This window comes from Convolutriloba macropyga, chromosome 3 (assembly GCF_964194025.1).
Source record: "Convolutriloba macropyga chromosome 3, txConMacr16.3, whole genome shotgun sequence".
NCBI classification, from domain to species: domain Eukaryota; kingdom Metazoa; phylum Xenacoelomorpha; order Acoela; family Convolutidae; genus Convolutriloba; species Convolutriloba macropyga.
Genome location: NC_134470.1, coordinates 6,893,686 through 7,015,810, shown reverse-complemented (window position 1 = coordinate 7,015,810; position 122,125 = coordinate 6,893,686). Strand labels below are relative to the sequence as shown.

At 36.0% G+C, this 122,125-nt stretch overlaps 2 protein-coding genes across 2 annotated transcripts; both read right to left on the bottom strand.

The window, feature by feature from the left end:
* Window positions 1-43,520: 43,520 nt before the first annotated feature.
* On the bottom strand, window positions 43,521-49,861 carry LOC142336814 (NADH dehydrogenase (ubiquinone) complex I, assembly factor 6-like). Its single transcript, XM_075385747.1, has 2 exons — window positions 49,196-49,861; window positions 43,521-44,171 (listed from the first exon to the last, which is right to left on the bottom strand). The coding sequence occupies exons 1-2, from the start codon at window positions 49,746-49,748 to the stop codon at window positions 43,747-43,749; spliced, it is 978 nt and encodes a 325-aa protein (XP_075241862.1). The 5' UTR covers window positions 49,749-49,861; the 3' UTR covers window positions 43,521-43,746.
* A 4,738-nt stretch (window positions 49,862-54,599) lies between these two features.
* LOC142335898 (ubiquitin carboxyl-terminal hydrolase 7-like) lies at window positions 54,600-120,551 on the bottom strand. Its single transcript, XM_075384258.1, has 24 exons — window positions 120,284-120,551; window positions 114,172-114,306; window positions 113,479-113,540; window positions 113,092-113,319; window positions 112,566-112,680; window positions 112,228-112,409; window positions 111,578-111,642; window positions 110,922-111,208; window positions 107,972-108,149; window positions 107,319-107,409; window positions 106,505-106,697; window positions 105,768-105,921; window positions 101,434-101,655; window positions 100,422-100,857; window positions 100,086-100,210; window positions 99,575-99,713; window positions 94,402-94,634; window positions 93,058-93,216; window positions 75,718-75,849; window positions 69,925-70,002; window positions 69,552-69,678; window positions 58,966-59,129; window positions 56,113-56,362; window positions 54,600-55,630 (listed from the first exon to the last, which is right to left on the bottom strand). The coding sequence occupies exons 3-24, from the start codon at window positions 113,513-113,515 to the stop codon at window positions 55,470-55,472; spliced, it is 3,756 nt and encodes a 1,251-aa protein (XP_075240373.1). The 5' UTR covers window positions 113,516-113,540; window positions 114,172-114,306; window positions 120,284-120,551; the 3' UTR covers window positions 54,600-55,469.
* Between the last annotated feature and the right edge of the window lie 1,574 nt (window positions 120,552-122,125).

The window sequence follows — 122,125 nt, the reverse complement described above, 5'->3', positions numbered from 1 at the left end:
TATTGGAGACATTTCCAACAGTTGAAGTCAGCGGGAACTTTTCAATCACAGGGTCCCGCCAACAACCACTTTTTCTCCCTTCTTTCAAGGGCGCTATTCAATGCTCTGCCTCAACACCTCGCATCTCAGGCTCTTGCCTGCGCTGATGTGAATCGGACTGGCAAGGAATTCTTTAGAACAAATTGTTTTAAGTCCGTAGGTGGCTTGTTCAGGACTCAATCCTCAGACTGTCAGCTTAGCTAACTTCCACTAACTGAGCTAGTGGTAGTTACCCAGGGGGCACCACGTGGAGGTTACTGACCAAGGTTACACCCTACGGATCAGGCCCTTCCTCAGAAAGCTTTCCTCGTAGCATTGTGCAACCAAGTCCCCCCGAGCCTCATAGTAGTCCTTGTGACACCTTTTGCGAAATCAGTGCCTAAGTAAAAAGCAGTAGAACCTTTCTTGAAGGTTTTAAAAAAAGATACCTGACTTTATAATGCTTGCTCGAAACTTGAACAAAAATATTGGATATTTTGGTTCTGTTTAATAGACCTTCAGATCTTGAACTTGTGAACAATGAGGGGGCATAATTTTTTGGGGGGATCTGCAGTGAGAAGGAACCAAAATAAATAGAACGGCAAAACTAAGTTACCACTCCTATTTTTACGATGTAAAAGTTCAGTTTCTACGCGATATTACTCCAATTTAACATCACAGTCGTCTCGAATAACTACGGAATTCAAATGAAATTCGACGTTCACTTACAGGAAAATCCAATGTAAAGTTGATGAACTTCATCCAAGTTTCGCAGTAAAAATAAAGTTGTCTCAAAATGTAATTTTTTTACGCTTGTTCAGCTATGATTGAGTTTGCTTTTGCTTTATACCTTAGAGAGAAAATAGGTAATTTAAAATGGGAATTCGTGGCATCTTGCGTTTTACTGTGAAACTTTGATGAAGTTCTTCAACTTTGCATTCGAATTTCTGGTGTGTGAACGCTGCATTTCGTTTGAATTTCATAGGTAGGCGAGAAGACTAGTGTAGGGGATCAATGGTGTAAAAATGGTTTTGACAATGTGATTTTAACTTGGAGCAATATTGCATCAAATATTGAGTTTTTACTTCTTAAAACTAAGGGGTGCTGGCTAACTTTTACCGTTCAGGGTAGTTACCAAGAGACTGAGTTTCTAGAGTTAGTTGTGAGCTCCGTTTGAAGGAATCTATGTAGATTAGATGTAACGAAGAAGCTGTTCTGTAATGTCCAAGAAGAAAAACAAACAAAAGACACTTAATCAGCAAGAGTTATGTACCCCAATGACAAACGATTTTGAGTTCTGTTAGTCCTTAATTTTGGCATTTAAAGCAGTATTGGAAATTAAGAACGAATTGAGGCATTTATTTGAAAAGTGCTGTAACCTTAAATTTTTTTTTCAAAGTGCGGAGTCAAAAATTGATTAAATAAGGCGCAGTGCAACAATAGTTGCGAAAGGTGAAGCGCCAAATTCAAAAATCTACGATCATTTATTCTCAATTAATAAAATTAGTGTATGTTAGACCACCCATATACAAAGTTTATCAGTACTCTAACAAAACACTACATAAAATGACTTAAAGTCTTTCAGGAAAAAAACTTTGTGTATATAAATGCGTTTGTCTTGTCGTTCTTGTTCTTTTCTTGCTCGGATTTTCTTCTTCACCGCACCGTCTTTTTTATTCCATTGCAAGTTAATCACTCTTTGATTCATTTCATGTAAAAAGTAGAGACTTTGAAATCATCTCTATTTTGAGTACTTTGAGTTCTTTTTTGAAAAATTTTTTGTTTAGCAGAGAAATTTTCATTGCCTGTTTTTCTCACAAGTTTCCAAAATATGTTTTGTTGAGAAGTGACTACATTCCGCTTATTTAGATAGCTGTTCTAAAACTGAGAGAACTAATTTTGATGCTTGACTGATCATTGTCGGGCTTAATTTCGATTTGGCCATTTGGTTTCGCCCGTCTCAATTCTGCAAGGTACTCTAATCACTTGGCAAATGCAAAAGTAGTTTTCTCAATATTTGGAGCATAGAGCATAAATCGTCGCGGCCCAGGGGAACTAATGACCTGACATGAGAGGACATGCACCTGAGTGCTGAATACGAGTTCCAATGGGAGCTAGGATTAGTTGTCTAACCTATTTAGAGAACCAAAAATTAAATAAAAAACATCAAGGTTTAACCTAGTATTTATATTAGAGGGCAGTTTGGTTACCCTTCATGTTTGCGGGTGAAAGCTTGCATGAAAGCGGGTGAAATTTTTGAGTTTTCCACACAATGCTAAGTCACAGACATCCTTCAACTTTTAGCGCTTGATTATTTTTCCCCAGGGTTATCTATTAAGGGCCAATAACACTGCTGAAAAAAATCAAATCTCTAATAAATTACCTATGCGTTAACTCAGCAATCTAATGATAGAGCAAGCAAAACTGATTGTAATCGGAACTTAATATTACGTACAACATTAAATTAAAGGCATTAAAGTTTAAGTTTTTCAGTTTTTAGTAATTAAATTCGGCCTCTTTTAAATCTATTGATAACTCATTACCATAAAAATCAGTATATAACAAACGTTTAATTTAAGTGTGAAGATAATTTTTTCCCGTTTGATTTCAGATGCAACAAAAAAGGTTTTTACGTACAATTTTATCATTGAATTGTTTTGCTACTATAGTGCGTGTACCAAACTACTGCTATAGCAATAATTACTGTCGTTGCCATTTCGACAGATTCGTAACATAGGCCAGTTTGTAGCTAATTAATTTCCACTTTCCACGACTCCTTACAGGCAAATGGTCATACAGTAACAGTGGTGGGAAAAGAAAGGCAGAAAAAACGATCTAATCCCCAAAGCAGAGTTTTATCACAACGTTTGTGTTAATTCAATAATATTAGCAGCCCAGCAGCCCGAGGGACTTGGGCGCTTAGACCCAAGTGCTGCTGGGTACAAAGTCCGGGGCGTTCTAAGATTTTTGATCTAACATACAACAACTGGAAAAATAGATATAGGGCCGCTATATTAAGGTCCCTAATATATTATGGTCAGAATATCAGGCTATATTAGGGCCAGAATCTTTACAAAACAATCAAAATAGGACCATTTTACATTGTACGTGCCGCTTCACGTGCGTTTGCTACAGCTAGAGAACCCAAAATGAAAAATCATCAGTCGATAAAATCTGAAAATAGGCCGCCTTAGCACTTTAAAAATTGGTTTATTTGGGTTGGGAAAAAAGCGCGTAATAGATTAAATATTTATTTTAGAAATAAAACCAGGATCTGTAATGTGCGTTTGCATATAATGTTCCAACCCTGCTCATCCACGTATTTGACTTGATTGACCACCAAATGAGGGAGAGATAAATGGCTACCAGAAAATCACTTACGGTTCGAAAATAAATGATATATCCACTGAAATCATTGATTCGAAAAACATTAGAAGTCCAATAGCAATTGACATTAAGGAGCCTAAAAGACAAGACAAACAAAATTTAGGTAAAAACAATAAGCCTTACTTACGTCAAAATCTCCATAGTAGAAAAAACTAAAAACCAAATGACTTGTGTTTCAACTGAAAAGATTTCGGACCTGTCTTTATTGAGAAAGATTAACAAGTAGACAGAAAACAAAAGGAAAACTTTACGCTTACACTTTTACGCAAGGAAGAAAATACGAAAAGCAATCAGCTATCAGCTGAAATCTTTCAATGGCTTCATCTCAACCTTCAAACAAAAAGGTTGGTATTTGTCGTTATCCAAAATGTCATACGGTTATAGAAAGAACAAATACGATTAAAAGTCAAAAATTTTTTTCAACTTTGCGAGAAAGCGGTGTCGGAATCTATAAGATCAAAATCTATTCACTAAAAACAAAAATATTCAATTGCGTCGCCATTGATGCAACGCCATCAATTACATGCTAAAATGCGATGTGAAATTTTTCAAAAATGTGCCCTTAAGATGCTCATCGGACAATACAGCAGAAGGGAACCTGAAATGGAAAACGTAAACAAAAACATAAAGATGTATGCCAAAAACCATTACTTAAATAGTACAACAGCAACCAAAACTACATTTCATTTCAATTGAACAAATTCGTTCTCCTTTTCTTGTTTGACTATGCTAGAAGGTTGCCGAAATGCAATTGAAAGTGGCCAATATCAAAAAACTATTATTATTTTTATCAAAACAATTTTGTTAAAAGCTTAAATCACTACAACCGTAAGCTTACAACTGAACAACGATAAATAACTAAATTGCACTAACTATAGATTAAATATTTATTTTAGAAATAAAACCAGGAGGATCTGTAATGTGCGTTTGCATATAATGTTCCAACCCTGCTCATCCACGTATTTGACTTGATTGACCACCAAATGAGGGAGAGATAAATGGCTACCAGAAAATCACTTACGGTTCGAAAATAAATGATATATCCACTGAAATCATTGATTCGAAAAACATTAGAAGTCCAATAGCAATTGACATTAAGGAGCCTAAAAGACAAGACAAACAAAATTTAGCTAAAAACAATAAGCCTTACTTACGTCAAAATCTCCATAGTAGAAAAAACTAAAAACCAAATGACTTGTGTTTCAACTGAAAAGATTTCGGACCTGTCTTTATTGAGAAAGATTAACAAGTAGACAGAAAACAAAAGGAAAACTTTACGCTTACACTTTTACGCAAGGAAGAAAATAAAAAAAGCAATCAGCTATCAGCTGAAATCTTTCAATGGCTTCATCTCAACCTTCAAACAAAAAGGTTGGTATTTGTCGTTATCCAAAATGTCATACGGTTATAGAAAGAACAAATACGATTAAAAGTCAAAAATTTTTTTCAACTTTGCGAGAAAGCGGTGTCGGAATCTATAAGATCAAAATCTATTCACTAAAAACAAAAATATTCAATTGCGTCGCCATTGATGCAACGCATCAATTACATGCTAAAATGCGATGTGAAATTTTTCAAAAATGTGCCCTTAAGATGCTCATCGGACAATACAGCAGAAGGGAACCTGAAATGGAAAACGTAAACAAAAACATAAAGATGTATGCCAAAAACCATTACTTAAATAGTAGAACAGCAACCAAAACTACATTTTATTTCAATTGAACAAATTCGTTCTCCTTTTCTTGTTTGACTATGCTAGAAGGTTGCCGAAATGCAATTGAAAGTGGCCAATATCAAAAAACTATTATTATTTTTATCAAAACAATTTTGTTAAAAGCTTAAATCCTTACAACCGTAAGCTTACAACTGAACAACGATAAATAACTAAATTGCACTAACTTTAGATTAAATATTTATTTTAGAAATAAAACCAGGAGGATCTGTAATGTGCGTTTGCATATAATGTTCCAACCCTGCTCATCCACGTATTTGACTTGATTGACCACCAAATGAGGGAGAGATAAATGGCTACCAGAAAATCACTTACGGTTCGAAAATAAATGATATATCCACTGAAATCATTGATTCGAAAAACATTAGAAGTCCAATAGCAATTGACATTAAGGAGCCTAAAAGACAAGACAAACAAAATTTAGCTAAAAACAATAAGCCTTACTTACGTCAAAATCTCCATAGTAGAAAAAACTAAAAACCAAATGACTTGTGTTTCAACTGAAAAGATTTCGGACCTGTCTTTATTGAGAAAGATTAACAAGTAGACAGAAAACAAAAGGAAAACTTTACGCTTACACTTTTACGCAAGGAAGAAAATAAAAAAAGCAATCAGCTATCAGCTGAAATCTTTCAATGGCTTCATCTCAACCTTCAAACAAAAAGGTTGGTATTTGTCGTTATCCAAAATGTCATACGGTTATAGAAAGAACAAATACGATTAAAAGTCAAAAATTTTTTTCAACTTTGCGAGAAAGCGGTGTCGGAATCTATAAGATCAAAATCTATTCACTAAAAACAAAAATATTCAATTGCGTCGCCATTGATGCAACGCATCAATTACATGCTAAAATGCGATGTGAAATTTTTCAAAAATGTGCCCTTAAGATGCTCATCGGACAATACAGCAGAAGGGAACCTGAAATGGAAAACGTAAACAAAAACATAAAGATGTATGCCAAAAACCATTACTTAAATAGTAGAACAGCAACCAAAACTACATTTTATTTCAATTGAACAAATTCGTTCTCCTTTTCTTGTTTGACTATGCTAGAAGGTTGCCGAAATGCAATTGAAAGTGGCCAATATCAAAAAACTATTATTATTTTTATCAAAACAATTTTGTTAAAAGCTTAAATCATTACAACCGTAAGCTTACAACTGAACAACGATAAATAACTAAATTGCACTAACTATAGATTAAATATTTATTTTAGAAATAAAACCAGGAGGATCTGTAATGTGCGTTTGCATATAATGTTCCAACCCTGCTCCTCCACGTATTTGACTTGATTGACCACCAAATGAGGGAGAGATAAATGGCTACCAGAAAATCACTTACGGTTCGAAAATAAATGATATATTCACTGAAATCATTGATTCGAAAAACATTAGAAGTCCAATAGCAATTGACATTAAGGAGCCTAAAAGACAAGACAAACAAAATTTAGGTAAAAACAATAAGCCTTACTTACGTCAAAATCTCCATAGTAGAAAAAACTAAAAACCAAATGACTTGTGTTTCAACTGAAAAGATTTCGGACCTGTCTTTATTGAGAAAGATTAACAAGTAGACAGAAAACAAAAGGAAAACTTTACGCTTACACTTTTACGCAAGGAAGAAAATACGCTTAAACTTTTGAAAAAAATTAAAATCAAAGTCAGAAAAGCAATCAGCTATCAGCTGAAATCTTTCAATGGCTTCATCTCAACCTTCAAACAAAAAAGTTGGTATTTGTCGTTATCCAAAATTTCATACGGCTATAGAAAGAACAAATACGATTAAAAGTCAAAAATTCTTTTCAACTTTGCGAGAAAGCGATGTCGGAATCTATAAGATCAAAATCTATTCAATAAAAACAAAAATATTCAATTGCGTCGCCATTGATGCAACGCCATCAATTACATGCTAAAATGCGATGTGAAATTTTTCAAAAATGTGCCCTTAAGATGCTCATCGGACAATACAGCAGAAGGGAACCTGAAATGCAAAACGTAAACAAAAACATAAAGATGTATGCCAAAAACCATTACTTAAATAGTAGAACAGCAACCAAAACTACATTTTATTTCAATTGAACAAATTCGTTCTCCTTTTCTTGTTTGACTATGCTAGAAGGTTGCCGAAATGCAATTGAAAGTGGCCAATATCAAAAAACTATTATTATTTTTATCAAAACAATTTTGTTAAAAGCTTAAATCATTACAACCGTAAGCTTACAACTGAACAACGATAAATAACTAAATTGCACTAACTATAGATTAAATATTTATTTTAGAAATAAAACCAGGAGGATCTGTAATGTGCGTTTGCATATAATGTTCCAACCCTGCTCCTCCACGTATTTGACTTGATTGACCACCAAATGAGGGAGAGATAAATGGCTACCAGAAAATCACTTACGGTTCAAAAATAAATGATATATCCACTGAAATCATTGATTCGAAAAACATTAGAAGTCCAATAGCAATTGACATTAAGGAGCCTAAAAGACAAGACAAACAAAATTTAGGTAAAAACAATAAGCCTTACTTACGTCAAAATCTCCATAGTAGAAAAAACTAAAAACCAAATGACTTGTGTTTCAACTGAGAAGATTTCGGACCTGTCTTTATTGAGAAAGATTAACAAGTAGACAGAAAACAAAAGGAAAACTTTACGCTTACACTTTTACGCAAGGAAGAAAATACGAAAAGCAATCAGCTATCAGCTGAAATCTTTCAATGGCTTCATCTCAACCTTCAAACAAAAAGGTTGGTATTTGTCGTTATCCAAAATGTCATACGGTTATAGAAAGAACAAATACGATTAAAAGTCAAAAATTTTTTTCAACTTTGCGAGAAAGCGGTGTCGGAATCTATAAGATCAAAATCTATTCACTAAAAACAAAAATATTCAATTGCGTCGCCATTGATGCAACGCCATCAATTACATGCTAAAATGCGATGTGAAATTTTTCAAAAATGTGCCCTTAAGATGCTCATCGGACAATACAGCAGAAGGGAACCTGAAATGGAAAACGTAAACAAAAACATATAGATGTATGCCAAAAACCATTACTTAAATAGTAGAACAGCAACCAAAACTACATTTTATTTCAATTGAACAAATTCGTTCTCCTTTTCTTGTTTGACTATGCTAGAAGGTTGCCGAAATGCAATTGAAAGTGGCCAATATCAAAAAACTATTATTATTTTTATCAAAACAATTTTGTTAAAAGCTTAAATCCTTACAACCGTAAGCTTACAACTGAACAACGATAAATAACTAAATTGCACTAACTTTAGATTAAATATTTATTTTAGAAATAAAACCAGGAGGATCTGTAATGTGCGTTTGCATATAATGTTCCAACCCTGCTCCTCCACGTATTTGACTTGATTGACCACCAAATGAGGGAGAGATAAATGGCTACCAGAAAATCACTTACGGTTCGAAAATAAATGATATATTCACTGAAATCATTGATTCGAAAAACATTAGAAGTCCAATAGCAATTGACATTAAGGAGCCTAAAAGACAAGACAAACAAAATTTAGGTAAAAACAATAAGCCTTACTTACGTCAAAATCTCCATAGTAGAAAAAACTAAAAACCAAATGACTTGTGTTTCAACTGAAAAGATTTCGGACCTGTCTTTATTGAGAAAGATTAACAAGTAGACAGAAAACAAAAGGAAATCTTTACGCTTACACTTTTACGCAAGGAAGAAAATACGCTTAAACTTTTGAAAAAAATTAAAATCAAAGTCAGAAAAGCAATCAGCTATCAGCTGAAATCTTTCAATGGCTTCATCTCAACCTTCAAACAAAAAAGTTGGTATTTGTCGTTATCCAAAATGTCATACGGCTATAGAAAGAACAAATACGATTAAAAGTCAAAAATTCTTTTCAACTTTGCGAGAAAGCGATGTCGGAATCTATAAGATCAAAATCTATTCACTAAAAACAAAAATATTCAATTGCGTCGCCATTGATGCAACGCCATCAATTACATGCTAAAATGCGATGTGAAATTTTTCAAAAATGTGCCCTTAAGATGCTCATCGGACAATACAGCAGAAGGGAACCTGAAATGGAAAACGTAAACAAAAACATAAAGATGTATGTCAAAAACCATTACTTAAATAGTATAACAGCAACCAAAACTACATTTTATTTCAATTGAACAAATTCGTTCTCCTTTTCTTGTTTGACTATGCTAGAAGGTTGCCGAAATGCAATTGAAAGTGGCCAAAATCACAAAACTATTATTATTTTTATCAAAACAATTTTGTTAAAAGCTTAAATCACTACAACCGTAAGCTTATAACTGAACAACGATAAATAACTAATTTGCACTAACTATAGATTAAATATTTATTTTAGAAATAAAACCAGGAGGATCTGTAATGTGCGTTTGCATATAATGTTCCAACCCTGCTCATCCACGTATTTGAGTTGATTGACCACCAAATGAGGGAGAGATAAATGGCTACCAGAAAATCACTTACGGTTCGAAAATAAATGATATATCCACTGAAATCATTGATTCGAAAAACATTAGAAGTCCAATAGCAATTGACATTAAGGAGCCTAAAAGACAAGACAAACAAAATTTAGGTAAAAACAATAAGCCTTACTTACGTCAAAATCTCCATAGTAGAAAAAACTAAAAACCAAATGACTTGTGTTTCAACTGAAAAGATTTCGGAACTGTCTTTATTGAGAAAGATTAACAAGTAGACAGAAAACAAAAGGAAAACTTTACGCTTACACTTTTACGCAAGGAAAAAAATACGCTTAAACTTTTGAAAAAAATTAAAATCAAAGTCAGAAAAGCAATCAGCTATCAGCTGAAATCTTTCAATGGCTTCATCTCAACCTTCAAACAAAAAAGTTGGTATTTGTCGTTATCCAAAATGTCATACGGCTATAGAAAGAACAAATACGATTAAAAGTCAAAAATTCTTTTCAACTTTGCGAGAAAGCGATGTCGGAATCTATAAGATCAAAATCTATTCACTAAAAACAAAAATATTCAATTGCGTCGCCATTGATGCAACGCCATCAATTACATGCTAAAATGCGATGTGAAATTTTTCAAAAATGTGCCCTTAAGATGCTCATCGGACAATACAGCAGAAGGGAACCTGAAATGGAAAACGTAAACAAAAACATAAAGATGTATGTCAAAAACCATTACTTAAATAGTATAACAGCAACCAAAACTACATTTTATTTCAGTTGAATAAATTCGTTCTCCTTTTCTTGTTTGACTATGTTAGAAGGTTGCCGAAATGCAATTGAAAGTGGCCAATATCAAAAAACTATTATTATTTTTATCAAAACAATTTTGTTAAAAGCTTAAATCACTACAACCGTAAGCTTACAACTGAACAACGATAAATAACTAAATTGCACTAACTTTAGATTAAATATTTATTTTAGAAATAAAACCAGGAGGATCTGTAATGTGCGTTTGCATATAATGTTCCAACCCTGCTCCTCCACGTATTTGACTTGATTGACCACCAAATGAGGGAGAGATAAATGGCTACCAGAAAATCACTTACGGTTCAAAAATAAATGATATATCCACTGAAATCATTGATTCGAAAAACATTAGAAGTCCAATAGCAATTGACATTAAGGAGCCTAAAAGACAAGACAAACAAAATTTAGGTAAAAACAATAAGCCTTACTTACGTCAAAATCTCCATAGTAGAAAAAACTAAAAACCAAATGACTTGTGTTTCAACTGAGAAGATTTCGGACCTGTCTTTATTGAGAAAGATTAACAAGTAGACAGAAAACAAAAGGAAAACTTTACGCTTACACTTTTACGCAAGGAAGAAAATACGAAAAGCAATCAGCTATCAGCTGAAATCTTTCAATGGCTTCATCTCAACCTTCAAACAAAAAGGTTGGTATTTGTCGTTATCCAAAATGTCATACGGTTATAGAAAGAACAAATACGATTAAAAGTCAAAAATTTTTTTCAACTTTGCGAGAAAGCGGTGTCGGAATCTATAAGATCAAAATCTATTCACTAAAAACAAAAATATTCAATTGCGTCGCCATTGATGCAACGCCATCAATTACATGCTAAAATGCGATGTGAAATTTTTCAAAAATGTGCCCTTAAGATGCTCATCGGACAATACAGCAGAAGGGAACCTGAAATGGAAAACGTAAACAAAAACATATAGATGTATGCCAAAAACCATTACTTAAATAGTAGAACAGCAACCAAAACTACATTTTATTTCAATTGAACAAATTCGTTCTCCTTTTCTTGTTTGACTATGCTAGAAGGTTGCCGAAATGCAATTGAAAGTGGCCAATATCAAAAAACTATTATTATTTTTATCAAAACAATTTTGTTAAAAGCTTAAATCCTTACAACCGTAAGCTTACAACTGAACAACGATAAATAACTAAATTGCACTAACTTTAGATTAAATATTTATTTTAGAAATAAAACCAGGAGGATCTGTAATGTGCGTTTGCATATAATGTTCCAACCCTGCTCCTCCACGTATTTGACTTGATTGACCACCAAATGAGGGAGAGATAAATGGCTACCAGAAAATCACTTACGGTTCGAAAATAAATGATATATTCACTGAAATCATTGATTCGAAAAACATTAGAAGTCCAATAGCAATTGACATTAAGGAGCCTAAAAGACAAGACAAACAAAATTTAGGTAAAAACAATAAGCCTTACTTACGTCAAAATCTCCATAGTAGAAAAAACTAAAAACCAAATGACTTGTGTTTCAACTGAAAAGATTTCGGACCTGTCTTTATTGAGAAAGATTAACAAGTAGACAGAAAACAAAAGGAAATCTTTACGCTTACACTTTTACGCAAGGAAGAAAATACGCTTAAACTTTTGAAAAAAATTAAAATCAAAGTCAGAAAAGCAATCAGCTATCAGCTGAAATCTTTCAATGGCTTCATCTCAACCTTCAAACAAAAAAGTTGGTATTTGTCGTTATCCAAAATGTCATACGGCTATAGAAAGAACAAATACGATTAAAAGTCAAAAATTCTTTTCAACTTTGCGAGAAAGCGATGTCGGAATCTATAAGATCAAAATCTATTCACTAAAAACAAAAATATTCAATTGCGTCGCCATTGATGCAACGCCATCAATTACATGCTAAAATGCGATGTGAAATTTTTCAAAAATGTGCCCTTAAGATGCTCATCGGACAATACAGCAGAAGGGAACCTGAAATGGAAAACGTAAACAAAAACATAAAGATGTATGTCAAAAACCATTACTTAAATAGTATAACAGCAACCAAAACTACATTTTATTTCAATTGAACAAATTCGTTCTCCTTTTCTTGTTTGACTATGCTAGAAGGTTGCCGAAATGCAATTGAAAGTGGCCAAAATCACAAAACTATTATTATTTTTATCAAAACAATTTTGTTAAAAGCTTAAATCACTACAACCGTAAGCTTATAACTGAACAACGATAAATAACTAATTTGCACTAACTATAGATTAAATATTTATTTTAGAAATAAAACCAGGAGGATCTGTAATGTGCGTTTGCATATAATGTTCCAACCCTGCTCATCCACGTATTTGAGTTGATTGACCACCAAATGAGGGAGAGATAAATGGCTACCAGAAAATCACTTACGGTTCGAAAATAAATGATATATCCACTGAAATCATTGATTCGAAAAACATTAGAAGTCCAATAGCAATTGACATTAAGGAGCCTAAAAGACAAGACAAACAAAATTTAGGTAAAAACAATAAGCCTTACTTACGTCAAAATCTCCATAGTAGAAAAAACTAAAAACCAAATGACTTGTGTTTCAACTGAAAAGATTTCGGAACTGTCTTTATTGAGAAAGATTAACAAGTAGACAGAAAACAAAAGGAAAACTTTACGCTTACACTTTTACGCAAGGAAAAAAATACGCTTAAACTTTTGAAAAAAATTAAAATCAAAGTCAGAAAAGCAATCAGCTATCAGCTGAAATCTTTCAATGGCTTCATCTCAACCTTCAAACAAAAAAGTTGGTATTTGTCGTTATCCAAAATGTCATACGGCTATAGAAAGAACAAATACGATTAAAAGTCAAAAATTCTTTTCAACTTTGCGAGAAAGCGATGTCGGAATCTATAAGATCAAAATCTATTCACTAAAAACAAAAATATTCAATTGCGTCGCCATTGATGCAACGCCATCAATTACATGCTAAAATGCGATGTGAAATTTTTCAAAAATGTGCCCTTAAGATGCTCATCGGACAATACAGCAGAAGGGAACCTGAAATGGAAAACGTAAACAAAAACATAAAGATGTATGTCAAAAACCATTACTTAAATAGTATAACAGCAACCAAAACTACATTTTATTTCAGTTGAATAAATTCGTTCTCCTTTTCTTGTTTGACTATGTTAGAAGGTTGCCGAAATGCAATTGAAAGTGGCCAATATCAAAAAACTATTATTATTTTTATCAAAACAATTTTGTTAAAAGCTTAAATCACTACAACCGTAAGCTTACAACTGAACAACGATAAATAACTAAATTGCACTAACTATAGATTAAATATTTATTTTAGAAATAAAACCAGGAGGATCTGTAATGTGCGTTTGCATATAATGTTCCAACCCTGCTCATCCACGTATTTGACTTGATTGACCACCAAATGAGGGAGAGATAAATGGCTACCAGAAAATCACTTACGGTTCGAAAATAAATGATATATCCACTGAAATCATTGATTCGAAAAACATTAGAAGTCCAATAGCAATTGACATTAAGGAGCCTAAAAGACAAGACAAACAAAATTTAGGTAAAAACAATAAGCCTTACTTACGTCAAAATCTCCATAGTAGAAAAAACTAAAAACCAAATGACTTGTGTTTCAACTGAAAAGATTTCGGACCTGTCTTTATTGAGAAAGATTAACAAGTAGACAGAAAACAAAAGGAAAACTTTACGCTTACACTTTTACGCAAGGAAAAAAATACGCTTAAACTTTTGAAAAAATTAAAATCAAAGTCAGAAAAGCAATCAGCTATCAGCTGAAATCTTTCAATGGCTTCATCTCAGCCTTCAAACAAAAAAGTTGGTATTTGTCGTTATCCAAAATGTCATACGGCTATAGAAAGAACAAATACGATTAAAAGTCAAAAATTCTTTTTAACTTTGCGAGAAAGCGATGTCGGAATCTATAAGATCAAAATCTATTCACTAAAAACAAAAATATTCAATTGCGTCGCCATTGATGCAACGCCATCAATTACATGCTAAAAATGCGATGTGAAATTTTTCAAAAATGTGCCCTTAAGATGCTCATCGGACAATAAAGCAGAAGGGAACCTGAAATGGAAAACGTAAACAAAAACATAAAGATGTATGTCAAAAACCATTACTTAAATAGTATAACAGCAACCAAAACTACATTTTATTTCAATTGAGCAAATTTGTTGTCCTTTTCTTGTTTGACTATGCTAGAAGGTTGCCGAAATGCAATTGAAAGTGGCCAATATCAAAAAACTATTATTATTTTTATCAAAACAATTTTGTTAAAAGCTTAAATCAATACAACCGTAAGCTTACAACTGAACAACGATAAAAAACTAAATTGCACTAACTATAGAAGCGTACTGTGCAGGTAATTCGTGAAACTACGTCAAAAGACTCCACAGTAACACTCAATACAGGCAGAGTAAGTATTCTGTTTGCAGAAAATTGTTATTTATATAAATTGAGTTACCTTGCACGTACATTTGCTCTGTCAATAATTGAGGTTTGATTTGAAATCAATGTGGTCCGTAACTAAGATACTAGAAGGCAAAATTATTTCAAAAAATACATACAGCACCCCAATACACTCCGGCTATTTTTGAACTATAAAATTCCATGACTAGGCCAAAACTGGCATTGCTCTTGCTGCATCTCCTTTAACACCAAAATGAAGGAAATGTAACGGAAATAACTAATGGTGAAGAAAGTCCTTACATCAAATATAAATGATGACTTGTTATTTTAAAAAACTTGTTATATTAAAAAATATTGTTATATTACTAACAAAAACATTTTGTAGCACTTGCATTCATTAGGCACTTTCTGTAACAGCTCTCTAGATACCGCATTAAACATTTGATTAATTAGACTCAATCTTAAAGCTTCACAAACATCATCAAAATCTGGCAAATCCCAGGAAATCATAAAAATTTTACGCAAATCATTGGTCGAAGCCAAAATAGCATGGGCTTTACTCAAAAAAGACAATATCGATTCATTGAACCTCATTGGAATATTAAAAAATCTTATTAATTGACCCTTTATTTGAATAAATCTTTTTGTAATGGGTTTGAAAGATTTGCAAAAAATAATTCACTATGATTGACCCAAATACCACCCGAATCCTTGTTCATTGTAAAAGTCAACGAGGAGACCTAATTTGGCCTGGATAATTCTGCGCCGCTGCTAAATGCGCAATCGTTCTAAAACATTGCTTCATAGGTTTTCTTCGAAAAAGAAAATTTTATTATATCAAAAAACTATGCGTTTATTTTTTACAAATATCGGTTTAAAAGTAGCACATGAGTCTAAGCCCACCTCCGTCCCCTACGATTCATGTGCTAACATAGATTTAGCAGCCCGAGGGACTTGAGCGCTTAGGCCCAACTGCTGGGTACACAGTCCAGGGCGTTCTAAGAATTTTGATCTAACTTGTTAAAAAAATCAAAGGTTAAATACATCAAGATCGAGTGTTTGAAACTTTCGTGAAATTGGTTGTCTTTTTTAGTCTTTCGTTGTTATAGAAATGTTCTTTATACAAATGGATTACAGTGATAATGTACGTACTTTTGTACTCCCCGTCGATATCGCAATTTCTGAGATGATCTAATTTTTTCCAACAAAATCTGATTTGAACATACAACACCCGCAAAAGTTGATAGGGCCGCTATAATATGATCACCAATTTCGGGCCGGAATCTTTACCAAAACAATCAAAATAGGACCATTTTACATTGTACGTTCCGCTTCACGTGCGTTTGCTACTGCTAGAGAACCCATAATGAAAAACTATCAGTCGATAAAATCTGAAAACAGGCCACCTTAGCACGAAAAATTGGTTTATTTGGGTTGAGAAAAAAGCGGGTAATAGATTAAATATTTATTTTAGAAATAAAACCAGGAGGATCTGCAATGTGCGTTTGAATATAATGTTCCAACCCTTCTCATCCACGTATTTGACTTGATTGACCACCAAATGAGGGAGAGATAAATGGCTACCAGAAAATCACTTACGGTTCGAAAATAAATGATATATCCACTGAAATCATTGATTCGAAAAACATTAGAAGTCCAATAGCAATTGACATTAAGGAGCCTAAAAGACAAGACAAACAAAATTTAGGTAAAAAAAATAAGCCTTACTTACGTCAAAATCTCCATAGTAGAAAAAACTAAAAACCAAATGACTTGTGTTTCAAATGAAAAGATTTCGGACCTGTCTTTATTGAGAAAGAAATTTAACAAGTAGACAGAAAAAAAAGGAAAAATTTACGCTTACACTTTTACGTAAGGAAGAAAATACGCTTACACTTTTGAAAAAAATTAAAATCAAAGTCAAAAAAGCAATCAGCTATCATCTGAAATCATTCAATGGCTTCATCTATACCTTCAAACAAAAAGATTGGTATTTGTCGTTATCCAAAATGTCATACGGCTATAGAAAGAACAAATACGAACAAAAATCAAAAATTCTTTTCAACTTTGCGAGAAAGCGGTGTCGGAATCTATAAGATCAAAATCTATTCACTAAAACAAAAATATTCAATTGCGTCGCCATTGATGCAACGCCATCAATTACATGCTTTAATGCGATGTGAAATTTTTCAAAAATGTGCCCTTAGTATGCTAATCGGAAAATTTTACTATAACAAAAAAACTATGCGTTTATTTTTTATAAATATCGGTTTAAAAGTAGCACATGAGTCTAAGCCCCCCTCCGGCCCCTACGATTCATGTGCTAACGTACATTTAGCAGCCCGAGGGACTTGAGCGCTTAGGCCCAACTGCTGGGTACACAGTCCAGGGCGTTCTACTTGTTAATAAAATCAAAGGTTAAATACATCAAGATCGAGTGTTTGAAACTTTCGTGAAATTTGTTGTCTTTCGTTTAGTCTTTCGTTGTTATAGAAATTTTCTCTATACAAATAGGATTGCAGTGATAATGTATGTAGTTATGTACTCCGCGTCGATATCACAATTTCTGAGATGGTCTAATTTTTTCAAACAAAATCTGATTTGAACATACAACAACCGCAAAAGCAGATATGGCCGCTATATTATGTTCCCCTATTTCGGATCGGAAAAGCACTTGAAAAAGTGGTTTATTTGGTTTAGGAAAAAAGCACGTAATAGATTAAATACTTATTTTAGAAAAAAAACCAGGAGGATCTGTAATGTGCGTTTGCAAATAAAGTTCCAACCCTGCGCATCAACGTATTTGACTTCAATGACCACCAAATGAGGGAGAGATAAATGGCGTCCAGAAAATCACTTACGGTTCGAAAATAATTAATATATCCACTGAAATCATTGATTTGAAAAAAATTAGAAATCCAGTAACAAGTGACATTAAGGAGTCTAAGAGACAAGACAAACAAAATTTATGTAAAAACAATAAGCCTTACTTATGTCAAAATCTCCATAGTAGAGAAAACCAAAAACCAAATGACTTGTGTTTCACCAGAAAAGATTTGGGACCTGTCTTTATTGAGAAACAATAACAAGTAGACAGGAAACAAAAGGGAAAATTTAGAAAATACGCTTACACTTTTGAAAATATTAAAATCAAAGTCAAGAAAGCAATCAGCTATGAGCTGAAATCTTTCAATGGCTTCATCTATGCCTTCAAACAAAAAGATTGGCATTTGCTGTTATCCAGAATGTCACACGGCTATAGAAAGAACAAATACAACAAAAATCAAAAATTCTTTTCAATTTTGCGAGAAAGCGGTGTCGAAATCTATAAGATCAAAATCTATTCACTAAAAACAAAAAAATAATAAATTGCGTCGCCTTTGATGCAACGACATCAATTACATGCTTGTAATGCGTTTAAAAATTTTCAATACTGTGCCCTCAAGTTGCTAATCAGACAATACAGCAGAAAGGAACCTGAAATGGAAAACGTGAAAAAAAAACAAAACCAAAATGTATGCCAAGAAACCATTACTTATTTAATATAACAGCAACCAAAACTACACTTTATTTCAATTGAACAAATTCGTTCTTCTTCTCTTGTTTGACTATGCTAGAAGGTTGCCGGAATGCAATTGAAAGTGGCAAATATCAAAAAACTGTTATTATTTTTTTAAAACAGTTTTTGTTAAAAGCTTAAATCGTTACAATCGTAAACTTTCATCTGAACAACGATAAATAATTAAGTTTCAACAACTATGGAAGCGTACTGTAAATGTAATTAGTGGAACTAAGTCAAAAGATTCCACAGTAACACTTAAAATAGGCAGAGTAAATATGCGGTCTGAAGAAAAGTGTTATTTATATAAATTGAGTTACCTTGCACGTAAATTTGACCTGCCAATAATTGAGGTTTGATTTGAAATTAATGTGGTCAGTAACTAACATAACAAAAGGCAAAATTATTTCACAAATATACATGCAGCACCCCTTTACACTCCGGCTATTTCTGAACTATAAAAGTCCAAGACTAGAACAAAACTGGCATTGCTCTCAATGCATCTCCTTTAACACCAAAAATGAAGGAAATGTAACGGAAATAACTAATGGACAAGAAAATCCTTACATCAAATATAATTGATGACTTGTTATTTTAAAAAACTTGTTATATTAACAAAAACTTGTTATATTAACACCAAAAACATTTTGTAGCACGTGCATTCATTAGACACTTTCTGTAACAGCTCTATAGATACCGCATTAAACATTTGATTAATTAGACTCAATCTTAAAGCTACACAAACCTCATCAAAATCTGGCAAATCCCAGGAAATCATAAAAATTTTACGCAAATCAATGGTCGAAGCCACAATAGCATGGGTTTTACTCATAAAAGTTGAACCTCATTGGAATATTAAAAAATCTTTTTAATTGACCCTTTATTTGAATAAAGTATTTTTTAATGGGTTTGAAAGAATTGCAAAAAATATTTTACTATGATTGACCCAAATACAATCCGAATCCTTGTTCATTTCAAAAATCAACGAGGAGACCTAATTTGGCCTTGACATTTCTGCGCCGCTGCTAAAAGCGCAATCGTTCTTAAATATTGCTTAATAGGTTTTTTCGAAAAGGAAATTTTTAGTATATCAAAAAACTATGAGTTTGTTTTTTATAAATATCGGTTTAAAGTAGCGAACGACCGCAAAAATGCTATAAAAAATGCTATTTCCAGAAAACGTTCCCAAACACTGGAGGTTAAAATTGCCAATATCTGACTAAATGAAGATTGAGTCAGCAGTTTTAAGGTCTTCACCACCGGTCAAACTGGACAAAATGGGTCAAATAGGCATATTTATTAGTATTTCTATGATAAAAAGAAATTGCGAATTTTCGAAAAGTTATCCAAAGATTCTGTCAAAGCAATTAGTTCAAACACTTCACCAACTCTCTTCTATTTCTAAGCTGAAAACCAATTAGAATAAATTTGACTATTTAAGGATTTTTTAGCAAAACGATCAAAATATATGAAAAAAATATTCAAAAAGATAAACAAAACAACGCAAAATGTGAACAAAACAACAAAACCTTCACAAATCTCGAAAAAAACTCCGTAACTCCTTGGAGAAAACCAAAATTCAAAAAAAAAATCTATTTATTTTCAAATTCTACGTTTTACAAGCGTTCTAATGATACCGTTCAATCATGTTTGGTGAATATATCGATCGGCGAAAACTGACCGAACAGAAAAAATAAAATCCGTTTGAGTATACAGTTCCTCCTCCCACTAAAATGAGTCGGAACAATCGTGAAAGCTACCAATTTCTTCTCTACATCTTCCTGATGTAGTAACTTCCCAACAACTTACTATGCTTCTCACGAAGTTTAAACGGGAAACAAAGCTCTTGAGACAAAATCAACGGTGAAATACGTTTTTAATTTTAAAAGTATATAAAAGATCACTGCAAAACATGAGTGCTTTTGTTTTATACGAAAATCATTTTAAAAATTTAAAGTTCATCATAACTTACTCAAGAAGGGCTGATCACATCGATTCCATTTTCCAAGCAATTGAAAGCATTATTGACAACTTTCACAAAAAGACAAGATCTCCGGCAGGTTCGATGGTGTACCGCCTTCCAAAGTTTCCGAAAGAAATATGAAACTTTTAAAATGCAACTCTGTTCAGATTCGTTAATTAAAATTTTTGAAAAAAAGGGCTGAAATTTTTACGACCGGTCTTCTTAATTGACATGGTGCAAAAACCTCAACAAAAGAAATTGATTAAGCTCTGCGAATTCTTCGTGCATTCCCCCGGCTTGGCGGGAGCATATTATTTGCACCCCAAGGATACGTGACAAATTTTAACATAATGATTTATTGTACAGTGGTATCTGCTTTGCAACTGGGGGGGGGGTGCATAGCGTGCCGTGGGGCAGAAACGGAAAAGATCCAAAATGCGTCGTTTTTTGGCGATATAGCGAGCGTAATTTCAATTACGTTTTATATACCACATTTGCTGAAAGCATTGACAAAGCGAACTGTGTGGAGAAAATGTGAATATATCGCAACTAAATTTGTTAAATCCGTGATGCAATTTTTAGTGACGGGAGGAATGCGTGAATTGGCGACTAACCCCCAAATCAAAAGACGAGATCAAAAAACTAGAATCAATAAGTTGTCGCCATTTTACGCACATTTAGAATGCAAAAACTACCGTCGTGTGTACCAGTGTTTGAGCGTGTCAGCGTTTTTCACCATCGCTTACTTTCCTGATCATAAGACATGTGTGGGGAAACAGCGATCTTGTTGAGTATATATATACTCAGATCGGTGTTGTTTTAGTTTTGTAATGGCAATCCACCGGATATATTGGGTGAAAGAATCTTTATCTCCATTAGAGTAGGTTACGTATGTACGAACGATAAAAAATACTACTCTGATAAAAAACTTGAAAAATTGTCAGATCTAGATTAGATAAAAAAATGTAACTGGATGGAGAAAAAGAAGTAGATATAACCTCAAATTCAGAAACTTATATTTTGTTTCTCAGTAAATGAGTTAAATCCAATAATTGACAAATGCTTCAAATTTTTTTCTTTTCAGCTCGCCAACTCAGTTATGTAACAAAATTATGCAGAATATCACCAAAACAAAAATTAAATCTGCAATTACAAGCCTTTCCTGTTTGAGACACAGAAAATAAGTCAAAACAACCAAAAGAATTTCGAGGTTTTTTTTAAAAAATTAAAGCATAATCTCAAAAGATGTATAGCATTTTCATTTAGATTCGTCAAGTGCGTGACCCAGCATGCCAAGGAAAAAGATATAAACCCTTCAACGGCTATAATGATTAACCAAAAGGAAATCATATATTGCTATGTTCTTTTATTTCAGAAATTTGTTTGATAGAAAAGTATTGCCTTAGAAAGGTTGAGGATACGACCAAATGTATATTGTTCATAAGACAAGATTGTATAGTATGGAAAAGAATCCAGTTGTTTAAAGGGATAACAGGACATATAGAGATTAAGCCATACAGTAGACGGAAGATGAAGAGAACGCAGGTTTGGAAAACAAGGCCAAATGACGAAAGTCAACGGAAGTCAACTTCTGGCTAAGTAGCAACTTCTGGCATTTTGACTTCTGGCACTGCAGACTCTCGGCAGTTTAAAATGCGCACGTGAGTGTTTTAAATGAAGCTAAGGGTACTAGTTCGAATAGATTACTGATTTGTTCACAAGGAGCTGCTCCAAATGAGTGTAGATTCTGTATGAGTGTAGAATCTGCTCCAAGATTCTGTAAATTAAAAAAAAATTATGTGTGATCAAACTTTTCGGATCTATTCTGTTTCGGCCCACCCAGTGTTTTTTACGCCCCCCCCCCCCCCAGTTACAAATTATTTGTTGTTATATAGCAAGTTACTATGTAAAAAAACCGCACGTGCGCCTGGGGGCGTAAAAAATATGAGCCCACTAAGCTGGAGGGGGGCAAAACAGAATAGATCCAACTTTTCTATCTTAAATGTGAAATGCTATCATTTTCATAGTATAGCTAAGCATTTTTTGTAGCTTTAGTGTACTTTTCCAAGGACTTAATGAATATAACTTATCATAAACCAATTTGAAAAATGTATGACTTTAAATATTGCAAAAAATGACCAAGCGAAATGTGCGAATTACTGTGATCACTTTTCTACCACAGAACAACGGATTTACTCTTTTGAAAACTTGACGAGTTGTCATTTTTCCCCCAATTTTTTTCTTACATTTCCCACCGGGAAAGGCAAGTGGGAAACTTTCGGGATTTGCAAGTATAAGTAAGTTTAGGCAAAGTTTCGATTTTTCCCACAGAGAAATGTGGGGAAAACAACTCACCCATTGGGAATTCCGGGATATTTGAAAGTCCCCCATGGGAAAATCTGGGAAGCGACAAGATGAAGCAAGGGGATAATGGCACTCAAAAAAATGAAAGCGCTCTTGGTTCTGGGAGAACTCTATTTGAGGGGATTGCGGACTTCAGGCGCAACGAAGCGCCCTAGTCGATTCAGAATGTTAATCTTGCAAGAATCCCACAAATTTATGCATAGTCTTGTATAACTTCCTCTTGCAAAATTAACAACCACACAGACGCTGTTTTTGGCTCCTTAGCCTAGCCCTAAACAAAAAGCGCCTCAAAATACTGCAGGCGTCATTTCGTATCACAAATTTCAAACAAAACCTTTTCTCAAACCCTAAAAATTCCTAATTTTCATTATTAATTTTAGCGATTCTAAAAGAAATTTAAATTGGGGGTGAAATAATGATATCGTGAAAACATCGGCGTCAAATAAGGGGGTTGGATAGGAGTTAAGCAAGTAGGGCTGAAGCTGGAAACCCATTCAAATTTAAGTGCAATCCGAAAGGTTAAAATGTGAATAATAATCATCTAAAAGTTTCACAGAGCGATTGGAAGAGACAATCTAGTATTGTTATGGAAAAACATCTACAGATTAGAACTGGAAAAATATTTGTAGCTTGGAAAAATGTTTAATCAGAATAAAGTTACTCTGGGAGGAAGTGCTGAAATCCTTAAATCTCTCTAAAGAGACTACTGTAAAACAACAAAAAGCGGTAAATTATTAAACTATTTTTATTTTAAACTAAATTATTAAAAGCGGTTAAAATAAAACAACTCTTATGCTTATGGTCAGCATTGTTTGATTAAAAATAACTGCAAAAGCAAAATCTGCTCGATTGAGCCTGTTTCACGAAAAAAAAAAATAGAACGATCTTGTTAAAATCTGGACCTCCAAAAAATTTGGCCAACGACAATTAGTACAAAGATTTGCTGAAAACAAATCCGTTTCTGCAAAGTAATAGGATTCAAATCACTAAATCACTATGTGCATGCTTCCAAAATATTGGAGAATAAACTTGCAAAGCTGGTGAAACAAAACTTTGAAGAAATTCAAAGTTTGGGAATTTTTTATGCTAGTTGTTTTTACAGTTCAAATCATGTCAAAAAACGGGTATGTCAACAATCAGAAGAAAATTATATAATGAGATTCTTTGAGAAAATTGATTGATGATTTTAAATTTGTGCCTTAGTGATTTGAAGTATTTTTTGTTTCAAGTATATTTAACCGCAAGGTTTTATTTTACTTTAATTGATTAAAAAAATTAACTAAGAAATTTTAATCGATTTAGCGCTAGTTTGTTTCTCCTACTGTTTTGGAAAAAGTAAGGCTATGAAAACTGAATTAAAAACTTTGGAAGGTGCTTTTCGTTGCGCAATTGTATCAAATATTTAGAAAATTGTAAGATTGTTTTTGTCGCTTAATCGTGCCAATGATTTTTCAACCAATATTATGGAAGCATCCGATAATCTAACTTTCTACAATTTTATTTTTAAAAAAAATTAATTAAATTAGTGATCTAAATCCTATTATTTCACGAAACATTTATTTCCAGATTTGACTAACCTTTATCGCAATTGTAATTGTTGAGTTTACAGTGGCGACAAAGTCATCATTATTTTTTTTCAAAACAGGCTCAGACTAGAAGACAGACATTGCAATTGCAGATGTTAGTATTCATATATTTTTCATTGAATCTAATTTCTCATTCATTTTATTGCTTCCTGGATGAAATGCATTGTGATTAAAGTTTTTTTTCAAAAAATTCTATCTTCCTTCAGTTAAATATTTCGATTGTTTTGACATTAATACTGGAATTGTATCTTCCAATTGCTAGATGATTTTGAGCTCTTTCGAACCTAGTCTCTTTTTGTATTTGCCTATTATGTAAATTTGTAAAAAAAACTTACCGTTTGTGAAGCGATTTTTATATAGATTTTAATATTTTTGAAACGCTTTTAACCGGTTATCGAAGCTTTAAATCGCTTAAAGTTTGTATATTGTTAAGATTATTTGTGTTTGGCACGCAGTTGATGCTTTTCAACATCTCATTTAGAACTTCAGATTAAAAGGTATAAATTACTCCCAACTTCTTCCCCATTTTCATGATTTGTAATTGTTTGCGTAACAATCCTCTAAAACATTTATAAAATCATGGATTCCGTACTTCCTTTGTTAAACCAACAAGGAAGCTCGTTAATGTGCGTTCACACATGATGTTACGACCCGAGCTCATCTACATTTTTGACTTAATTGTCAACCAAAAGAAGAGATAATCAAAAACAGATGTTTGAGTTTGAAGAAATCGTTACACACCCAAACTATTAATTCACGTATATAATGACATGACTAATTAGAGCACTCACGACATCTGCCGTTAATAAAACTGCGAAAAAAAGGAACAGACAACAAAACAAGCAAATACAATTTATTTTGTACGGCATAAACTCAATATTTAAATTTAAAAGACCTAGTGACATTGTCAGATTACAATCCGACAAAACCCTAACTACACAAATTAGCTTTTTCTTAATTAGAAAGCAGATGGAACTTTTCTTTAATGAGACTAGATAACAATTCGACAAAAAGAGGAAACAGTAAGGCGAAACCCAATAATTATTCAACATTTTTTAAATCATTTACTTCAAACGTCTTGAAAACAGTAGCTATTAAAGAAAAAATTCACAAGTAATTTACTAAGGCGTCATTAGGAAACCAATAGGATCTGTCTATGGTTATACTAAGCCATAGAAACGGCCTATAGGTGCAGAATAACTATAAAAAATACAAACAGTTTATGAAAAACACAATGTTGGCGCCACTTCAATTCAGCTACAAAAGCCATCAGACAGCAGGAAATAACTTTTGAGACTGAAAAAACTTAGAAATCGTCAAAACTCAAAAATGGTCAAAACTGAAAAGTTGGGACCAAAAATCTGTACACACCCCGCTTTTGGAAGGCAAAACCCGAGCAATCCGAGGTTATGGCACATGGTTAGGGTTACTTCTAAGCTACCCATGGACCCAACGAACGCTATTGCATCAGACCGACAAGTGTGGGTATTAGCACTTATATGGTGCAAAATTGGCATTTTTCGATATTTTGTCATTTATTGTTAAATTTCTTAAGTTGTTTATTTTATGATACATTACATGATCATGAAAGGTCAAAAACCGTACACTCGAGGCATCTACAGCCACGTAATAACCATCCGTGCTTATATCAACAAAAGAAAATATTGCAGTAATTTGACATTTACTATGTAAACAATGACCTAAATCATTTTCTTGATTAACCAACCAGAAACAAGTAGCAATGATGTTATAATCGATAAATATTTGATTATTTACTTTAACCCAATTATTTGATTAGTGAAAACGAATTGTATTTAGAACCATTAGAGACTGTTATACAGAGCAGCATCTTGCGAGTTTTAAGTTAGTTGAGCTTACGTAACGAGAAGTTAGCAACATTACTAACACTGGTTGAAGCCTTACAAACTTCAGCACGAGATTGAACATAGATTATCACTTAGGATTTTCTTAACTTCAATCAAACAAATTAAAGTTACAGTCCTTTAATGAAACCCAAAGACCCAAATGAAACTGTAATTGATACAGGAAATGGGGTGACAGAAAATACTGAGGAGAACATCGAGGCCTCTTCAAGGCATTCTGCTACACAAGGAAGCAGAAAAGAAGCCAGTATCACCAACTCGGGATCATCGAAAAGGCGAAAGATCGACGAAATGGAGCTCTGAAACCTAAAAGCCAAGAAAGAAACAGAGCACCGACTACGAGAGCGGCAGTTGGAGTTAGAGCAAGAGCGCGAAGAAATAGAACTTCGCCGGAGAGAAGAAGAATTGCAACAACAAGAAGACGAGCTACGTTTACGAAAACATGAACGAGAGCTCGAAAACGAAAGAAAGAAAGCTGAAGACGACAAAGAGCAAAGGCGCATGGAAATTGAACTGACAAAAGAAGGCTCAAGAGCATCTGGGTCACAGGTAGACGACTTAAAAGTATTGGATCAAGACGCAATCGAGAAAGAACTGCTGGCTGGGCAATTTCAGTAGCCCAACATTCTAGCCCTAGTCGACCAGTATCTCCCAATGTTGTGATCGAACCTCCTAAAAATGTCACACAGGACAGAGGTGACAAACGTTTCAGCGCTTATCCGAAAACTACTCCACTGTTCTAACCGGGTGCAGGACTTTTCTCAACGCAACTGCAAGATTCGAGTATTCTCAAGAAACCAGAAATCCCTAAATCAATTAGGGTAACAGAACCATAGACATTTTTGCCCAAGATGACGTTCCAGGAACAAGGACCGTCAGCGTTCCAAAACAGGCAGAGAAGCCAGAGTCCCAAGAACAACTATCGCAACAGATCGATGGAAAAGAAAAAAACCAAACAACAGTGAGCCAAGCCACCCCACAAGTAATTTGTCAGCCGAGTGGTGACCCAAGAGGATTACCAAAACTCAAGCTAAACGAAATCTCAGGAGACCCCTTGGATTGGCCCGAGTGCGCAGAACTTTTCGATGTCATTGTGCATCAAAAGCGGCTGAACGATACTGAGAAGATGCAATATCTGAAGATTAGCCTCACTGGTCAGGCAAAAGCTGCAATTTCTGGACTTGGTTTCAGCTCACAGGCATATTGTCAAGCCTGGGACATTCTCTACAAAAAGTTTGGCAGACCGAGAGTCATTGTTGAATCTCAACTCAAGAAGATATACATACATCCTCCAGTTAGACACGATGACTCCAGTAGCATTGTCTGATTTTCAAACGTAGTCACAAACACAGTTAACGTTTTGACTCGACTCGGATTTCAGCATGATCTGGAGTTGGAAGGAGTTCTGAGTTCAGCTACCAGAAAACTTTCCCCTCAGTTTAAGGAGCAGTGGCTACGACATCTACAGGATCATCAACTACTAGCAGCAAACTTGATTGTTTTCAAAGACTGGTTAGAATCAACTGCTTTCATACATGAAGATATGTTAGCCCAGACCAACTCCGAGTTTAAAAGTCGCGAAAAGCCAAAAACAAGTGCTTTTACGTCTAATGCTGATGATTCTACCAAACCAAAAAATTCAGAATGTCCTTTCAAAGATGGACAGCACGCAATCTGGAGTTGCAAAAAATTCTAATCAATGAAGCTGAACGAACGACGAGAACATGTGCAGAAGTTCAGACTGTGTTTCAATTGCTTGATACCTGGTCATCGTTCAAAGGATTGCAAAAGCAGAACTTGCAGTGAACCCAATTGTGGACGACGACACAACAAGCTTCTGCACAGCGACTCCTCAAAGAAGGAGGCTACAACAGCTGCCTCAGATGCTACAACAGCAGTGGTAACAAGCCTGAGCGTGCTGGCAATGTGTGATACAGGATCCTCAATCCCAATCGAGGACAAGTCAATCGTATCTACACTGCAGCTGCAAGTCCGAAAAGCGTCTTTGTCAGTAGCAGGAATCCACGGATCACAAGAAGTCAAGACGGAAATAGTGCCGATAGCTGTTTCAGCGCACGAGAAGTCTCAACCATTGGCGACAGTGCAATTCTATGTTCACAAGAAACAGAAGTTGGGTGACCAGATTGTAGATCTGCAAGGGTTGAAAGATCGCTACCCTTATCTGAAGAACTTGCCAAATCAGAGCTACAATCTAAACGAAGTTCAAGTAATTCTTGAACAAGACTGCTACGACATCCATCACCCATTAGAATTCAAGAAATCAGACGACAAAACTGCACCATGGGCAGTGAAATCGAAAATAGGATGGGCCTTAAGTGGTCCCCTACCAGAGAAGCAAGCAGCAACCCTTGCTATAACAGCAACCTCAGTATCAGATGATAAACTAGCAAACCAGTTGAGTAAGTGGTTTGACATCGAATCCTACGCCTCCAGCTGGGATGTCAACGGACATTCAAAAGACGAACAGCAATCAAAACGTTGGAGCAAACAACTCGATTCACCGGTGAAAGATACGAAGTTGCACTTCTGTGGCGGGAAGATGAAGTGAAGTTACCAAATAACATCTACTCTGCTATGGGGCAACTCAAGTCCCTAGAACGACGCCCGCAGAAAGATGATATGTTGCCAAAGCGTTATCAGGAAACCATTAACAGTGACGTCGAAGCTGGTTATATCCGCAAAGTCCAACAAGTAGAACTGAACGAAACCAGAGACAAGCTTCAGTGGTACTTGCCACATCATCCTGTCATCAATCCTCACAAACCCGAGAAAGTTAGAAGAGTGTGCAACGCAGCAGCAAAATACCAAGATGTAGCCCTTAACGGCAAACTTCTATCTGGACCAGACTTGTTGCAGAGTCTGATCGGAATTATTTTTCGCTTCCGAGAACACCAAATAGCACTCAGCCGACATAGAAGCGATGTTTCTTCAAGTTGCTGTCCCAAGCGATGACAGCCGATGCCTACAATTTCTCTGGCGAGAAGATTCAGAGCAGAGAATAGAAGTCTACGAGTATACACGACACGTTTTTGGGGCGAAGAGCTCGCCGACTTGTGCAAATTACGCTTTGCATCAAGTGGCAAAAGATAACGCGAAAGACGACGAAAATCTTGTCAAAGCTGTCCAGCGAAGCTTCTACATGGACGACTTCCTCAAGTCAGTCAGAACACCTCCAGAAGCGATTGAAATCTGCCAGAAAGTCACAGAGATCCTTAGCAAAGTTGGATTAATTTTGACGAAATAGTTAACAAGTGACGAAGAAGTCAAGTCACAAATCCCAGAGGCAGACAGATCAACGGAAGTTGTGAAAACTTTTGAGGCCGAGCCACAATCATCCTCAATACTTAGACTGAACTGCATTGTAGACACAGATAGTCTCATATTCTGTCGTGGAACTGAGCAAGAAGTTCAAGCAAAAATAACTCAGAGAATTGTCCTATCCTTTGTCTCAGCAGTGTTCGACCCACTTGGGATATGTTCACCCTTCACCATACGAATGCGGTTTCTTCTCAAAAGCATCTGGGCAGCGATGGGACTAGCATGGGACAAAGAGTTGTCAGCCAAACACTCAAAACTATTCAGTGGTTGGTGCTCTGAGTTAAGAGAAATAAGGACGATGTCGATAAATCGACTTTATTTTTAAAACAGATGTACAAACTTGAGACTATACATTTTCACAGACGCGTCAGAAGAAGCGATGTGCATCGTGGCATATCTGCAAGACGAATCAACGTTGAAACTCACCTATGTGATAGGAAAATGCCGTGTAGCACCTATCAGACGCAGGACCATTCCGAAGTTAGAACTGCAAGCCACAGTCTACGGAGTTCGTCTCAGGAGGCAGATTTCAAGGGAACATGAAGTGAACATTGACCAAAATCTATCATTGGACAGAGTCATCTACAGTCTTACAGTGGTTACAGTCAGCTCACAAGAAACAACAACTGTTCGTTGCCAACAGGGCAGCAGAAATACTGGAAAACTCTTCCATGGATCAATGGAGACATGTCACAGGCATCAAAAACCCAGCAGATATTGGCACAACAGGGATGTCCATCGAAGGCCTTAAACAGTCTAGGTGGTTAAACGGGTCGGCATGGCTCCAGACAGACAAAGAAAAGTGGCCAATGCCGTGGTGCCAAGTGAACGAAGCTGAAGCTGAGCAAGTTACCAGTACTGCAGCCACAGAAACTGAACTAGAACAACTATTTGGCTGGACACGATACAGTAACTTCAACAGAACTAGAAACTTCATTGCCTACTGCATGCAGTGCAGGACGAAGCAGAAGGGTACCCCCAAAGCAGACGAAATCCATCAAGCAGAACAAATACTGTTTCGATTTGTTCAAACCTAAAGCTTCCCGAATGTTTCAAAGTCGATAGCCAACAGCAAAGAAATCTCAAAAACATTAAACATCGCCAATTTGTCAACCTTCATAGAGGAAGATTGAACAATTATAGTAAAAGATTGACTGAAGCATCCAAACCTTGATTACAATGCAAAACATCCAATACTATTGACAGCAAAACATCCAGTCGTACAACTTCTGTTGGAGAAAGCACATCGAGACAACTTACATGAGGCCACAGAATATGTGAGAAACATGCTTCAACAGGAGTACTGGATCATCGGATTAAGAAATGCTTTAAGGAAAATCAAGTCGGTATGTATCAAATGCAGATACAGAAACGCCAACTCGATTCACCCACCGATGGCGGATCTACCCCGAGAACGACTTGATGAACATGTGTTCACATTCACCCATACCGGAATCGACTACTTCGGACGCGTCGAAATCATGTCCCTAGGATGTACCATGAAGAGATGGTGCTGCCTCTTCACTTGCCTGACAATGAGAGCAGTACACATCGAAGTTGCACAGTCATTGGACACCGAGTCAAGTCTAGCTGCAGTGAAAAGATTAATTGCAAGACGTGGCTACCCAAGTACCATCATCAGTGACAACGGAACAAACTTCATTGGAGTAGCCAATGAGCTGAAAGCATTCATGAACGAGTGGGACAAAGCTAAGATTGAAAGTGACTTAGCACAGAAAAAGATTGTTTGGAAATTCAATCCTCCTGGAGCACCACATTTTGGTGGAATCTGGGAAAGACTGGTTCAAAGTTGCAAGAAGGTCATGATTGCAACCTTGAACAACCGAAGCCTCACCGACGAGGTACTCAGCACAACAATGTCTTGTGGAACAAACACTCAACGCAAGGCCCCTGACAGCAGCAAGTGATGACCCAGAAGATTTGACAGAACTCACACCAAATAAGTTCTTGCTAGGACGAGAGCGCGAGTGCACCATTCATGCCATCCAGTCAACGCTACCACGATGTGAGAACACCATTTGAAACGGCTCAAGCATATGCCGACATGATATGGAAAAGATGGACTCGCGAATATCTTCCACAATGGAACAAGAGATCGAAGTGGTCAAAAGAAGTTGTGCGAGACCTGAAAGAAGGCGAACTTGTTTTGCTAGTAGATTACCCTGTGAAACGCTGTGAGTACAAACTGGGACGAATCATTGAGATCTTCACTGGCAAAGACGGTGTTGTAAGATCAGCGAGAGTCAAAATGGCACATGGAGAGCTGAAACGGGCAGTCGTGAAGTTAGCGCCAGTATTTAACGATGGTGTTTCCGAGATCGAAAACAGGGCAGGCGATGTTGGCGCCACTTCAAATCAGCTACAAAAGCCATCAGACAGCAAGAAACAAATTTTAAAACTGAAAAAACTTAGAATTCGTCAAAAGTCAAAAATGGTCAAAACTGAAAAGTTGGGACCGAAAACCTGTACACCCCCCGATTTTTGGAAGGCAAAACCCGAGCAACCCGAGGTTTTGGCACAAGGTTGCGGCTACCTCTAAGCTACTCATGGACCCAACGAACGCTATTGCATCAGACACACAAGTGTGGCTATTAGCCTTTTTATGGTGCAAAATTGGCATTTTTCAATATTTTGTCATTTATTGTTAAATTTCTTAAGTTGTTTGTTTTATGATAAATTAGTTGATCAATAAAGGTCAAATACCGTACACTCAAGGCATTTACAGCCAAGTAATAACCATCCGTGCTTATGTCAACAAAAGTATATATTGCAGTAATTTGACATTTACTATGTAAACAATGACCTAAATCATTTTCTTGATTAACCAATCAGAAACAAGTAGCAATGATGTTATAATCAATAAATATTTGATTATTTACTTTAACCCAATTGTTTCATTAGCGAAACCGAATTGTACTTAGAACCATTAGAAACTGTTATACAGCGCAGTTGGCCATCAGATAAACTAAAATTTGATTCTTTAACAACTTTAGTCTTTTTGTAAGTTTTGCTAGATCTTAAGATCTTGCGAGTTTTAAGTTAGTTGAGCTTACTTAAGGAGAAGTTAGCAACAATACTAACACTGGTTGAAGCCTTACAAACTTCAGCACGAGATTGAACAAAGATTATCACTTAGGATTTTCTTAACTTCAATCAAACAAATTAAAGTTACAGTTCTTTAATAAGTCCGAGCGACTAATTATTTCTGCGAGATTGTTAGTCAATTGAACCCTGTGAAGAACCAGACCGGCGTAAAACTCGAGAACCAGGCTTTGATATATCGGTTCTGCTGAGATTCTTGAGCAGCCGCAACACACTTATTATTTAGGTAATTGAAATCATTAGATATTACCTAATTATTATGTTTTTTATTTCAGATAATAGCTAATGAAATAAAGGTCATTAAAACTATAAGCTTTTCTTTTATTGCCTCCTGGATTAAAAGCATTGTGATTAAAGTTTTTTTTCAAAATTTTTTATCTTCTTTCAATTATATATTTCGATTGATTTGACATTAATAATGGAATTGTATCTTCCAATTGCTCCCTGATTTTGAGCTCTTTCGAACCTAGTCTCCCTTTGTATTTGCCTATTATAAAAATCTGTATAGGGACTTAGCGTTTTTGAAGCGCTTTTTTATAGCTTTTATTGTTTTTGAAACGCTTTTAACCGGTTATCGAAGCTTTAAATCGCCTAAAATTCCACTATTTTTAAGATTAATTGTGTTTGGCACGCAGTTGATGCTTTTCAAGATCTCATTTAGAGTTTCAGATTAAAAGGTACAAATTACTTCCAAATTCTTCCTCATTATCATGATTTGTAACTGTTTGTGTAACAATCCTCTGAAACATTTATTAAATCATGGGTTCCGTATTTCTGTTTGTTAAACTAACAAGGAAGCTCGATAATGTGAGTTCACACGTGATATTCCGACCCGAGCTCATCTACATTTTTGACTTAATTGTTAACCAAAAGAAGAGATAATCAAAAATAGATGTTTGAGTTTGAAGAAATCGTTACACACCCAAAATACTAATTCACGTATATAATGACATGACTAATTAGAGCACTCACGACAACTGCCGTCAAAAAAAAACTACTAGAACAAAGAATAGACAACAAAACAAGCAAATGCAAACTAATTTTTACGGCCTAAACTCAATATCTAAATCTAAAGGACCTAGTAACAACGTCAAATTACAATCCGACAAAACCCTAAATATACAAATAATTTTTTTCTTAATTATAAAGCAAATGAAAGTTTTCTTTGACTAGACTCGGTAAAAATTCGGCAAAAGCGGAAAAAATTGGGCGAAACTCAAAAATAAATCAAAATTCTTTTTTAAATCATTTACTTCAAACGTCTCGAAAACCAGTAGCTTTTAAAGAAAAAATTCACGAGTAATTTACTAAGACGTCATTAGGAAACCAATAGGATCTGTCTATGGTTGTACTAAGCCATAAAAACGGCCTATAGGTGCAGAATAACTAAAAAAATACAAACAATTTCCGAAAACACAAATTACTTAGGTAATTAAAATCATTAGATATAAATTAATTATTTTGTTTTTTTTTTAATTTCAGATAATAGCTAATGAATTAAAAGTCATTAAAACTGTGCACTCTTTACCGAAAATTTTATCTATGATCAATTGCAATCCTTCTCAAAACCAATGCGAATTATCAGAATTAGGATAATATGATAAGATTTCGAAAGGAACTCAAAATAATAAAATATCCAAATTTTTTTTAAAAAAATTATGAAAACTCGTCTCATCGAAGTCGTAAAGCCAATGGTTAGAAGATGAAAACGCCAACTAATTTATTTTTGGCTGCAGTAGAAAGGAAAAAGGTCCTGTTAATAATGAGATTGACTTACAAGTATACAGAAATAAGAAATAGTTGAATAATAAAAAAAATCCGAAAAAATGTCTAAGCAGCCATTAGTTTGGAGTCTTAGCAGTCATTAGCTGTCCATACGAAGCACTGGATAAGTTTTTTTGATGCTCAACAGGGAGCATGTTTCAGTTTTGGGCGACATGACTGCCATAGTACTACATAAATTTTAGAATCTCAAAAAATCAAAATTTCATTAAAAATTATGAAAACTCAAGAGTCGAAGCCCTACAAGTTTTGAGCGCTTCCTTTAGAACAAATTTTTTGTTCTTTGGGCATCATTTGACTGTAAATGAGGTTTATCCTTAACGGAACCTTGATATGAAAAGTGACTAGTCTCTAAGTGCCTTGATATAAACAAAAAAACTGAAAAGGTTTTCAAAACAGCTCTCATTTAGTTTTCAATTTTTAAATAGAAAAGTTCCTCATGAGGCCATAACTAGCCTTTTTTTACCTTTCGTCTATTAGAAACACAAAATTAATTGACTTTGAAGCGTAAATTGTAATTTCGAGTTAGTATTTTAATTAAAAAAATATCATAATTTCAACGAAAATTCCCCTAAAAGTGAACAAAATCATGCCAAATATCACGTGTTCACACAAAACTTTAAACCTCGATAACTCCTCGAAAAAAAAACGAAATTAAAAAAACTTTTTAATTTCGAATTATACGCTGGACAATCTTTTTAATGATACCACACACAACTCTCTATAATAAATAAATCGATCGGCCAAAATTGACAAAACAAAAAAACTCATTTGAGTATATAGTTTCTCCACCCACAAGTGGCGTCGGAAGAATAAAAAACCCAAAACACTTTTACCCATTTTTGAAACTAAAATAAACATCGATTAGGAAAAAAACTTCTAAGACATGATTGTAAAACAACTGCTCGTTTGTAACAGAACTATTGATTTCTGTTAAGAAAGGGTAAAAATGACCGTTCATTTTCTCTCCCGTTCAATCATCAGTCTGGATACAGTTTCGCCAATTTTAAACCCTTTAAACTGCATTTTGTGCAAAATGGCTTCTGTAGTCACTATTCATTTATTGGATTTAGTGCCCCACCCCCCCCCCCCCCCCCCCAGCTTAGCTGGCGCATATTATTTGCACCCCCCAGACGCACGTTCCAAATTTTTACATATTGATTTACTATGTAATAACACATGCTGTGTAACTCGGGGCGCATAACGTACTGGGGGGTACAAACGGAAAAGATCCCATTTATTTATTGGAAACTAGTTTTAACATTATGTTAATCTTATATTTCAAACTCAAATTGTTGTCAGCTGACATGCTCAACAATAATACTAAGAAAATGTCACGCAATTATTTTTCAAATCGGAAATTCAGGACTGTATTGCTAATTTTAGTTTATAATAATAATTGAGATTTATGATTTTCCATATTTACGAATTTGTAATTAGATGCTATATGGGTTACTTGACATTGCAACTATCGCCACGACACTCGGTTACTTCCACAAATCTGCACTTAATAGTTCATTTACTTAACTTCAAAAACATAGGTGGCAGATTGCCAGAAAAGAGCGGCAAGAGTTTCCAGATCTGCAGTCTCAAAAAGATAGTACACGAAGCAGAGCATAAGGAAATTTTTTATTAATCGCAGAGATCTTATATTTTGATCAAGAATCTGCATAACTTGCGACTGCTTCTATTAGTTGTCCTTAAATAACCCTCAATTAGAGTGGCACACATATTTACATGGCCTTATCTCTTTGAAATAAAGAGAAGAACATCAAATTCAGAGTGAGGAAATGATTTTTTCGAGTGGGATAAGTAATGTGTGACCAAAAACTTAATCACACGAATGAAAAAACATAGCAGGACAAGTCCTGACGTACAATTCAAAGAATTTTTATTGACTAAACAGAACACTAGACTTAGAACGGACTATGAATGGATTGGGAAAACCAAATCTGATCCAAAAAACTTGAAAAAACAGTAAAAATCAAAGTGAAATTGCCACATGTGAAGAAAAAACCACTACCGAGAAAGCGAAGTTTTCTTCAAACAGCGTTTTTTCACTCTACTTTAAAATTAGATCAAAAACAATTCACGGCGCAAAACCACTCGCTGTTTCGCTCCACTTCCTGTTTCGGTGTGACCAAAATCACTACTCAAATTTGACTTCAAAAATCATGAAAAAGTGTGAACAGATCTTTAAAAAAAGACAGCGCCCCAATACAATTCAAATTCTTTCAATTGTAAAAAGGAGAGCGCCTAAATAATAACCGTTGAGAGGCTGACGGCGGCTATTTATTACCTAAAGAGTCTCAAAGATGCAAAAACCTCGATTTTTAAATATTTCAAAAACTATTTCAAAAACTTTAAAGTTAGAGTGAAAAAATTTCACACAGCAAAAACCACTCGCTTTTTCGCTCCACTTCCTGTTTCAGCGTGACCAAAACAATTACTCCAATTTGACTTTAAAAATCATAAATATTTGTGAACAGATCTTTAAAAAAAGACAGCACCCCAATACAATTCAAATTCTTTGAATTGTAAAAAATTGCTCCATTAAGAGTGAAAAAGGGCGTAACTCACGCAATTCAGTTGATGTTGCATGAAAGGATGCAAAAAAAGCAGACTTGCAGTGATTGTGATGTTATACGAACGGAACAAAAATCTTGACGAAATAAAAAACATAGCAGAACAAGTCCTGAACTACAATCCAGAGAACTGAGTTATCTAATAGCCTGAAAATTAACAAGGACATGAAACTAAATCAGTTGACAAAGCCAATGCGCATGACGCATCGTATATGGGCAAATATGAAAAAATTAAAAATTTCGTTCCAGGATTTAAATTTCAAAAAGAATCACTATAAAAGAACACTTCAAGAAAACATAGCTCTTACGCTTATATACAGTGAGTACACAAAACAACAAAACTGCAATAAGTAATGACAGAAATAGCAGAGAGGAGGCAAAAACTTAAAAATGACGAAAATCAGAAATTCCCTTAAAGTCAGTGGCGTCGAAGTAAGAGGACCTCATATATAAAAACACAAAATCATAAACAATACCTTGAAGTAAATAAGAACTAGTACGCAAAACTTTCAGAAATAGGACCTAATAAGTTGGCAATAATCACGCCGCACTAGAGGTCCAATTAAAACTGTTAGTGAAAGAAGGCGGTTGTTTTGTGCTGAAACAATTCTTTCGACTGAATTAGGATTCTTCAACAGCCGATGAGATCTGTCATCAATTGTAACATGCGATAAAACGAAAAAAGAGAAAAATGATACTCATAAATTAAATATTTCTTGACAAAAATTAATTTTAAAGTCAGAGAAAGAATAATTTTTCAAATCAAACAATCAAATCAATTATAATTGTCCCTAATAGCAAAATATGAGACTGGTCCCTAATGGGATTAAACGATGCGACAACAAAACGTACAACAAATAGCAGCACAACTCAAAAATTCATTTTAACTTTTAGGAAACAAATACTGTCAAAGCCATAAAAGCCAACAGCCACGAATTCGATACGTTTATACCTCAATAGCAACCATTGATACCTGTCAATAATGACACTAGGAAATAAGAGAACAAATACTAGTAAAACAGGGAACATTCAAATATTAAACGATATTTTTCGACAAGAAATAGTTGCAAGGTAATAAAATCCATTAGCTGCCCGTTGGTGGATTCGAGCAATGGCAGATAGGTGCAATTAGAAGACATCTACATCATATTAAGAGAACTCAGGAGAAGAAATACCGAAAACAAAAATCAAGTTGTAGCACGTGGAAAAAATTGCTTTCAAATACTGACAATTTGCTCATTTACTTGAAAATTTACCATATGTTTTGCCATACCTCACATCTATTAATGACAAGTTTTTAAAAACACAAGTATGTGCCCGTAAATGGAAACGTTCTGCCCATGGAAGGATTCTTTGGAGTGAAAATTCTCTATTTGAAGTCAAGACACTAGAATAAAATTAAATAATGCACTAAATGAAAAGATTCTAAAGAGGCTGAGGCAATAATACAGAAATCTTAGTGAACTGCCGCCTTTTCTTTTAAAGTTGAAATTATGCAGGAACTAGATAAGGATGCCAGACAAAAGAAACAATCGGGGAAAAATTTGTACTGCAAATTTTTGGATAATTTTTCTCTAAAATCTCAAGCAAACCTTTTATTCAAAAAGAAAATAGTAAAATACAGGCAACTGCACAGCTCATTCCTTGAAGCGCATGAAATGAAGAACAAAAACGATAAAAAAGTTGGTTGTTTTGGTCAATTTAAACAATCACAATATTAATAACTAATTAACATGTTATTTGTTTTCGTTGAAACTGTTAATCAAAACACACGGAACAAAAACCTTGAAATAAAAAGAGAACCTCAAAAAAAAAAAACAAAAATCATAAACCATACCTTGAAGTTAACATGAACTATTATGCAACACCTTCAGAAACAGGACCTAAAAAATAGGCCAAAATCACGCCGCACAAGAGGTCCAATTAAAACCGTTAGTTTGTAGAGAAAGCGATAAAACCACGAGAAAAACAACAAACGGATGCAAGATGCAATATTCATTTATTATTGAAAAGTCCATTTAAAAAAAATAACTGAAATGAATTCAAGCCACTAAATACATTCAATTCTTCTCAGCCGACCAAAGTTGCCATTAATGAGACTGAATGATGGAACAAAAAAACCAATTTTCAACAAAACTTGCATATTGGGAATAGACTAAAATTCACAGAACGCAAGAACTACGGACTGAACCCAATATTTAAAGTTAATAAAACCTCAAATTAGCGGCCGATGACATCTGTCTTTAATGACGATTAAGTGATAATGTGACAAAAAGTGCACTAGTTATTACGGAAACACAAAAATTCAGTAACCTTTTCACGCAAACTAACAGCGTATAAGTCAAACAAAGCAATAGTTTTGTGCTGAAACCATTTTTCGACTGAATTAGGATTCTTTAACAGCCGATGAGATCTGTCATCAATTGTAACATGCGATAAAACGAAAAAAGAGAAAAATGATACTCATAAATTAAATATTTCTTGACAATAATTAATTTTAAAGTCAAAGAAAGAATAATTTTTCAAATCAAACAATCAAATCAATTATAATTGTCCCTAATAGCAAAATATGAGACTGGTCCCTAATGGGATTAAACGATGCGACAACAAAACGTACAACAAATAGCAGCACAACTCAAAAATTCATTTTAACTTTTAGGAAACAAATACTGTCAAAGCCATGTAAGCCAACAGCCATGAATTCGATTCGTTTATACCTCAAAAGCAACAATTGATACCTGTCAATAATGACAGTGATTTTCAGTGATCAGAGTGGCCACAGCTTAGAAATCTTGAGCAATTAAAACACACGGAACAAAAATCTTGAAATAAAAAGAGCCCAAAAAGAAAACAAAAATCATAAACCATACCTTGAAGTTAACATGAACTAGTAACCAGAACCTTCAGAAACAGGACCTAATAAATTGGCCAAAATCACGCCGCACTAGAGGTCCAATTAAAACCGTTAGTTTGTAGAGAACGCGATAAAACCACGAGAAAAACAACAAAAGGATGCAAGATGAAATCATCATTTATTATTGAAAAGTCCAATTTAAAGAAAAAAAATTAACTGAAATGAATTCAAGCCACTAAATACATTCAATTCTTCTCAGCCGACCAAAGTTGCCATTAATGAGACTGAATGATGGAACAAAAAAGCAATTTTCAAAAAAAAACTTGCATATTGGGAATAGACTAAAATTCACAGAAACCAGGAACTACGGACTGAACCCAATATTTAAAGTTAATAAAACCTCAAATTAGCGGCCGATGACATCTGTCTTTAATGACGATTAAGTGATAATGTGCCAATAAGTACACTAATTATTACCGAAACTCTAAATTCAGTAACCTTTTCACGCAAACAAACAGCGTATAAGTAAAACAGCAATAGTTTTGTGCTGAAACCATTTTTCGACTGAATTAGGATCCTTAACAGCAGATGAGATCTGTCATCAATTGTAACATGCGATAAAACAAAAAAAAGAAAAATAAAACTAAAAAATTAAATATTTCTTGACAATAATTAATGTTAAGTTTGAGAAAGAATAATCTTTTAACTCAAACAATCAAATCAATTATCATGGTCCCTAATAGCAAACTATGAGGCTGGTCCATGATGGGATTAAAAGATGCGACAACAAAACGTACAACATATACCAGAAAAACCCAAAAATTCGTTTAAACTTTTATGAAACAAATACTGTCAAAGCCATGTAAGCCAACAGCCATGAATTCGATTCGTTTATACCTCAAAAGCAACAATTGATACCTGTCAATAATGACAGTGATTTTCAGTGATCAGAGTGGCCACAGCTTAGAAATCTTGAGCAATTAAAACACACGGAACAAAAATCTTGAAATAAAAAGAGAACCTCAAAAAGAAAACAAAAATCATAAACCATACCTTGAAGTTAACATGAACTAGTAACCAGAACCTTCAGAAACAGGACGTAATAAATTGGCCAAAATCACGCCGCACTAGAGGTCCAATTAAAACCGTTAGTTTGTAGAGAACGCGATAAAACCACGAGAAAAACAACAAAAGGATGCAAGATGAAATCATCATTTATTATTGAAAAGTCCAATTTAAAGAAAAAAAATTAACTGAAATGAATTCAAGCCACTAAATACATTCAATTCTTCTCAGCCGACCAAAGTTGCCATTAATGAGACTGAATGATGGAACAAAAAAGCAATTTTCAAAAAAAAACTTGCATATTGGGAATAGACTAAAATTCACAGAAACCAGGAACTACGGACTACTGAACCCAATATTTAAAGTTAATAAAACCTCAAATTAGCGGCCGATGACATCTGTCTTTAATGACGATTAAGTGATAATGTGCCAATAAGTACACTAATTATTACCGAAACTCAAAATTCAGTAACCTTTTCACGCAAACAAACAGCGTATAAGTAAAACACAGCAATAGTTTTGTGCTGAAACCATTTTTCGACTGAATTAGGATCCTTAACAGCAGATGAGATCTGTCATCAATTGTAACATGCGATAAAACAAAAAAAAGAAAAATAAAACTAAAAAATTAAATATTTCTTGACAATAATTAATGTTAAGTTTGAGAAAGAATAATCTTTTAACTCAAACAATCAAATCAATTATAATGGTCCCTAATAGCAAACTATGAGGCTGGTCCATGATGGGATTAAAAGATGCGACAACAAAACGTACAACAAATACCAGAAAAACCCAAAAATTCGTTTAAACTTTTAGGAAACAAATACTGTCAAAGCCATGTAAGCCAACAGCCATGAATTCGATTCGTTTATACCTCAAAAGCAACAATTGATACCTGTCAATAATGACAGTGATTTTCAGTGATCAGAGTGGCCACAGCTTAGAAATCTTGAGCAATTAAAACACACGGAACAAAAATCTTGAAATAAAAAGAGAACCTCAAAAAGAAAACAAAAATGATAAACCATACCTTGAAGTTGACATGAACTAGTAACCAGAACCTTCAGAAACAGGACCTAATAAATTGGCCAAAATCACGCCGCACTAGAGGTCCAATTAAAACCGTTAGTTTGTAGAGAACGCGATAAAACCACGAGAAAAACAACAAAAGGATGCAAGATGAAATCATCATTTATTATTGAAAAGTCCATTTTATAGAAAAAAAATAACTGAAATGAATTCAAGCCACTAAATACATTCAATTCTTCTCAGCCGACCAAAGTTGCCATTAATGAGACTGAATGATGGAACAAAAAAACCAATTTTCAAAAAAACTTGCATATTGGGAATAGACTAAAATTCACAGAAAGCAAGAACTACGGACTGAACCCAAAATTTAAAGTTAATAAAACCTCAAATTAGCGGCCGATGACATCTGTTTTTAATGACGATTAAGTGATAATGTGCCAATAAGTACACTAAATATTACCGAAACTCAAAATTCAGTAACCTTTTCACGCAAACTAACAGCGTATAAGTAAAACAAAGCAATAGTTTTGTGCTGAAACCATTTTTCGACTGAATTAGGATTCCAAAACAGCAGATGAGATCTGTCATCAATTGTAACATGCGATAAAACAAAAAATAGAAAAATAAAACTCAAAAAATTAAATATTTCTTGACAATAATTAATGTTAAGTCAGAGAAAGAATAATCTTTCAACTCAAACAATCAAATCAATTATAATGGTCCCTAATAGCAAACTATGAGGCTGGTCCATAATGGGATTAAAAGATGCGACAACAAAACGTACAACAAATACCAGCAAAACTCAAAAATTCATTTAAACTTAGGAAACAAATACTGTCAAACCCATGTAAGCCAACAGCCACGAATTCGATTCGTTTATACCGCAATAGCAACCATTGATACCTGTCAATAATGACACTAGGAATTAAGACAAAAAGTACTAATAAAAACAGGGAAGGATCAAATATTAACTGATATTTTTCGACAAGAAATAGTTTCAAGGTAATAAAATCCATTAGCTGCCCGTTGGTGCATTCGAGCGATGGCAGATAGGTGCAATTAGAAGACATATACATCATATTAAGAGAACTCAGGAGAAGAAATACCAAAAACAAAAATCAAGTTGGAGCACGTGAAAAAAAAATTGCTTTCAAATACTGAAAATTTGCTTTTTACTTGAAAATTTACCAAGCTAATTTGACTTCTAAGTGACGTAAAAAAGCCGGAAGTGTGAACAAATCTTTAATAAAAGAAAACACACCAATACAATCCAACTGCTTTGGATTGTAGAAAAACCACGAGAAGGCCAATAATAGCCTCAGCTATCACCTTGCGGCTATTAACTAAAAAATGTGAAGAGATCTTCAACAAATGACAGAGCAGCAACACAATTCAATATTTTCGAATGTTAGGAAACCTTAAAAAGGCTAATAATAGCCCCAGCTATCGCTTTGCGGCTATTAAAGAATTATTAGAGCAGTGCTTTAACCTGATGTCATGCTGTTTGCATCCCTTATTAAATGCTACTGTCTGTCTGTTTAGCTCTTAAATATAATTTATATTATCTTTAGGGCGAAGAGGGAGAGTAATGGAAAAAAAGTTATTTCTTTGTTATTCTATTTGGTTTTTATTCCAATATGAATTACTTCTTTATGGGGTATAATCTAGGTGGAACAAAAGGGCCCATTTAACTGTCCCCTTCTCGTTCTATAACTTTTGATTAAACGTGTAATTTATATAACTTTGGAGAATTTTAATCATTCCTTTCTGCATATGAAAATGCCAATTCAATCACTGTTGCAGATTAGAGTCAAATAAAAACCTGACTGAAACAACCAAAAAATAAAATTGTATAAAAAATGAATTCAATTTGTATCGTAATGGCAGTAAAGGTGACCTCTCAAACACTTTAGGAGCAAAAATATCAAAATTTAATTTTTTCAAAGATTTCAAATTGTACAACAGATTAATTCGAGGCAACAAAACTACTTTCAAATGTTTTCTATCTTGACTTCTCCGCATGTTTTCGACGCCATTCTGAAGTGCTTCTTGAGTTGAACTAGTTATTTGTTGAACATAATTATGCAGATTCTTGTTCATTTCCAGTCGAAATAGATCTCGCTCGCTGATTGAGAATTCCTTGAGAATTGTTCGAGGAATCTCACATTGTTTCTTTGCTGCCAAGTATCGAATTCCCTTGAGTGAGCTAATCAGTCCTAAAATCAGGTCATCAATTGCAACAATTTATTACCAAGAACAGCTGGAACCTTAATTGACCGAGAAGTCGTCAATATTTGTTATTATAGTGCGCGGCTTGTTGACGTATCGAGATAATGGAAGCTGGTTTGCCATACATCTCATCTATTAATGACTAGTGTTAAAAATACAAGTCTGTGCCCGGCAAATTGAAACGGTTCTTTGGAGTGAAAACTTTCTATTTGAAATCAAGACACTAGAACAAAATTAAAAAATGCATTGAATGAAAAGATTCTAAAGAGGTTGACGCAATAATACAGAAAATTTAGTGTACTACTGTCTCCTCTTTTATAGTTGAAATTATGGAGGATTAGATAAGGATGGCAGATTTGACAAAATAAACAATCGGAGAAAAAATTAACCTGCAATATTTTGTATTATTTTGTTCTAAAATCCGAAGTGAACGCTTCACTCAAAAAGAAAACAGTAAAATACAGGCAACTGCGCAGCTCATTCTTTGTGGGAAGCACATGAAAACATACCCGGCAGATTGCCGGAAAATAGCCGCCGTTGATTCCAATAAGCATGATTGGGATTGAACGAATAGAATATATTGAAACATAGCCGGCAGATTGCCGGAATAGCTGCGAAAGAATAGACCTGCGTGCCATATAATAGAGATAGAAACAGATCAAGATCTAAATTGAAAAAAAATCGACGCCGCTCAAAAAACTAGGCTAAAAAGCATTCAGCGATAAATTAATAAAGCTTGTTAAAAATCATTCCACAGGAGCCTCTTATTAGGGACCTTTACTGCACATATGAGTTCCTTTGACCTTAAACAAATTCAATTAAAACTTAAGTTTTAAAAGGCAAAAGTCATTTTATTGAGTGAGGTAAGTCACGTATGATCAAAATCTAATCACGCAAATAACCTTAAAACTTTCGCTAAAGCGAGTAAGAAATGACGTCACGCGCGCAAATGCCGTTAGTGAGAGGAAGAAGTCATTCAGAAAATTTGACTTTTCAGCTTTGCTGTGTGAACAAATGTAAAACGAAAAAAGAGCGTCAGACGACGAAACAAAAAAAAACCAAGAGCACCGCAATATAGCTACGCTCAGCTTACAGCTTCGCAGCTATAAAAAAAAAAGATTTTTGTACAAAAAAATTTTTTAAGTCCGATTTATTTTGATGGCATTTCGTAGTTGAACATACTTCTGTTTCTTAGAGAGAGGCTACAGGGGCTACTATCAACACCAATAAGCATTAGAGGTGGTAACTAAGACTTATAGAAACGACGTTCAAATAGCGGGCATCTAAAATTGGGCTTTATGGGTTTATCCCGTTTCTATTTCTGACTTCAATTTTTTAAACCGACTCTGTTCATTTTGAATTGCTTTGCTTAGCAACTGATGTTCAAATTTACTTTTAGCAGAATGAGAGAAGAGAGAAACTAGCCTAGAGAAGTCAAAAAGATTTCACGCAAAATGTCGAAAAAGCGGCAAAATGGTAAAGCGAAAAAAAGTTTGACAAAGTAAAAAAAAATACGAGCGCAATAATAGCCGGCTGAGAAGATGAGGGCGGCTATTAAAAAGAATGAAAACGATAAAAAAGGGATCTTTTCAACAATTGCAATTTGGTACCTAGTAGAGAATCCCCCCCCCCCAATAAAACAAGGCAATTGAAGAATTAATTATTGAATGGGTAAAAATGAGTGATTTATAGCCAGATATTTTTAAAGCAGTTATTGTTTCTTGCGAAGCTATCTCTTCTCATAAAATCTTGTAAATACCAATCAAGCATGTTTCGATGACAACCCCACATTTTTTATGATGTACGCTTTCTTGAAATTCCAGTAAGACTCGATGTTCTAAGTGTGAAATCCCGTAACCGGCTTGACGAAGTTGAGTGACAGTACTGTGTTGGTACCCTGAACGCTGCAGAGAACTGTATGCCTTCCATTCATCCAAATGAATTATTGAAAATCGGTCAACAACTGCCTGAACAATTGGCAGCAAAGTTTCCGCATCTCTTTTTTCGACAACTTCCATGTATCCAACAGCGGGTTGGTAACTGGTATCTACGATGCAAAAAACGCAAATTAGGTGCTCGTGCGCTCTTCCTCGATGATGTTTCGAGGTATGTGCGAAAAACAACTTTCGTCGATTTGAACAATAACTCCGGGTCCACCAAGACGAACAGGGTTTTTTTGCAGTTATTTGTCAAAAATTTCCCGAAGGCATGCGAAGGCATTTGTAATCGATTGTTTGCTGACACTTGCCTGCGAACGAGCCTGTTGATTCGATGTTTGAATAGACCACAAGTAAATTAAATGAAACCATTTTGCCAAAGATTAATTGCTATTTGCAAAAAAAACTTCCGTTCCGAACAGAAACAGTATATTTACGATTTTTGCATTTCGTATTTTGGCTTTACCAAGCAAATCCATCTTTAGCGATCTTATGATTAGTCCAGAGTTAATCGCGATTACATTGAATACATTTAATATCACGTGCTAAAAGGCCGAATTGTTTCAATTTCAAAATACAAAGCTCATTATTATGCAAAGGCGATATTTCGTATGTGAAGTTCATTGCCCAATTACAGCACAGTTGGTATTAGCAATCAACTTAATTGAGCTAAGTAAATGCTTGAATGTGATTGGTTGATTTGTTTCAACGAATTAATTAAGCCGATTATATGTCGGCATACGTTTAATTGCATTCAATTATTGCCCCCCTTTTTGCAAAGGGGGGGGGGCAATTGCTGAAAAGGTCCAAAAAATGTTATTTGTTTTCTTTTCAGTTTAAACAATTACTTTTAAACAATTATTTGCTTTCTTGCTTCTTACTTGTTTGTTTTTTTTTCGTAGTTGGAAGTATTCCATTTTGAACACCATGGCGTTCCGATTTTACCAGTGATTGTTATCAAAACAGGAAATCTGAGTACATTGTTGCAAATGACACATTTTTCTGTGCTCGTTCGTAATCAATGCTGACTTTCAAGTCTCAAAAAATATACTTGGGTCGGTTAAATGTCAGATTTCTTTTAATCAAGCCTATAAGGTTGCAAAAAATTTTGAGTTCAGTGAAATGAAACTAAATGTCAACTGGTTCTCTTTATAGTCTACAAAACAAGCAAAACAGTTGTGAGGTCAATTTGAAACTGTTATAAGTAAAATGTATTTGCAAAGAAAATAGGAATGTTTGGACAGAAAAATTCGTGTTCAACAAAAGATTAAAAATTAATCTGACGTGTTCCTCCAAGTAAAAACTTTAAGCAACACCGTTGAACTCGCATAAATGTTGTTCAACATTCCGGTTCCAAACTGACAATAAACGCACAAAAACAAACATGACCGACGAACGTCGGACGAGTTGCTCTAAAACTGCGAGAGGTTGGCTTCGGTAGCAGCAAGATTGCCAGTTGCAAAAGGGTAGACGGAGGAGTGGCGAGGGGGGGGGGCTGAGTGGGGGTGATTGAGTGGGGTCAAACTAAGATTCACACCATGATATAGTCTCCTCTTAACTGGTTTTGGTAAATCGCATACTCAGAGACTAGTAAGGCGTATGGCTCAGCCGTTCAACCTCTAAATGCCCTCCGAGCTTCAATTGTTTATCCCGTGTTTTAGAGAACGAAACGTTAAAAGAGACAGACGAAAAACTGCATAAAATACCATCTGCCTAATATAATTGCTAAAAACTTTGTTTGAGAGCAATTAAACAGTCTTTCGAAAACCTTTCAATTTGATATCTTTTTTTAAAAATTCAATCTCACATTTCTCCAATTTATAACAATAACGTTTACGTGGAACTCAATTATCTGGCTGTCATTACAACGTCTTACGTGCTGCAATGTTGAACTAACACAAGAATAATAGAAGGCAGATAAAAACAGTAGAATTTATTAATATGTACCAAAATTATTCTCAACTGTTTGAATCAAATTTCACATAATTATAGTAGTGCAACAGCAAAAACAAAACACATTCGACTAACGTCGGGAGAATTGATCTGAAACGAAGTGGTAGCGGTTGGCTTCCGTAATAGCTAGCTGGGGCTTAGGGATGCTAACATGGGGGTTAGCAGAGGGGGGGGGGAGCGATGGGGGGAAGGGATGTGGGCGGTGGATGGGATGGAGTACGGTTGTTCAAGAGATGGACGAGAGGGGGTCTAAATCACCAGTTTTGAGGAGTTTGGAGGGGGGAGGGGGTGTCAAAACTAAGAACCGCCCCCTTACACCCTGAAATTGTCTCAAAGTTTTGTTGAATCGGATGCTTAGAGACTAGTAAGGCGTAAGCCTCTAATGAGAGCTGCTCGGCCACTTAATTCCCTCCGCGCGCTACCTCTTTATCCCGTCTTCGAGGACGAAAAGTCAAATGGGTGGGACGAAAAATCACATTAAAAAGGAAACAGGACTAATGTAATTGCTACGAACTTCGTTTGAGAGTAATTCAAAATTATTAAATCTACGTCATTTTTTCTTATTCAACAGAAACGACGTTCAGCATTATAATGAATCTCATTTTAAATCAAACAAGCAGCTAGACGGTGGATTATACAGACCGCAAGGATTATTGATTAAAGCTAAATTAAAAAAAATTATAAAATTTTAAGAGAGGCCGTCCAAATGGCATAAAATCTTTTTCTCACTCCTCACAGTATGATAAAAAATGATTAAAATTTTTCAATCAAAATACAGCTACATTTGAATGGCAACTCGTGAAGAAAGTCAAAACTGGCCAATAGTTTACAAAAACTAAACCCCCAAATTATGAAAACCCTCCAATTAAAATATGCTAAGCTCCATTAAAAATAAATTTTAATGCAAAAACAAAATTCAAATAGAGGTTAAAGTCAACATTAAAAAACAATTTGCAGTGGTCTTCGATTTTCAATTTTGTTCTTCAGAAACAAAAACAAATTTAGTCAGAGGAAGTGTTTTTCATAAATTTTCAATACTCTTCACTGTACGACTATTAAATAACTGATCCGCCAAAATTACCGGCTACGATTTTAAATTTGACAAAATCAGTAATATTTACCTTGAGCTCGGCTGAATTCTTCCACCCCACGTATACTCGGTTTGCTTTCTGTTGACTTTTCCGACAGTAACTGCAGTAACAACAAGTTACACCCTTTGTAGACCTCCATCAGTTTATCACTGTACTCACTGAAAGACTGAACAGATTCCATATTCAACATATTACACCTGGCATCAATCATCATTTTGAAATACTCTTTCGACAGTTTACATTTCTCAACCGCAAAGCTGAGCTCCATCAAAGTTGGGTGAAACTTAGATTTTCCTTTGAAAACCTGTTCAATAGAATCTTCCCAGAACTTGTACCGCATCTGGGCTATTTTAGGATCCGATCTTGCTTGGTCGGGTACCATCGCTAGTTCTAAATTGAAAGCCTTGATTGCAAATGCGAATCTGACGAGATGTTCAGGGAACACAAGGCAATGTAAGTATCCATCGTAATCTCGTTTCTTCACATTTTCGACACAGCCGCCATAATCATACTTCTTGCGACCTTTGACCCGTGATGATAAAGACACACTGAAATTCTTGGTCAGAATCTTGACCTTTAGCATTGTTTGTTATATAATGTAATACATGCGTTTAATTTCTCATTTTTCAAGTATTTTAACCATCGCTATCTGGAACAAGCAGATATTGCTCTCCATTATTTTACTTCAACATTGTAAGAATTGTAGGTAAACAACAGAGTTCCAGTTTACTGCATGGTGAAAAGTAAGGTCCAGTAACACTCACGAACTATAGCCAGTATTGTATCGAGTAACTACCTCTTAAATTTGGGTATACTTGCGGGTTGGGTTTCTAGTATTAAAATCGTGTGAAACGCGCTGAGAGCAGTTAAAGTGAAGAAAAAATAAGTCAGCACATGTCAAAACAGAGCGTTTAATTGGTATAGATTTTAAAATTGTTTTCAGCGGCTTTCATTTGAAAAGAAAAAAAATGTCCAGCAGTGAGTTAACAACCAATCGTTAACAACCAATCGCAAAAAAGCCGCAATAGGTATAAAAATTTACAAAGGCACGAAAAATTAAGAAAAAACCGCTTCAAACATCCACAACTTTCGATGGTCAGTTCCAACAATGCGCTATAGATTTTGAAAAAAGCACTTTCGAAAAACGATGATTCACGAGGTAAATGAGAGAATCGATAAAGCTATCGCAGAGGTATTTATTTGAAGAATTACAATAGACCGTTTTTGGTTGATTCCACAAGTTGTGGAATTGTTTACATTAGGTAATAGCATCTCTCATGCAATTCGTTTATCCCAAAACTATCCTAAAATTTGTAAATAAGAATTCTGCAAGCTATAAGGAATAAAAATTTATTTCAACATCCATTTTTTTAGCTAGAGCTGTGAAATGAAAAGGCGCCATTGTTGTCTAGCTAGTTAATCCAAGAGTTTCTTGTGATTCACTATTAAACAAAGCATCCGAAAAATTCCTCTTGCAGTTGTTGTCAGTCAATTGAAAACACTATTTAAAACAAATATTTCCGACTGCGAAGAATATTCAGGACAAAACCATTGACCCGATAACTTGGTCCAAAAAAGTGCAGAGACAAACTGGGGAAAATGGGAATTTAACAGTCAAATTCTCCTACTTAATTGACCAGAAATTGGATGTTAAACAAGGGCTAATATGTTTTGAAATTGAATGCATCTAGTAGGATGCGCAATGGAATTGAACAACAGTTCATAGTTTTGGCAGAAATGTAGACAAGACAAGACTGAGAGGTCTGAACCTAAAAAAATTATCCAAGCCATGAAGATCTCCTTCCGTGCTTTTAGAACCCTACACATAGAGCCTACAAAACCTAATTAAAAGAGCTAAGCATAGACTTAATGACGTTGGGGTTCGTACAAAGCGAACAAACGAATAACATAACCGACTAACGTCGGGCGAATTGCTCTCAAACGACCGGCAAGCGGTTGGCTTCGTCAGTAGCTAGCCAAGTTTTAGTGAGGCTAGCTTTAGCTTAATTCGACTCTGCAACTTTTAGTTTTCTAGCCTTGTTAGTAAATAAATCGAATAAAAAACTGATTTTTAAAAAATTGGCGAAATATTGCAAAATTTTTAAAAAAAACCTTCCAGATTTCGCAGTGAAAATGTTCAAAACTATTTTTTGTCTCTGGAGTTATTTCAAGTAACCCATGTGCAAGACTTGAAAAGCTTCGTTGGCCAGTAATGATCGTTAAACTCAGAAAAGGACAAAAATATTCAAAAATTTTGAAAACAATAGCAAATTTTAACAATAAATTGCTCAAATTCAAGATATCAAAATCCACAAAACCATTTCATTGTCTCAAGAGACTATCCAGTATCCCTATTTAAAGCTTTAAATAGTTTCAATGGCTCATAAAGATCCATAACTTTGGAACATAATAATTTTCCGAAAATTTGAAAAAAAAGTTAACTAAAATTGAGCCATTAAAATATTGATAACCATTCAATTAACTCTAGAAACTATGCGACAGCTTATCATCAAACCACGGAGGAGGTACCTAGGACCCTGGTACCGGAAAAAACCATAAAAAATCAAAGATTCAAAAAACTTGAAAAAATTGCAAACATTTCTAAAAATTGCTGATATTAAAATCTTGAAAAACATTCCACTACATCTAGAAGCTATACAGTGACCTGTAATCAAACCCTAGAGGATATTACGTGGCTCTTGAGGCTGGGGAAAACTAACAACCGACAAATTTTAAAAAAACTTGAAAAAAATGCAGGTTTTATCAAAAAAAATCGCTAAAATTTGTCATATTAAAAAAATTAAAGCTATTCCATGGCAAATAAAATTTTTCGGTAACATTTTTATCAAACCGTTAGGGACGTCTTTTGGCCCCTGCGTCTGGAAAGACGTGAATAATGAAAAATACTGAAACATAAATTCGTGATGTTAAAATGATGAAACCATTCCACTACCACTAGAAACTATGCAGTAACCTATCGAAAACCCTAGAGGAGGTTCCCTGAAAGAACTCTAAAAAAGACAAACTTTTTCAAAAAACTTGTATTTTTGCGTCTTTAATAAGTATAAAAGTGCGTGTTTTTAGCGATCGGTTGTTCAAACGTAGCCACTGGGGGGGGGGCAACGGGCTGATGGGAGGGAGGGGGTGGGCAACAGTGGGGTAGGGGGCAATTAGTGGGGGGGGGGGGGTCAACAGTGGGGGTGTCTTCGACCTCTAAGAACCACCCTTTAAACCGTAATTAAAAGTGTCAAAACAGATTGAGCTGAAACAGAGCAGAAAGGCTTTGAGAGCACTTAATGCCCGCTGGGCGCTACATTTTATCCTGTTTTTGAGGACTAAAAGTCAAAAGCGTCCGACGAAAAATCGCTCAAGCGAAAAATTGCATTGAAAAAGACTTATATATTTCCTACAACTTCTTTTGAGAGCAATTAATCATAGCACAAAAACTATCCGGCAAAAATTTAGCATAAAAGACACGATTGCTTCAAACTGCGTTGCAAAGCACTTAAAAGGCTAAAACAAAAAATAAAGACCACCTCCTAAAGTTAAATGCTAATTTGATCAAAATTGGTTGCTGTTCGAAACCTGATAGGTAATTCGGAATTATATAGCCAATCTTTAACATTCAAAAAAAAATAGTTAATTTTACCGTTTACCCTTTGGTTTTTTATTTAAACCATGAAAATAATTGAATCAAGTAGCTGTGGACAAATTAACAGCGTCTTTCCTAAAACACTTTTTACTAATCAATTTACTTGAAGACAGCCAATTCATAACAAAAAACTCAGCCTAGAAGATCGAAAAATGAATCTATGAACGATATCAGATGCTTGTCTTCCGAGATCTCAAACGAACAAAAATTTAACAAGTTTAGGAACGAACAGAAATTTAGCAAATTCAGGACTAATAACAAGAAGCAGGTTTATCATGGAACACCGTTCCTAGGAATTTCGTTCTTTTAGCGCATAGTAATTTTTCACTTGATGCATAAATTTACCTAGCATTAGTTGCGTGTGCTTAAAGAAACCAACATAAACGACTAAACGTCGGAAGAGTTGCTCTCGAACGATTAGTGGGAGCTCTAATCAATTGCAGCTGGCTTCAGTCGGGGGGGAGGGAGGGAGGGAGGGAGGGAGGGGGAGCCTAAATGGGACTAAAAAAGTCAATAGTGGGCTTCAAATAACCACATTAGATGTTAACATATACCACTATTAAGATTTAAAGTGAAAAAAGGCACCAGTTTCGGCGCTTTTTTCATTTGACCTTTAGTATTAAATTGCCCTCAGTTGAGTTCAGCTGCTTGAAATTGTGATTGAGAGATAATATTAGATCACGCGAAACACAAAAAGTCAAGGACGTAAAAGTCATTCGAAAAGTCAAAGAGGTCAAGCCAAAATTTTGCATAAAAAAGACACACACGTTTACATTAATTGCTTCTCTACGAGAGCAATTAATCATTTTTAATCAAGTTTACTGAGCGAAAATACGTTTATCATCCATGGGAAACTTGACAACAAATAGACGATCACAAATTGCATTTCCGACAACTTATCAGTACATTCTCTCAACAGGACGACACAGCAAATCGACAGAAAAAGCTGCTTGTCCGAAAAATAATTGCGCACTAAAAGGACCAAAACTAAAACATTTGATGAACTTGAGACATTGTTCAGTTGAAGGGGTCAATCGTTTTAATTACTTTTTGCACATTTTTATGCGTTGAGAAATATATGGTGTCAAATACTATTCGTGCTCAATCATGTTTAGGATAATTTGCCTATTTGCAAGACGCATGCTCTCTTGCGAGATCTGCAAGTTTGGGAAAAAAACATAACCGACTAACCTCATGATGCTAGCTTTAACTTAATTGAAGAGGCGTACTGGAGCGCACAGGAGTGGGGATTAGAAAAGCTCTGGACTACATTTTGAACAGTGCGCAGGCTTGGGCATTTGGGAGGGGGGTTGAAGTCGGGGCAGGGGGAAAGTGGGTGTATGGGGGTCTATTTCTAAGGACGGCCCTCCACCCTTCACAACATGAATTCATGTCTCCAAACCAGTTTCGGTGAATTGCATACTTAGAGTCTAGTGAACCGAAACGCTCTAAAAGCCTTTAATGCCCTCAGGGCTTCACATGTTTATCCCGTTTTTGAGGACGAAAAGGCTCAGACGAAAAATCGGTGGAGCGAAAAATTGCATTAAAAGACGACAGGAATTATATAATTGCTACCAACTTTTTTTGAGAGCAATTAATACGTAGGGTGAGCTATCACATTGCTATATCTTGCTACAAAAAAAATTCGATGCCGACTGCGGAATGTTTGCGGGCTTTTATAAATTATAAGCAGCACTAATATTCTCCCTGTGCGCTTTTCCCCGGCAGCATTAAACAGGAAAATATCGCGCTGATATAAATTATCTACGAGCTTTCAAAAACTAATTGGTCTAAAAATCTATTGAATTATTCGAGCATTTACAGTAAAACTTGAAGACAAAAACCAACACTTTTGTTAGCAATGCCGATATTATGATAGCTCTGTTAATTCCATTATTGAACTACTATATTCGGCTGCAAACTATCAGTTCAGTTTCAGTTTGGTAGAAAATCACAGGTCAATCTATCGTAATCAACTCAAATAGTGTGTGCTATGCGACAACGTACATTAAATTAGGCCGTCAATGTCAGTCTTTAAGATGCTTCGTGACAATTCAATGAATTTCCAATTCTTTCACTTTTACACAATTTAGATCTGCTTCCCCTCTCCCGTGAAAAAAAAACTGTTGTTTTCATCAGTCTGTTTGAAGAACGAAGTAATGATTGTTTGAGTATCCCAATAATAGCCTGCAGGAATTTTTACAAATAGTATATACAATTATCGTGATGTAAAATATCGGTTATAGAATCTCACATTCTAGTGGGGGGGGGGGGGTATGGGACACAGTTTCGACGATTAAAAATGAAAAATACAGGAGGCATGATTGATTGATTTAGCCATCTTCAAATAAGACAAGAATTGGTTCTCATCAAAATTGTCGTAATCCATAACTAGAACCGTTTGGGCTAGGGAAGCAATTTATTATAAATAGGTCAAAATGTTGCCAATTACCATGGCAAGGCGAACACGAGGGAAAAACAAAATAAGAATTTCAGAGTTTAATTGGAATTGGAAAACAAACATTCATGATAGTATTCCGCACGTGTCGAGCATCCAATTAGCTACGGTCGGTAAAACTTTTGTTGCTCCGGTTTATTCCGTTGTTTGTTAGCAAACATTGGCTGTCCAGAGCCACACGTTAGAAGTTGTTTTCAATTCAGAATCTGAATAGATTTTTCGAAGTGTTGAAATCTTGAACGTTTCACGTTGCTCTTTGTTGAGTGATCTAATCCAAGGAAAACGGAAGAATTCATGCAGCGTGGAGTGAACTTTTGCGCTCCTTCTTTTTGTGTGGCAATGTTGATTTTCTCATCTGAAATAACCAGACATGAATGAAAGTTATCCCTCGGTTAATGGCCTCGCTAGTCAAGACCCGATGGTTATCTTGTCGGAATTGATTTTACAGGATCGAGAGCTATCCTTTAAATGCCTCGCAAGATTCTTGCATTTCTGTTTCAATCGAGTTAAACTCTTATAGATCTTTTTAGTATATTTATTTTTCATCTCGAGCAATAGTATCCGGATACAGTTGTACACGTTTCCGGAAATCAATTGACACAATTATTCTTTTCTTAGTCAATCAAGTATGTTCTTTCATATAACCTCGACCCAGGCGAATAAAATATCCCCTTATCGAACATTTATGGTAGGTGGCACAGGGGCTTTAATTTGACAGGACAGGACAGGGTTCTAATACGAACCAGCCCATTTCCGTTTTCAATTTGAGTCAGGGAAAATTTTCAGAACTACACCACCCTATATTTCGCATCTCAAAGATAAGTAAAAAAAAATTACCAAGATTGAAGTTTGAGACAGCCTGACTTTGGTTTTGGTTCACGAGCGTGAACTTGATCTTCTCGGAATCCTTGTCACTCAGGTCCAGGAATCTGCATATGCGATCTCTGATCACTCCGAAGGACTCGTCCGAGGTACATAGGATGTAGAAGGGAGTTCCGAAACAGTTGAAGATCTCTTTGCTGTAACTGGCCACTCCCACCAGCATGTCAGTGGGACCCGTACTTCGCTGGTTCTCGGGGAATCGGAACTGACAAGACAATATTAATCAATAAAAACTGAATAATCGCTAATATAAATGTCTCCCGTTAGTACCCTAGTGATGAGTGAATTTAAAACTTGCAAGAATCTTGCAAGCTGATTCAAAACTTGCAAGATTCTTGCAAGAATCTTGCAAGATATCAATCAAGGCAAAAAAAATAAATCAGGGTGCAAATGTTTTAGGAAACATCACTGAAGCAAATTACTGTTTATTGAACAAATTACAAAACCGAAATAAAAAAAAATTAGACCGGATTAAAAATTTCGCAAGAAACTTGCAAGTTTTTGAATTCTGGAAAAATTATTTGCGTATTTTTGGTAGCTAAAACTAACTGAAAACCAAATAAAATGACTGATATCAGAATTTTCGATCAGCAGAACTGAATCTAATTGACTTTTTTCGTAAACGCGTTTTGAATGTGAAATCTTGGAAGAATCTTGCAAGTTTCTTGCAAGATTTTGAATTCAAAAACCACTTTTCGGCAAACAACCAGAGACATCATGAGCCAACCAAATCTGTCGTTTTAAGCTTAATTAACCTGTTCTAGATAACGACGACAACATACTCTTTCACTCTTTCTCTCATTTTTTAATCAAACAAATTATTTTTAAAAAACAACCAGTTCGAATATTTTGTTACTGATCCTTTCGATAGTTAAGGATATTTTGCAGTCGTAGAGACTAATATGATCATTATTAGGTCCAGTTAATTTTCTAGTTAGATTTAAGTGAACCTATTTGATCCCTTAAGTTGATAGCTATTGACGTTAATGTCCTTGAAGTTATATCATTCGAAAAGTACTGCTAAGTTTTTGAAGTTTCATTTTTTGTTCTTCTTTCATTCCAATTATAGTTTCAGTTCAGCATACAGAAAGTTAGCCTCACATTTCTGGTAAATCAATCGTTAATTCCGCCGTTGATCTTATGCTAAGTAATGTTTTTTCTAACAAAGAGAAAACAACAGTCGGCGGTTTTTCGTAATTGATATTTTGCAAAGTACCACAATAAACTAATTGTACAAAGCGATATACTTCTGTCAAAACAATCGCTTTTCTTGATCCTGAGTTTTTCCTATATACATTTTTATATGGTTACTAAATTGGCCTGCTCAGAAGGTTTTTATGCTGTACGTTTTAAAAATTTTTAAAATAAAAATATTTTTCAAATGTTTTTTTTTTGATGTTGTTTTTTTTCATTTGCGGCATTGTCAAAATGGCAACTCGGGTTATTTACTCTTTGTTTAGGTTCATGAAGCTTTTGGAATCCCTAATTCTTCGAAGTCAATGTAATTTCAATTTTTGTGAAGTCATGAATTTCTTGTTTGCGCTCTTTTTTGTCAGAACACACAAAACACCCTGGCCTTTGCGGCGAGGAGGGAAATTGTTCCTACTACGCGGAAGAAATCTTCAGAGTCCAGAAAAGAAAAAACGCGGTTATTTTTTGTCCTGAATCATTTCCGAGGGACAGGTTTATGTCGCTTTGCTTCATTGTGTGAAAATTATATCTTATTAGCAGTAAAATTGGTGCTCATATGACGTTTATAATGATTTCTCCTGAACCACTGTTTCAATTCAGACGGGCTAGTCACCTGCTGTCAAATATAAGTTTTTCTTTACAGTATTTAATTTGTTAATGAAATCGGCTTTCTCAGAAGGTTATTAGGCTAAAAGAAAAAAATAAGGTGTCAAATTGGATTTTAGTATTGATGCAGTTTTTTTGTAGTATTGTTACTTGCAAATGGTGTTATTTAGGCTTGGTTTGGGTTCATGAAGCATTTGGAATACCTAATTCTTCGAAGTCAATGTAATTTTAATTTTTGGGAAGTCATGAATTGCTCGTTTGAGTTCTTTTTTTGATAACCCCCCGCCCTTGTTTGTGACCCCTTCGCGCATTATTCTTAGCTATTTAGGGTCTTTGTTTTTTCTTTGGCGGCTAGGTCAGGGTGCGCTCCTTCTGGAGCACAGTAATGCACCGTCTGTAGTCGTCAAAGAAGTCAAAAAGGCTCATGCAAAAGCTAAGACAAGTTTACTGCTGCAAAAATCTGCACCCTTTCTACGTTGGTCCCCTTTCCCCAGCACTTGAATCGAAAAGCTTGCAAGAATCTTGCAAGATGAATCGATAAACTTGCAATATTCTTGCAAGTGAATCGAAAAACTTGCAAGAATCTTGGTACCGGTATGCATTCACTTGCAAGATTGCCTTGCAAGATTCTTGCAAGTTTTTTTATTCATCGACTACTAGAGTACCAACCCTAAATGTCTTCTGTTAGTACCATCTTTAAATGTCTTCTGTTAGTACCAACCCTAAATGTCTTTTGTTAGTACCCCCCCCCCCCCCCACTACGTTGAATCTCCCGACCTGTGCTGTGCACTACTTATTATGTAACATTGTTCTGTGTCGCAATTTTTAAAATGGTGAATTTTAGAGCTGTTTTGAGGTCTTGTCAACGTTATCTATGCTGTTGTTCCACCTTACACATCTATAAGAATATATCAGCTTATAAAATTTCCATATGCAACTTTAAAAACTGTTCAATGTTATAAAATGATTAATCTGTTTTCTCAAATAATCATCAATGCGCACAACACTTACGTCAATTCTCAACTGTCTCCCGTGTTGGCCTGCTAGATTTAAGGCGTGATCTATTGACTGAAAGGGGTCCACGATACTATTACACTTGAAGTTGTTCAGCTCTACCAGTCTCAACTTGCCCACTAACTCCTTCACCATCAGCTGCTGAGACGACTGCCCACCTCCTGACAAAATAATATTTCAAATATTTCGCTATGAGTTATCTGGGTCATCCCAACAATATATGCCAATCATTGACTAGTCAAGTTTCTAAGTAATCGTTACGTGACTGCTTGAAGTCACTGAGAACTTCTGGCATTTATCAAGAACCGCGAAGTGGTTCGAGATATTATGTCAGAATTTCGAAATGACTTCTGCAGAGTCACGTAACCATGCTTAAAACACGAAACACACACGTTTTAAAATGACGAAAGTCAACTTCTGGCATTTTAACTTCTGGCACTGCAGACTTTCGGCATTTTGAAATGTGCACGTGAGTGTTTTAAATGAACATCAATGCTAAATAGCTGCTGCGAAAGAAGGTCAAGACTTGACTTGCTGTACCAGATAGATAGCAAATACGCAGAACAAGTTGCTACCCTTCATGCCCATGAATTAACCCATTTATATTGATTTTCTAAAAACTAAAACCCATTATCAGTGCCATCGAGAAGCTTTTTTAGTAGCAGCCTTCCTAACATAGATGTCCTTTGAGTGACATTGAAATTGAAATGCCCAAGAGTGTCTTCATATGACCAACTTTTTTAGTATAAAAGTCAAGAGGTATATAAAGCCAATCCCGCAATTTAACTTAAATTTCCCCACTTATGAAAGAAAAAAATACTGCAATTATGAAAACAGAAAGAACTAATCGAAACTATGTGGTTTATAAAAAACCTAAACCACATCTACCCAAAACTCAACTCTTAAATTTAAAAACGACAGTCGAGGGGTTGGCTTCAAACTTCATTTGAGAGTGATTACACATAGTGAACAAAGATCCGACACAGGACGATTGTCCTCGCAACTTCAGCTGTGGGCTAGAACTTCATTTAAGTGCTTCAAATGATTTATGTAAAGAAACCGACATTGGAGGAATTTTATTTTTTAAAAATAACAAAATTCGGCCAGCGGCTTGAAAAACAGAAAGTGAGCAACATAGATCACTCAAAAATTAAAAGGTGAAAAGTGAACCAAAAATGAACCTTAAGAAAAACAGAGCAACAAATCCAAACACAATAGCAAAATTTGAGGCAAGCGATACCAATTCCCCTATTTGAGCGGTGAAAAGAAGCTGGGAGATTCTGGAAACAAACAGCAGGTCTATATTCATTAAAAACTTCTCCAAATTTAACTCACCTGAGAACAATTGAAAACATGCTAATATTCTAACAATCTTAATGTAAAAAAAACAATGCAGTCAAATTTCTGGAATCTTAAATGACAAAACAGCAACTTTTAAAATTCATGTTTTGCTCCATATATCAAAAGTCTATCAACCAAAAACCTCGGAACTTATAAAAATCAGCTGGGGATTGAAACAAACATCGGGATTGAAACAGAATAAGAAAAAAGAAGATAGAAATTGATCATCTTTTCTAGGTTTTAAAAAGCGCTCAAATTTGGTATGCAATTTCAGTTAGATTCTAAAACTATAAATAATTCAGCTTTAAACTGAAAGGTATTAAACATAATACAAATGTCACCTAGCAATCGCTCTAATGAATTACGATAACCTAATGCACACTTAATGACCGCGCTTTGATTGTTTGATATGATAGAATTTAAAATCCAATCAATTGAAACAGTGAGTGAGGTAAGTCAAAAGTCAAGCGTGAAAATTGTGACATAATAAAATGAAAAACGTGATGAAAAGGTAAAGCGAATTAAAAAACATAGGAGGACAAGTCCTGACGTACTATTCAAAGAATTTTCAATTAAACAAAAAACTAGACCAAGAACGAACTATGACTTAATTGGAAAAAACCATTTTGAAAAAAAATCTGATCCAAAATATCGAAAAAAACAGTAAAAATTATGGTGAAATTGCCGCATGTGAACAAAAACCTCTAGCGAGAAATCTTATTTTTGTTCAAACACCGTTTCCTCACTCTACTTTAAAATTAGAGCGAAAAAATTCTACGCCGCAAAACCACTCGCTTTTTCGCTCCACTTCCTGTTTCGGCGTACCAAAATCACTCCTCCAATTTGACTTCAAAAACCATAAAAATATGTTAACAGATCTTAAATGACAGCGCCCCAATACAATTCAAATTCTTTGAATTGTAAAAAAGGGGAGCGCTAAATAATAGCCGTTGAGAGGCTGATGGCGGCTATTTTTAACCTAAAGTAAAGATAGAGTCTCAAAGATGCAAAACCCCCCTCCATGTTCAAAATATTTTGAGCTAGATATTTAGTTTACACCATACTTTCTGAACGATATGAACCCATACCAATAAAAGAAATTGAACTAGCTAGTTCTCAAGGTTAAGAGGGTTGTAAAGGAGAGAGATAATTTTCGACATAGAAACAAAACAGCTATAGTTGCATGACATTTTAAAAAACAATGCTTATCAAAGAGAGATATAAACAGGCAACAATTTGGCTTAAGTTCATCCATTTTTTAATACACTTAAAAACATAAAATCAAGCAGCTAGAAACTTTCTAAAATTCCGAAAGCTCAACATTACATATCTACCTTAATAAAAAAGCTTCTAAAACAATGGTTTGAAAACGCTACAAAAGCATGAAAAATATTCACTCGCTTAGGGTAAATTTACAGTCACTTGTCGCATGGTCAAATGGTCGCAACAGTCTTGTCGCAAAAATCTTGACGACGAAATTAAGAACTATAGCAAAACAAAACCTGAATAACAATCCAAAGAAATAAACAACCTAAAGACCGACTGTCAGCCTCGATAGAAGAGTTGTAGTTCATAGCCAACAGAAGAAATATCTTAATAAAACGTGTTGTCGAAGTCATTAAAGCAATTAACAAGATGAAATAAACGTTCCAACTCCGGGACTTTAAATGTATCCCACGCCTTTGTAGAAGACAATTCAGAGAAAGTAAGAGAACAACAGATAAAAAAATTTGAATTTCACTGCAATCTGTGAAAATGGGAGGCATTAGAGTCAATGAAAACAAACCGAATAATGTCGGAAGAATTGCTCTCGAACGACAGGCGAAGCAAGTTAATTCAGGGGCTGTAGCCTCGATAAATTTTTCTTTATGGGTAAAAAAATAGTTGACCACGCCGAGATTCAAACCATGGACCTCTACCTCGGAGTTAGAGCAATAGGCATAACTCAAAAATGTAGAACAATGCGTGAAGAAGACAATTGAGAAGTCAAAGAATGTTCTGGAATAAAAGCGCAAAAACGGTCTAACGAACAATTTGCATGGAAAAGACCAACACGTTTACAATAATTGCTACGAGAGCAATTAATAAAAAACTTCAAATATCTAAACCATAACACTAAATCGCTTACTAGAAAGTATAAAAACGTTTGCAAATACAGCCAAGGAATAACATTAAAGTAACAACAAATAAAGACAATAAAAACTCTTTTTTTTTAAAAACGGGTAGCTCCAAAGCCAAAACGATTAGCCACACACTGGATTCGTAACGCGATTAAATCTTCTCTTTCAGAAACGCCAACGGCATCTGGAGATCTGTCAATACTTAGACTAAGAGATTATAAACCACACAGACTAAAATACACGGACCCAAAGTCATAACTTCTAATTAAAAACAGATGGACCCAAAGTTATTGAAACCAGTAGCTACAAAATGAAACTATCAAATAGCTTGGATCTATTTTGCCTAGCCCAGTGACACAGAAAAAGTATCCTTTTTCCAGTATCCTCAGAAAAAGAAAGTTAAGATCGATATGAAACTAAAAACATAACCGACTAACGTCGGGCGAATTGCTCTCAAACGACCAGCAAGCGGTTGGCCTCGTCAGTAGACAGCCACGGTTTAATGAGGCTAGATTCAGCTTAATTGAAGGGGCGTAAGGTGAGCGCAGCGGGGGAGCAAAAGTGGATTGGGGGAATTAAGTGGGGGCGGTGCGTGGGTGGGGTGTCGGTTCAATTTTTAAGAACTGACGTTCACACCATAAGTATAAGTCTCGAAAACAGTTTCTATTAATCGCATACTTGAACACTCGTGGGCTGAATGTGTAAGAGCACTGAAAGCCCTTATTTTTAACTTCGATTTGATTCTTAATCAACTGTTAGTCTTGTGTTAAAGTTAGCTGATCTTAAAATGGCAAGGTTTCGATAGTTTTGACGAGATAGTTATTCAATTGGAATCTTAGTAAAGAACAAAGATTCGCATGTCAATTGGAATCGACTGAGATTCGTATTAGGAAATGTGTGAAACAAAATGGCAATTACCAATTTGATAATTTAACAAATCTTCAAAAAATATTAAGGGTTCCTTTCTAACGTTAATTTCGAAAAAAGTACACTCAAAATCTTTTCAAATTTAGTGGACAGACTGCAGGACAACAGCCGCAAAAAAGACTGTTGAGCTCCATACTTTTAAAAAATCACCAAGAAGAACACTAAATTCTTAATAGGATAATCTGAATTCAAATTATCCTTATTTGCAAATTTTCAAACGCTGGCTTTCAAGCAATATACATTTATAATTACACCACTTGTATGACTGCTGTTAAACTTTATAGAACATCGAGTCAACAAAAACTTTCAAACATAGCCCGCAGATTGCCGGAATAGCTGCGAAAGTATAGACCTGCGTGCCATATAATAGAGATAGAAACAGATACAGATCTAAATTGAAAAAAAACTGACGCCGCTCAAAAAAACTAGGTAAAAAACATTCAGCGAGAAATTAGTAAAGCTTGTTAAAATTCATTCCACAGAAGCCTCTTATTAGGGACCTTTACTGCACATAGGAGTTCCTTTAACCTTAAACAAATTCAAATTAAACTGTTTTAAAGTGCAAAATCATTTTAGTGAGTGAGGTAAGTCACGTAGGATCAAATTCTAATCACGCAAATAACCTAAAAACTTTCGCTAAAGCGAGTGAGAAATGACGTCACGCGCGCAAATGCCGTTAGTGAGAGGAAGAAGTCATTCAGAAAATTTGACTTTTTCAGCTTTGCTGTGTGAACAAATGTAAAACGAAAAAAAGCGTCAGACGACGAAACAAAAAAAACAAAGGGCACCGCAATATAGCTTCGCTCAGCTTACAGCTTCGCAGCTATAACAAACTTGAAAAAACGCAAGTTTTATATAAAAAAATGATAATATTTGTGATATTAAATAATTGCACCGGGGGCTGATGATGGGGGGGGGGGGGGGGGGGGGTTAACAGCACGGTGGGAGGGGGTGGGGCCAATAGTGCGGGGAGCCGAACAGTGAAGGGGTCTTCAAGTCATCCACCTCTACGAACCGCCCTTCACACCATAAGTATAAGTCTTCCAAACCGTTTGAGCTAAAACAGAGCTAAAAGGCTCTAAGAGCACTTAATGCCCGCTGGGCGCTACCTCTTTATCCCGTTTCTGAAGACAAAAGTCAAATGGGTCAGACGAAAAATCGGTCGAGCGAAAAATTTCATAAAAGAAAAATAGGATTAATATACTTGCTACCAACTGCTTTTGAGAGCAATTAACAATGATTTTTTAAAAGTGTTTATTAAATCATGATAAAAACATTTCTACTATAACTCAGCGTTAATGAGGATAATAGATGATGACAAACGCCACATAACAGCAGCTGAAGTGCGGAATCAATAGAGAGAAAGAGAGAGATGAAACCTGAACGAGAAACTGGAGGAAAGAAACCATAACCGACAGAGAGAGAGGAGAGAGAGAGAGCTAAGAATATTTTCCATGATGAGATTCGACTCCGCAAATTCTTATTTTCTAGCCTTGTAAATAAATCATAGCACTCAAAAAGGCAAAATTTCCAGATTTTGCAGTAAAAAAGTTCAAAACCAATTTTTGTCTCTGGAGTTCTGTCAAGTAACTCATCTGCAAGACTGAAAAGGACAAAAAACAGTGCAAATTTTATTAAAACATCGCTAAAATTCAAGATATTATTATCATCAAAACCATTTCATTGTCTCATGAGACTATCCAGTATCCCTTTTTCAAGCCTGAATAGTTTCATTGGCACATGAAGATCCATAAACTTAGAACATGATAGTGATTTTTCGAAAAATTGAAAAAAAAATTTATCCAAAAATTACTAAAACTGGAGACATATAAATATTGATCACCATTCCATTAACTCCAAAAACTAAGCAGCAGCTTATTATCAAACTTTGGAGGAGGTCGCAGGGCTTAAAATTGCTTAAAATCCAGATACCAAAATCTTGAAAAACATTCCATTACATCTAGAAACTATGCAGTAACATATTATAAAAGTTTTAAAAGTTTTTGTCGTTTTTTAGGTTTTTTCAGCCTCAAGAGCCAAAGAATCTCCTCTAGGGTTTGACAACAGGTTAAAGTATTGATTCTAGTTTTGATGAAATGTCTTTCAATATTTCAACGTCACGTATTTTAGCACTTTTCTGACAAAATTTGCACTTTTCATTTTTGAAATTTATAGTCAATATTCAGGTTTTTTGAGTCTCAGGGGTTAAAAAACCTCCATTAGGGTTTAATTATAATTTACCGAAAAATTTTCGTTGGCCGTGTATTAATTTTCAAATTTTTAATACCACAAATTTTAGCATTTTTTTGATAAAACCTCTGGGGTTCGATAATATGTTACTGCAGAGGTTTTATCAAAAAAATGCTAAAATTTGTGGTATTAAAAATTTGAAAATTAACACACGGCCAACAAAAATTTTTCGGTAAAATATCAAACCCTAATGGAGGTTTTCTGACCCCGGAGACTCAAAAAAACCTGAATAATGACTATAAATTTCAAAAATGAAAAGTGCAAATTTTGTCAGAAAAGTGCTAAAATACGTGATGTTAAAATATTGAAAGACATTTGATCAAATCTAGAAACTAAACATTAACCTATTGTCAAACCCTAGAGGAGATTCTTTGGTTCTTGAGGCTGAAAAAACCTAAAAAAACGACAAAAACTTTTAAAACTTTAAAAAACGCAAGTGTTATTTAAAAAAAAATTTGTGATATTAAAAAGTTGCACCGGGGGCTGATGATGGGGGGGGGGCAACAGTGGGTAGGGGGGTAGGGGTGGGGTTAACAGCGCGGGGGTGGGGGTGGGGGAAATAGTGGGGGGGCTCAGTGGAGGGGTATTCAACCTCTAAGAACCGCCCTTCACACCATAAGTGTAAGTCTTCAAAACCGTTTGAGCTAAAAGGCTCTGAGAGCACTTAATGTCCACTGGGCGCTACCTATTTTTGAGCACGAAAAGTCAAATGGGTTAGACGAAAAATCGGTCAAGCGAAACATTGCATAAAAAAAGACCGACAGGACAATTATAATTGCTACAAACTTCTTTGAGAGCAATCAAGAAAAACTAGGTTTAACAACCTCTTCTTCAAACACTGAGACCTGTCACAAATGACACTAAACGACAGGGAGCAAAAAAAACTTAAACGAACAGGACAAGAACTCAAAGTAAACTGAAATAATTTAAAAAATTCAAAAAAAAATTTTTTTAGTCGAAACAAAAACTTATTTCAATAATAAAAAACGAAAACGAATTGTTGTCAAGGACCAGAAAAATATCTGAATCAGACAGTGACCAGAATAAAAAACTCAAATCTTATTGAAAAACTATCAAAATCAGATGTACCCCATTTTTTGCCAAGAAACGTTCAAACCCTCCTTGTCTCTATATTAAATAATGAAATATGTCTGCAGATATCCTGAACGTCACGAAAAGGCTGAAAAAAAACCACCAAGTTTAGGGAAAGTGTTGAAAAAGTTGCCCAACCAGTCAAATTGGCAGCAAAATCGTAACATAGCCGGCAAGTTGCCGGAAAAGAGCCCCCGTTGACGCGCTTGCTGCACATCGGGATTGAAACAAGAAAAAAAGGCGATATATTGAGCAATTTTTTCTGTTTTTTTTTTCAGTGTCTTAAAAGTGTTCTAATTTGGTGCGCAGTTTGAGTTGGATTCTAAAATTATACTTAATTCAGCTTCTAAACTGAAAGGTATTAAGCTTAAAATTAATGTCAGCTAGCAATCGCACTAGTGAACTTTCATAACCTAATGCACTATGACAATGAGCGAGATTTATAGTTTTATCCGGTTTCTTTTCATTTTGCTCTTTTTACTTTGACCGTATTCACCACTTTGCGTAATTGAATGCGTGAAAGAATTTAAAATCCATTCTGTTGAAACAGTGAGTGAGGTAAGTCAGAAGTCAAGCGTGAGAATCGTTACTTATGTAAAACGAAAAACGTGATGGAAAGCGAATTTAAAAACATAGCAGGATAATTCCTGACGTTCAATTCAAAGAATTTCCAATGACTAAACAAAAAACTATACCTAGAACGGACTATGAGTGAATTGAGAAAACCATTTCTAAAAAAATCAGATCAAAAAAATAAAAAAAGAAAATCAATGTCCAAAATGCCGCATGTAAAACCCACTAGCGAAAAAATGTAAATTTGGTTAAAACAAAAAACTAGGCCTGGAATGAACTATGAATGAATTCGAAACCATTTAGAAAAAAAATCCGATCGAAAAATTGAAAAGGCAGTAGAAATCAAAGTGAAATTGCCGCGTGACAAAAAAAACACTAGCTCCACTTCCTGTTTCGGCGTGACCAAAATCACTACTCCAATTTGACTTCAAAAATCATGAAAATGCGTGAACAGATCTTAAAAAACACAGCGCCCCAATACAATTCAAATTCCTTGAATTGTAAAAAGGAGAGCGCCTAAATAATAACCGCTGAGAGGCTGACGGCGGCTATTAATCAGCACTCGCCATTTAAACATAACAAAGACATTAGTTGAGATAGAAAAAAAGGAATAAAACCATTGAAAAAAAGTGGTAGACAATTAAGAAGAAGGTGGTAGACACTCCACTCATCTATCGGTATGAATCTATCGGTATCATATATACGCAGCTATTAAGCTATGAATTTCATACTGGTCGTTAATTTTAACGTCTTTGAATTTTAACGTCTTAAATAAATGATAGCAAATAATCATACCAGTGGGTGAATGTGCGGCTGTAGCACCAGAGGGTGGCTTATGTAGATCCAAATTGCCGCGTGACAAAAAAAAACACTAGCTCCACTTCCTGTTTCGGCGTGACCAAAATCACTACTCCAATTTGACTTCAAAAATCATGAAAATGCGTGAACAGATCTTAAAAAACACAGCGCCCAAATACAATTCAAATTCCTTGAATTGTAAAAAGGAGAGCGCCTAAATAATAACCGCTGAGAGGCTGACGGCGGCTATTAATCAGCACTCGCCATTTAAACATAACAAAGACATTAGTTGATATAGAAAAAAAGGAATAAAACCATTGAAAAAAAGTGGTAGACAATTAAGAAGAAGGTGGTAGACACTCCACTCATCTATCGGTATGAATCTATCGGTATCATATATACGCAGCTATTAAGCTATGAATTTCATACTGGTCGTTAATTTTAACGTCTTTGAATTTTAACGTCTTAAATAAATGATAGCAAATAATCATACCAGTGGGTGAATGTGCGGCTGTAGCACCAGAGGGTGGCTTATGTAGATCCAAATTGCCGCGTGACAAAAAAAACACTAGCTCCACTTCCTGTTTCGGCGTGACCAAAATCACTACTCCAATTTGACTTCAAAAATCATGAAAATGCGTGAACAGATCTTAAAAAACACAGCGCCCCAATACAATTCAAATTCCTTGAATTGTAAAAAGGAGAGCGCCTAAATAATAACCGCTGAGAGGCTGACGGCGGCTATTAATCAGCACTCGCCATTTAAACATAACAAAGACATTAGTTGAGATAGAAAAAAAGGAATAAAACCATTGAAAAAAAGTGGTAGACAATTAAGAAGAAGGTGGTAGACACTCCACTCATCTATCGGTATGAATCTATCGGTATCATATATACGCAGCTATTAAGCTATGAATTTCATACTGGTCGTTAATTTTAACGTCTTTGAATTTTAACGTCTTAAATAAATGATAGCAAATAATCATACCAGTGGGTGAATGTGCGGCTGTAGCACCAGAGGGTGGCTTATGTAGATCCAAATTGCCGCGTGACAAAAAAAACACTAGCTCCACTTCCTGTTTCGGCGTGACCAAAATCACTACTCCAATTTGACTTCAAAAATCATGAAAATGCGTGAACAGATCTTAAAAAACACAGCGCCCCAATACAATTCAAATTCCTTGAATTGTAAAAAGGAGAGCGCCTAAATAATAACCGCTGAGAGGCTGACGGCGGCTATTAATCAGCACTCGCCATTTAAACATAACAAAGACATTAGTTGAGATAGAAAAAAAGGAATAAAACCATTGAAAAAAGTGGTAGACAATTAAGAAGAAGGTGGTAGACACTCCACTCATCTATCGGTATGAATCTATCGGTATCATATATACGCAGCTATTAAGCTATGAATTTCATACTGGTCGTTAATTTTAACGTCTTTGAATTTTAACGTCTTAAATAAATGATAGCAAATAATCATACCAGTGGGTGAATGTGCGGCTGTAGCACCAGAGGGTGGCTTATGTAGATCCAGATTGAGTTTCTTGGCTGCCTCGTATAAAATGTCAATCACTTTTCCACCTTTCAGGGGATAAAGAGTCATCTCGTGCTGCAACAAATATTTGCCTCAATTTATAGTAAAGTAAATTGAACAGCCATTTACATCCTCAAATAATTTTTAAGTGATTTCATGATTTTAAAATCAATTTCCGTAGGTAGCTGAAAAGAGTCATCGAGACAAATTTTTAATGCAATCTATCATTATTAGCCTGGATTATGGTCCAATATAGTCACTACATATGCAACCAGAAAATTCATTTCTTCGGATTTTGATTCATTTTTATAGAGTACTGACCTCGTCTCTCGTTTCGTAGTCGAAAATTACTATTGTGATCTTCTTTCTGTTCTCAAATTCACTCACTCGCATTTCCAGCTGAAACAAAAAAAACGTATGAGACTAACGTCGGGCGAATTGCTCTCGAACGACCGAGGAGCGGTTGGCTTCGGTAGTAGCCAGCTGGAGCTGAGGGATGCTAGCATTAGGGTGTGCATTGCGTGGGAGGGTGTGGGTTTAGAGGAGTGGGGATCACAGGAAGGGGGGTCCACATCGTCAGGTGGAGGCGGGTAGACGGGGGGGGGGGGGGGTGAGTTGGTTCTTCTCTGTTCCCCTAGCCTTCTATAGCCAATATGTCTGCATCCCACCCCCTCACCCCAGAAAGTCCATTTTGTCTTATCGGTACTTCTTTTGATAACGGTATTATTTTGTCATCAGACGTAAATTGAAGGGATTTTCGCTCCCGATTATATATAAAATAGTTTGATAAAAACACCACTGAATTTCCAAATGAGTATAAATAGGTCAAGGAGCCTAAAAACAACACAAATGGCAGCGTAAAGATATAACATAAATTATAAGAAACAGACAAAAGATTTTCTTCTCTAGGTAGAGGAAACAAATTCTAAGCTCCCATGTGAGAATACATACTCAAAAATGAAGCGTTAGTTAAATTTAAAAGCTTTCCAAGAAACATTGCCGACAATGTTTCCCATTGGGTCCTTCTGAAATTGTTGGAAAAAGTAGTTTTTGAAGACTTTTTTAAACCGCCTCTCATTCCCTTTTGACTCATTCCCTTTTAAGTTTTTTTCAAGACAGTAATTAAATGATAAGCCTTTTCGGATGATTTTTTTTGTCCAGCCATGATGTTTTTGACCTCCCTTCATGAAAAAATAGTTTTCGTTCTTGAATGTCTGTAAAACTTAAGTTGGCAAGCTAAGTCCTGCTACTCTCCGGAAGGCAGGCTTCTTAAATGTCAAGAGTTGATTGACATACAGTGCTGTACTGTATTCAAGCAATTGTTTAATTGGGAGTGTATAATTATCCAGTTTGATACTAAGTGAAGAATTGTTAAATCGATGAAAATCACAGGCTTTTACTGCCCAATTGAGTTGCTTTTCTAGGGTTGTCAGATTTTTTGAAATTGACGAAAACAAATAGCTGAATACTGCAGATGACACATTACAAGAAAATTCAGTAGGATTTTGCGCAAATGGTATGGTACTACGTTTCTCAGGACAATGTCTTTTTATTCCTTGCACCATCTTGCTGAATATTTAACTTGTTGTTGGTATAACAACTTTTTGTCGAAAATTACTCCGAGATATTTCACATTCTCAACTTCTTTTATTATATGGTTATCAACTTTAATAGACTCTGTTGCGGATGAAGTGCCAAGACAATGAACTCAGTTTTTTCTGAATTCAGTTTTAAAGAATGGTATGAAAAATAGTCAACAAGAGAACAAATTGATTTCTCTAAAGTAGCTTGCAAACAGTATTTTATTTGCCGAAAGTTTAAACAACTGCATCGTCAGCGTATTGGATTAATTTGCAGTTGATGAAATTGGGTATATCATTTACATATAGATTGAAAAGGAGTGGTGCTAAAACTGCGCCTTGTGGAACTCCTTGCCTGACCTCCAGCCAGTCACATTCAGCTTCTGGTATCGCTACTCGTTTATGTTGGTTACTGAGGTAACTCTTAATGAAAAGGATAACCGAAGAGCACAAACCAAGGTGTTTAAATTTTTTCTAGTAAAAGCGAGTGATCAATTGAATCAAAAGCTTTTGACAAATCTAAAAGCGCTGCAGTGACTACGTTTTTTTCATCAAGTTTGGCTTACAGTTTTTGTCAGAAACATTATTAAAAAATTTTTCTGAATCCAAACTGTTTTCGATATGAGGTTGTAATTTGATAGGTGTTTCTCTATCTGATCTTTGATTAATATCTCAAGAAGTTTTGACAAAGCAAGCGTTATAGAAATAGGCCTATAATTCAGCGGATTTTCAGTGTCTCCTTTTTGTGGATAGGTGTAATATTTGCCAACTTCAGTAGAAAAGGAAATTTGTTTTGTTTAAGAAATCCGTTTAAGAGAAAATATACCAGCTCTACTAAAATAGGAGCACCATCTTTTAATGCCCAAGCCGGAATAGTCGAAGGACCCAATGGTTTGTTTTTATTGAGGTTGTTGAGAGATTTACGACACTCAAATGTGGTAAAGAAACGAAACGAGAACATATTAGGGTTGACCTGCTGAAAGTTTTGTTTAATGGTTGGTTTATTCGAAAGATAATCACCAAGTTTACTACATTAGTAGTTCAGCAAATTCGCTATTTTTTGCTGTCAGTTATTACGTCCTCGAAGCAATTTTTTAAGAGAGAATTTTAGTTTCAGTTCTAGACTTATTTCTGACTTCGTTGATCAGATTCCATTTTTCCTGGAGCTGTTAGCAGACTCAATCAATTGTTTGAAAGCGTTCATAATCTTTCAGATACTCTTTACTCGTCCGATCTTTTTGTTTTAGGAAATTATCAATATTTTCTGATAAAAAAATGCCTTCCTCTTTTTTTGAGGCATTTTGTTGTGTTTGAGACAAACTTACCTGCAAGTGAAAAATTAGGTTTGTTGTTTCGTATAAAAATTTTTCTGATAGGTGCATGTAATCTGATTACATTTGCGATCAGACATTCAAAACGTGAAAACATTTCTTCGACATCATTAGATTCATAGATGAGGCTCCAGTTAATGTAAATTAGAGAATTTCTGAATTTGAGGGCATTGTAATTACGCTTATCAAATATCCATTTCCTGAGTGGTTTTTGTTTTTGGGTCAGCGTGAAATCAGTGAAAAGAATTTGTGCTAGATGATCGCTTTTGATAGAAGAGTCGATTACGAAATAGTATTTCCCTCTCAGCCCATTATCAGTTATGATATAATCTAATAAACTGCAGCTACCGTTCTGGTGCCTGGTTGCAGTTCTTGAATTCATCAAATGCAAGTCGTAAGGTCGAATATATGTATCCAGTTTCTGTTTTTCATTGTTGTTCAAGTAATTAATGTTGTAATATCCTATAAGGGATATTGATTTATTTTCAGTGGAAACCTCATCAATGCATAAAGCCAATTTTCATCCAAAAACTGAACAAAATTGCTTATTTGGATTGTAAGAAATATTAATCAAGATACTTTTGTGAGAGGATAAATTGCATTCAACCCATAGACTTTCAAAGGTCTTGGACATGTTGTTAAGGTCAATCCTGATTATCGAATTGAAAAAATTTGGTACTGATAATAATCCTCCTTTTTTATCCTGTCGATAACATCTGTGGATATCAAATTGCTGGGGATGAGGGTTTAAAAAACTATTACTATCAGTACTGGTCAACCAGGTTTCTGTTAAACCATAAATACAGTTTGGACCAATGTCATTGAGTAAATTTTTCAACAGTAGATGTTTTTTTGGATACTTTGACAGTTAGCATGAACAATTTTCAGTTGCATGGGCCATTTTTTACATTTTGTGTGTATACTGCTTAAAGTTTCCAAAGGTCCCGGGTTTCTTTCAATATACCCGTGAATTAACATAAGTTAATGAACATATAAAAGGAAAGAGCCCATATGAGGAAAAACATACGAAGCCGAAAACTTTCAGCAGGTCAACTTTTATCAAACACAATTAAAGTTTTTTCAATTTAGAATTGTAAGTGAGGCTCAGTGGCGTGGAAAAAATTAAAACGAATTTTTGCCTCATCAAAAAATAATATAATTTTGTCAGAATTACAGTTTTCAACATTACACTCAGTTATTGATGACAAACCGTTCGTGCCCAATGAATCAAACAATCAAAAAATTTCCATTTATTTCATCTAAATGTCAAGGTTTGACAACAATTAGTATGGATGATAACGATTAAATCATTGGTTGCTGTTTGGAGGCTGTGAAAAGTAGCGTTGCCGATAATTAGAGAACTTGTTCTGTATTTTATAAGAAGCGTTAGATGTTACCTTACTGAAGTCAATAACCCAATTGGAGGTTTTTAAAAGATATCCTAGCAGTATGTTTTTCAGGAATGATACTCCCAACTTATAATTTAAATGCACATTGTCATGGTACAGTTGGTTGAAATATGTGAAGCGTGGATTGTAGGTTGGAAAACTTCGCATAATATCATTTAGCGTAAGCACTACAATTGCATTATCAACATTTCCATAAGTACTATTTAGCAAATCATGGAAAACTGCAAATTTTTCATTTTTATCACTGTCTACAGGTATCTCCCTAAAGGGAGGAATTCCACACAGCACCATTGAATCGGGAGTAAACTTTTCCATGCACTTATCAACCTGTTTTTGATAGTCAGCAAACAAATCTTTAACATTTTTGGAAGATTTTGAAACGCTATTAGTCCCATCCTGCAAAATTAGGGTTTTTAGTTTTTTGATTCATACTTGTCAACAACTTTTAGTTTTTCAAGCGTCGAGGAACCCCGATAGGCATGAATTGCAACGTCCAGTTGAATAATTGCATCGTCATACAGCTTTGCTATTATGCTACTACCCAAAACACAATTCTCTTGCAAAATCGTGAATCCATTTTTTTTGAAATCTCTGACCTGTTCTTGGAACAAACCGAAACCATTGGGGGGTGATGCTGACTGTTCTTCAGACTTGTTGTCTTGTTCTTCTCCAAGGCAGGGATGGGCATCAATTTTCGTTTTGAGTCCCGTTAACACTTGTTCAATAACTAATTCTTTACGATGTAACTTATTAGACAAATCAACATAAAGTTTGTAGGAAGTATCTTTATTTAGCTGTTTCCATTCATCAAGAGTTAGCAGGTTGGGAAGTTGACAGCTGTCATGTATATTCATTGTTTTTATCTTCACAAGAAATGTTTTATGTAAAGGAAACTGTGAGAATTTGTTCAATTTAATGTGCACGAAACGATTTTGTGTATTCAAAAAAAGAGCAATTAAAAGTCAACTGTTTGAATGAACTTTCAAAAAATCTTCTGACAATATAAATATCAAATTGATAAAAACACGCATTACTAAACTGACGCTTACATTATATGCAAACCGTAATTTCTTACATAAGCATTAATTTAAAAACTGCGCTGCATCATTATATTGTAAAAATCGTTTCTGTTCAAGTGTATATGTGCGTGTAGTGTATGAGATGCAAACATTATGCTACCACATGTATAAGTGGGGGCTGAGGAAGTGTGGGGGGAAACGAGGATTCTTTCTGCTCCTTAGTGATTCCTTATTTTAGTTTTAAAAAAATGGCAGCACTAAAAGACAGTTTGATGATTTGTTTCCGGTTGTCAAAAAATTGTCAAAGTTATTATCATATTTAACTACAAAAATAGTAAAAACATGCATCATTCTTTGTCTGCTTACATTAGAAGCATGTTTAATTACCGTATATGTCTTATTTCAAAACTTGGCAGCATCATTAAATAGTAAATGCGTTTTTTTCCATAATTGTACAACCCGAATTTTCGGCAGTTAGCCAATTATAAGAGATGCCCAAGTTAGAGAGCTTAAGACCAGTAGCACACAAGGCTTGGAAGTTAAGAGATGCTGGTTCAAATCCAGTACTGGTCAATTTTCAGTAGTTGCTCCTGCTTAGACACCCCTAACAGATTAAAACAGTTGCCATCGCACACGGTATTAGTCTGCGTTTCTCTCCTCCTTTCTAATCCGACAAATGCTATTTTTATTATTCAAAAACTACAGTAGTCTCCACTAGTTATTCTTTTCACTTTTTTTCTTTCATATTTTATACACAGGTGTTATTAATTCTTACCACTTCGAAGGATAGTCGTTTGATGGGCTGGTATTGGGCTGCGGTATTCATATTCGTGGGTCTGCTTCTGTATTGTATGGCATTTGGACCCAACCCAGCCGGAGAATTTATACCAGGCTGCATTATGATGTCCTGGAAAAGTCACCCTTAAAATTTATTGGCACAAAAAACTTAACAATCCACAAAATATCATTCACAAAGAAAACGAGTTTAAGACAATAGCCATTCAGACCAGAACAAAATAGTTCAGAGAATCAAGCCTAAACATTGTTCAGGCACTGTAACGGGAAAACAGCTGAACCTATTTGTGAAATATGCTGCTCTCAGCAAATATATGTTTTAGCAAGTCATCAAAACTGGGTTCTTAGCTTCGTCAAATTCTTATTTTCAGTAAATGGATTTGACCACTTTTTACCCTTCTGATTCTCTAGATAAATTAGAAATTCAAATCCTAGACCTCCTCGGTCAATAAGGTTTATGTTCCAACATATGCATAGTAAAAAAGTGGCTGTTTCAAATGCGAACATGAATTACGTTATTTCGAATGTTCCGCAAGATATAGCGCCCTCTCCGGATTTAGGAATGAATTTCGACCTTCAGCAACCTCGTTTTTGCGCCTGATTTAGTTGAAGCCCACAGAAGTCATTTTCGGAGTCAGCTTAGTCGCATTTGATCACAATGGTACCTCACGGATAGTTAGCAACCTTTTAAAATAGGTGACCAATTTCTGGAAAATAGCCGCAGATGACAGCACTGATCGACAATAAGAGAAAAAAATTGACGACAGTCGAATTTTTTCTAAGTGTCAAAAGTGTCAAATTGGTCAAAAGTGTCAAATTGGTCTGCAAATTTATTTGATTCGATAATTATGGTGAATTGAGCGTCTAAATTGGAGGACAATAAGCTTAATACTAATAAAAGCAAGTAGAATACTCTGCTTCCATAACTTAATTCACTGAATCTTTACAAACTAAGTCTTAGAATTAGCTTTATTGGTTTATCCTGTTTTTGATTTTGTCCTTTTTTATATGGAACATATTCGCGTAAACTTGCTGAAAGAATTCTAATTTCAGTTGAAACGGTGAGTGTGGTAAATCGCGACTTACGTTAAACGAAAAACGTGATCAAAAGGTAAAACGATTTTAGAAAACAAAGCAGGACCAGTCCTGAATTGAACAAAACCAATACAGAACTATAAATGGCATCAGAGACACAAATCTCGATGGTTATTGAAGCATATCACCATACGTACAGAAACAAAGAAAAATCTGAAGAAACAGCTTTCGTTCCCCTTCTTTTAAGAACTCAGAGGTGTCAGTAAAGACGATAACAGCAGCTAGACCTTTCAAAAAAAGCATACCACAGATTTAACGGAAAACGATAAAGACAAGTGACAGGATAATTAAAAAATAAATGACTAACGCCGGGCGAATTGCTCTCAAACGACTGGCGAGCGGTGTGCTTCAGTAGTAGCCAGCTGGCGCTTAGGGATGCATCAGGTAGGTGAGTGTGAGCGGGGTGAGGGGGAGAAGCGATGGGGGGGCAAGTGATGGGGTTAGGGTTGTGGGAAAGCTGGACGAGTGGGAATCCAATCGCCGGGTTGGAGGAGGGTGGACAGGTGGGGGGGGGGGGGGGTGACAAAGGGGAGGAGTTGACAGAGGGGGGTCCAACTTTTACGACTAAGAAAACAGTTCTTCACACCTTTTGAAATTGTCTCCTCAAAGCAGTTTTAGTGAATCGCATACTTAGAGACTAGTAAGACGTGAGGCTCTAAGAGCGCTGCTCGGCCACTTAATGCCCTCAGAGTTCTACCCGTTTATCCCGTTTTGGAGGACGAAAAGTCAAAGGGGTGAGACGGAATATGAAAAACGAAAAATCGCGTAAGAAGAAGACCACTATAATGTAAAAAAAAGACTTATAATTGCTAAAACTTTCATTTGAGAGCAATTAAACAATTAAACAAGAAAAATCGAATTCCAATTGTCTTCGAAACAACGGAGTAAGTGCCATTAAAATGCGTATTTTGAAGCTATAAAATTAAACAATCTGCCAATAGAAGTCATATAGCCAGTGAGAACTCTCATCATTGAGACGAAACAAAAAGAAAGCAGGAGCAAAACAAGATTTTTCTCAATTTCAATAAAATCGTTAGTTCCAAACAGTGATGATTAAGCACATTGAACTATACTTAATTGTTCGCCCTCATCCCATGAGATCTGCCAATAACACGACTGACTGACGAGTACATTTTTTTGTACTCATCACTAAGTCGTATTATTGACAGATCTCATCGGATGAGGCCAAACAATTAAGCACAATTCAATGTGCTTAATGGTTTCTGTTTGGAACTAACGGTTTTTATGAAAGTGAGGCTAATTGTTTTCAAAAAATCTCGATGTTTGCTCCTGTTATCTTTTCTTTATTTTAGCTCCTGTTTTCTATTGTAATCTCAATACTGAGTCTCACTGGCTATATGTTTTCTATTGGCGGATTATTTAATTTTACAAGCTTTTAAGTACGCATTTTATTGGCTCTGATTCCGTTGTTTCAAAGACATAAGTGGAAATCGATTCACTAATTTTTCTTGTTTAATTGCTCTCAAAACAAAGTTTTTAATTATATTAGTCTTTTTACAATATAGTGGTAAAACTTAAAAAAACCTGTTATATGAAAGCAACGTGCCAGTGAATAAAAGCAAAAAAAACTGCAAAATGGAATCATAGCCGGCATATTGCCGGAAAATAACCGCGAGAGATGCTTGTGGCCTTCAATGAAATTGAAACAACTTAAGAAATATGACAGACATTAACCACCAGTCCTTTAATAGACAACTAGACTTTTTGAGTCAGATTTGGACTGTCATTTTTGTGAGACACGCGCGCGCCATAAGGAAAGAACCCTTAGAGAGCCTTTTCAAACTTAATATTCGGAATCTAAACCTCAAGACTCAATACTCAAGAATTAGGGCATATACGTTTGGCACTACTTCGATGAACACTATTGATTTTAAACCAGTAAATGTTCATAAAAATTAAAGTTCATTAAGTGAGTTCAGAAGACATTTTTTGAGTGTGGTTGATCACGCAATTGAGTGGGGTAGATCATGCAAAGCAGTAGAAGTCACTGGAAATGAAAACATCAATGGTCACAAGAATCATCGATGGAGACGACGTATCAAAAAAAACACGATGTCCCTAATAATAGCCGCTATCGCTTCACGGCTATGAAGGGAGTGGTTGGCTTCGTCAGTCGATAGCCAGGTTTAGTGAGGTCAGCTTTAGCATAACCGAAGGGACGTGAGGTGAGCGCAGCTGGGGGGGGGGAACGGTTGGAGGTGTGTCTTTGGCTGCACTGGGCCCTTACGGCCTGAACGATGTGCTGGGGTAGAGATTGGGGTGGGCGGTGAAGTGAGGGGATTAGTTGGGGGTGTCAGTTTCTGTGAATGAGCTGAAAGGCTCTAAGAGCACTTAATATTCGCTGGGCGCTACCTGCTTATTCTATTTTTGAGGACCAAGTGTCAAATGGGTCAGACAAAGAATCGATCAAGCGAAAAGTTACATAAAAAAGACCAACAGGACTAATATATTTGCTATAAAATTCGTCTGAGAACAATTAAAAAATAGCCAGTACGAATAAAACTCAAACTCAATTAAATTATATGCAAACAAATAGGGTCAAGATCAGAAAGGTCAGTAGCTAACAACAAAAAGCCTAAAAATTTCAATAACGCCTCTGTTAAGAAAACAAATAAAGTCCAATTTATTAATAGCATTACAATCTCAAAAACATTAGTGTTCCTGTATATTGCCCTGGAAACCCAACATGACCTTTAATTATTGAGCTTCAGCAACAGGGAATCAAAACCGACAAAACTTAAGGTCAATTCAAAATGATTATTAATGATTATTGTGATCATTGATGCAAACAAACACAATCAAAGTAAAAAAATCAATAGCTACCAACTTAAACAGCTAAACAGATTAATATATGCCTCATTAGAAAGCCGATAATGACCTGAAATTATTGAGCCCGGGCAAAACAATATTTAAAAACATAACCGACTAAACGTCGGAAGAATTGCTCTCGAACGACTAGTGGCAGCTCTAATCAATTGCAACCTGCTTCAGTCGGAGGGGGGAGAGGAAGCCTAAATGGGACTAAGAAGTTTAATAGTGGGCTTTAAATAACCACATTAAAGGTTAATATATACCACTATTAAGATTTAAAGTAAAAAATGGCACCAGTTTCGGCGCAATTTTCATTTGACTTTTAGCATTAAACTGCCACCAACTGAAATCAGCTGCTTGAAATTGTGATTGAGAGAATTTTAGATCACGCGAAACGCAAAAAGTCAAGGGCGTAAAAGTCACTCGAAAAGTCAAAATTTTCAAGCTAGAATTTTGAAAAAAGACACGTTTACCATAATTGCTATGAACTTCGTTCAAGAGCATTTAAAAACCGAAATTACGGCAAAACTCATATTTTAAGTAGTGTCAAAGCCAAACATACCCGGCAGATTGCCGGAAAATAGCCGCCGTTGATTCCCATGACTCTATTGTGATTGAAAGAAAAAAAATATCAAAAATTGATTTTTGTAAAAAAAAACATTTTTAAGTGCGATTCATTTTGATGTCATATTCGTAACTGAACATACTTCTGTCTCTCAGTGAGAGGCTACAGGGTCTAGTATCAATACCAATAAGCATTATAGATAGTAACTAAAACTTATGAGAACAAAGTTGAAGTACCGGGCATCTAAAAATGGGCTTTATGGGTTTATCACCTTTCTATTTCTGACTTCAATTTTTTTATACTGAATCTCTTCATTTTGAATTGCTTTGCTGAGCAGCTGCTGTTTAAAAGGACTTTGAGCAGAATGACAGAAGAGTGAAACTAGGCTAGAGAAGTAAAAAATATTACGCAAATGTCGAAAACGCGGCAAAATGGGTAAAGCGAAAAAGTTCGACGAAGTAAAAAAAACATAAACGGTAGAATACCGGAAACAACTCGAATCGTCGTGCATTATAATCTCTAACCTAACCTTACCGAAATCAGAACATCAAAATAGACAATAGAAAAAACAGCAAAAGTAGCCCAACAAACCACATTGAACTGTTTTAAAAAGGCCGACAATTTTTTTTAGGTGCGGGGAGCTAGGTGGCGCGGGTGGGTAGAATCGTCGTGCATTATAATCTCTAACCTAACCTTACCGAAATCAGAACATCAAAATAGACAAGAGAAAAAACAGCAAAAGTAGCCCAACAAACCACATTGAACTGTTTTAAAAAGGCCGACAATTTTTTTTAGATGCGGGGAGCTAGGTGGCGTGGGTGGGTAGATAGGTCGGGGAGATGGTTAGTGCTGAGGTAGTTGGGGGGATAGGTGGGGGTAGTTAGGTGAAGGGAGAGGGCAGTTTGGGGGTAGGGGCAGGTGGGGGGGGGGGTAAGGTAGTGCTGTGGTAGTTGAGGGGGGGGGGGTGCAGGGGCGGTGGGGGTAGGTAGGTGTTGGGGGTAGATAGGTGGTGGGGGGTTTGTGCGGTGTAGTTTAGATAATTAGGGGTGATTTATATAGGAACAAAAAATCTTGAAATGACCTCTTCGCCTTGAACATTACCAGCAGTTTCTAATTTCTATACATTACAAACGAAGCTACTGTTAAAGTCCAATGTTCTGAAAACAGAAATCAACAATCAAAAAAGGAGGTATAAGCTCGAATAGAAAGAAGTCAAAATTCAAGTTATGAACAAACTTGCTTTCTGCTAAAAAACCTGTAGAATCTCAATACTCCTCTTCGAGTCGTAAAAATAGGAGCGCTATAATAGCCGGCTGAGAAGATGAGGGCGGCTATTAAAAACGATAATAGCTATGACATGAAACCATAGCCTTATTCCATTTATACCTTATTAGAATGCCAATAAGACTTGCGATCAATGGTTCTAAGTGATGAGACAATAAATATATCAGCAAAAAAGCGCAAAATTCAAGAATTCACAATACATTATAAAAAAGATAGCATAGAAGTAAAAAACATAGCCGGAAGAATTCCGGAAACGACTCGAAGTGACAATCTATTTAAACGCCATCCAACTACTCATCAAACAAAACGTGCCTTCACTAATTTATGATTATCTTGAAACAAAGTCATGAAACCAAAAAGTAAACATAGCTGGCAGATTGCCAGAAAATAGCCGCAATAGATTCGTAGATCGGCAGTCTAAAAAAACAAGTAAAAAAGACAGACCAAAAAAATTCGTCTTTTCATTGAAGGCTGATCTGTTATAATTTGATTAAAAATCTGTATAAGTTATTGCTGCCTCTATTAGCTGATCTCGAATAACCTTAATTTAGAGTGACACACACCCATTTGACCTTATCTCTTGGTCATTTTTGAGAGTGAGGTAAGTTAAGTGTGACCAAAAATTTAAGCACGCGCATGAACAAAACTAGCCCCACTAAGAGCGAAAAATGACGTCACACATGCAATTCAGTTGAAATTGCATGTACGAATGAACAAAAAGTGGCAGTGACGTCATATGGTCGTAACAAAAATCATGACGAAATAAAAAAAAACCAAGAGAAGGCCAATAATAGCCTCAGCTATCGCTGTGCGGCTATTAAAAACAATAAAATCAAATCTGTTAAAATATGATTAAAATCTGATCAAATTTTGTTATAAATTGAGATCCCGAAAAAACTATCTCTGCCAAAATAACTTCATCAAAACAACTAGTACTTACAAAAACCACTTATTTGAATTTTGAAAAAATACTTCAGGCTAAAATTATGAAAAAAAATAGCTCTTAAAAACAACTTTCACTGAAAAACTGGAAAAAGTTACTAAATTTTTTAATATTTCAAAAACATATAAATCCAGAGAAAAATTACCTTGAGCCAAAGGGGTATCCAGATGCTCGCAAAACAATAGGCAAGTCATAACAGGTAAAGAAACTTAGCTAAAAACAGAAAAAAAAAACGAAAAACTTTTAAAAATTAAGAAAAATAGTTCCAATTTTCGCCATTTTTTTTGTCATATTTCTCAACAAAAAAATGATTCTTACCTACAAAACAGTAACCAATTGTTATCATAAAATTGCTCAAGTAGAAAGGGTTCCTTCAATACCCATTTGAGCAAGTAAAAAATAATCGTCAAAAAACGCAAAAATTAGCCCGAAAATCAGCAAAATACATTAAACATAACCGGCAGATTGCCGGAATAGCTGCGAAAGAATAGACTTGCGTGCCATATAATAGAGATAGAAACAGATACAGATCTAAATTGAAAAAAAATTGACGCCGCTCAAAAAACCAAGTAAAAAACATTCAGCAATAAATTAATAAAGCTTGTTAAAATTCATTCCGCAGAAGCCTCTTATTAGGGACCTTTATTGCACATATGAGTTCCTTTGACCTTAAACAAATTCAAATTAAACTTAAGTTTTGAAGTGCAAAAGTCATTTTATTGAGTGAGGTAAGTCACTTGTGATCAAAATCTAATCACGCAAAAAACTTTTGATAAAGCGACTGAGAAATGACGTCACGCGCGCAAACGCCGTTAGTGAGAGGAAGAAGTCATTCAGAAAATTTGACTTTTTCAGCTTTGCTGTGTGAACAAATCTAAAACGAAAAAAGAGCGTCAGACGACGAAACAAAAAAACCAAGAGCACCGCAATATAGCTACACTCAGCTTACAGCTTCGCAGCTATAAAAACCTCCGAATTATCATAAAAATCATATGAATTTCCATAAATTTTCAAACCACTACCGAAACCAGCCTAAAATTAAAACAAAATCATAACCAAACCTCTTAACCAAAATAAATGAAAAAAACTGCTTTAAAATGCCGCACGCGAACAAAAAAATTTCGCTCGCTTCGAGAAAATTTTTTCACACATCAATTTCTCTCAAAAACAGCGGTATGAACAAAAACCACTCTTTTCGCTCCGCTCTTAACTTTTGTTCAGCGCCAAAATCACTCAATTTTCACGCGTTTCATTTCCCGCTTCAAAAATCACTCTAATAAAATTGATTAAAAAAGGACTTCTCCAATACTCCTCTTCGAGTCGTAGAAACATTGCTGCCCATTGACGTCTGAAATCAGTTCACCACAGTTCACGCATTGAACAACTCGTGATAAATTTAATCAAGAAGTGAGATCGAACGGTCAAGCGAAATGATGTTTACATTTGATAAAGAGGTCTCACGGGTCTTTCACACAGGACAAACAAGAATCCAGCGAAGAAAATCAAAACCCACGCACGGTCTGTGCTAGACATAAAACTTGAAGAGAAGAAATACATAGCCGACTTAGGCCGGGCGAACGGCTCTCAAACAATTGGTGAGAGGTTGGGTTCATCGGCCAGCTGCTCAAGGAGGGCCAGCTCAACCTTAATCTGAGGGATGTGGAGCGGGGAGGCGGAGAGGTGATCAGAGTTACGTTTGGTATAAGAAGGAAGGATGATGGACGTGAGGAAGTAGGGTTTCGAGTAGTCGGGGGTCACACTCTAAGAACCGTCTTTCACACCATATATTTTTCTTAATATTTTCGGCGAATAGCAAACTTAGAGTCTAGCAAAGCGAAAGGCTCTGGGAGAACTGCTCAGCGACGTAACAACCTACGTACTTTACCTTTTTTTTTGAGATTGAAAGGCCAAAGAGTCAGATGAAAAGTCGGTAGCAAATTTAAAAAACCAGCAGGACTAATAATTGGTACTTCCTTTGAGCGCAGGTAAACATAGCTGATGTGACCCAGAGGTGGCCATAAGAATATGCCTCAACGTAAAAACAATCAGTTTTAAACAAAAGGTGAGGCATTGTGATATTTTGTATGAACAATTGTTGTTTCATTTAGGGGGGCCGAAGAGCCCGCCCGTCAATATTCAAAACAAAAACAATTCAACGGATCTGCTGAATATTTTGCCAGAAAACAGATTGCCAGAACAGAGCCGCGATACGCTTGTGGCCTCCAATTGAAACAACTACAGATATAAGACTTTTTTGGTTAGATTCGGACTGTCAATTTTATGCAACACATGAGCTCTATAAAGAAAAGAACCCTAAGAGCCTTTTCAAAATATTAGGAATCAAAAACCATAAGAATTATGGCATATACGTTTGGCACTACTTAGATGCACACTATTGATTTTTAACTAGCAAATATTCATAAAATTTAAAGTTCAGTAGGTGAGTTCAGAAGTAATTTTTTGAGTGATATAAGTCACGCAATTTACCTAAAAGCAGAACAAATGACGTCATGCACACGAAGTTCAACTGCAAAGCAGCAGAAGTCCCTTTAATGTTCACAAGAATCATCGATTGAGACGACGAATTAGAAAAAAAAAACACGATGTCCCCAATAATAGCCACGATCGCTTCGCGGCTATTAAAAACAATGACTTTTGATTTCTCAAACAAACCAGGCAGATTTCCAAGAAAAAGCCACCATTGATACCCATATCCCCGATTGGGATTGAAAGCACAGATATGAAAAACATAAACGACTACCGTCGGGGGAATTGCTCTCAAACAACCGGCGAGCAGTTGGCTCCATCAGTACCTAGCCACGGTTTAGCGAGGCCAGCTTTTAGCTTAATTGAAGGGGCGTGAGGTGAGCGCAGCGGAGGGGGGGACGTTGGGAAGAGTCTTTTCAGTAGCACAGAGCCCTTAAAGCCTGACCAACGTGCAGGGGCGAGAATTGTGGGGGGGGGGGGAGGCTGATGTGGGTGCGAGGTAGGGGATCAATTTCAATTTCCAAGAACCGATCTGTACACAAGTGTAAGTCTCCAAAACAGTTTCTGTGAATCGCATACTTGGAGACAAGTGAGCTGAAAGGCTCTAAGAGAATTTATCGCCCATTTAGAACCACCTCTTTATCCTGTTTCTGAGGACGAAAACTCAAATGAGTCCGACGAAAAATCGGTCAAGCGAAAACTCGCATAAGAAAGACCAATAGGATTAACACAATTGCTAAAAAAATCGTTTGAGACCAGTTAACAATGATTTCCTAAAAAGTTATAGTTAAGTCATTTAAGATAGGACATCGCGCCACATAACAGTAGCTGAAGTGGGGCATCAAAAGAGTTAAGGAAAGAGAAAGCGAGAGAGAGAGAGAGAGATTGTGTGAGAGAGATAAAATGTAAACGAGTACGAGAAGGAAAGGAACCCCAACCGACAGAGAGAGAAAGAGAGAGCTAGGAGTAATTTCAACGATGAGATTCAGCTCTGCAACTATAATTTTCTAGCTTTGTTATTAAATCATATAATACAAAAAACTAAAAAGTGCAATTGTTGAAAAAGCATCCAGATTTCACAGTAGAAGAAATTCTCAAGCCCATTTTTTGTCTCTGGCGTTCTGTCATGCAACCCATCTGCATGACCTTAAGTTTCATTAGCTAGTAATGATCGTCAAACTCAAAGAAAAAATACAAAAATTTGAAAAAAACAATAGCATTTTTCAACATAATCTTGCTAAAATTTGCGATATTTTTACCATCAAATCATTTCATTGTCTCAGGAGATTATCCAGTATCCCTATTGCAAGCCTTTCATAGTTTCACTGGCTCCTAAAGATCGATAAACTTGGAACATAAAAAAATTTTCAGAAAAATTGAAAATTAAATTCTGTCAAAAAATTGTAAAAACTCGAGGAATTAAATATTTCATAACTTTTCCATTATGTCTACAAGCCATGCAGCAGCTTGTGATCAAATCTTGGAGGAGGTCCTTGGACCGTGGTGCCAGATAAAAATCGAAAAAAGTCATTAATATTCGAACTTGAAAAAATTGCAATTTCCAAAAACTTCAAAAAATTTACTTTGCATCTAAAAACATTGCAGTAACCTTAAATTAGGAGGACATTCCGTTTTCAACATTACCCTAGAGGACATTCCGTGGCTTCTCAGAGTTGAGAAACCTAAAAAAAGACAAAACTTGAAAATAGCAAGTTAAATAAAAAATTAAGAAATTGCCAAAATTTGTGATTAGAAGTTGAAAACTCTTCCACGGGCAACAAAATTTCCAGTAAACAATTATTAGACCCTAAAGGAGGTTTTTTGACCCCTGAGGATGGAAAACCTGAATAAAGACAAAAAATGACAAAAACTGAAAAGAATATTGCAAATTTTGTAAAAAGCTAAAATTCGTGGTTTAAATCTTGAAAAACATTCCACTACATCTAGAAGCTATGAAATAACCTAATTTCAAACTCTAGAGGAGGTTCCTTGGCTCTGGCGGCTGCAGAAATCTCAAAATTTACAAAAACTTTTTCAAAAGACAACTGCAAGTTTTATCAAAAAACTTTGCTAAAATTTGTGATATTAAAAGTTGAAAACTAATCCACGACCAGCTTCTCAGGGAGGGCCAGCTCAACCCTAATCTGAGGGGTCTGGAGCGTGGTGGTGGAGAGGTGATCAGAGTTACGTTTGGAATAAGAAGGAGGGGCGAGAGGAAGTAGGGGTTCGAGTAGTCGGGGGTCACACTCTAAGAACCGTCTTTCACACAATCTATTATTCTCAACACTTTCGGCGAATAGCAAACTTAGAGTCTAGCAAAGCGAAAGGCTCTGGGAGAACTGCTCAGCGACGTAACTACCTACGTACTTTACCTTTTCTGAGATTGAAAGGCCAAAGGGTCAGATGAAAAGTCGGTAGCAAATTTAAAAAACCAGCAGGACTAATAATTGGTACTTCCATTGAGAGCAGGTAAATATAGCTGATGTGACCCAGAAGTGGCCATAAAAAATATGGCTCAACGTAAAAACAATCAGTTTTAAACAAAAGGTGAGGCATTGTGATATTTTGTATGAACAATTGTTGTTTCATTTAGTGGGGCCGAACAGCCGCCCTCCAATATTCAAAACAAAAACAATTCAACGGATCTGCTAAAATTTGCTTCATAAACAAAGCTGACCAGAAAACAGCCGCGATACGCTTGTGGCCTTCAATGAATTGAAACCTGAATTGAAAGGAATTGTGGCCTTCTGTGTATTGAAACAACTTAAGAAAACATAACCGACTAACGTCGGGCGAATTGCTCTCAAACGACCGGCGAGCGGTTGGCTTAGTCAGTAGCTAGCCACGGGGGGGGGGGGGGGTGCACCTGGGGCTGATGGGGGGGGCAGCACTGGGTTGGGGGGCAACAGCGCGGTGGGGGGGGGGGGGTTGGAGGCAAAAGTGGGGGTGGGGGGTCAACAGGGGGGGGGGGGGGTGTCTCAACCTTTAAGAACCGCCCTTCACACCATAAGTATAAAGATAAGTCTCCAAAACAGTTTGAGCTGAAACAGACCTGAAAGGCTCTAAGAGCACTTAATGCCCGCTGGGCGCTACCTGTTTATCCCGTTTTTGAGGACGAAAAGTCAAAAGCGTCAGACGAAAAATTGGTCAAGCGAAAAATCGCATAAAAAGACCGACAGGACTAATATAATTGCTACAAACTTCGTTTGAGAGCAATTAATAAGACTTTTTTGGTTAGAAACGGACTGTCAATTTTATGAGACACACATAGAAAAAACCCTAAGAGCCTTTTCAAAATATTAGGAATCAAAAACTCAAGAATTATGGCATATACGTTTGGCACTACTTAGATGCACACTAATGATTTTTAACTAGCAAATATTCATAAAATTTAAAGTTCAGTAGGTGAGTTCAGAAGTAATTTTTTGAGTGATATAAGTCACGCAATTTACCTAAAAGCAGAACAAATGACGTCATGCACACGAAGTTCAACTGCAAAGCAGCAGAAGTCCCTTTAATGTTCACAAGAATCATCGATTGAGACGACGAATTAGAAAAAAAAACACGATGTCCCCAATAATAGCCACGATCGCTTCGCGGCTATTAAAAACAAGGACTTTTGATTTCTCAAACAAACCAGGCAGATTTCCAAGAAAAAGCCACCATTGACACCCATATCCCCGATTGCGATTGAAAGCACAGATATGAAAAACATAACCGACTACCGTCGGGGGAATTGCTCTCAAACAACCGGCGAGCAGTTGGCTCCATCAGTGCCTAGCCACGATTTAGCGAGGCCAGCTTTTAGCTTATTTGAAGGGGCGTGAGGTGAGCGCAGCAGGGGGAGGACATAGGGAAGAGGATTTTCGGCTGCACAGAGCCCTTACGCGCATGACCAACGTCCAGGGGCGAGAATTGTGGGGGGGGGGGCTGTGGGTGCGAGGTAGGGGATAAATTTCAATTTCCAAGAACCGATCTGCGCACCACAAGTGTAAGTCTCCGAATCAGTTTCTGTGAATCGCATACTTCGAAACAAGTGAGCTGAAAGGCTCTAAGAGAATTTATCGCCCATTGAGAACCACCTCTTTATCCTGTTTCTGAGGACGAAAAGTCAAATGAGTCCGACGACAAATCGGTCAAGCGAAAACTCGAATTAAAAAGACCAACAGGATTAATACAATTGCTACAAACTTCGTTTGAGAGCAGTTAACAATGATTTCCTAAAAAGTGATAGTTAAGTCACTTAAGATAGGACATCGCGCCACATAACAGTAGCTGAAGAGAGTTAAGGAAAGAGAAAGCGAGAGATAGTGTGAGAAAGACAAAACGTAAACGATGAAGAGAAGGAAAGAAACCATAACCGACAGAGAGAGAGAGAGGGCTAGAAGTAATTTCAACGATGAGATTCAACTCTGCAACTATAATTTTCTAGTCTTGTTCGTAATTGAATCATAGAAAAAAAACTGAAAAGTGCAATTATTGAAAAAGCTTCCAGATTTCGCAGTAAAGAAATTCTCAAACCCATTTTTTGTCTCTGGCGTTCTGTCATGTAACCCCATTTTTTGTCTCTGGTGTTCTGTCATGTAACCCATCTGCATGACCTTAAAAGTTTCGTTAGCTAGTAATGATCGTCAAACTCAAAGGAAAAAAATTTTAAAAACAATTGCATATTTTAACAAAATCTTGCTAAAATTTGCAATATTATTATCATCAAATCATTTCATTGTCTCAGGAGATTATCCAGTATCCCTATTGCAAGCCTTTCATAGTTTCACTGGCTCCTAAAGATCGATAAACTTGGAATATAATAATTTTCAGAAAAATTGAAAAGAAATTAAATTCTGTCAAAAAATTGTTAAAACTCGAGTAATTTAATTTTTGATAACCTTCCCATTATATCGAAAAACCATGCAGCAGCTTGTTATCAAAACTTGGAGGTGGTCTTTGTACCGTGGTGCAGGATAAAAATCGAAAAAATTCAATAATCGAAAAACTTGAAAAAATTTGCAATTTGCTAAAAATTCAAAAATATACGTTGCATCTAAAAACTTTGCAGTAACCTAATATTAAGGCCTAGAGAACATACCGTGGCTCCTGAGAGCGAAAAAACCTTACAAAAGACAAAATTTGAAAAAAACTCTTCCATGGGCAAAAAAATTTCCAGTAAACAATTATTAGACCTTAAAGGAGGTTTTTTGACCCCCTGAGGATGGAAAACCTGAATAAAGACAAAAAATGACCAATACTGAAAAGAATATTGCAAATTTTGTAAAAAGCCAAAATTCGTGGTTTAAATCTTAAAAACATTCCATTACATTTAGAAGCTATGAAATAACCTAATTTCAAACTCTAGAGGAGGTTCCTTGGCTCTGGCGGCTGCAGAATCCTCGAAATTTACAAAAAACTTTTTCATAAAACAACTGCAAATTTTATCAAAAAACTTTGCTAAAATTTGTGATATTAAAAAATTGAAAACTAATCCATGGCCCAATAAAAATTTTCAGTAACTTATTATGAAACCCTCAAGCAGGCTCGCTGCCCCAGGCGTCGCAAAACTTTGAATAATGACAATAAATGTTAAGAAATGTCAAAAAATTGCAGGTTTTATATATAAAAAAGCTGAAATGCGTGATAAAATTGTGAAAAATACTATAAATTTGCATGTTTTTGTTTGGAGTACCAAAACATATAACTCATAAAACGGTCATAATAGTACTTATATCTTAAAAAGTGCTTCCCCAGCATTAACTAGCCTCAACTTTCGATTGGTCCAACCATAATTCGAAAAATAACGTAAAATGAAACACTTTGGGCTCAAAAACTCCTAAAAATGACCTTTAAACCTTAAACTACGACCTTCTCAGTAGCTGCACCATACTATGCACTTGAAAGACTACTAAATACGGCTAAGAGCCTCTATTGAACCCTCAGGCCCACTTGGCGCTACCTGTTTATCCCGTTTTTAAGAACGAAAAGTCAAATGGGTCAGACAATAAATCGGTGAAGCGAAAAATTGCATAAAAAAGAGCAGCAGGACTATTATAACTGCTACAAGTAGAGGCACTATCAATAAGCATTAGAGATGACAACTAAGACTTATAAGAACAAAACAGCAGGCATCTAAAACTGGGCGTTAAGGGCTTATTACGTTTGTAATTTTGAATTCTCTTCCTGATACCCATTCTCTTTTAGATTGCTTTGCTTAGCAACTGCTGTTTAAAAGCACGGAAAGCAAAATCACCGAAGAACGAAACTGTCCTAGAGAAGTCAAAAAGATTTCGAGCAAAATGAGTTAACTTGAAACAAATTATTATTCTACTAAAAAAACATAGCAGAACAACTCTTGATACATTTCAATAAATTTTCATTGACTAAACAAGAAATTGGACCTTGAATGGGCAATAAATGGATTGGGAAAACAACTTAATAATCCCATAGAAAGTTAAAAAATTAGCAGAAGTCAAAATCAAATAGCCGCATGTGAACAACAGAGCCGGCAGATTGCCGGAATAGCTGCTGAAGAATAAAGCTGCGTGCCGTATAACAGAGATAGAAGCAGAGACAGATCTAAATTGAAAAAAATAGACGCCGCTCAAAAAGCTAGGTAAGGAACATGCAGCGATAAATTAATGAAGCTTGTTAAAATTCATCCCGCAGAAGCCTTTTATTAGGAACCTTTACAGCACGTATGTGTTCCTTTGACCTTAAACAAATTCAAATTAAACCCAGGTTTTAAAGTGCAAAATTCATTTTATTGAGTGAGGTAAGTCACTTGTGATTAAAATCTAATCACGCAAAGAACTTTTCCTGAAGAGAGTGAGAAATGACGTCACGCGAGCAAACTTTTTCAGCTCTGCTGTGTGAACAAATGTAAAACGAAAAAGAGCGTCAGACGAAACAAAAAAACCAAGAGCACCGCAATATAGCTCCGCTCAGCTTACAGCTTCGCAGCTATAATAAAACACAACCGAGAGAGCAAATTTTTGTTGAAACACCAGTTTCTCAATCTATTTTGAAATTGAAGAATTCACGCCACCAAACCATTCGCTCTTTAGCTCCACTTCCTGTTCCTGCGTGGCTAAAATCACTTCTCCAATTTGACTTTGGAAGTCATAAAAGTATGTGAACAGCTCTTTAAACCAATAAAAGACGGATATTTTCGGAAGGTTTTAAAGGCTTCCTCCTAAATTAACTAACTTCAACAAAGAAATTTTTCGATAACGGGTAAACTAACGCTTTAAAGCTCAGTTGAAAAAGTAATTTTAAGACTCTTTGAAAACACAAAAGCATTTTGCCATTTAAAAGCTTGAATAGAAACATAGAAACGATCTTAAACATACAAAGATGAGCCCAAATAATTCCATTGCAGAATTTCGGATAAACCTTAAATTAAGCATCTAAGCATCTATTGAAAAACATTCTCCCGGCCGTTTGGCGTTAAGATTATGATAAAAGCGACTGCTAAGTTACTTAGTTTGTTTCTTAACCGATGCCCTCAGCCAAAATCTGTTCCCTCCAGCTTTGAAAATAATAATATTCGGAACCACCATCATGCTACCAATAAAGGCCACGCTCCCTTTCGTTTTGCAGCCTTTAATGAGTCTCCACCTTGAAACAAAAAACAATGTACTTTGAAAAAACCCTTCTAAAATAACGCTGCAAATGGGGTGTTTTCAAACTAAACTCCTATAAAGCACAACAGTTTTCAAGCAAGTTGGGGAGCTTCCTTAGCCGCCATTTTGTTTCAATCTACCACACAACAGACAAGTTAATCGAGCTTCGGAAATGCACAGAACACCGAAAGTAATTCCATTGACGAAAAAGAGTAATCGCAGGGTCGATTCTATTGTAGCCTGCTTCAGCAAAAGGGAGGTTGTAGTGTGGCAATAGATTTAAATTATGTCATTTCGAAACTAACACAGAGTTCGGCTACTTAAGATTCTGAATGCCAGAACAATGCTTTTAGATTTATTAAAAGTCTTTTAATATAATTCTTTTCTATCCAAAGATTTCATTTCCTTCGGCAGAAGTTAATAGTAAAAAAAGTTGTCAGCAATCTATTGCAATTACTTAAGCATTAAGTTTGGTTGTCAATGAAACTTTGGCGTTTTTACCTTTATGGGCCCTTCGAAGGTAGACGGAATTGCAGTCCAGCTTTCTGGATCGTGTGATCTCAGATTGGGGGCACCTGGACTTCTTGACATCCCCTGAGGCCTCAACAGCTGAATATGCTCTGGATCTTGCTTCAAGTATTCGCCCAGCAGCCTACATGTCTACAAAAGAAAGAAATATGGCAAATCAAAACTTTACTATCCCAGCCCGTTTTGAAGTACTTCATCGCAGTTCACAAGAAGTTCATAAAATCATATGTTTGCGAAATATCAAACAGGAAGAGCAAGTCTTAAGGAGATTCTTTTTATTCAATAATTTAAAATTCAATTGTGAGATCTGAATGATCGAAACATTGTACAGTTTTCACAACCAAACAACAATTCAACTCAAAAGCATGCAACTCTGCATCGCCAATACAAAGTATAACATAACCAGTAGATTGCCGAAATAGCTGCCTAATTGAGTTAAGTGCCGTACAATATAGATAGCAACAGGTATTTAACTGAGTTGATGGATTTATCGATAAGATACAAAATATTTTCAAAACCAAATACTCAATTCCTTAATTCATTTCATTCCCAAAGCCTTGATTTTACCGCCCTCATTAGCATTTGTCCTTTATTAACCTTGAAAGGATTTAGAATCCTATGAAAAGCCCTTAAATTTAAAGTGCGGTAAGTTATTTATGCTTAACACTACTATTAAGACAATTCAGCGTTTAAAAAAAATTTACGCTAATGAGCGTAACAAATAACTTCAGGCACATAAATACAGCTGAATAGCTGACGTGTGATCAAAACCGCTCTTTAGAGCTTTGCGGTGTGAAAAAATTCCATGCGAGAAATGATTGTCAGACGATGAAACAAAAGGAAAAACCAAGATTATCGCAATATAGCTACGATCAGCTTACAGCTTCGCAGCTACAAAAAAAGAGTTTTGCCAGATGAGCAAGAAGAAATCTAGCACACTGATCAACACAATACTCGAGAGAAGCAACTAAGCGAAATAATACGTCCCTTTTTCACAAAGATCTGATCAGGCGTGTTTGAAAAACGAGCAAAAACTTCCCGAAATGGAGTGGTATTGGTTGTACCCAAAAGGTCTTCAAAACTTGGACGAGATGCTTTTGATTACCAAGGTGCTGTCTTGTGGAACAAACTCCCCAAGTGGATCAGAGAACAGAATGGAGTTGATCAGTTCAAATCAGCTTTAAAAACATTTCTTTTCCGTGAACATTTTTACTCCTAATACGGAACAGTACCCTTCTGAGTCTGAAGAAAGAAGTGTATAAACAAACGATGATGATGATGATGAAAAAAGAATGATGTCAACAACAGTCCTCTTACTTTAGCAAGTGTCCACTTGGTGTTGATATTAAGAGTGATGCACTTCTGGTTCCACATCTGGTGCTGCTGCTGGTGGTTCTGTTGCTGAGCTGGACTCATCGGCTGGCCATTGTGCTGGACTGCTGTTGCGGCTGCGGGAGGCACTCTCTCTACAAACGTGATGTCCACCATGAATGAGAGGTTGATGAAGTAGTCCTTGGCAAGTGGGAAGTGCTCCGTCTCCAATTCCTTGCCTACAAAACACAAAAACGCTCAGCTAACAATTTGATCGGGAACTTAGATGGTACAATAAAAAGGCGCCCGTTAAATATGCTTAGCTGCTTAAGGTATACTCCAAAGCAGTTTCATTTTACCACAATGGATAACTTATTAACGATCAGCGCTAGCCTTTATATCAACGGAGCACGGACCGCAGTTTTGACAGCATCTAACACACGGATGAAAATCACCAAACAGACCACTCAGAGCGAAAAAATTAAAGCTTCAATGCTTTTCTTTTCATGTTGGACTGAAGTTCAAAAATCTTATCTTCGGAAGACAACTTCAACTAAAGTACACTTCAACTGTTGACAAATTCAAGCATCCGTCAATTGAAATGCAAAAAATTTCTTTCTTCAAACTTATGCATATGAAATCAGGCAGAAAATCTTATATACAAGCAGCAAAGACGCAACCGGCAAGTCCTGCATCAGAATCAAAGCACCCCTAAGGGAGATAAGATTTAGAAATCTGATATTTCACAATAGCGCCTGGATTTGCCGCAGCCAATTCCAAGCAATTCGGCCAAAAAACCAAAAAAACTAAATTATCAGAAAAAATCATCCCCATGAATTAACAGGGGAAACACCATCTAAAATTTAGAAATCGTAATAATGAACTATTGGGAGCATACAATCTGGTATCCTTGAAAAAAGTTACAATCTTAAAAGTAGACAAAAACTTATAGACTGAAAAAAGCAGACCGAGTTAAAATTTATCTCAAAAAAATGGAACGAAAACTCAAGTCACCCCTTGAAAATGCATGAGTCATCAGGCATATAAAAATCTTAGTAATTGAACTCACGTTGAAACAAATATTAGCTTCACAAATGGAATTCGAATAATTCAGAGTCATGTACAATAGAAATCTATATTTTAAAGATTTTCTTGAGAGTCATCTTTAATTGCAGAAATCTTTGTTTCAATAAGTGCGCTCTTAAGGCAATTAATTTTTATCAAGAACACAGATACAGGACAACGATTGAAAATCAAAAAATCTTTTTTTATTCACAAAAACCACTCAATTGTAACAATTCTCCCAGCAGATTCTCAGAACTGCATTACATTAAAAGAAACCAACAAACAAAATTCTATAACTCAGAAAAAGGCAGAAATCATTAAAATAAAAAATCCAAAAAAAGGTCACCGATTATCTTAACGAGAAACATTAAAACGCAAAAAACGAGAATTCGAAGCAGAAGGAAGCAATGCAAAAAAAAAGATAACGTAGCCAGCAGAATGCCGAAAAATAGCAGCCGTTGACTCCACTGATCGCCTTTTGGATGGAAACAGATTAAAAAACAAACCGACTGACGTCGAAAAATTGCTCTCAAACAACAGGCGGCGCTAGTTAATTCAGAGCCTGTAGCCTCAAAGTTTTCCTTATAGGTGCGAAAACTTCAGCCGAAGGTAGGATAAGAACCCCGACCTGCTGCTTCCGATTCCTTCACCTCGGCGGAGGTATTAACCGCTGGGCCATCAGGGATTTATCGTCGAGCCCCTAACAATCGATTTTGTTCGGACAATAAACTTTAATTCGGAGTGAAATCAATTGAAATCTCTCAAAAATCAAGAAGCTCGTGAAAAAGTCATTTGAGAAGTCAAAAATTATTCTAAAAGAAAAGCGCAAAATGTTCAAGCAAAAAATTTGCATAAAAAAGACGGTTAAAATAACTGCTTCCCAATCGAGAGCAATTGAAAAAGAGAACAACTGAGGACAGTTTAATACTTTTTCTAAATGACAAACATAGCCGGTAGATTGTCAGAATAGCTGCGAAAGAATAGACCTGCGTGCCGTATAAAAGAGATAGAAACAGATACAGATCTAAACTGACACAGCTCAAAAGGCAAATTTAAAAACATTCAACGATAAGTTAATAAAGCTTGTTAAAACTCATTCCACAGAAGCCTCTTAAAAGGGATCTTTACTGCACACATGAGTTCCTTTGACCTTAGACAAATTCAAATTAAACTAAAGTTTTAAAGTGCAAAAGTCAATTTTATTGTGTGAGATAAGTAACGTATGATGAAAATCTGATCACGCAAATGATCTTAAAACCTTTGCTAAGGAGAGAGAGAGAGAGAGAGAGAGAGAGAGAGAGAGAGAGAGAGATGACGTCACGCGCGCAAACACCGTTAGTGGGAGGAAGAAGTTATTCAGACAATTTGACTTTTTCAGCTTTTCTGTGAGAACAAATGTAAAAAGAAAAAGAGCGGCAGACGCGAAACAAAAAAACCAACAGCACCGCAGTATGCTCTGCTCAGCTTACAGCTTTGCAGCTATAAAAAGTCTTTACATGTTTCACTGGATTCAACAAAAGGTGGAACTCAGCCTGTAAATATGAAAACAAAAAGCTTACCACTAATACAACTTTAAGCATCTGAAAGTACTAAGTCTGAACAGCAAGTATTAGTGCCCGGGTTTAATCCCGTTTCTTTTGATTGTGTTTCTGACCTTGAACGTATTCAAAGAAATTTTCTCAGAACTCTAATTTACATTGAGTTGCCACATTAGGTGGGGTAAGTCGGAAGTCAAACGTCAAAATGATGAATTATGTAAAATGAAAAACGTGATTGAAAAGTAAAAATTAAAATAACATAACAGGACAAGTCCAGGAATACAATTCAGAGAAATTTCAATGACTAAAAAAACTAGACCTAGAATGGACTATTAATGGAATGGGGTGGAATAATCAATTAGAAAATCCGATAAAAAAAATTGGAAAACATAAACCGACAAATGTCGGAAGAATTGCTCTTGAACGACAGGCGAGGCAATTTAATTCATTCATGGTCTTTAGTATAGATCAATTTTTCTTTATGGGTGCAAAAAACCTCGACCCCAGCGGGATTCGAACCACTGACCTCCCGATACATGCCCACCCGCACTAACCACTGCGCTACAAGTCACTTAATTTTCCTATGCTGCAACCGATTTTATATTAGCAAAAAGCTTTACTTCGGAGCACTAGAGATCACTCAAAAATAATGAACGAAAGTGTCAAAAAGTCACTTGAGAAGTCAAAGAATGTTCTAGAAGAAAAGCGCAAAATTGTCAGGCGAAAAATTTGCATAAAAAAGACAAACACGTTTACAATAATTGCTATGAACTGCATTCAAGAGCAATTAAAAAAAGTAAACATCGAAGCCAAAGTGCCTCATGTCAGCAAAAATATCCACTCGCGAGATAGACTTTAGCTCAAACACCGTAAATCTGACTCTACTTTAAAATTAGAGTGAAAAAATCCACGTGGTAAAACAACTCGCTTTTCAACTCCACTGCCTGTATCGGCGTGAAATACAACTTCAAATTGACATCAAAAATCTAGAAAACGTGTGAACAGATCTTTGAAAAAGTAAAATGACAGCACTCTAAAAAGGAGAGTGCCTATGTAATAGCCGTTTAGATGCTGACGGCGGCTAATAGACAAAAAGCTTCAAAAAAGAACATAGCTGGCAGATTGCCAGAAAATAGCCGCAATAGCTTCGTAGATCTGCAGTCTCAAAAAAACACTAGAAAAAAGACAGACCAAAAAAAATAGTCTTTTTATTTAAGGCTGAGATATTAAATTTTGATTAAGAATCTGTATAAGTTATAGCTGCCTCTATTAGCTGCTCTCAAAGGCCCTTCAATTAAAGTGACACACTCCCATTTGACCTCATCTCTTTAAATTAAAGTAAAATATAGCTGGCAGATCGCCAGAAAATAGCCGCAATAGATTCGTAGACCGGCAGTCTAAAAAAACAGTAAAAAAGAAACCAAAAAAATTGTCTGTTCATTGAAGGCTGATATGTTAAATTTTGATTAAAAATCTGTATAAAATTTTGCTGCCCCTATTAGCTGCTCTCTGATAACCTTCATTTAGAGTGACACACACCCATTTGACCTTATCTCTTTGAATTAAAGTAAAAAAAAAGTCAATTTCAAAGTGAGGAAGTCATTTTTGAGAGTGAGGTAAGTCAAGTGTGACCAAAAATTTAATCACGCGCATGAACAAAAAACTCTCTCCACTAAGAGCGAAAAATGACGTCACACATGCAATTCAGTTAAAATTGCATGAACGAATGAACAAAAACTGGCTGTGACGTCATATGTTCGTAACAAAAATCATGACGACGAAATAAAAAAACCAAGAGAAGGCCAATAATAGCCCCAGCTATCGCTGTGCGGCTATTAATAAAAGTCAATTTCAAAGCGAGGAAGCCATTTTTGAGAGTGAGGTAATTCAAGTGTGACCAAAAACTTAATCACGCGAATGAACAAGAAAACTCGCTCCACTAAGAGCGAAAAATGACGTCACACACGCACTTCAGTTGAAATTGCATGAACGAATGCACAAAAAGCAGATTCAAAGTGGTTGTGACGTCATATGGTCGTAACAAAAATCGCGACGACGAAATAAAATAACCAAGAGAAGGCCAATAATAGCCTCAGCTATCGCTGTGCGGCTATTTAAAAACAAAAAACTGACTAAATTTGACCATTTTTTTTCTGCTAAAACAAGCTTCAATTGATATCATCGAATCAAAAGGTCACCAAAACTAATTTAAAAAACTTATTTCAACCAGAACAATAAGCCTTGTATAAAGTTGAAACAGAACGCAAAGACCACTAAAAAGCGTCTAAAACATGGAAATCACAAAAATAGCACAAGATTCCATATAAAAGTCCATTATATGATTGACATGGTCAAAAATGCTCCAAAACGTAAAGTTACTTATTATTATGGTCTTAAAAACCAATTTACTGCGCAGTTCGATAAGAAAATTGCTTTCTCTTCTCTTTGCACTTTAATTCGTTCAGCCGTTTGAAGTAAACACCAGTTTACACTTCTCGCGTCACTGCTTCGTTTAATTCGTAGGAGTACTGCACCAGTTTAGTAGGGGTGTGATTTTATATCGCACAACTTCTCACCTGGATGTGTAATGTGTTTAACTTTATCTGGGTCATTCCTCTGGAACACTAGGATGTCGCCTGTCATCAGGTCCTGGAAGGCCTCTGACAGTTTGTGAGAATGATCTTTAGCAAGCACCAAGTCATAGTAGCGCACCTCCTACAAATTAAAAGATAGCCAAAGATTACAACCAATCTTTACCTCTGCTATATTACGTTATTTCTCTCGACGCAACTCTCAAAATACCCAATGATTTGATAAAAAATTGAGATCCGCGCAGTCAAACTGTAATGTTTGAGGTGGAACATACAACTGAAAATATTTTATCCTTAAAAAAATTATTTCATCCACAAACCATGGTATCACACGGGCCTTGTACACACAGCACTGGTACGGAAACGCCCTCGTGTTAGGGCACTAGTCTATTGCCCGCTAAGATTGATCTTATAGCAAAAACTTATCACTTTTGTGGCCAGTTGGAAGGTTGCATTCTACAATTTTCGAATTGTCCAAAAAACAGAATATAACTACCTCGTAGATAATGAGTTCACACTGGGTAATCTGGGCCATTTTGCACAACTCGGGATACAACTCCTTCACTTTCATCTTCTTGTGATTCACATACATGTGACCAACATACACTGCTTTGCTTATCTCTAAAACACACCAATGTGCTCTAAGTGTATAGCAGAAATAAATTTATTTCTATACGTAGGGAGTTATTAACGGAGTTACAGGCCACCGAGTTATAATGCACGTTGAACAATAGATTAATAAATTCTGAAAACAATTTTTTGATATCTACCTTATCAAGTCGAAGTTAAAAACCGATAACACTTATGAAACGCGATGTTAAAATTGACTCACGAATATCGTAATATTTGAAGAACAAACAGATCTGATCGTTTTTATTAAATGAGGGCAAAGGCTTCGTTAGCTCAGTCGGCACCACCGGTTTCAGTTCCAAAAACACTCTCCAGGCGTTCGATTCCAGTTCCGCAATCTCAACCAACTGTTTACCGGAGGGCCACTCTAAATCTGTGGGTCTGAATGTATTATTATCTCTCATTATCAAGGGCCATAATCGCATCTGATTTTCAGGGTAACCGTAGCTGTCGTGTAATATTTTGATTATATCTTCGTACTTTGAATCTTTCTTTACTCGGAAGTCTACGAATCGAGGAGAGTCTATAGTGACGAGGTCACATGAGTTGTTGGAGTGAAAAGCCTCTTCGTTGACTACACTCATGTTTAAGTAAAACTGCGCTTCTTCTCTTTCTTTCCTCCGTTGAGTTTCAATCACCTGAACAATCATCAAAACATTTTTGTTCAACTGTGTCACGAGTAATATGAAAACATGACAGGGGTCGCAAAGAGGAGGGGGGGGGGGGGGGGGGGGGGGCACTATGGATTAATATCGGCAATGCATACAGTTTGGCGAGATTTTTTGCAATGTGATTTTTTTGTAATTGTAAAGATTATAACGAGGTTGGACACTAAAGTTTTAAGAAATTGACTGACTCCTGATAAAGGTGCGGGCAAATTTTGTACTCTGATAGATGTGAAGAAGGTGTGAAACAAGTTTTATGATTGAAAAAGTTTTTAAGACTTAAAGTTTTATAATAACTGTCAAGGTGGAGCAGACCAATAAAGACACTACAGTTGCTTCGCGTAAAAAATTGGTTCACTTTTTAAAAAATTTAGTAGAGAATTGGCTATTTGTTACATTTTGCATTGAGATCTCATAAGTAATGCAATTTCATCCATATCACAGAAACTGATGAGCATAAGAGAAATCGGATCCAGTTTCTCTCAATTTAGTCAGTTAAGTGGAAACATTAATGCACGGGGGTAGGGTATAGAACAAAGTTCAATTAACCTTTTCTTCCTCCAATCTGTCCACGAGATCTTTCGGTATATCATCAGCCTCCTCGACAGGACAGAGGACCTTGTTCAAGTGGCTCTCTCTGATGTATACCAACATGTACGCATTGGTGCAGTTCCTCACTGAATTGTCGTGTTCGTCCACTCCACCGTAGTTGTGAGCTACAGCCTCTTTCGCGTAGCACCTGCTCACTACTTCGTCGTCAAACTTACACCACTGAAACAACGGTTGCTTGTCGATATTCAGGTATTTTCTGCAAGATAGTGCGCGCCACTATTAAACAGCAGCATGAGCCTCTAGGCATGAAATGATTTTTCAAACGGAAACTTGGAAAATAGGAAATTTGTACAAACATAGCTGGCAGATTGTCAGAAAATAGCCGCAATAGTTCTGTAGACCTGCAGTCTCAAAAAGATAGTAAAGGAAACAAACCAAAAAAATTAAATGCTGAGATGTTACAATTTAATTAAGAATCTGTTTAACTTATTACTGCTTCTATTAGTTGCCCTCAAATTGATTTAAAGTACAGAAAAGTCAGTTTCAGAGTGAGGAAGTCATTTTTGAGAGTGGAGTAATTCACGTGTAACCAAAAACCTAATCAAGCAAATGGAACAAAAACTCTCACCACTAAGAGTGAAAAATGACGTCACGCACGCAATTCAGCTGAAATTGCGAAAACGAATGAACAAAAAAGCATATCTGAAGTGATTGTAACGTTATATGGTCGTAACAAAAATGTTGACGAAATAAACATATCAGGAAAAGTCCTGACATACAATTCAAATACTTTTCATTGCTTAAACAGAGAAAATTAGACCTAAAAGGGGACATTGAATGGATTGGGAAAACCATTTAGAAAAAAATGAAAATACCCGCAATGAAAAAAATGAAAATACCCGCAAAACTCAAAAATCCCTTCTAAATATTTTAGAGAACAAATAGCGTCAAGTCATAAAAACAACTAGCCATGAGTTCTAACAATTAATTAGGTTCATTTATAGCTCAAAAGCAAACAATGAGACCTTTCCTTAAAGGAAATAGCTGATAAGACAAAAAATATTCTTAATAAACGGAAAAATAAAATATTAACTGATATTTTTCGACAATAAATAGCTTTAAAGTAATAAAAAGCATTCGCTGCCCGTTGATGGATTCAAGCAATCACAGATAGATGCAAACAGAACTCATATATACCATATTAATAGCACTCAAGAGAAGAAACGCAGAAAACAGAAATCAAGTTGCCGCACGTGAAAGAAAACTTCCACTTTAAAGGCAATTTGAAACCAAAATTAAGCTTCAAAACAGTTCGCCTTTTCGCTCCCTTTACTTCTTCGGCGCGATTAAAATCACTAGACTAATTTGACTACTGACGTGAAAAAGACGAAAAAAAGTGTGAAAAAAACCAGCACACCAATACAATCCAACAGCTTGGATTGTTAAAAAAACACGCTAAGGCCAATAATAGCCTCCGCTATCGCTTTGCGGCCATTTTTCATAATGATGGGAACAGATCTTAAAAAAGACAGAGCAGAACACAATTCAAAGTCTTTGAAGGGTAGAAAAAAACGATAAGGCCAATAATAGCCTCGGCTATCGCTTGTCGGCCATTTATCGTAATGATGTGAACAGATCTTAAAAAAGACAGAGCAGCAACACAATTCAAAGTCTTTGAAGGGTAGAAAAAAACGATAAGGCCAATAATAGCCTCGGCTATCGCTTGTCGGCCATTTATCGTAATGATGTGAACAGATCTTAAAAAAGACAGAGCAGCAACACAATTCAAAGTCTTTGAAGGGTAGAAAAAACTATGAGAAGGCCAATAATAGCCTCAGCTAACAATTTGCAGCTATTAAAATTAAAAGATCAAAACAGATATTTTACCCCCCCCCCCCCCCATTATGAGAAAGGAAACCCTCAGCGACCAACGCTTTCAGAAATTGGTACGGATTACGTCAACGCTGCTATCCATAGACCCAGCGTACAGAATTCCATCATACCTATATACGTGGCTATTAGCACTTATGTGACGAAAAAAAGTATTTTTTAGGTGCCATTTTATTGTTAAATTTCTTAATTTCATTGTGTGATACCTCAGTTGTGTATTGATGGTCAGGTGTCATATATTTGAGAAACTTAGTGCTACGTACTTGTCATCTTTTCTTTTTTCAACAAAAGCAGTTAGTGCAGTCACTAGACATTTACTGCTTAAACACACAGACTTAAATCACTACCTCAATAACCAATCAAGGGTCAGTGAAACTTACCTTAAACATAAACGACTAAGGTCGGGCGAATTGCTCTCAAACAACAGGCGAGCGGTTGGCTCTAGTAGCTAGCAACGTTTTACTGAAGCTAGCTTTAGCTAAATTGAAGGGGCGTGAGGTGAGTGCAGCGGGGGGTGAAAACTCCAAGAACCACCCTTCACACAATAATTATAAGTCTCCAAAAACAGTTCCTGTGAATCACCCGCCTGGAGACTAGTGATCTGAAGGGGTCAAAGAGCACTTAATTCCCTCTGGGCGCTACCTGTTTATCCCGTTCTTAGGACAAAAAGTCAAAAGGGTGCACCGAGGGCTGATGGGGAGGGGTGCAACAGTGGGGTGGTGAGGGGGGGGGGGGGGTAACAGCGAGGGGGGAGAGTGGGGGGGGGGTTCAACAGTGGAGGGGTCTTCAACCTCTAAGAACCGCCGTTCACACTATAAGTATAAGTCTCCAAAACAGTCTGACCTTATTGCCCACTGGGCGCTACCTGTTTATCCGTTTTTGAGGACGAAAAGTCAAAAGCGTCAGACGTTAAAATCGGTCAAGCAAACAATCGCATACAAAAGAGAAAAACAGGAAAATTTTACTGATTATTTTAACAGAATTGTTTAGATGGGAAACCTTATTGTGATTCAAACCATTGGAAACTGTTACAGAAAGAATTTTTACTTCAATTTGATTCTTATTCAACTTTAGTCTTGTGTTAAAGTTTTGCTGATCTTAAAATGTCAAGGTTTCTAAATAAGTTGGGTCCTTTTACAAGAAGTTAGCAACTATGCTATACTTGAATAAAAAACTCAACGAGATTGAACCTAGTTAAACATAACCGACTAAACGTCGGAAGAATTGCACTCGCACGACTAGTGGGAGCTCTAATCAATTGCAGCCTGCTTCAGTCGGGGAGGGGGGCGGCGGAGAGCGAGCCCTTATGGGACTAAGAAAATCAATAATGGGCTTCAAATAACCACAATAGAGTTTAAAAAATACCACTATTAGGATTTAAAGTGAAAAATGACACTAGTTTCGTCGCACTTTTCATTTGACTTTTAGTATTAAATTGCCGCCAATTGAATTCAGCTGCTTGAAATTGTGATGCAGAAAGAATTTTAGATCACGCGAAACGCAAAAAGTCAAGGGCGTCAAAGTCACTCGAAAAGTCAAAACCGTCAAGCAAAAATTTTGCATAAAAAAGACACACACGTTTACAATAATTGCAATGCACTTCGTTTAAGAGCAATCAATCACCTAGGATATTCTTGACATCAACCAATTAAAGTTACAAGCCGTTTAAACGACCAACCGACCAATAGTTTTGCCAACATTTCTATTCAATTGGAACCTTAGTAAAGAACCACGCCGGTGTAAAATCGAGAACCAGGTAGTAAAGATTGGGTTCGACTGAGATTCGTATGAGAGCAAAAAAAATTTGTAAAGAAAATGGCATTTACCAATTTGATAAATTAACAAATCTTCACAAATATTAAGAGATCCCTTCTAACGCTGATTGCGAAAATAGCACTCTCGAAATCTTGCTATTCTCTCGAAATCACCAAGAAGAACACTAAAGATAAAAATTCAGATTCTTAATAGGATATTCTATATTCAAACCATCCTTATTTTCAAATTTTCAAACGCTGGCTTTTAAGAAATATAGATTTATAATTATACCACTTTCATGATTGCTGTTAAACTTCATAGATCATAGAGTTTACATTCTCAATTTAGTGAGCTTTTCCTATATCTCAAAAATTTTTCACAAATTACAAGCAAAAATTTTGAACAAAAACTAAGGTACTCGCTAAAACAAAAAATGCCTCGAACTTCGTTCGCGACAATTAAACACCCTTTTTAGCGCTGTTTTCGAAACTAGTTTATCACTAGCCGTATCACTTAACGACCGGTTTCTTCAGTCCATTGAGAATGACAATATACGATTGACTTTTCACATTCATGTAATGGTGGAATTCAATCGCCATTGCAAAAACACGCACTAGTTTAATAAGAAGGGGTGGGGTGTATTCTGGCACTGATTATTTGAGGTTTCCCTTCTGATCTGTACATACCTTATTGTCTCCGAGTGCATTTATGTATACAACGTAGTGTCCACCGTGGTTGTCGCCTGTGTGGACTAGCACCGCATGCAGTATGTACACTGCCGCAGTCTCTTCGGGCTCTTTTAGAAACGGATCCAAGTTCAGTCTCTGCGGGAACTCGTACCTTGAAAGGAAGAATTGTGTAACTAAAGAATTAAACATTCCCTTTTTTTCTGTGTATAAATTTTAAAACAAAAAACGGAGAAGACAATATAGTCATTTCACCACATAGACGTATGAAAGACGAGGAACTCGATGAATCTTATCTTAACATTATTTTATGATTTCAATTCTCAAATATTCTGGGAGCAAAACCGATTGTTTTCACGATTATGTTCACTCAAAAATCACGAGGTTTCATATCCTCGGATGTTCTGACGCAATTGAATCATTTAAGAGATCCAGTAGCAGACTTCAGTTAAATTTTGGTTCCATTTATACCATCAGCTGGGCTATGATTACCTAATAAAATCTTGTCAAATCTTGTCTTAACCCTCCCTTCCCTCCCCCAGTTGAAAGTGACCATCTAAAATGGCTATCTATACACCTTTATAACCGTCTATAAAAATTTACAGGCTAGTCCCATATTACAGGCCACATACAATATTATCGAAGTTTGTTGCAATATATGTCAAACTTTTAGTACAAGGTGGTGCTGGGGGGGGGGGGGGGGGGGGTGGCGCAACATGTCTCTTCTTTTTCCTCACCTGTCGTTAATTTTGACGTTCTGTTCTGTGTGGTAGTCGAAGTAGAACCTCATGAGGTGCAAGTGGAGTACAGGCGGGAATCGAGTGAAGATGACTCCCTTGTCTGCATCTTGCAGTCCATGACTACCTGCGTCGTACTTGTTGTCTCCGTCCATTGCCTCAATTGCTACGTACTCTTTGAAAGACTCGTACACTAAAAATGACTCGTTATAAACAAAAGTTTTCAGGCGCAAAAACCCTGCATTACAGACGTTGGCTCCCAAATCAATCGAACCTGTGAGCTTCCGTATTATTATCCCGTAGCATTAAACCAATGCGGCTAAGAAACCACTAAAAAAACCATGATTTTATGTCCTCTCAGCAGCTTCGGTGAATTACACTTAGAGACTAGTAAAACTAAGGGAACTGCTCAGCGATTTAATGCCCTCCGAGCTTTACCTATTTATCTCGTTTTTGAGGACGAAAAGTCAAATGGTCAAACAAATAATACAATCAGACAAAAAGTTGGTATAAAAAAAATCGCATAACAGATCAACAGTACTTTGCTACAGACTTTGATTGAGAGTAATTAATCAAAAACCACTTCCTACTTACAGCTTTACTAAAAAAATCAAAACATCGGTACAATTAGTCAGGGCCCGTTTCCTGATCTACACATTAAAGGTCGTTATCGGTAAGTTTGTTCCATTCTTTTCTTTTCCCAAAGTGCCGCTATTGGCATGCAACTTATTGAGGCACATGCCTGTGGAGGGTGAAAACATTATATGCTACGTTGAGTGTTGGGGAAATAGATTACATGACCAGCCGGACTGACCATTTTTCTTCCCTTTGACACTGAGCTGGATGTCGTAGAATGGCTCCTCTCTTGACGATGAGTAGTCCACATTTTTGCACGATATGTATGACTGAAATAAAAAGAATAGTTAAACTCTCATCTAACATAAATACGACAAGGTTGCAATCATCGAATAATACCCCATTCCGACTCGGATATTCAGATAAAATGTTGCAACCCACAATTTTACCCTCAACAACAGTCATTTGCCAACAAAGTTTCAGAGCCCAAGTCTAATTCTGCCCTCGATGGTAATTGTTGCCCTAGCCCTAATAGGTTTGTAACACCACTAAAGGGCTTAAATAACAGATTGCTACATTTGCAAGTTTAGAATACATGAGGTCCGAATACTACAAAATTGCAGCTGGTGTGAAAGACAATAAGCGATCAAATTTCTAAAAGAGCTCCCCACGATGGTACTATCGTCAATACTGCCGTTTTATAATATTCATAGTAGTATAATAAGTACAAATCCACATAAGTGTATGCAAACTATTATTACAACATAAATACCTAATTGCATGTTCATACAGAAAGATTGATACAATTCAATTCCTGGCATGGAAAAGAGAACAGATTCCTAATTATGCGAAAATTCTCTTGTTCTTTGTCCCTATACATTTAATACTTACCAGCATTTTGCCCTCGAATAGTTCGGGAATGACTCCTTCTACGTGAGAACCCTTCATTTTGGTTTCAATGTTGTCCATGAGAACTCGAGTCAGCTCCTGCACATCATGTTGCATGAATGAGTCCAGATTATCCCAGCCAAAAGATCGTGTCAGCTTCTTTGTCGCCACAGATCGGTTCCTAACACATTCAAATGTCTTTAAGAACTGGGATTAATGATAAAGCAAAGGCGGCGAAAAGCGAGAGATGTCTTAAAACAACCAATAAATAGCCCCAAGAATTTCTGAAAACCAGCAAGCAAAGTAGCAAAAAAAGTCCAACGTGACTCATATAACTGCTACAAATTTCCTTTCAGAGCAGTTGCGACATAACCCGACTACCGTCAGGCGAAAAACTCTCAAAAGACAGGCGAGGATTGAGAGGTTAGGCAACCGCAGTGCGTATATGGGGGAGCCCATGCGTAGCCGCAATGCGTTGGTTGAGGTAGATGCATCATGAGTCCTCAAACACGCATTATATCAAAATTTCTTTTATCCAATTTTTGCCTGATATCCAATCCTCCCGACTTCCCGCCGAAAAGAAGATTTCTTTTCTCCACTCTGATTTTATTCAGCCAGAACACTTGTTTGAAATTCACTTTTGTACAATAACTGAATTATTTGCCATCAGAGAATAACCTTCTACGAATAATTCCAAAACAACTGAAAGCAGATTCTCATAATAAATGAGTACTGTGCTCTATTTACAAATAATAAGAAATCTTAACCAACAATTTGCACACAATCAAAAGCAATACATATATTTCCCTTTTATAGCATCAAAACTGGAACTTCAGTAAAACTTGGAACTCGAGGCTAGCTTTAGCTTAATTAAAGGGCGCTTGTTCTGAGCCTTGGGGAGTGAGGGTGAGCGCGGCGCCAGGGCACCGTAGGGGGGGGGCAAACTCTTAAGAACTACCCTTCACATAATTAATTTGTCTCCTAAACCGGTTCGATGAGTCGCCTCGTACGCCATAAGGCTCTACAAGAACTTAAAGCCCTCCGAGAGCTTACCTGTTTATCCCGTGTTGGGGGACGAAAAGTCAAAAGGGTTAGACAAAAAACCAATCAAGCAAAATATCGCAAATTAAAATTAAAGCGAAAAAACTTTTTTTTTGTTTTCTTATTTTAAAACAATCAGACCAAAAATAGTACTCCCTATAAGAACGGAAGCTGCACAACTCACAGTTAGTTCAAACAAAACCCACTAATGTTGCAAGAACTGCTCTTGAACGATTGGTGGGAGCTAGAATAAATTGTAGCCGGCTTGAGTATTGTAGTCTCGGCGGGGGGGGGGGGGAGTAACTAAAATTTGGGCTTCAAATAACGTCATTACAGGTTATCATATACAACTATAACAACTAGCAAAACTTAAAGTCGAAAACAAAGCTGGTAGATTGCCAAAAAATAGCCGCTGTAGCTTCGTAGATCTGCAGTCTCAAAAAACAGTAAAAAAGACAGACCAAAAAAATTCGTCTTTTCATTAAAGGCTGATATGTTAAATTTTGATTGAAAATCTGTATAAGTTTTTGCTGCCTCCATTAGCTGCTCTCAAATATCCTTCATTTAGAGTGACACACACACACACACACACACACACACACACACACACACACACACACACACACACACACACACACACGTGTGACCTTATCTCTTTTAATAAAAGTAAAAGGATATTTCAGAGTGAAGAAGTCATTTTGGAGAGTGGGGTAAGTAATGTATGACCAAAGACGTAATCAAAAGAATGAACAAAAGTCTCTCCACTAACAGCGAAATATTACGTCACGCGCACAATCCTGTTGAAGTTGCATGAACGAATAAACAAAAAGAGGATTTGAAGTGATTGTGACGTCGTATAGTCGTAACAAAAATCTTGATGATATCAAAAAAACCAAGAGAAGGCCAATAATAGCCCCAGCTATCGCTTTGCAGCAATTAAAAAATTACAATTCCGGCGCACTATATTCATTTGACACTTAGTACTGACCTGCCGCCACTTCAGTTTTCAGCTGCTGACACTTGTGAATGAGAGAAAAATTCAGATCACGCAAAACAAACAAGCCAGGGGCGCAAGAGTCAAAACGATCAAGCAAAAATTTTGCATAAAAGACCAAAATGTTTACAACAATTGATTCAAACTTTGTTCCAGAGCAATTAAAGTCTATGAAAAAGGAGAGTGCAAGTCTTTGAAATGATTTCCAGAACAAAGCTAAAAATTTTTCAAAAAACATTGTAGACAAGTTCCATAGAGATCAGTAGTTTTGAAGAAAATCTTCTCTTCTTTTTAAGAGCTTTATATGAAATTAAAGGTTTGTCTCTGCTTCATAATAAAACACTAGTTTATTGCCAACTCGTTTAACAGAACAAGAAGTTTACATTGCTGAAATAGATTTCCATTTTCGACAAACACGTGCTAGTACCACAAAACTTCACATACTCGTTTCACATGTAAATTGGTGATAGTGTAACAGAACTCCAAGGTCACAACAAAATAATATAATTTCGGCAATTTAATTTTGTAAATTGAAAAAATGAAATAATTGTAATTGAAATTACTTCCGACATTAAGGATATCGAAAAGGCTCGGTTTGAAGAAACCACAATGAGATGAATTACAGTCCTCACCATATCTAGAAAGCTATTACAAATCTCATGATAATCAAATTAGAAAGGTCAAATTTTGCGTAAAATTAGATATTGCCACATAGAAAATTATTTCACTTGGCTCTACTGACTGCAAAGTACTCAAAGATTAGCTCTATGTAGCATGGGACCGGTACATTGTTCTCATCAACAAAGTGCAACGAACAAAAACTCGCGAGTAATCTATCACTTCAGGGCACAAAAACACCTCCCTGACTCAAATTGAGTCACTGCGTTATCCAACGGTATACAAGACACAAGCACTTACGATGTCTGTAACTCGTAGAATACTCGCTGCAATGCTAGTGGCACATTCTTTGTGGAGTCTTCGCCTTCCGTCGGCATTTGATAGACTGCTTTTCGAAACTTTGAGATGAAGTAGAGACTCTGGAGCAACGAATTCATGTAACAAGTCGCTCCTTGGTTTTTCAAGCCAACAAAACCCGTGAGACGCTTTGAATCCCAGTCAACTCCATGAGGTGCCTCTGCATGCAATTTACATTCTGCTATGATTGTGTCATCCTTCACCCATCCCTTGGTCGGGTCCACCAGTTCCTGTAAATAAGTCAACTTTCATTTCACTATTTCTTGAGCATTCATTACTGATCAAATTTTTATGAACGATCAGTAGTAGCAGATACGAATTTTCAGCATTAAGTCACAAGCATGTCCAACTATTAGTCTGTTCAGGTTTTGCTTAACTTCAGTTTTTCATAACGTTCAGTTTCCAATTTTTCTTCGACCTTCTCGGTACAATATACCATCAAAAAAGTGGAGTAATTATAAGTGTGTTCAGCAAGTGACCATAATTTTTCCCTTCTCGGAGTATGTAAAATTATACAAATGAATGTAAAATTATACAAAGAAGTGATGTGGTTTAAAATGATTTCGAACTTGCAAATTACCAATAATCCGTTTGTTTACCTTCCAGAGCAAGAAATTGGAGTAGCCCCAGTCATTCTCCTTTGCGTAGAACGTATGATTAATCTCTGAAACAGAATACGGATTATCAAAAATGACAATAGAGGTAAAGTAGACTATTAACCCAGTGGTTTTCAGTTTTCCTTCGTATCAATTTCGTATTTGAGAGCATCGAAATACGAATCATTCTTCTTTCAATTAAAATGATTAGCAGGACTACTTATCGAAACTTACTCACCATTTTCTGCACAAACCATCAAAGCAAATACGTGATCTGTGGAAACTAATACAAACGACAATGCTGATAAACCTTCATAACAATGCTGATAAAGCGTTCTTTACAAAAAATTCGCGTGAGGGACTAATGAAACAAACATGAAACGAAGTGATGGGTTTTTAATTGCCAAAAGAAACTTCCCCTCCCATCATGATACTGTCCTCTCGTCTGCTTCGGTGAATTGTACACTAGGAGACTAGTAAAACTAAGAGAAATGCTCAGCAACTAAATGCCCTCTGGACTTCAGGTGCTTGTCCAATTTTTGAGGACGAGAGTCAAATGGTCTGCCGAAAAAAGTATCAGAGGAGAAGTCGGTAGTAGGAAAATTTGATGATTGCTACAAACTTCGCTTGAGAAAATTAATTACAAATCTTACTTCTTGGTTGAGTCTTTTCAGGACTGGCTTGGTTGACAATGGAGAGCTCTGCTGTTGCGTGGATATTCCATGTATTTGAATCATTCTCTCCATTGCACTGCAGAAAGAAGCCTAAGCTTCTGCCACTTGCTGCATCCTGACTTGCATGTGATTGTCCAGGTCTGGCCATCAAAAGAATTTTCCTGTCAACAATGTAGAGTTCTTGTTTTAATTTTAAGTGGACAATACTTATATAGCTGAACTTTCCCTGTTTTGAGAGAGAAATTGAGTCATGGTAATACTATGATACCAGATATTGGCTATGCTATGCTAAATATTATCTTTAAAAAGGGACATACCACGGCATATTACGGACCATTACAGGCTCTGAGAGGTTGTGTGCTTGGTCTTTCCACTTCGACACTCCAGTGGCAACATATCTGATATAACCATCCGGTCGAAAGTCGTCATTATCTGAACATAATTTATGAGCAGTTAAAATCTACCATTAACAATGTTATCACGATTTCAGTCATTCATTGTTGAACACAATTGCAGGTGCAACTAATTGCACGGCTTATTCATTAGTCTAATTCCATGATTCATTCGTATCAATGAGGTCGAAAGGAAATGATACCGGAGACTTTGATAATTGGAGATTTTAACAGGAGCCATCACATCTGCTTAAAATAATATGCGCAAAAACAGGGTCTTCCCATTATAGCCCCCCTCCCATGAAATTATATCCTTCATTATGTTATAATTACAGTGATTTGGGGGGGGGGTGGGCACAGGTTATATGACCACTGAGCTGAGGGGGGGGCTACAATGGAAAAGTGGAAAAGACCAAAAACATCAGTGAGCCAGTGACTAAAAGTCACTAACCAATATCCATCTCTTCGTCTGAGAACTGATTGGGAATGCTGGAAGCGGCGACTGAGCCAGGTGAGATCTTGTCTCCGATTGTTTTATTGTCCAACATGACATCTGTCTCACTTAGTTTTTTAATCCTGTCAACGCATTTCGCAATCATGGAACTATTCATCGCCGTCTGTCCCTTCGAAGTATTCAGAGGACCGGTATTGTTTGGGGAACACGGGGCTGACTTATCTCCTGAAATGTTTAATTGATCAATAGTTGGATGAGTACAAAGGATTATTAGTCAAGCACGCAGCTATAGCACGGTTTCAAAAACTAACCGAACTCATAAACAATTGCTATATTTAGAACTTCGGCATGACGGATATTTACATTGATGAATCAGTTACTTACCATCATCAGCCATTTCAACATCAACAGTTTGCGCCATCACAACCAGCAAATCATCAATCTATCTGTAAACATCGGGTAAAAAGCATACCATTAGCCCAAAATTAGCTCGTAGGAAAATGAATACACGTATTAGCGTGTTCATTAAGCATCCCAAAAAATGAAAGTAATAGTAGAAGACTGCGGATCCTCTTGAGTGCCTCAAGTATGAGCAACAAACACTTGACGTCGAGAAGAGTAACTTTGTTCCGCTCGTGTTTTGCTGCATGGCGGGCGAAGGACCGTCCGCTACGCGCACTATAAAAACTATCTAGCAAAAATGCAGCAAAAAAGACAAATCACACCCGGACGCAATAACATACATACGCACGAGAATAAGTTTTTATCTCCTGTGCAGCGCTATTATATGCCTCTGACGGTTAAGTGGTTCCAAACGGCCGACTGATATTGATAGTTCATGCAGTGCCATAGTGCTGGAGGGGGGAATAGATTCATGACAAAGCTTATATAGGAACTCAATTCTCATGACGCAGCTCTAAAAGAGTTGTAGTGCCTTGTCTTTAAAATTGTATACGATGCAGTGATGTCTCATAGTAGGGGATCAATACTCATCAATTGGATTGTCCTGCTCGGCTTGAGAGCAAACCCCCTTTTTGGTCTTAAGAAGATAGAGGAATAAAGTGGAAAATGATTTACTAGGTAGTGAGTGACATGACAGGTGCTGTAACTGGGGGGTGTATAAGGTACTTTGGACAAACTGCAAAGATTCGAATATGCTGCTATTGATTCGCAGCACAAGGCGCAGTGCTCATTGAACTCCCTTCCACCGATCTAAAATAGTGACAGAAAAACTGCCATGTGGTAGTAATTATAGTAGTAATAGAGGAGGCTTAAAAACATGAGCTTTAGGTGGTTTCTCCCTCTTCCAGTCCAATGTTAATCTAGTCGCAGTTTGTGGTAGATTTAACTTTAAAGAGAATAAAAGCCAATTAGTCTATTTTATAAACAAAAAAACGTTTTCGCTATAACTAGTATCGTTATGAACTTTGCTCTAGGAGTGTTTTCAACCAACATAAATATATATCAACATTTAATATAAAGATTAAGGTTTTTGAGTTCTTGGAATTGGTAAACTTGTTTACATAACTTTCAGAACCTCCGAAAATCTATGAATTTCCACTTTTGAAATATGTCGTTAAAATTTCATTTTCATATAGCCTAATTGCTGTGATAAAATTATTAAAAAGTTTCCGGTTTGAATGCCTTCCAAAAACTCCCGAGCCTCAACATCCAAGGACGACGAAGAAGGAGCAATCCACTACATCGACTGCACGGGGGTAGCTGGAGGCAAGTGTCTGTCATGGCGTACCAATATGGCTGCCATAAAAGATCCCGAGGGGATTCCTGGATCAACCCTTCCTGTGTGGCTTTTGCGTGGCCCAAGAAGTGTCCAAAATGGGAACAAAAGAATAGCAGACTGGTGAAGATCGTGTACGTCGGAAATTGGCAAGTCTCTTCAATGCATATCCCATAAAGCAATACGTTAGGCGGTACAACATCCGCGTTTTTATTATTCCCGAGACATCAAGATCAAAAAGGGGATATCAGCGTATGTCACAGGATTCCCAGTCGCAATGTAACTTGTCCAATAATAGCAAAACTCGTCAGATGTGAGGTAAAGTTTTATGTTTTGACTGCCGAGAAAGAGTTACCAGATTCTGCCAGATATGTCTGTATCAATGATGATGTACAACTTCTCCGATCGAAAATTGCAAAAACCCTACGTGAGCAGTCCATTTTCAGTGAGGTTGCCATGGTGAAACAGAAAACTGTGAAATACTACAGTAAGAAAGATGAACGTGTGTTCGCAAATATATTCGAAATACAAAAACATGTCCACAAATAGAGATTAATGTCTGTAAAACAATTAATAACTTTTGCTAGAGGGCCTTCTTAAATGCTGCAACCAAAAAAACGGGTCAATTTCTGGTAAGCAATGAGTGCATCGCACATCTGAATATAAGCTCCATACAGAAACATTTTAATGAACTAGAATCAAACATAGAAATTTTTGCGGGAAATGAACTGTCGGTAATTGTCTATCCGAGATATTCGCCGAACAAATTGACGAAAGATCGTTTGGTTTAAAGTAAACATAAGTTCTAACATAACGGCAGCTCAAGAAATGACGGGGTAGGCAACTGCATCTATAAATCTCTGAATGTTCTCCTTATAACTCACTAAACTTTGTTGCTGTAATGTAAAGAACTGTGATGAAAGTGTCCTACATTGTTTTGCGTACTTATCAAGCTCTATCAACTGACAAAAAACTTTTGAATTGATGAATAATTACACACGCTAGATTTTTTCAGATAAAAACAGGGAAGAATCACAGAAAACACGTCCAAAACAATTTATTTCAACGTCTCCAATGATCCTTCCTGGAACAAGAGTTTTAAGTTGAAGAGTTAGGTTTATCCGACAATTGTGTGCAAAATTAGGACTTTCATTTGACAGGTATCATTTCAATCATCCTCCCAACTTGCATTTGATACGAAAAATGACAATCTTCAATGACAGTCAACCCTTGACAGAATTCATCTTCGGCGGTTCTAGCCAAAAAACTAGAGTCAATAACTCATCTGAGGGCAAGGATAAAAAATTACCTAGTTTGTTTAATAACGGACACAATCTATTTTCTTACAGAAGTGCAGCTTGTCAAATGACGGATTAACATTGCTTGGTTCACGGAAAGTGTTTGTAAAAGCGCTGTCAAGGCCAGGAAGTCTTTGAAGAGGTACAAAATAAAACCAGTGCCTGAGAATAAGTGCATTTAATCCAGCCTGCGCAATGACTACCGAAGACAAACAAAATTTTCAAAAAAAAGCCTTTTCCACCAAGAAATTTGAGAAAAACTTCACTAAACCAAAGGCATTTTACTCATATCTCAACAAAAACACGGGACGCACAAAAGGGGATAGTAAGATATCTTTAAAACATGACAACGGCGATACCATAACAGATGAAAATCTATTGTACACCTGCTCAATAGCGAAGTCATTTCACTGGGAGCAGATATTTCCAAATCCTTGAATTAAGCACAATTCGAAAAATACTCCATTCAATAAAATGGAATAATCAATCTAAATTCTTCTTCATTGCCACTGTTATTGAATTATCCGACAAGATAAAACTATTGAATAAAATTAAGGCAACTGGAATAGATAAATTTTCAGCAAAGATTTTCAAACTAAGTCATGGTGCAATCCTCCATGTTCTGACAGATGTGAACAAAAATTAATGCGAATTGAAAAAATTCAAAAGCTCCTTAAAACTGCTTTTTTGCCCACTAAACACAACAAGCGCTAAAACCACCAATGATAACTATAGACCATGGTCGACTTCACCATGCCTAAGTAAAAACTTTAGAAGAATTGCTCTGCGAAGGCTTCTCAGACTTTTTTTTTAAAAAAACAACATTTTGCAGCAGAAGCAGTTTGGATTTAGACTGAAGTACAGCATTATAATGGCACCTGCACAGTTAGCGGAAAACACCAGGCATGATCAAGATCATTATTTCAATTGCATGTTGATTGATCTCAGGAAAGCGTTTGATACCATCAAACATGATTTCCTATTACGGATATTGGAAAGATATGGAGTGCATGGTGTTTGCCTGGACTGGTTTAAATCATAACTCTCCAAATAGAAATAAGCGGTGCATTTGGGTGGAAAAATCTCGTCGTTAATAGTAGTGAACTGTGGTGTACCTCAAGGCTTTACCTTAAGACCCTTAGGAAACAAATTGATAAAGCAATCATCAGATGTAGTAAATCTGAGAAATATTGCAGAGAGATATAGACTATGGAGATATTACAGAAGATAGATTCAACCCATCATTCAATATGGCATACTTATATGTGGTTGTAAGTCATGACGATCACTGGAACCTATTCATTTACTACAGAAGTGAATTTTCAGATTGATTAACTTGAGTTTGCCCAGAGAATCAACCAAAGAACTTTTTGCCAGTCGTCAAATTCCAAATATCTATGAATTTTATATCAACGGACTTGTCAAATTCTGTCTGAATAGAGCGAGAAGAGATTTTACGTTCAATTTTCTGAGTGACTTATTTGTAGGAAATAACAATGATACCCGAGGTTCGAGTCTAGGTTTTTTACCTTGCGTAAAGCCTAACAAACCCAGTCCAGAAAAATTTGTTGACTTTCAGAGGAACTAATCTACTCAATACACTGATAAGTAGGGAAGACACCCCTGTTGATTTCAAGCGCCAGCGAGCACAAAAAATCCTTCGTGAGACAAAGTCAAAAACAGAATATAAAGACGTAATCAACATAATCTTCACGTGATTGGAGCTCACGGAAATTATCTGGATCATCCAAGCATAGGCTGACACCAAACTAGGGAAAGCTCAGATGGCTTAAATATAAGTTGTTTCTTGTTTACAATGTGTCACCATCAGAGAAATTTAGTTCGTTTTCTTTTTTTTTATTTCTTCTTCAAAAAAAATTCTTCTTCCTCTAAAATTTTGAGGGGCAGTTTTCCGAAAAGAGCGTAGTTTTTCGCTTTATTGCATAATATTTTCTGTTTTTTGCGCCCGGTGGATGCGACCGCAAGTCTGACTAACATAGATGGATTCTCGTCTTCTGCAAGAGATTTCATAAACCACATGATATTTCTGATTTTCATCGAAACTCTATATAAGCGAGGAAAGGCAAGTTTTCATTTTCCCAGTTCTATGTGTAAAAATTAAACGGTGTATATATTGTAAATTTTGTTTCAATAAGAGGCTCAAATTACTTCCGTTTGGCATTAACAAACTGGGAATTTTTTCGGCCATTATTGTCCAAATTTTTATCTTTTTCCTGGTATTTGAGGCTTTTTTTCCCTGCCACTAGCGGTTTGGAAGTTTCGTTGACAATTGTTGCAATCCAACTTCCGGGATAAACATATTTCAATTCTACATCTTGGTTTGTTTTAATTGCCTCGTTGAGGCGTTTCCAATTACTCGTGCAAGGGTAAAACTCAGTGCAGAAGACCTTTCATTGTAATTTTCTTATATTGCAACGGGGCACAACTACTAAAATTGAGAAGTGTTGGGGTATCAGTAGGCTTACGATACCATTTGCATGAAAAAATTTTTTCCTTGATAACATATTAATTTATGTCAAGAGAAGCCAATTTAAAGTTTGCATCTACATTTTTCAAAAAAAACTGAACGTTTTTATGAAATGGAATAACTTTTTTGAGCGATTCTTACCTTGCTGACTTCGTGCTACATGCAATTTGGTCAACGGATTGTGCAAAAGCCTTCTCTCTAAAATGAGTTCTTTCTTGAGTAATTTGTTGCTGTGACTAGAGAATCTTGGAATATTATCTATTTTTTTGTGTATTCTTTATTGCTTATTTTTTGGCACTTAACATGAAAACAATTTCACACCGTTCACTTTCAACCACTTTAATATTCGCATATATGTTTCTGAACCATCGTGATTTCTGATGGGGATCTTTCTTTAAGCTTGGCTCACGAACTCCCAGGAATAAAAAAATCCGGTTTCAGTTCCGTGTTGATTTTTTGAACTGTCGTTAAGCCTAACATAATAGCAATGCTCTGTTTTGTTTCATATTTTACTATTATTTCATCTGGCAAATAACAATATTTATTTAATTTTTTAAAAATGGAGGACATTTAAGTACAACCCAGAGTTTTGTTACCTGAATTATTAGGATATCAGCGGTAGGCAAGTGGTTAAGTATATCTGATGACCGTTGTCGTTGACAGCAGATAAGAGCCTGGAACCGAAAGCTGTTACTCCAAAAATAATTGTAAATACTTTTGGATGAAAAGGGTTTCTTGTTTGATTGGTGCTTAGTCGGGGTAATAGTAAAAGTGTCGTGCCAAATAACAAAGTCAAGTCTTCGTCTCAAGCACTTGCTATTGCGTTTTAAGTACTGCACGTTCTTCAGTTGGTTGCATGCTTAGCGGTTGAGGCTCAAGTCTGGGATTGCTGGCCTATTATGGGTCCCGCTGGCTTCTCTATTTAATAGTATTTATTGCATTAAAAATGGGGACTTGCCTTGATTTTTCATGATGCTGTTATTTTATTTTGATTTCTAAGAACATCTTGAAAACTGCTTTTTTGGCTACTTATAAATCAACTGGTTTAATAGGTATTTCAAAAATTTAAAAGCCAGTTAGGCCAATCTAATACTAAATTCAATCTCATTCTAATTTTAAAACAAAACCTTTTCCCTATAACTAGCACCGTCATGTTATCAACTTTATTCTATGAGTTTTCTCAATCAAACTGAAAATATATCAACAATTATATCACAGAATAAAATTTTCTGTCGCAACCAATTTAACCAGGATTTGGTCAACTAGCTTGACTCAAATTTTTGGAACGTTTGCAGATCTTTGAATTTTCACCTTTGAATCATGTGAATAATTTTGTATTTTTGAAATTTTGAGGAACTGTTTTCGGTAGCAGCGTGGTTTTTCTTTTTATTTTGTTTTAAATTATTTTAGGAGAAGGCGACTAACATGTCAGACTAATGGTTGAGTAAAATATTTTCGAAGAAGCTTATTTACATGTCCGGCTAATACTTAAGTCAGTAGATGTTACATTTCCTCTTCCTCAATGTTCTCAGTGCACTTTTGTCACAAAAGTTTTGGTAGATGACAGTTAATATCAACTGGTCTCATCTCTGATGATGCTCCGAACAGGCACGCATGAGGAAGTTGTACAGTTTTGTAGTACAAACGAAGCAGTTGGCAACTCACCTCTTTAAAAATTGCCTCTTGGTACTGTACGCATCGCGTGTAATTTTGTAAAAAGAGACGTCATAGCTGATGTTGGGTAAGTAGCGTAGCATCAGAATATTCTCCATCTCAAAATAGAGACTGAGCTGAAAGGCTGAAAGTTTTCAGAGCAACCATACATTTATGAGAGACAAAATCGCTTTCTCTCTCATTGAGCAAAATGATATACGAAGGCAAGAAAACACTCCCAGCATTTCCGGGCCTGAATCTGATCCCAAACGCAAGACGAATTCTGAAAAACGTCAGATTTCTGGTAGAAAATTGCACAAGACTTAGAAACCAAACAGATCTAGTACTTTGGCAAAAAACTATTAAAAAACACGAATCCAACGACTAAAAGCATTGCAACCCAGACAACTTTGTGGAGGACCTGCAGCCATTTAAATTCCGTTTTTAAAACACTTGTATACTGCACACGTAAGGTAGCCCCGGATATTGTTCAAAAGTTTTCTAGGAACGGTTATTTGGTATTCCAGTTAACCAGTCACATTATTTCTTGACAAAAAAGCGTGATCAATGTTGTTTTAAGCTGCAAATTAATTGAAAGCGTTGAGTATCTTTTGGCGACATCGAATGAACTTACGTGGTTTGCTGACGAAGAGAAACTGAAAACCGAAGATGGGCAGGATTGAAACGAAATCCAAATGAGGCCAACTTACTACCTACGGACAATGTTGCCCTTAGTTCAGATGAATTTTTTAAAATTGACGCAACTCTTGCCACTGTTTTGGTTGAGTCATTTTCTTAAAAAATCTGCAAAAACTAAAAATTTTCTGGAGCATACAAAAAATAGAAGCGGCAAATGGGAATGCTGGGAGTTTTTTTCTAGAAAAATGGGTTGAAAAAATGTTATAACAGACTTCCTGAAACTTCATGTTCCGAAAAATGGCTAAGTCTACTTTAAACAGAACTAAACAAAGAAATGGAAAATAAGAAGAACCTTAACGCAAGGGCCGACGTGAGTAAGAGTGAACTGTGTTTGACTCTGAGAAAAACAATTTGGTTCTGTGGCTTACAACATACCCTTATCTATTCGCAAAATTAGACGAAAACATAATCTAAGTTTAGATGAGAAAATGAGGAAGCTGCTATTAAATCAAGGCAGTATTTTTAGGTAACATTTATTTGACTCCACTTAGAAGCTTGAGGGCATTAACTTTCCAAATTTTTCAAAAACATCTTCTATCCTATGCCCCAAAACGTCCAATCCAAATAGATTGAACGAGGTGCGGTTTTGTCAAACATAGACAAAGTGGTCCGCACGCTGCAAGATAGCTGAACTGATGAATAAAATTTATCTTAAATTAAAACCTCGGCAAAATGGTACTCTAAAAATTCCAGAGAAACACCTGCTGACATAGGTAATGTGAAGGTGGCAAAATTTTTGAAAGATAGCGACATCGTTTCTGTACCCTTTAATAATGTATCCGGATTTTGTGTGTTTAGGGGCAATCGTAACACAAAAATCACGCGAAAGTTGTTGATTGCTGCCAGTTTCAAGAAATTGCCAGCGCCGTGGATAATATTGATCTAAAGATTGAAAAAGACATAAACAATGCTTTCCCTCTTATGAAGAACATTAAAAATAGACCTTTATTTAACAAAAAGATGTTAATAATTACGTCCAACAGGAGCTCAACCCGTGAGGTTTTACGGCCTAGCAAATGCGCAAAGGATGGAACTCCTTTAAGCTCAGTGCTATCTATACCGGGCAGTTGTTGTTTCAGTTTTAAAAAGTCCCTCGCACCACTCTTTGATAAATAACTGGAGGCTAATATCAAGACGTCAACGCTCAATGCATGG

Coding starts and splice junctions, on each gene's coding strand:
- LOC142336814 (XM_075385747.1), bottom strand. CDS start 49,748: ATGCTAAAGGTCAAGATTCTGACCAAGAATTTCAGTGTGTCTTTATCA. Junction 44,172..49,195: donor AGAATTCAGCCGAGCTCAAG/GTAAATATTACT, acceptor ACCTGATTTTAG/GACTGATTAGCTCACTCAAG.
- LOC142335898 (XM_075384258.1), bottom strand. CDS start 113,515: ATGGCGCAAACTGTTGATGTTGAAATGGCTGATGATG. Junction 99,714..100,085: donor GTGAACTCATTATCTACGAG/GTAGTTATATTC, acceptor TTTAATTTGTAG/GAGGTGCGCTACTATGACTT. Junction 75,850..93,057: donor CCTTCGAAGGGCCCATAAAG/GTAAAAACGCCA, acceptor TGACTTTTCCAG/GACATCATAATGCAGCCTGG.